Raw genomic sequence first — 103,703 nt, forward strand, 5'->3', positions numbered from 1 at the left:
TAATCGGGTCCAATGAAGATAACAAAGCGTGAGCACTCTAAATCCTGCTGATATGTAAGTCTTCTTTTTCTTTGCCTCCCAAAAAAGTCTTCATGTTTATCTTTTAAAGAAAATCGTAGAGCATTCGATGACTGATTTGTTCAGTACCCTTACTCAGTGTTAGCATGAGCCCTTTGTCACCTGGTGATGTTGTTATAAAAATGTGTACAGAGTCTGCATAATTATGGGAAAACATTTCGTTAATAATGTGAGTTAGTGGGAGCGTGTAGATTTTGAATACAATTACTCGTAATTACCATTCAACACAAAATTGTGCAGCAAAATGCGATTAATTCAGTTAGTTCAAATTCAGCAGTTTATCTAACAAAAGAAAAAAAAAAAAGAGGGTTGTTGATGAGATGGTGTGTTTTTAAGATTTTCATTTTTCAAATGCTCATTGAGGAAGAAAAAAACAAAACATCAGCAGGTTATAGTGCCTAGTATTTTATTTTCCTGAAGACAAATTTCGTACAATAAAACATTCCATCACAATCCAAATGAAAGTCCAACCCAAGAGAATTCACCTGCTATGTAAACCTGTGATCCTGGTTTTAAACATTTGCTGTCATGAACAATTCTCTCCCAAAGCCAGAAACCAGGAATCCATAATCTGATATTAACAAGGGGCCTTCCTTTTTCTTCATGGCTTTCCTGCGTGCGGCCTAGAAGGTGTACACTGGCTCCATCATTACTTAACCCTTCAGTGTTGAAGGTGTAGCTCCAGAATTTGCCTCTTAATCACATTATGGGCTTTGCTCCTTGTTTTTCCAGCTTTGGAAGAGAGCGGCTCAGGTGACACCTTGATCACAGGATTAACTAGAAAGCAACCTCCACTCAAGTCCCAAAATGTCCCCACACATCAGGTACGCAAACACTCCCAATGAATACAAAAACCAGCAAAATATTCTAGTAGCCACTGTCTCTAAATAACTAAGTTTAAACGTGATGAGAAAATAAACCAAGTTATACTGTAATGCTTTAGTAATTGTTAGTTGGCTATTGAAACGACATGAAAGCATGGTTACTTATATTACACCACTTCCCAACACCTCTGCCGACCTAACGCTGAGACGACTATGTAGCATATGAGAGTGCAAACACTAACTGAGCATGCACTTGTTTACCTGTAGAATATGCAGTTATTGAAGCTGTCATTACTACTCATCCTGCTGCCTTTGTCCCGTCTATCAACAGTATGTTTTAACCCTTTAAATACTGTTTCTGTTTGAGGTAAATTCAGCCAGACTTTTTTCTTTTAGCCTTGCCACAGAAGGAAACCGTCACATAATTAAAACTACAAAAGCCATAACAAAAAGAGCCGTTCCTCCACCGGACTATACATTTACACATTATAATCTTTTTTTTACACTATGGATCCGTCTATAATTGCTGCCACAATCCTCTATCTGTATTAGCATTTTCTGAGAAAGAAAATTTACAGTATCGCACATTCTCTGCAAACAGAGCCTAAAGTGACTCAGTCCCCGTCATCCCAGCGCCCAACAGGAGCTCTTGTATTGCTTTAACATTGTCAGCGAGTGACCATCTGCAAGGTCGCATAGTCCTCAATTACATTAAAATAATCTAGTGGTGTCACAACATCAACAGATATTGGATATGGTGCATGATCAGCGAACTGCTAGAACACAGCGATGAAGGCTTTTTATCCCTTTACCTGGCTGATAACACAAGTAGGATTTGTTTTTAATTGACTGGAATAATCATCACAACATTAGCACGAGTATCAGCATCACTTCTGAACTGCAGTCGTCAGAACAGTGTGAAAAGCGGCCCTGAAGCCTGAATGCAACATGGACATTATGCACCTGCTTGAGCTTTGTGCAGCTCCATCTAGCCTGCAGACCCTGAACTCCTTCAGCCTTTGGAGCCACTTTGGCGAGCGTGCCAGGGTTTCTATTCATAGTTCCTGTCTTCTTTTTTTTTTTTTTAAGGTTGCATGTGTGCCAGTCCTTGGCCGGTGGCAGTGGATGAGATGGGAAATAAATTTACAGTCTCAGCCCCTCAGATCCCTTTGACTCTTATCGAGTGTATCACCAAATATCAGCAGTGCCATAAAAGAACATGTGGTTGTGGATTTCTCCATAATGATGAGATGGGCACTAATAAAAAGACCATTACATGACCAATCTTCTTTTCCAATTTGTACATACTTAACACTATTATATACCATAGAAATATATAAATATTATAAAATGTCTCTTTTTATATACGATGAGCAAGCATAGACATGCTACTTGATTCCAAGCTCTGTTTCTGCTCTAGTCATAAAATCAGTGGATTGCAGGATAGAGAAGGTTTTAGCAACTTTGTGTAGGCGTGTGTGTAAAAAACCTGAACAGGAGGTCAGATTGTGGCTCTTTAAGCTGTGTATCTTATCTTGTAAATTTAGATCTTCTCAAATATGTGGCAAAGAGGTGAAAATAAAAACAAATGGGGTCTGAATCTGAGCTTGGAACTGTGCAACAGTCACATCTGAAGCTAAGTGAGGCCAGTTAGGTAAGGGATACTTCCCTTTTCACAATTTATTGTCTGTTCTGAACACACTCCCTCCACGGTCAGCTCGACTTGAAGGGTAAACCATACAGCTGCGGGACGGTCGAGTGATGAGTGTGTGCAGGGGAGTGGTGACCATCACGATGGTGGGGCGTTCTGGTTCTGGTATATGGATGCCTTGTCTTTCAACAGGTCCAGACATAGATGACAGCTCCAGCTCCCTGAGTGCCAAAATAACAGAAAATCTGTTAATGTCGTTTAAAGAAAAAAAAAAACACTAACATCTGGCTTTTGTCTTCAGTGGGAAAGGGTACAGTCAGCATTCATTCTAGAGTAGAATGACTCTAGTAATCACAGGTGTTTATCGGCTACAGCTCTGATGGGCAGTGATGGAAACGTGACGGACGGGTGGACACGCTAATTTCCGCCCCTTTTCAGGTGCAATGCTATGAAGTGTGCTGATATTCCTGACGTTAGCGCTTGAATACTTTTCAATCAAAGAGAGTTTAAAGTAAAATATATAAAACAGTTAGTACTACTGCATATACATGCAAATATTTGGTGTAGAAATGATGCAACTGATTTATGAGGGATCCTACCAATAAGGCTGAATATCTAACTTGAACTTGCATACTTATTTTCTACTGAACAAAGTGTGCATCAAAAACTGTTAGGTAGCAAAGTTGGCATCAAATTTCAATTTCAGATTCGTAATTTTCTTGATTTATTCTTTGATCAATAATAGCTCTTTGAAATAATACTACATTTGAGAACTATTTTCATCTTTTGTTAAATGAAGAGGCTACCAAGGATGTAGAATCAATACAAACAGTTGGTACCAACACATCAAGTGTTGTTAATCGACACAAGTGGACGAAGATATCCGACTCAAAGCTTATTTGGTGCCTTGTGCTGCAGGTTTTTTTTTCTTTCTCTGAGCCTTGCAAACAAATGGCAAGCCACAATGATCACACATTTTGCTACAGTTACATTTCTTTTCTCAGTTTTTTTTTTTAACATTTAAGTAGACCACATGTGGTGAACTTACCCTCTGGTGGTTCAGACATGGGTGGGTTGAGACAATACATGTGATAGCCTCTATCGCAGTCATCACAGAACAGAAGCTGATCCTGCCGGAAATGTGACAACAAGACCACTTAATGACTCAGACTTTAGCCCAAAATAGATAAATATACCATCTGAATGTGGGTAAACTCACATCATTCTCTGAAGTGCCGCACATGTTGCAGCACTTGCACTCTATGCACTGCCAGCGGTACGTCTTCACGGCGGCCATCATCACGGGAGTGAATTGCAGGCAGGAGGGGTGGCCTGTGGGTTAAATGATGTTTATTACTTCACATCTCAGGTGTTTTTTGTCCTATTGCTGCTTCATCTTTCTCTAACGCACCTGAGCGTCCGCAGTCAGAGCAGGACACCAGCTCTTCTGACTGGCCCGTCTTGTGATTGGTTTTAGAGTCTCCCAGGCAGAAGTCACAGTAATTATTTGGCAACGCAATACCATCTGGGCCTTTCTTTGGAGCTGAGAAACGAGATAAAAACACCCAGAGAATGTCAGTGTTCAGCTCTATGTTTAACTGTGAAATCTCTGCGACGGTGGATCATCTCTTACTTTTCGGCTCATCGGGCAGCGGCAGGGCAGGCTCAGGAATTTCTATTTCTTCCTTCTCCTCACCCTCCTCCTCAGCCAGGTGGGAGTGGGCGTAGTGATAGCTCAGGCCGGGACGGTTCTTGTAGCGCTTCCCACAGACTGCCACCAAAACCAGAAAACACAACATGTATGAAAACAAAGAATACATTAGTCAAGCTCAGGGTGTGCAGAGTAAAGGGGGGGACTCATGGAAAGATGGACTCAATCTTTTTGATGCTATTGTGCATTTTTACTTCTGACCATAAGATATTAATAGCACAGCTGAGTGTCATTTCTATTGTCCAGATTTTTTTATTTAGTGGCTTTTATGATGACACGAGGACTTTAGTTGGAGCTGTTGGACTCACGAAATTCTCTGAAAATGTCTCCCAGAGCCCTACAGTTTCCAGCTTCAGACAGGATTTTATATACTGTACAAGATCAGGCTCCAGGATATCCATAATGACTTTTCCTAGACTTCAAATCCCATACAGACAAAGCTGATAATCTTATTTTATATGTTCAGATAATTAGATCTGGGGCTTTAAATTTTCCAGCTCTGAAACCGGCTCCTCGGCTCTGCACGACGCTGCCGGCTTGAAGCTACTTTAGCTGCTACTAGCACAGCTCTCTCCGACTGAACTGTTAGCAGCCGAGTTGCATCGTGGGTAATGTGGCGCCAGGTTTTGACAAGGAAGAGGAATGTGTAAAGTAAATAAAGACATATATACATCTCTGCTTCTGCTGCATTTTGATCTTTTTTTGTCTAATTTGTGGTATACTCCTTTAAGACATGGAGGTACAATTTCACACACTTTTATAACAGCAGGAAAATCAGTTTTAAGACTAAACACATTTAAGTGATATCCTGCTTTTTGTTTAACATCTGGATCACCACACAGACATGATATATGAAGAATGATGAAGAAGTTTGGGAGTATGAAGAACATGCTATGAGACAATCACGTGCATCCTCACAACGATCTCTGTGGCAGCCATGTATTTAAGATAAGATGTTCCACACATCTGCAGTTAGTAAATGAGACGCTGGTTAACTGCAGAGGTGTGTGACCTTTACAACAACTGTTTTCACTTCTTCATTTAAGGCGAGCACTGCCACAGCAGAGTTTGACTCATGACTACACTCCACGGAAATTAACTAATAAATAATGCACTTGAGTGTACACGACCTCTGTTTCTGATCTGAATTTATAGTCTATTAATCAGTGGGGAGAGAAGCCAGTGGGATCGTGTAAGGAGGATTTACTGGCTTTAAGGAGGACAAAGATGCAGCTGTGTCGTTTGCCACCGGGGTGTGTGAGGTTTGTCATAAGATAACACCCAAAGACAAAGTACTTCTTCTTTCACTTCCATGCTTTCTCCCTTTTTCACTTCCTCAAAAGGCCTTTCTCTTCAAGGACTATTTGGGACAATTTTCTCCAGGGCATCACAGCAACATCGCTAAAGACAGAGTCAGATGGCCACATGCCAGGTGATTGTGTGCAGTGGCAGAAAGATATTAAAAATACTCCCTCAAAAGCTTAAACAGGCATCAAACTGACTCAAAACCAAAGCGGCTGATCACTCTAAAACAAGGAACGTGAACTGAGACTTCAGGGGGTTCAGAGGTGGTGGAGAGGAGTAAAGGGAAAAAAGGCAAGGAAATAAAACTAATTCAGTCCAATTGCGCACATTAAGTAGCGAGACAAAAGATGAAGCACAGAGTGAGAAAAACAGCAGCAGCCTCCGGCGTCTAGCTTATCTAAACCTGGAGGACGTTCAGGGCCAGAGTGAGGGGAAAAAATTACTTTCATGGGCCACAGCTTATATTTGTAAGCCAAAACAGTTCATATCTTTGGCAGATTACATTGAACTGGGGGTGTAAAATAACATCTTGACCTACTCTAAATCTAGTTAATCACATTTAAGTAAATTGTGCCGAACAAAACAGTCATCCTATGAACTGAACTACACAGAGAGCAAATCTACTTGACAGAAAAATAACAACAGGCAGTGAGGACAAAAGACAAAGCAGACTGGAGTAAAAAGGAATGAGAGAAATATACCTCGTTCAGAAGGTTTTGAAATATGCTTTTGTTTGATAGTGTCTGAAAGAGAGATGGAGAAAAGAGAGAACAGGCAGAGACTCAGAGAAACAGGCTCATAGACCGACAGAGGATCAGTCTGTCGGCGCCACCCTACTGAGAGCTGCAGCTGAAAGTGAAAATGCTTTACAAAAGAGGAACAAACACATCAAGCAGTACAGATACACAGTCTGACAACACCCAAGAAATGGAAGAAACACCCCCACTCTACCAATGGAAAGATTGAAATTGAAATGTATGATATCCTAATGACAAACCAAAAAAAATACAGACTAGCTTTACAAATATCAGTATTGGGATCGTAACAAAAAGCAGAGAGACGATGGTTTACATTAAGAGAAAGGGAAGAGGATGAAAAAGGAAGCGATAAAGACTTTCCTGATAAGTTTACAAACGCTACAGCGGTTAACATCTGTAGTGACGCTCTACTCAGACCAAAGGTCACATGCTCTACTCTCCCCCATCAGGACTCACTGTCACAGGCGTACGGCTTGTCTCTGTCCTCCAGTGCAGCTGTATCCAGCTTCTTCCGGGTGCTGCCCACTCCTCGACCCTGAGCACAGAGACATAAGTAGAGTCAACACACACACTCACTCAGCTGGGATTAGGCCTGCAACTAACAATTATTGTCATTGTCACCTGCCAATTATTTTCTCAAAATAAAGTCTTTACAATTGCTTCTTCTGTCCAATCAACGGTCCAAAACCCCAAGACTTTTCATGTACCGTCATAAATGACGAAGAATTATTTGATATTTGCAGTCCAAGTCATATAAGGCTGCAGTTTTAGCAACTCTGAGGCAAAGAAAGATGATTACCTGCATTGGAAGTACAACAAAGCATAACATTTTTAATTGCAAGCCTGCAGCTGGACCCTTCTCTTACCTTCCCCTTCCCTTTGCCTCTTCTTTTAGGCGTGTCTTCCTCATAGTCTTCATCGTCCAGGTCGTCCAGGTAGTCGTCTGGCTCGAGGATTCTCTATGTTGAGGCAATGACGCAATTAGAAAACATAGGCAAATAATTGGTAGCCGAATCATTTTCTTGACTCCTTATGCTCTAAACAAGAACCTTTCTGATCCGAGCAGCGGGGTTGATGGCTCCGGTGTAGTCGCTCTGGTTCGAATCGTCCTCGGACCCTCGGATCTCTGCAGGCATCCGTTTTTCCAACGAGTCGCCCTTCAGCAAGGCCTCCAGGCTGCTGCCATCCGCTGACAGCACAGCATCTTTCTTCGGTCCTACATCTGCCTCTATAAATACGACACAGAGTAGTTGAGACAAAAGCAAAAAAGCAAAACACTCATTAAAAAGTGATGACGTCTTGCAGTTTTTCTGGAAAGTTTAACATTCTATAGTTTTCTCTTTGAACGTTGACCTGTTATTCCAGATGATGTGCTGGTACCTGACTTGACAGGTGGGAAGATAAGCCGAGGGTCCTCTGGAGGATGACATCGCCGTTTCTTCCTCCACCTCCTGGACGGGTAGGTGTAGAGCTGCCCTGGAGCCATGCCTGAGGGATGTCAGAACAGATCCATCTACTTAAAACTGAACCTATTTTAATACAGAGCTTGACAGATTTTTGACAACCTAATGGGAAAGAAAATCTACATCTGTTTCCTCGAAACGGCATTTTTGCTTGCTAACATAAGAGGGTACTTTTAACTGCGATTGATTTAAATTACTTCAGTTCACTGAAAAGTTTGTGTGCTGTATTTGACTCTTTTTTGCATTAATTTAGGTGTTTTTATCTTCATATGGTTTTTTTTAAGCTCTTTCACAAAATGTACGAACTCGGAAGACAAGATGGTGATATGAAAGATGCTCAAAAGCCATCTTCAGCTACAGTGAGACTCAAAACTCACCATCTTTGCATTTCATATGTGAACATTTGTACATCCCTCATTTTTCATCCATTCAGTAACTGAAATAAAACTAATACATTTCAACTGCAGATCCTGTCTTCCAGAATCGATTCTTAGCCACTAAAAACATTTTAAAAACGATAATGGCAGGAGGATTACAGTGCACTCTGTGGCACACTTCATGTTTTTATGACTCACCAGGTCCCCTGTGTCTCTTCTCCATCCAAATGTAGCAGTTGCTCTGAGCTACACCTGTCTGAGAGTCGATGAACGGCATGCGAACGCTCCTCTCAGCACACAGCCGGGCATTGTAGTTGTGACACTGCTCCATGGCGTCCCTGTAGTACTGCTCTCCCAACCTGACACAACAAAACCAAAGCCAGATGCAGAGTATTTAGTCTTCAAACTTTCAACCCCCTCTATCAGTTTAGTTTAAAGCCTGCCGTCTTTCTCCGATGGGGCCGCCACCTTAGAAAAACAGCACACACAATCACAGACAATGTCTTTGTACTTCAGACTAAATCATTAGTGCGAGTGCAACAGCAGGTGCTCTTTTGTTGGTGCATCAACAACAGAGAGCTCGTTGTCGGCAGCACAGACACAAGCGTGCTGTGTTTTCAACATAAATACACTCAAATAGTGCAGCGTGCTTATTGCCTTTTAGGAAAGCAAAGGACTGCATCTCCTGAGACTAACAGTTCTTGGTTCGTTAAATCCCTGAGTGGCGAGGAAAAGAGGGAATAAAAACAAATAGTCTTTTCATCAGATGCAACAGCACAGTTGATACTTGATGAGAGCTGCAAGTACACCGTCTAGTTGTATAAAGGTTTGAAGCAGCTGTTAAACTTATAACAACAGATATTGTAATATAATAACTCAGAGATAATAACTGCATGATGCTATACATCCAAACAAACATGTTAAATACTATTTTTAATATTTCATGAATATTATTTCCTATGACAACATTCAGTTAATGACATGGCCAAAAGTGACACAGCAATGGGGAAGTCCAAAAAGCAAAGTTTATTAGAAACTTGTACATCCAGCAAGATGTCTGCTAAGTTTAATCGTTTCCATGTGTCACCATGGTTACTAGGGGCCTGTAATTACCGTAAAACACCTAACATCAACCACCTGAGCACCTACACAAGGTGAAAGACGGAAACGGGACGTTTCAGTACAAACGGGTACAGCTCATTAAAACTTTTAACTACACACTCCCAAAGAGTTACTACGTGACGTAGACATGCGGTAGCTACAGCTGCTATAACCCCGGGGTCTCAACACGAGAGGAGTGGTCTTCAAGGCCAGTCTTTCATTCATTCTCAACTATGTCTGGCCGGTCGCCACAGCACGCCAGCCTGCGCTAACAACCACAACCCCACTCTCTTTAGCCCGTTAGCGTGCGAGCCACCTAGCTGCTCTACTTCACTGACGTTAGCGCCGCGGTAGCCGTTTGGTTAGAAAGACACAACAAGTGACCATATTATCTGTAGAAATACATGTATCACCAAAATGACGCATGTTCTATTAGACAGACTCGTGATTCATGTTTCAGAAACGTCATCTGCGTGACTGCTAACTTAGACTTCCATTCCAGGATGTGAACACACACGACGGTCCGACAACGTTGGCTAACCTTACTAAGTCAGTGGAAATGTTGCTAAGCTAGCTACAGACACGGTCAGTGACCGTGTGATCACACAGCCGCTGTGAAGTGACCGCTGCGTGTGTCAAGTAGCCAGGTGTAAGGTGTGTAGAAAAGTCCAACACTTACAGTTTGACAACATTCTCAACAACAGCTGCCATCTTGCTTTATTACACGGGGAAAGTAGCTGCGGGTTCTGTGTGCCCTCCGTGAGGACTTGAAGGCAGGCAGGGCAGGAACCTGACACCGGGCGCCCTCTAGTGGTGGCGTTGTCCCATTGCTAGATATTTCATCATAGACCTCTGCAAGTGTTCGTATTAAAATTATATTTTCTGCAACTCATGTAGGTGTAGGATAAATTAGCCCTCATCATAATATTCTGTGGCCAACTTTTTATTTATTTTCTACGAGATTTGCAGGTGAGTATAAATCAATAACCTCTGTCAGTACCATGACATAGGGGCAAAGCTGGGCATTAATGGACAGGTAAAAAAACAAAAAACAAAAGGAGGTAATAACAGATAAAATAAAATAATATTTTCACCTTCTCTTAATTCATTATTATGTAGTAACAATTACTGACTAATAACTTAACATTTTATTTGCAATACAGCCCTTACATTATGTAAAAAAATAAATAAATAAAGACACTAACATAGCATACACCTGCACCTTTGACTGCATTATATTCTTAATAAAAGTCAACTTCATTTATTCTAAGTGCTGTATTGAAGGCAACTGGACGTGTTTCAGTTTCTTGAAGATGTTTCACCTCTCATCCAAGAGGCTTCTTCAGTTCTAACTGGAGGGGAGACGTTTGCAGGCTTTTAATCTGTGTGTGGGAGTGTCCTTACAGAGTTGTTAGGGGTACTTGTGGGTTGTTGACCCAACTGGCCTTCATGTGGGTTACTAGGGCTAGGTGAGCCCAGGTGTTGAACAGACTTTAAAAGCCTGCCCCCCTCTAGTTAAGTATGAACTGAAGAAGCCTCTTGGATGAGAGGTGAAATGTCTTCAAGAAACTGAAACAAGTCCAGTTGCCTACGATACAGCACTTAGAATTACCATGACCTGGATGACTGAGAACCTTCATCAACATAAACTTAATTTAGCACTTTTCATATACAAAATGTGGTTCATAACTCTTTACATAATAGCAACAAAAAATGAAAAGACAGAGCAGACAGTTTAATGTCTACACACCCCTGCTCCACACACACACACACACACACACACACACACACACACACAGGTGATTTCACTTCTGTCTGATGAGACCTCCTCCTAGTTGTAGTTTCACTGTAAAATTTAACATTCTGTGCTTAAAATTCAGCTCTTTGCAAAATGATTTTGTTGACTTTTCATGTCTCATATTTAAACTGCACAGGCCGCGTTTAACTGCTTCAAATATGTGGAGGAGATGTTCCTCCTACACCCTGCCCTCAATATAAACTTGTTATCCTGCTGGCTCATTATTTTCTGAGGTCTTTGACCATCACCGTCATCCTCTCCTCATTTTTCAACCTCCAGTACACACTGTCCCACAAAGGCAGAGAGCAGTAACTCCAGAGAAGCTGAAGTTGGAGTAGTCTTAACTACTGGATAAACAGATGGACAGGATATAATATCTTTATTATATCTGATATTATGCCAATTAATTCACCACAAAAATCATTGACATAAACCATCAGTTTTTCATTTACTATTTTAATAACTTACCTTGAAAAATCAATATAATTTATTATATATATATATAAATTCTGACAATATGAAGGCTAGTTGCATTGTGGCTTTGTAGGCCTGTACAGAGATTAAAGCCACTGTGGTGAAACTCAGGCTCAGGTTTCTCTGAGCAACTCTCACTCAGGGTTTTACTCTTTAGATGATGACATCCTTCCCAGCATCCACTGATTCATCATTACCTGCTGTACGTTGCTCCATCATCCTTGACCTCATTCGCTGCAGTTGCATCATTAATCTATTTTAATGGCAGCACTGCAGCAGGTATCTTTCCAACATCCTCTACACACAAGCACACACTGGAACAATGTATTGGATTGCGTAAGTGTGTATTTCACACCGTTAACCAAGTTAAATATAATTGTATTGTATATAGTGTTTTCCTTTCATTTGTCATCTTTGAGTTATGCTGTAGAGGAAAGAAAAACATCCTATTAGTTATTAAATCTACAAATAGCATGCAGAATAGTTCACTGTTGTAATGATCAGTAAGCCAAACATGATTTGAGTGAAGTTTCTTTTAGTGTTGAGCAACTATTGTTTTATATTAATAAAAGTATGTAGCAGTAAATGGTAGAGGTAAACAACTTTTGTTTGTTTACAAGAAAACTCCAAAGAGCACCTTAAAGGTTTTTGACCACGTTTAGTTGAGGTATATTGAGATACATAACTGAACCATTTGAGTCATGGAGAAAAATCAGCTTTTTATGGGTTTGTCAAATATCTCACTTGTTCTCTCTTGTGCACCTAATAGAAATAAAGCCGAAGCAAAGGATAGCTTTTTATTATCATGAAAAACACAGCAACAACATCATGTTTTTGATTAAACCATGTTTTATTATTCCTAATATTAGATGTAGATACACAAGTCAACAAACATTATTTTTCGATTTGTAATGAAAATGCTCCACAGCACACTGACATCGTGTGGAAGGGTCTGGTATTACAGACACGTACCTGAAAATGGACAGCAGTTATAATTTTTGCAATAAGTTGCATTAGTAACAGTAGTAGTAATAGTAACAACAGTAGCAATAATGTAATAATAGCAATTAATAATAGTAGTGGTATTAACAACTCTGAATTACAGAGGAAGGAACAGACATTCGTCAAAAGTAATGAGAAATGAAGGTAGGTGGACAGGCTTATCAAATGCTGCAAGACAGACCACTGGATGAAAAAATACAAGCTCCCACTAGACAGCAAATATCCTGCCTTCTTCTAAAAAAGGAAGCTCAAATTGTCACCAGTCTGTATTCACGCATATCTAATACTTAACAAGTAAAAGTTGTTTTTTTTCTTCATTAAGTACTACATTGTTTCAAGTACTCTCATAACCAAAAAACCCACCTCTTTGACATCAATAATACATACTTCCCATGTTCTGGTCAAAGCTCACCAGTAGCACAATGTTATTTTAAAAGGATGCAACATCGAATCACAGCCAGCTGAGGACCATTCCCACAAGACTGGATTGCCAGGGTCATTCTGCATTAAATATACAGTACGGTGTCAATGTGTGAGTGTGTGTGAAAGAGAGAGAGCTCGTGTACAGTATATGTCAAGTATGAGAAATATGTTTTTGCTTCACATGACCAATTTGGCCAAACTAATTTGAATCATTCACATTCAAATGAGCTGATAAGAAAATACACTGTGTGACCTTTAAACTTGAACTCCTTAACAACTGGATGCTGCGTCTGATGTGCAGAGCAGAGAAAAAAGGTAGCAATTGTCACTAAAAACAGCTCGTCCACCGGGGGGAAGAATGACTCCTCCATTCGAGATTGTGCACGATGTACGATTACTGCGTCGGCTCACTTATGTATGCAATGACCTTATTAGCTTTGCTCTTCATTTAAGGCTGCTTAAACTAGGAGCTTCATCAGAGTCCCACTGACAGAGACAAGGCAGCCAGTTTGATCAAGTTTGTACCAGGTGCTGTCGACTGAACCCAGGGCGTTCATATATTTCTCTTCTCTGACCTCGAGGGTCTTTGACTTGAGCAACAGACCACCGGCTCCACATTCATTTTGGACTGGAAAATAAGGCCAAACCGATTAAACTAGAACCAAATGCAGCTGTTTGTGTTGTCACAACAGTTTGGCGTGACATTCCTGTGGTCTAATCAGCCCTCTACGGCATGGCATCCAGGCAATTACCAGCTTTAAAAGAGTTACTTTCAAGACGTAATAAATCACAAATAATCACTTGCAACCTACTTGTAAGTAAATCCATGAAACTCTTAAATTCAGAATTGTTATCCAGTAACTTCCTGTTACATTTTGGCAGTTTGAAAAGGCAAATTAAGACTTGGATTTAACATCCGGAGTTATTTATATAAAGTTGCACTACTGCCTACAATCTCACAATAAACTGAAAATGCCATTATCTTGTTTTAGATGAAGGTAATTTCCAATTACATATAATTAATTGCTCTCCAACCCTGATTATGAAGTGATCTCATGTTTTCAGAGTACACAACACAGAAGAGAATAGATGGCAACAATGAGACACACACAAGTATAAACCTACATGAAGTCATGCCACATACGCGAGAGCGCAAAGCTCGTCTAAGAGACAATTTAGGATTTAGCTTTTCATGGTTACTGTTAATTCATATACCTGCATATATAATCCACTGACATACATTAGATCATTGCCACAGGGCACATTTTTAATACGCGTCTTTCATAATAAGAAAGCTTCCTTTACGACTGTTCGAATGGAGGGTGGGTTTGTATAAAGGGGTTCAGTGTATCTGTAGTGGGTTCAAGTAAGGCTCAGTACACCTCTCTCTGTAAAGCGCATTCTTCGCTGCCTCCCCAATCTCACTTCCACACCCCTCACTTCACCTGTAATGAGACCTTTCAGCTGTCTGTCTGTCTGTCTGTCCTGCTCGCGTTTCTGCGGTCTGCCACAGAAAATGTGCTTCAGCTATTTGTATCTACAAACTGCCCCCATGCCTTCACACCAGCAGATAGAGAGAGAGAACGGAAATAGATATTAGAAGACTAAAACAGAAATAATGAAACCGCCTTGAGGAACGTCATTGGTAATGTCAAGCTTACACAGAGTAAGAAACCCAAAAAGCAAAGGAAAAAGCTTGTTTTATGAAATCATTCCAGTAAGATTAATTTGCGTCTGGTTTTCGTCTACATTTTGCGGACTGAAAAGCAGCATTCATCTGGCCACGTTTGATCAGGAATAACATAAACGTGCAAAATCCACGGCACCACAACTCACACACACGCATACACACCCACGCACACACACTAGAAAACTAATCTTCTCTGCTTTGTACAGAAAAAAAAAGAAAGTCGAAAATGAAGCAGAAAAGATCACTCAAAGGAAATAATCAAATACAGGCAAAATTAGAGATAAAATAAAAAATAAAACCACTTATTAAATATATATATATAATTTTCCCAATGAAACTTGTGATCACTTACTGCACACTGCTAAAATTTAATGAGCTTTATTTTTTTTCTCAAAACACCTCATAAACTGTCATTCCTAAAAAAAATAAAAATAATAATACATACAAGGGCAAGCCCAACATTCTCCACTAGTTTAACCAAATGTGTTTCTCTCCACAACATGAATCAAGATTATCTACTGTCAAATTAATTAGTTTGTTTTCTCAAACCAGCAATAGCAAAAGATAAATAATAATAATAATAATAATAACAGCAATAATATCGGTCAGGTTAATAACATCAATACCAAGAACAGAAAAAGAGACTGATGTGATCCTTCCCAAAGAGAGAGCGCTCCAAAGCGAGGAAATAAAACCAGAGTGCACCACAGGGGAAAGCCACCATCCATCGTTTTATTAGTGACGCAGCGTCAAAACGGCTCAGCTAGTCAAGACTCACTGAAGAGAAAAGATTCATGCTGAGGGAGAGAGCCGCTTTTGTGGACTGGAACTGAACTCGGCCTGGATCCCTGCTAATGCCAACCACACCTGCTACTGACTAATAAGCTCTACTGGTTGGCTGAAATGACCTGAAGTTGGATGAGGGCTTTCATTGTTTGGTGCAGCTAAATGTGAAATATGGATTGGGTGAAAGTAAAAGACGGATAAAACTGGCGAGGGAGAGAATCAAAGAGAAAGAAAAGAAACAAAGTTCTCTGTAAGCCACATACAGCAGCTGTCGACAGATTCCTCGGGGCCTGCGCTGAGAGCAGTGTGTTTTTGTGACCTGTTTGTACTTTCCTTCCTGCCTTTCTGCTTCAGTTTGTTGAAATTTTGACAAATGTAGCTTCCATTGATGGTTTTACAAGTGTTCTATTTTTTCTTGCCAAAGAAGCTGAACCTCTTCTCGCGATCCTTCTCTCTCCCATCTTTGTTGCGCATGGTAACGCCTCCGGCATCACCTGAGCTGGGGGAGATGGGAGGCATCGTCATGGCACGGCTGAGTGCCCGCGGACCTCCGGGCGAGTCTCCTTCTCCTGTTGGAATGGAGCCGAGGATGGAGCGGATCCAGGAGCTCATTTCCGCCTTTAGAGAGTCAAAAAACTTGATTATACTCCACTATTCAGGCACAGCACACCAACATTGCTTTATACACAAACATCATTTGTATTTTATTTATCCTAGTTAGTTAGAGTTATTCTGCCTTGTACATCTCACCTCATCCTTTGCTTGGAACAGGTACTCTTTTCCGTCCCCTAGCCTGGAGACAGAGTTGAAGAGGTAAACCATTAGTCAGGGATCAACTATAAAGTCTAATAAATCTATCTCTCGATCTATTGGGGTGTTGTGTGGTTTTTCCATTGACATATAGAAAGACAGATGACCAGTCTCCACTCCCTCCCACTGCACAAACATGAAGCCAAATTATCACGAATAAGAGCACTGCCATATTGCGCTGGTGATGTCATTTGGAGCCAAAGTCAGCACAGTAAAGATGAGGGATGGAGGTCGCGCACATACACCCACCTGGTCAATGACAAGCAGTGCTCAGCTGTCAATCATGTTTTTTTTGTTTTTTTTAACACCATTTTTATAACTTCAAATATCTAATTATCAAATCTTATCAGAAAGGGGAACACTTGAACATGACACAACCCATCTTTGGCAATAAATTATTTGCCAACATGAAAGGAGCAGGATTTATGACCTTTACTGCAGCCAGCCACCAAAAGGGCGATCAGCTGTTTTGACTTCACTCTTGGGGTGCTGTCATGTCGTCTATCTTTAAAACAGTCAATGGGTTTTTCGTTGCCAAGTCTCCTCTCACCTGAGCTTGAATACGTGTTTCCTCTTCTTATAGTCGGAGGCTACCTCACACACGGCCTCTCCGAGGCTGATGGGTACCTCTCCGTGGTATGGAATGCCGTTGCTTGCGCTCTTGTTGTCTTTATAGAAACCAAGACTTCCTTTTCTTAGGACACAGTATACGTTCTGCCAGGACCTACAGGAGCAGGGAAATGGTATCAGGAACAGCATGTGTTTCAGTCAAAAAAACAAAAAGGACACACATTTTTTCAATATATATACTGTAGCAATGCCACACAGCACAACGAAACTTGAAAAAGATTCTAAAAAATATGATAAAATAAGGTAGAAAGTTATATCATATCCTGCCCTCAGAGGCAGGCAGACTGAGACAATCAATGATGATCTATGATGATGCACAACACTCTTGACAACACTCACCTGGTAGCTGCCTTTTTGCTGTGGGACTCCATTTCCTGCTTTCGACAGAGCATCCCCTCCATGGTTTCTGGTTCGGACTCTGCTCCGCCCCTGCTCGGTAACGTGGCAGACGGCTCGAGGCGAGACGATGCCAGCCCGCTGTCCCTACCTGGCCCGTTCACTGACTCCGACTCTGAGCCCTGTGGTTTAAACCAGAACATGAATGGCGATTAGAAGGAAGAAAAACACATGGCTGGATGGACGCAGTGAGCAGCAGAGCAGCCATTCACAGCCATACATACAAAGCCATGATTTTGCTGACGGCACTATATGATTACCTGAGATAACAGCATAGCGTGGGTTCAGAAGGTCCAACATAATCACACAGTACACTCATATTAAACAGGACGATTACCGTCATTCATATGGGCAAGGCTTATACTTAAAATAACCATCTAGATGGAAAACATGCATGCTAAACAAGGATTGTTAAAATGTCTACATTTTTAAGGGAAGAATAAGGGAGTCCGATGTTAGAATTGTTTGCAACAGAAATATAAATTTGGAATAGAAATATTATTATTATTATTATTATTATAATCTTCACGCTCAGTTACTTACTGAGCAAGCATGAGTGAATAAATCATAATCTACATTACAACACACAAACACAGAAAAAAAAACATACATGAACACACTAAAGTAGCTTTCAGCTCTCTAAATTATTGGCCAAGGATACACGCGTTTGTTTTTTCCCCTCAATAAGCCTTTTGTTCTACAATGAGCTGTTAATGACTCAAGTGACACACATCACGGGAAGTGTACACATATAAAGAAAAGACTAAAACAAACTACATATAAACTGGCTTTCAACAGCTACAATTATCACCACATTTACAACTCCGGGCGCCACATTTACAGTCACTCCTGTCCTGGTCAATACGAGCACAAATACAACAGCAGACTGATCCATGAAAGCAACCCTTTCATGAATCTGCATCATGCTTATAAAAAGCAGTGGGACTCATTTATGGTGCATGAATAAATAAAGCAATGGTTTGCATCTGTGACACAGAGCGGTGGCTTCTCGAGAGAAGAAGTGAGGCGCTGCAGTTGACCAGGAGCTGAGTGGAGGAGGCTGTGACGGGGGCGAGAGGGAAGCTACAAAGCTGACCATGGCTTGGTACTCACACGCTCCGTCTGCTTTGGCTTACACACACGCTTAGGCTCTGATTTCTTTCCCGATGACAACGATAGCGATAATGACTGCTGGTAAAAACGCAATAAGAAATTGTTAAGAGGTCTTTGGCAGAAACGTAAAAGTTAGAAAATAGGTTACACATCGATAACTTTTTTCAGTGTAAACTGCCATCATCTCCTCTGAAACACAAGTAGCCACCAGGTGCTTCTTATCTGCCATTTACTGGGATTGTGTAACGTATAAGATAGTTTACGTGCATGTCCAACTGAATCAAGGTTCCTGAGATGGTGGGGCAGTTTCTTCCTCTGCAGACTTCAGGTGATACTGATTCTTTTCACTGCTTCCACACTACAAAGCTTGTTTTTAAAGTATCATTAAAAAACCTATTTGCAAAACTTTTATTGCATATTGTTTCTAGGTATTTTGCTTGAATTAACATTTCATAAGTAATCCACATTTATACATACTCTTGTTAAAAAAATGAAGATACTTCTTTCATTAGCATAATAGCAATCAATGTCATTATATGAAGAGCGAATATGTACAGAACCAACACTGTGGATCAGAATAGAACAGACAGACAGGGACATACTGTACACCCACATACAGTTACACTGTGTATTTTTCACATATGTATGACAGGTTTGGATTTCTTTTCCAACTTGTATATTCTCATGAATATCATGGTTTGCTTGATTTGTCTTTCTTTATTAAACTTTTAAAACACAAATTGAGAGGAAGTATGAATGTAATTCCTAAAAATCCATGTCATAATATTGGATGAGGAAGACAACATTGAAAAGACATTAGAGGACATTCCATGCTAGAGCCTTACGATAAAAAAAATGACATTGAAAACCTGGTAAAAAATGACTCTGTTGCATCACAGAGCAGAAACACTGAAATACATTTAAAGCCCTTGCATCTAATAAAACATGTCTCACCTGCGATGTGTCATTATCGCTGTGTACTCCATTCACTGACACCGACTGATTGAGTGTGGTCTGGTCCAGACTGGTTCTGTGTTTGAGAGCGAGAAAAAGTATGTGAAATTATGTGAAACTATTATCTGGTGACACTATACACCAACGCTGTTTTACCCCCGTTGGTTTACCTGGCAGCAGAATCATGTACATGACTTTCTGTCTCAGATTGTGCCACTTCTGCCGGGGGTGGTGTAGGGGGTCGCCGTGCTCTCTCCTCTTCCTCTCGCCTCCTCTGCATCTCATGCTCCTCGAGCTAAAACAAATGGGAACTCAGTAATGCCATCGAAAACCAAATCATTCTCAAGTACATGTATAATTTTGTGCTTTAAGTCAACTCTCCACTTACTGTAGTGAGTTTCTCCAGCAGCACAAAGCGTTCTTCCCAGGATGCAGCAAGTTTCTCAAAGGCTTCATGGCGCTTAATTAGGCTCTCCACCTCATCCACATTTGCGCCCAGCTCTGCCGCTCGCACCAGAGGTTCTTGCCCCGCCAACCAAGACTCTGCCACGTAGGCATCACGTCCAAACTGCAGCACCTCCAGCACTGAGATGCAGAGAGAAACAGAGCAAAAGAGACAGGAATACATTGAGTAAGTAAGGTACAAATGGCATCAGACTTGCCTCGTGATGTTTACCTCAAGTGTTGACAGAGGAAAACATTTGCATCAAATAGGCCTTCAAACTGGAAATACTTATCTATCTTTTAACCTGTAGCAACATGTCCACACCAACGTCGACACACACACGGTACTATTTGATTGAATGTACCTTGTAAACGCTTTTAAACATGTTCAGCACCCATACCAATTTGTAAGTGGTCCATCTTGTCTTGCCACTTTTTGTTGATCTTATCTCTCTTTTCCTGGAGTTGAGCCAGTTTCTCTCTGATCTGTGGATCAAGGAAGGAACATTCAGTAATGAACACACATGAAAAGAATGACACTGATTTATAAGCCACAATCTGCTGGTACACTTAGAGCTGTTTCTTGCAATTATGCATTGATGTGACTGCAGATAACAGTGAAAGTGACATATTGCGCAATACCTCATCAGATGCATAGTGATTATTGTTGATGAGAGCGTTTCCCATCTCAATACAGGCAGTAAAGCTGTCTGCCCTCGTCTCAATCTCAGACTTGATGTCCTGATGATTGGCAATGACCAACCCTGCAGAAGAAACATCCCTAGAACAGAAAGGAGAGAGAGGTGAGATGAAATACTTGAAGACAAATTATAACAGCATTTATAACAGCATTCATTACAGTAACTGGAAAAATCAAGCATAAAATGAGATCTACCTAGGGCTGTCATGTGCGTCAATCTGCAGGTTTACACCGTCCATCCAGAGCATGAGGTCTCTAACCATGTTGAAGAAGCGGAACTTCTCCACGGTGTCCAGCAGGAGGAGCCTGCGGGCCTGACCAGCCTCGAGCAGGCCCTCCCAGGCAGAAGTAACAGCATGTTCGCTTCTGTGAATGTCATCAGCTTTCTCCCCAGCGTAGGCCTTCTGCAGTCGCGCTGCGTCATCCTGTACCTGATTCACCTAGGAGGTCAAAAGAGGAAGAAAGGACTTTCAGTTTTCATCTGGCTCTCTTGGAGTCTAACCGGAGAAATCTGTATTAACAGACAGCTGACCTGTCCACTGAGGGCCTGGATGTCATTTTCAAAAGTGTTGTGCTGTCTGTGTAGATGCTGAACAGTGTTCAGGTCGCGGCCAAGGTCAGAAGGCAGCCCTTCCCTCTTCTCCTTAACACGTCCGAGCACCTCCATGGCATCCTGATGGAAGCGGTGCAGCTCATAGGATGCTGCCAACATCTGTGTGCGTGTGTCAATCAGTTCCAGCAGATCGGCCCAAGCCTCGTTCAACCCATCCTTCCACTCAGCCACACTGGCGTTCTCGGGATGACCCGACTCAATCAGGTCATCTGCCAGCCCATTTACACCATCGACGCGCTCTTGGCCGATGGTGCTGGTGTCACGAGCAAATTCCCGGAACTTGTCCCTCAGCATCTGTAGAAAGAAAGAAATCAGGGCAGAAGTGGGAAACAATTAATTCAGCTAAATTTCCCTGAGCCTCAGTGTCTCCAAAGCATGTGACTGAGGAAAAAAATACTCACTGTGACATGTTCATAGTCCTGTCCTAGTTCATGGGAGCCAGCAACCACCTCCCTCTCAGCGATCCACTGTTCCAGGTCATCCACCTCCCGCTTCAGCTGGGTCAGCCGCAGCCTCTCCTGAAGTCGCCCACGACGCTCCTCAGCGAGGTCTTTTAACCCTGCATACAGCTTGTCAACTTGGGCTTGCCGTAGGGTGATTCTCTCGCTGTTTACATAAAAACAGATCAACTTGGTTTATAAGAAGCCATATTTCAAGGCTGACACTTCAACATTTAGAGCTTTTTGTGCGCACTCACCTTTCTGGGTGTTCACTGGTGACCATGAGGCGGCTGCTGTTTGACAACTGGTGAATGGTTTGAGCGTAGTCCTCAAGTGCCTGTTCCAGAGTCTGGTGCTTCTTGACCATCACAAGAGCACTTTGCTCATCCTGGGAGACAAACAGGAAATTATTAGGTTTTCTCAATACTGATGATTCTGAGAGAGTCGCACTAAGGGCTATTTTATGTTTGATTTCATCTCATCTTACCTTGGCTTTTTCCTCTGACATCATGTGCAGCTCTTGTTCTCCCATCCAGGCCTCAGCCTCTGCTGCATCAGCATAGAACTGCTGGGCGCGGTTGGCTTCTATCAGACGGCCATGACGCTTGTCTGTCTCAGCGATCAACTGATCCCAGAGGTCCCGCAGCTCAACAAGGCGCTCCTCGAGGACAGACTGTCTCTCGCCATCTACCTGGCTCTGGGTTTTGCCTCGTCTATGGATGTCGTCGATGCGAGGCTGGTGGCCCTGGATCTCCTTCTGCAATGTCTGATTCAGAAAGAGATTTGCCTTTGGTCCATACTCAGTGAAGGTAATACATCATTTAATGAGTGTAAGTCACTTTTATCTTCCTTAAATTACCCTGCATGTTATTTTCTTTTTTTATTTCAGTGTACCTGGTTCTTCTTGATTAGCAGCTGTACGGTGGGCAGGTCTTTTCCATGGTCTGTGGAGGCCGCCAGTGGCATCCTCTCCTTCACCCAGAGCTGAGAGAAAAACAGAACAATGAATAAAACATGAGCATCAGGCAAAACAGCATCTAACAGAAACATTTAGTGATCAGCAGTCAGTCAGGTAATCCGACTCACAATTTCATCCTCCAGATCTCTGTTGAACTGATGTGCTTCTTTGGAGGCCAGCAGTTGCTGTCTCCTCTGTTGGAGAGGCTCCTGAAGGTTGGAGAAGTTGTCAGTGACGCGCCTTTGCTGACCATCGACCTCAGCGAGTCCAGCGTCCTCCTGGGTTAGGGCCAGAGCCTGAGACTGGAGCGACTGCACCTCCTTCTCTCTGACCTCCATCTGGTGCTCAAGCATCTATACAGAGACAGTACAAAGAAATAAGACATGAAGATATTACATTTGGCAATTTATAGATAGATTTGGCCAGTTCCACCACATGCACTCAGCTAAGCAAGATCAGGATTTATAAAACATTCTCAAAATTAAGTGCAGATCAAAGTCTTTATGTAATTTTTCAGTATATTTAAATCAGAGTTCTTATCTTCTTAAATCAAGATTTTTTTTATCATTTATCAAAACTCTGTAATAAAACAGTATTTCTTGACAGCAAAGATTGTGCTTTGCTTGACAGTGAGGTCTACCTGATGCTTCTTGAGCAGGATATTGACGCTGGTTAAATCTTTGCCATAGTCGTCGCTGTGCAGCTGACCCTCAAGGTTTTTCAACCAGACATCGAGAGCGGAGCAGCTCTGTGTGAAGAGCTCTGCCCGGTTAGCATCGAACAAGCACTGGGCCTTGGTGCGGGTGGTGCCCTCCAGCTCTTCCCACTGACGCTGCAGGTCCTCCAGAGTCTGCTGAACAACAGGTTTCAGCTCCGGCTTCTCTGCCACGAGGGCCTGACCTTCCTATTGGAGATAGGAAATAAGGAAAAAGGTTTGAAATTATGTTAATTTAGCTGCCGTGGCAACGTCAGTGCTGACAGGTTGTCCCCAGTGTGAAGAAAAATTAATTAATGAAATTCTATCTAGGCTTATTGATCAGTCTAGCCCTTAAAAATCTCATCACCAGACAGGTGGGTGTATGTACAAGTACGGTTTAATAATGTTGGTTTGTAAAAAAACAAAAAAACCTGTAATCATCAATATAAAAATGGCCACACCTTATCAATTTTGTCCAGCCAGTCTTTGTTGGAGGCCAGCTCTGCCATGAAGGCCTGATGTTTCTGCCACTTGCTGTGAAGATTTCTGGCCTCATCATAAGACATGTCCTGTGCCGTCAGCATCTTCTCATTGATCCACAATGTGAGCTACAGAAAAGAGAAAAGCATTATGGAATAAGCATTATTTTTTTAATATATTATATTATTACATTACAGTGATTAAAGAATACATTACTCACAATACTATGTGATGTATTAAACATATTTATCTTTAAGCATCTTTACTTTTTATTGCATGCTTTAATTTTATTAAAAATTATGTTTTACCTCCTGGCCGTCTTGGAGGAAGTGCTGAAGTTCACGGTTATCTTTAAGCTTTGTCAGCAATTCATTAGCAGCCTCCTTATTCTTGACATGTCTGGGGAAAATGAAGGAGAAAGCTAAATGAGCAGCTCTTCAAACATCAAATTAAAAAGAAAAACTTGCATTAAAAGGGGCTTCCCCCCTAATCGTTTACTTTTAAAGCTCTAACCTTTCCTGGATGGAATCAACTTTTTCCTGGATCTTGTCAGAGTTTGCATTACAGTCATTAATGAGGCGGCGTCCAGCCTCCACCACACCATTTATCTTCTCCTCACTGGCCTCTGTGGTGGTGAGGAAATCCTCATGCTTCTTAATGGCCTCCTCTGCTCCCTGAAGACTGGTGGGCATCTCTATGTGAGACAGCACATACTCCTACACAGAGGGGAAAGGAATGTCACAAATTTTTGTTAAACATTTCTTCCAGGCAATTATCACATTCCAATGATTTCTCTTGATCTTTGTTTCTTTCTTTTATCCTTCTAAACTAGAAGGGGCTGCAAATATAATTTCTTGTTTTATTCAACAATTTACATTAATTGTTCCATCTGTCTTTACATTTCTACACTTCCTCCAAAGTCCTTACATGTGGATGGCATTTAATAGCCTTTAAATTTATTTAACCACCAAGTCATTGGTCATTGCCACCAAGAATTATGATAGTAGGTCTCAGGTCAAATTTAATGCCATAAAATCCTAGTATAGTGGCCTGCACCGTACATATCTAGGCCTATGGCCCACTTGCAGTGCAGCTTACCTCGCTCCTCCCAGTTGATCTGATTTGAGAGCGAGGTGTGTATAAACACATAACTGAGCACCAATGTTTATCAAAAACAGCCACACAACCATAATAAAATCTAATATAGGGTCAAAATATTTCAGATTACCAAAATTAGAAAATAGCTGAAATAAAAATCAAGATCATAAAAATGACGATTTTGCAATGTAATTAAGCACATTTTAGTAATGTAGAGAATAATGGGATAGGCAAAAGGGCAGATGGTCTGGTGAGAAATCCGAATTAGATTTAGATTTCTATCCAACTCATAGTTACCTAAACTTATGCACTGCTTAAAGACATAATCATCCACCTAAATTATACAGTGTTATATAGTATTTCAGGTACACACAGTTATTTGGCTTTGAATTTGGCACTGACTGCTGGACTGTACACTCTGCCAGTAATGCTGCCGTTGACACATAATTTTTGTCTCAATGAGGCCATGGTTCACTGGCACAGGCTGCAGTTCAGAGTGTATTCCTAACCTGGCTGTTGAGGAAAGCCTCTGCCTGCTTTGCATCTCTCAAGAATGTCTGGAAGTCGAAGGCTTGAGCAAGAAGACTGTGGCGATTCTCCCACATGCGACGCAACTCATGCCAACCCGTATCCAGTGCCTGGAGCCTCTGGGCCAAGAACATGTACTGGGCATCTGTCTGACCTTGGGTCACTTCATCACCAACAGCCCGCATCTTCTCATAGTCCTCCTTATAGTTATCCACCTCATTCTTAATACTCTCGTGCTGGGCGAGCAAACTCTCAGCCTCAGGCAGAGAGGTAGGAATGTCCTCTGAGGCTACGGCTGTCTGGGTTCGGGACAGCCAGGACTGGAAGTCATCCAGATCCCTGAGGAAGCCCTGCAGCTTGCTGGCTTCACCCAATGACTCCTCACGCCTCTTCATGGTGGCGTTCAACTCCTCCCACACTTCCTGAATCTCTCCAAGGCGTCCTTGGATCTCTCCAGCCTGATCTGGATGTTCTTTGGCCAGCTTTTGTGCCTCATCTCTCAGGTCATCCAGTTTGCCCTGCAAAGACATGAAAAATAATTTAAACGCAGAAGTGATGACAAGATACCTCAGCATGAAGCCCCAAATAAGCCCAATATTAATTCCCATTCCCATTATTTAATGCACAGTCTGTTCTGTTCCCATCCGTCACCATGTGAAATCTCCATACCTGAATTGCCTCCAGGTCCCTCTCCATGCCAGTGAGTTTGCGTTGAAGTGCCATCACTCCAGCTAGGTCGTTGCCCAGGCCCTGAGTGGATTCAATCACCTTGGTCTTTTCCTTCATCCAAGATTGGATCTCATTACACTCCAAGTGGTAGTTCTGGATGTTAAGGGCCGACTCCAGGCGTTGCTTCTTTTGACCAGCCAGTTGCTCGAACTCTTTCCATCTAGGGACCACACCAAATGCAATATTTTACAATAAATGCTAACCACAGTGCTCGTTTTACTAGTATACTGTATTTCTGTGTGAAGTAGTGTGTCTTATTAGTTCTTATAAGCTCTGACCTGTCGTTCAGTTTGTCTCGTGTCTGGTGGATCTGGTCTTTGCTACAGTTGTCGGAGCTCAGCAGCTGCTCAGCCACCTGGTTCACATCAGTGACCCGAGTGCCCAGGTTGTTCATCTCAGGTTCCAGTGTCTCAAATCTGTAGCCATAAATAATAGACAAGTGTCAATTCACTCATTCTGAAAAGTGTCATCTAATCCAGGTGAGATAGAGTCATAGTTAATAAAACTGTATGCGAGAGAAAGCGGCGACATTTTGTATACTCTTAAGAACAAGATTACAGCTATAAAATGATGTATTGGTGATTAATTTGGTCACAATTTTAATTTTCTTTGGAATGTCTTTAACTACAATAGGTTCTGAGTGATAAGAATTAAGCCATCATCATATTTCTTATAAATTAAATCTTTTTTAATCCTTCCCTTCCCTAACGCCCAGACTAACCTCTGCTGCACCACCTCTAAGTCCTCCAGCTTGGTAGGGATCTCCATGCCATCTAACCACTGTTCCTTTTCCTCAACCCAAAGCTTGCAGGCATCAGCTTCGCTAAACATGCGGTAGAGGGCCAGGGCACCCTCCAGAGCCTGGCGCCGATTTGCTGAAAGAGACTCCAGTTCTTCATAGCGCTGCTCAATAGCAGGTAAGCGACCATCCACCTGCAGTCAGCATAACAATAATTTAGTACCACAAACAGCATGTCATCATTGAAGAAGTATGAAAAACAAAGCATACGTACCTCAGGGAAGTTTACATAGGCCTGTGGCAGTGCTTGGGCCTGCTCATGCAGGGAGTCGATGAGGGGGTGATGGCTCTGGATCTCCTCCTCTATCTCCCTCTGCTTGCGAGCTAGAGTCTGGGTGGAGAACTCATCGTGGCCCACCTCCTGACTGGACACCTGTCTAAGCGTCTCCATGATCCATGCCTCCATGTCATTGGCATCTGTTTGAAACTGGTGCAGGGCCACCGATTCCTTAAGACTCTGCTCTCTGAGCTTTGTGGTCTGGGAGCAGAAAGGACAAGATCAATATTTGAAGAAAATATCTATATGCCGTGCAAACACAATTACAAAGAACTGTGATCACCACCCACCTCCTCCAGATGTGTCCACTGTGCACGGATGTCATGAATCCTCTCTGTGACCTCCGGGGCTCCATAGTGTCCCTCCTGAATCAAAGCTTCTCCAGCAGCAATGCTGTTACTCAAAGGTCCATAGCGAGCCGCCATTTCATCCCTGAAAGCCTCGTGTTTGCTGAGCAAGTGAAGGGCAGAAGTGAGGTCCCGGCCACAGTCTCCACTGGCCAGGATCTGCTCCTGCTCTCTGATCCAAGCTGCTTCTTCTCCAAGGTCCCACATGAACTGCCACAGGCGGCGCGAGTCCTCTAGGCGCTCTCTGCGATTCCCAGCAAGCTGACCGAGTTCATCGTAGGCTTGACCCAGCAGGTCAACCTTCTCACTAACTAGTCCTGGTTCACACGGTTTATAAGCTGGTAATTAGAAAAGAATACATTGCACTTAGATATTTTACACAAATAGCTCAGACTAAAGCTGCACAGTCTGTACAGAAAATGTGTGAGAACATGTTGACTGAAGACTTACGCTGTTCGTAGGAAGTGAAGCGCTGTGCCGCTCCCTGCACTCCCTTGATCCTCTCTGCCTGAGCTGAAATGTCGGCTTCTACCAGAGTGTGTTTCTGCAGCAGGTCTAACACATCATGTAAATGTTTGCCACTGTCCTGAGACTGCAGACGACCCTGAAACAGACACAATTCAGTAGAATATTTAGTTACTTCATCTTATAAATAAACCACCATGTTTAAACCCACAAGTTTGGGTATTGTATCCACCCACAGGATGAACGAAGACTGGCCATTCCTGAGAAATATTTATTTATATATTTATAAATTCTGAGACATAACCATTGTAAGAGCTATGCCTTACACTTGACAATTTAAATGACCAAAAACCAAAAATGATAGCAGAGAACAGAATTTCATCCAGCTATAGCTTCCGATCATTAACCTGAACACAGGGAGCCGAAGCCTTACTGAAATGCCAACAAAGAAACTTCCTCTCATCTCAGTCACTAGAGCAGAATGCTATCAAATGACAACAGGACATTGTGCTACAATAAAAAACGGTATACAGGCATTCTAAATTATATTGTAACAGGTCACTGAATCACAGAAACATTAACAGCTGGATTCCAGTTACCAATGAAAATTAGAAAAGAAACTGATTGATGTCCTTATCAACTCCACCTGTGACAAACAAACACAAACATATTATATCGCCTTCCCTATAGTCCTCAGCCTTTTATACTCTCTTTCCCAATTAAAAAAATATAAAGAAAATGTCAAATGCTCACTTTGAAACAGGTCAAAGCTCAAAGGCAGCAAATAGTGCTCTGTTTGTTTTAAGGTGGTGGGTGGCTGATGAGGCCAAGCCCTCAAGGCAGTGCTGTGCAGTCATAACATTTGATCTGAGGCAGCGGAGAGAGGCACGCATGCCAATTTTCAAACAGACAAGGAATAGATAGACGTTTAAAACAATTAATAATTAAAACCACAATTAAGTAGGAGCTGAATATTTAGGACACCTATGAAGTCAATTAACTGGTGAAACATGACAGTAAATTAAAGACCTATTATGACAACTGGTAACCTTATATGCCCTCTACTAGAGGTCTAGAAACATTATTTTGTGCACCATCAAAGTACAGTCAATAATGTTGCAGATTGTTTGTTTAACCATTTGAAGGTGCTAACCTGGATATTAGCCCACTTTACTGGTAGCTTAAATGTAAAATGTTGTGCTCATAGCTATTACGCAATTTCATTTTGCAATAGCAGCATTTTCAGACTTAAATAATTTAATATCACAGCATGTGGGAATTGAGTCAACGGATTTAAACATCTAAGGAGAAAAGCACACACTGAAGTCTACCTTAGCCAACCTTGATAAAACCAGTAATGACAGGCAACACAGCTAAGGCGCGGCCTGTAAAAAGCTAATTACTACTGTTAATGGTACAGTGCAGACACTAAAGCTGCTGAGAACATATGTGAACAACTACTAACGTAATTGAGAGGATTAGCAAATTCCTTTTTGTTGATTAAAAACAAAGCCACAGGGTATAGGAATGCAAAGCAGAAAGTTAACAATGAGTTAGCTCTCGTAGGATGGCGTAAGCATGCGTTGTGTTGAGTGGCCCAGTACCTTCATGTCTCCCATCCAGTCCATAATGTAGCGCATCTCCTGGAACAGTCTCTGTAGGTCACGATGGGAATTCAGACGCTCTCTGCGTGCAGCCAGGAGCTCTTTCAAGTATTCCCAGAGTCGAAGCACGTTATCCCTTCTTGCGATTACTCGCCGCACATCATGGTAACTCTCTGCTTCCAGCTCCTTGGCAACAGCCTCCACAGCAGCCACACGCTCCCAATATGCCCCAATGTCTGTCTCAATGGCCTCGTGTTTACGTGTGGCAGCTTCCACTGCTCCCAAGTCAGTTCCAAAGTTGTCCTAATAACATAGGAAAATTACCTTATCACACTAAAACGATTCAGTGTATTTAAGTCAGAAGTACGAATGCACTTGCAGCCACATTTATCTTTTTTTGGATAAATCCAATTTCTTTTATTACCTGAGACACCAGCCTCTGGTTCTCACTCAGCCACGTCTCCCTCATGGCAGCTTTGCGGTCGAAACGTGCAGCAAGCATCTCCAGCTTCTCCTGGCGGATCAACTCATTTCTCAGCGCCAGCTCACGTTCATGCTCTGCCTTTTCCAGGCGCTCCCAGGCCTGACACACAAATGAAAACACAGGAAAATAGTAAAGGTAATTTTGTGAAACTCAATGAAGTTGATGATAATCTCGTGTTCTAAGAATACCTTAAAACTAATATGAAAAAATCCCCTCAAAGCATGCAACAAGCTTCTTATTTAACATATTGATTAAATCATATTATGAAACATGGCTTTCACGTTTCTAGATTGAAAACCTTTCCAGAGTAACTCATACCTTATTGATGTCAGAGATGAGTTTGCCCTCTCTTGGCATGTAGACTTTCTGATTGTTTGCTCTCATCTTGCTCTGGATAGTGAAGAGAAGAACCTCCAGATTTCCTTTTTCTGTAAATCTGTGGAAACGGACACCACCTCTGTTTAACTTACTGTACAGGTACACACACGAGATCGTAGTGTTTAACAAGCATTGGTTCATTCACTTGGTTATTTCTGATACCTGATAGCTTTCTGTTACTCACTTTGGGGGTTTCTCCACAGTCCTGTAGGAGTTGAAAGCCTGGAGCTGGTTCTGCACACCACTCAGTGAGTTAGCTAGCTGCCGATCATTGAGGGTCACTATGGTCTGCTCAATCCACTGCAGCAGCTCTGAGGCCAGTGTCTCATATTTCTCTATCAACTGGTCAGCCTCAATAGCATAGTCGAGTACCTGCAACCAAGAGATTTCTGTGAATGAAACTAGTGGGAAAACACTCAATGTACAGGTGTTCCTCTGTGTATAGTCTCACACAGACAGACAGACAGACAGACAGACACACACGGCTAACCTTGCCAATTCGTTTGCCCTCCACTGCCAGGGCTTTCATCTTGGAGAAGTAATGGTAGTATGTCGCCACATAGGTAATGATGGACTTTTCATCAGGCTGGTCAACATTAACATCTGGAAAATAAGAGGACATGATCCATCTGTACCTGACCTCTTCCACGCTTTTTTTAAAATCCACTAATCATAAATTTCAGCATGCACAAACTTTGGCTTTCAAAACAGCCTGAATGAGGAATTTAATCAGTGAATGTTACCATCTTTAGACATGCTTTTTGTGGTGTCAGTGTAGCTGACATGTGATGTGGACTCGTCTAAGCTTCAATTAATTCCAATAATCCTCCATTCTCTAACACCCATCAATCTGTTTGGGACGAGAGGCACTGGCTTAGTGCCTTGTTGGACAGTGTCAGGCCCTCTGTGTGACTTTAACCACTCACCTTCTGGGTCCAGCAGCTTGGTAAGCCCCAGTTCCTTCTCAGCCACATTGAAAGCATTCTGGAGGTTGTAGTGAGCATTGGACCTCTTCAGGTTGTCGAACTCAATCACGTCGGGTCTGCAGAGGCCGAGGGACAATTATGGTTTTAATAGGAACAGACAGCAGAGGATAACAGGGTGCAAGCAAATGGCAGTATCATTCAGGCTGGCATTCAGCATCACCTTCTTGTGGTGTATAGAAAAATGATTAGCAGTCCACTAAAATATATATCTCTATTTACAGACCAGGCTACGTTAAATAATCCATTGGGTTTAGGTAAAGCCATCTGTATGCAAACAGGCTTTTAATTAATGAATTAGGCAAGCTGCTTCTGCCAATTATTGCTTATTCTTGCCTGAACCTTGTTTTCATTTTGAGCTTACTTAGGCATTAGAGCGGTGCAAAATTGTTTTGTTTTTTGGGGTTTTTGGGGGGGAAGGCTTACAGATATTAAAACTTTAACGAGCAATAAGCTCAATAAGGACGACATGGTTATTTTCTCATTGAGGTTCAATCAAGTCTGTATGCATATTCTAATTGCCTGCTGTGGTGTTTGAATAGGGTCCTTATCATGTAAAAGGCAGTGTCATGGTTCACATACATATCCCATGGTTCAGTAACTCCAATGAAAGCAGTGTTAGCATTTATGTGTCAGGTGTCACTTTGGCATTTCATGTTAAGAACAACACTCTGTTCTATTTATCTTATGAGTTTAGCTCCCACCTTTGGCTTTAAGATCAAAGGTTTATTCAAACACAAGGTATTGATAGTACTATTACCAGCAGGGTGTGCAAGTGAGTTGCCAAGCATGGCTCTTCACAGAAAATAAGTGGGTTATTATTTCTGTGATCTAGGTCATCTTTCTCCCTATTTTATTTTCATCCTTTTAGCCATACTGCAGACTGTTTGAAGGATGGGAGGAGTAGGAGGAGACCTAAATAGCAAAGGGGGATGAAAACACCCCGGAGAAGTGATGATGGTGTTGCGACAGGTAGGCAAAGAAAGATAAAAGACAGATACTGGACACCTTTTTGATTTGTAGAATCACTGACAAGAAAAGACCTGTTAATTAAAGCCAAGTATGTGCCTAACAAGAAATGTACTGTAGTAGGTAACATCAAGTACAGGAGGAAGTCAATGACCTGTGTTTGTGCACGATGGCATTGAACGCCAGTCCATCTCTCCAGCTGGTTGTGAAGTTGTGGATGTTGACATTGGGGTATCTGCAGAGGCCAGATCAGAAGTCATCAATCATTAACTCAACAAAGCAAGATTCTTCAGTTACTGCTTCAGTAAATCCAGGAATAGCATAACCAGATAAACATATCTTCAACATATTAATAGTGCTTGTTCTCCTTTCTCACCCAGCAGTTTTCATTTGGCACCAAAGCAGCAGAGCATCTTTAGCTGATTTTTTCTCCTTGTTATCCTCCGTCTCCACACTGATGTCCTGGATCTGTCAGCAGAACATTTCCTCAGTTTTAACTGTGCCCAGATAATTTTACACAATTCTTTGATGATTAGATCTTGCAATATCATTACTGTAATCTCGTATAGTTTGGTACTTTATACCACATTTCAGGAAGGGTTAAAAATTCGAGTGAGTCCATGAAGATTTCTGTGAGATTTTCAGGGATTAAGTTTGAAGGGTAAGAAATGTGGCATCTGCGCTAAGAGGGAAATTTGCAGAGCACCACAAAGCTCCTCTGGATGCTACCTGGAAGCGAAGGATGATGGTCCAGATGAGACCCAGGGTGAGACGGTGATTCCCATCCACAATGTCATGTGAGCCCATATTTTCTAGATGGACTTTTTGCTCTTTGAGAAACTGCAGGGCTTTGTCAACATTCTCCAGGCAGTGGATACGCATGCGGCCTTTGGTGGGCTTTGGCTGCAGGGAGCAGAAGAAAAATGGTCAACACCCATGTGATCACAACACACATGAGGAGGAAGTGATGGCAGGAAAACTTAAAAAGAGAAAAACAAGTAGAGGCAGAAGGAGAAGTACTTCATACTGGAAGAAAGAAAGAAAAATGAAGCACATGATTTCTCCTTCCTCCTGACATGTGGAGAAGGGTGGGGGTCATGCTGTGGGGGCCTGGGTCAGGGTTAGGGAAGGGAAGGGTGGTTTCCATGTGATACTGACCAGCTGTTCTCCTGAGAGCACTTCCAGAAGACGGATAAGCATGCGGCCATCACGCAGGTCAGTATACAAGTCACCGATGCGACAGGTCACTCGGCCTAAGTGAGAGTTTACCCATTTGGTGAAGGTCTTCTTCTGTACTGCTTCACGCTCATCTGCAACAAGGAGAGAGAGAGGCTGAAGTCACATTACACTGATTACAATCAACTTCACATACTGAGCTGTAACTGAGTTCAACAGCATTACTGTCAGGGAACTAAATATTTACAGGGAATCAGTTTTCCTCTATTAAACAAACACCATTGTCATCAACAACTCTGATCACTCCTCAGATCAGACAGGTGACAGTAAATCAGAAGGACATAAGCCCTGGTCCTGAGCAGTTCATTTCACAGATAAGCTACGCCATTAAATCTTGAGGATCACTGTATTGACAGCTTAGTGAGAGGTTTTCACTCTTCAGCGTGAAGTTTACCGACGGCTCTGCTCATGCGTGCATTGCTAATTAGCCTAATGATGTGACTTTAGAAGAGATAGTGACAATGCAAATTTGAACATAAAGGCAATGTCATTTAGTTAGCATTTTTGCTGTTTCCTTATTGGAGCAGGACTAAAAAAAGAATCACAATAAATTAAGCTGTAACAGCAGCTCAGACATATGGACCAGGGGAGTAAGAAGCTAATCCTGCTCCGCCACCTAACAAGGTGACCTCATTTCTAGGACACAAGGTCTCCCTGCCTTTTGAAAACACTATTCTAGCTTTGTACTTAATGCAAAGCACCTAACACACAAGCCCACACATAATAACACTGAGGCAGACAGAAAATAGATCAGAGGAGCAGCTCTGCTATAACAAGTTAAGCAAAACAAAGCCTACTTGCAGCAGCATGAAATTAAAATGTGGTGGGGAAGATAAATGTCTGTCTTAAAACAATGCAAAATAGCAGAGTTTTCATATATTATATTCATTATTTTACACACTTCAAATAGCCACAGTTTGAGTAAAGCTGTATTGTTAGTGTTCATTGCACATAGCGCAATATGATAAAAATCATTTTTGATGGTAATTGGTATCGTGCCCTTAAGTGCAATACTCTACACCTTCTCTCCTCATTACACTTCAAAGCAGCTTGGTGTAACAGCATGAACCCCTACTCCCCCAACTCCATCTTATGTGCTTCAGATGTTGCATCAGAACAAAATTAAAAGGAAGTCATACAAGTAATATGAAAGATTGACTAATTTGAATAGAAACTCATGTGTCACCCTTTACATGATTATATTATTTTGTTGGTACTACTAACATTAGCTCACCAACAACAGTTTAAAGGTTGCCAAATGTCTTGTTTTACTGAAGGAAACGCAAAGACAGCAGGCTTTGTTTGAAATACCACACAAATTCAATAATATCAGTATTTCTAAAACACACATTTTTTTAAAGAAAATTCACACAGAAGGTAAAGGCAACTACAAACTACTGTAATTTATGAATGCAACACTATTCATTACTTTCTTTATATTTAACAACACTGCATCACTGTACAGACAGAAGCAGAAGGCTCATGCTTATGACAGCACGGGATGTAAACATTAATGCCGCCCTTCTTGGTTTAAGCTGTAAGGTTAGCTGGCTTAATTAGCTAGCCTCTCATCAATAAGCAGATGCACGCTTCCTTTGGGAATGGTAATACAGTAGTTCCTACATGAAACTCCTTACAAAGTCTGTGTATTATCTTGAGCAACCAGGTCATGATTATATGGAAACAGACATTTTTTTTTAATGTTTTTTTTTTTTTTGCCAAGTTCTATCTAGTTCCACAATATTTAAGAGAAGGCAGACATCTCCACTGCTGATATCTCCAAAACTAAGCAACTCACACCAAAACAATCTAGATAGATAGATAGCACAGCACAGCAGGTAGGAGGAAACATACGTATTTTTTTAATGTGTGGTTTATGAGATTAAGTCACATCGTCAGGACATGTTTCAAGAATTTTCAGATCATGTTTCAAAAAGGATTTGTTTGCACCACCAGTAATTGAAATTGGTTTAAGAATAAAACAATATAGCTGTTAGTGTCTCAAAAAGTATTACTGAGCTGACGGTGTATTTAGTTAGTATTTTACTAATAAATTAATACTAAGCGACTCCAAAAAGAGCAAGCACTGTGAGGTGAACAGTTTGAGGTCACCAAAGACAGCAGTGTTATGCAATCAACAACTGTACCAACTGTCCGCTAAAACAAGAACAGATTTTGAAATTTAGCACAGGCCTTAGATGGCCTAAGATGGAGTAATGAACCACGCAATATTACACATGACCTGTTGCAAGCTAAAGGTGCTTATTCTATATCTATACTTTAATGCTAAGGTCCTCTTCGGAAATAAGTAATACAGATAGCTACTTGTGGTGATTTACCTTAACAATAAATTAAAAGCAATCTGATATAAAAAAGAAAATGTAAACAAATGTGAAAGACTGTCACAACTAATGTTTTTAAACAAGACTAAAATTCTCAACCCTCTACAGCTGTAACCTTTGTATTTTACCTAACTGAAACTCGGTATTATAAGGTATTAAAGATACACTGTGGAGTATTTAACCTCTAGTGGCCCTGTGCAGTCATCAACATGCTCACAGGGATACATAAGTATGCCAGGAGCACCAGGCTGGCACAATACAAATTTCTGTAGAAGCCACACCTGTCAAGCCTAATGTTTTTCCCAACTGAGATTTTGTGGCCACCTTACAGCCTTGAAATGAAACCACAGGGATTGTCACAAACTAGTTCAGTGATAAAATGCCAATGCACCATATTACTCACTTTAGTTGCTCGTTTCCAGAGAGCACAGTCACAGCCAAAGTGCACTGGCCAGCAACAGAAGAAGCAATGAAAATGTTCAAATGATAGCCAAATGAAGAAGGTTGATAATTGTGTTCAATGTGTGCAACTATGAAGTATCTACTTATTATATCTTACCCTATCCTACGCAGCTCTTACCCTGCTTGAGGGCTTGGCAACACATGCAATTTAGACAAATGGTTCAAGAGCAGCACAATGACATGGATATGTTACTCACTACTGTAAGTATGTAGTCAAACGCAAAGAGATTACAGGTAATAGGTGAAAAATTACACATATACATGAATCAGCATGTCTTATGGCAAAGGTCACAAATATGTGTTCCTACTATCCAGATTCAGAACAGATTTATACTTTAAGTTTTCATTATAGAAACATTTAAAGATGACTGGCTTTACAAAAATATGTTAATTTAAAGCTGGTGACAGGGCTGACTATAGTCATGATTTACAGGCATATCTGGAGGGCTGAAGCTGAGGCAGACACGGGCATTTTTCTGCTATCCCAGCTATCAACACCCTTGTCTCCATGATATGTGTCCCTTTTCCTTGTTTACCTAAACTCATGGATAACAGACAAACGAAAGAGTGTCAGAGCATCACACTCAAATAGCTACCATCAGTCAAAATAGCCCTGCCTTATTTTAGCCTTGGTTGGTCCTCTGCATACGGGGATATGGTGTGCTGGTTGTTTGAGATTTTCGGGCCTTGAAATTCTATGCCATTTTCATTTCAGCTTTCAAAACATTACTCACTAGAGCCATCTCTCTCCTGCACCACACTAACAGACTATTCCTAGTGTGCCAGGTGAGATGGAGTGGAGGAGCCTACATTCCTCCTCCTAACACTTGGTCATGTTGTGACAGCACCCAGCACTGAGGAGGAGGCAGTGGGGCAGTGGTCCTAAAGAAGAAATGCTTCTCCCTGGCTGGTGATTCGCTGCTAATAACAAGGCTACTGAACAAGAACACAGACAGACAAACACAGACATCAGACATCAGTCACCTGACGCGTTTGCTCATTATGGCGAGCAAACACAAACCTGTCATCAGTTGTGGCAATGCTAGATAAGGGCAAAACCGGTGCAGCTGTTTTCTCTAACAATGTGACATTTGTGGACATTGCTGTTATTGCATGGGAGGATATGTCAACTGTAATGTTTGTATATCCACATCTAAATGGTTTATCGGTTCTTACTAATAATGCTCAAGGTCTGCATCAAGAAACTTGTTTATTTTGAACGAGGGTACCCTGACGGCTGAAGGTGAGAAAAGATCAGGGAAACTGGGCCTCATCTACTGTTTGCTGTCAGATGTCTGAAGTCGCACGTCACGCAAATACCTGAAGAGCCTGCCAACATTGTTACACAATTACACAACGCAGGACAAGAGAGAACAGTGGGAAAATATAAGCTTTAGGAAGCAAGCCTAGTAATTATCATCATGCATAATCTGAGTTTTTCTGCCAAAAAAAAATCCCACTGAAATGAATTTTCACACCAGCCTTGTAACATGGACAATTCAAAAGAACAGTTCTCCCACGCCAAAATGCAATGTGCAAAGTCAGGGGCTGCAAGATTTGATAAAACTGCCTTCCATACTTATGCTGACATGCCTGCAATCCAGCTCAAAAGAGACATTGGCTGCTCTGAACATAATATGAATCCTAGCAGATATACAGTACACTATATCTTAATGTGTTTTCAATCTATTTTATTTGTGTTTGTTATTTTTTTTCTACAGTTAAAGAATGTTAAAATATTAAAATTGTACTTTACAGTATGCCTTAAAATCCATCTGGGACTGGAATAGAATGTAATTGTATATAAACTTCATAGAAGAGAGCATTCAAAGTTTGTAAGACTTCCCTGAGGCTCTACCCGCCCTTCTTCAACCTGTTCATGTGCGAGCTAGAAAAACAAGTGATTAGAATTTGTTATGCCCTGTTTTTCTCCATTGTTTTCTAATGGCAGATCAGAACTAGTGGTTACAGGCATCATCAAATGTTTCAAACGCATATTTGGGCATGTCCAGTCACTTTGAACATGTTTGTCTCTGGTAGTAAGCTTTAAGTACATGTCAGGGCGGGGGAGTAGAGTGGTTCAGCCAATGCCCTCTCTACTGTTGATGATACAGGGGTTTAGCTTGCTGCTGCTTTTCCTATTTAAACCCCAAACAAACTTTTGCACTGTTGATATCGATGATTATCTGCAGGTAATCCGAGCAAATATGCCGCCAGACATAATTCTGTCTTTGTTGCTCAAAGTGATGTGGATCGTTTTTGGAGAAAAATTGGAGACAAATACATAACTCGTACAATTAATCTGTGTGCCAAGGTTCATGGAAAACAACATTGTATCTTTGCATGAGTATGTGCAGTTTAAGATAAAGCGTCAACTGAAAAAAGAACTTTGATATCCAACTTTTTGTGTCCCAGGATACAACATGGTTTTCTAAATAAGGTTCAGCAAAATCAATGAGTTGATTAATGCAATGAAATACATCTGAATAAACCACTATGGGTGGCTATGGGTCTTTGCTGTTTGGATCTGTATTTCCTATTGTGTTGTGTTCAATATATTGCCTGTAAAATGTGCTGTGCCATGAATTTCCTTCAAAAGAGATAAGCTGATCTCAAGAAAATGTAAGTAAAGAAAACAAAAAAAACCCAAAGATTTCAAACGTATTAATAGATCTGTTAAGTGTAAGGACATATTAGTCTGGATTTTTGAAAAATGCATTTTAGTTGTTTTGGTGATGGGACTTATTTTCCTCTGCTAAGGAGGTTATGTTTTCACCCATGTCAGTTTTTTGTTGGTTGATTGGTCGGCATGATTCATAAAAACTACTAAACGGATTTCCACGAAACTTGGATGGAGGATAGGGTGTCTTTCAATATTTCATTAATTTCTCAATGAGTAATGCATGAATCTTGATGAAAAAACAGGTGTATTTAGGTGGCTGCTGTCTATGAGTGAGTACAATTGGATGCGAGTAAAGTGGACTGTTGAGCCTTTGGCGGAGGTATTCGCTCTACTCAGTGCCATTCTAGTTCAAATATGCAGATGAATTCAAACCCTGTGCTGTCAAAAATACCTTATCATAATGCAACTCTTTCATAAAAAAAGCAAGCATGATGTAATTAAATTGGAAGGCGTCCTGCTTGCACACAGTGTGATAAGTTTAATACAATTTTGTGTCTGTCTGCCAATAAGACACCAACACGCATTATCGGCCTACTTTTTTCTAGATGCCAGCCATTCATATATATAACATATATACACATATTCAGCTGTCAATGACTCCAAAGATAGTTGAAAATCACAGTTTTTTCCTCTGTCCTGCTCGTGTCCTCTCAATGAATCCTGCTTCCTCCGCTGTGTTGCATGACACTGCACTTTGGCTCCCAGTGGCGTCACTTCAGCACAGAGGACAAGGAGTGACTCCATCCTTAAATAGCTTACCATAGTAAGCACTTCACACAATAGCAACAAATGCATACTGCAGATTTTGTCCACTTTTCATTTCCCTGAGCACTTGCTCTCAAACACACTGGACTATTGTCTGTGATCGTTTCTTGACTCCCACAGAAAAAGCAATAGTTCTTGCCTCAGCACAGGCTGGTAATCATTAAGTGCTGCTAACAATTTCACCTTGTTTCATGTCATGCCTAGGTCATGCCTTCCTCCCAAGCCATTCCAGGTTCAGTTTCTTGCTGGGTTGAAATGTCCTTGATTGAGTAAACTTTGACATCCTGTGCTTCACCGCACCTTAGATTGCATAATGAGTGCCTCTGGTCACCCCGTCCTCAGAAAGAATGAGTAAACTTCTTCCATCAATCTGTCTGCTTTAATCTGCTTAAATGACCTTCTCTTGGACATTCCCACGCAGACAAGATTATGGTATTGTGCCAAAGGGTACAGAGAAAGATCATCAGTGGGAGTCAGCTCTGCTCTTACTTAGCTGGGAGGAACAAAACAAACAAAGGAAAAATATGACAATACATTTTTGTGTTGTACTACAAAATGTTATAGTTCTATTGTAAATTCAGACCATCAATGAAGTTAAACTGAGTGTAAAACTCAGGTTATACAAGAAAAAAACTATAAAAAGGTTATAGGTGAACAGCATACCACACGGTGATAGGTGTGTATGTATTATCTAAGTATGGACATTAATATCTTAATATCTGCCATGGTTGACATGTAATTAGGTAAATCTGAATCAAGGTGAAGTATGACCTGGTATCATAAAGAGGACATTTCACATTCTTTACCGCATGAATACAGATGAAAGTGTAAACTTTAGATCCATGATTATGTTTACCTTTAATTTACCCTCAGTACAATACAAAAAACACAAACACATACTGTCTTCCTAAAACACTGTCAATACGTATTTCGAAAAGTCCAAATACAGGAGAAAGATTTAAACTTAATTTTATCCAAGAAGCCTGTATAGGTAATGCTAAAATCAGACGTTAAGTTGTCCTAAAGTTGGCATGAATTCTTCCAAATCTGTAACTGAAACCAAAATCTAAGGCTCAAGAATCAATGTCTCAACCATTGGCTTCTAACTGTTTTGCTGTCTCAGATAACAGAGTAGACCAAAGGCGCTTATTAAAGGAATACCACCCTGCAGCACCCTGAATTTAGTCTGTTATTTGTCATCATGAACAATCTATCACAATAAACTCTCAGATAGTCAGAAGCAGCTTGCTTCTATTCTATTGTTTATTTTTTACTTTTTATTATTGTTTAGTGTGACACTGTCCTTTGGCTGCTGTGACTAAGAAATTTCCCCATTTGCGGGACAAATAAAGGAATTCTGATTCTGATTGTAAGCTTTGTGGTTAGTAGTTACTATTCTTTATTGACACCAGTGGGTGGGTGGAGCTAAGAGTCAACTATGGCTGCGCTGTGTTTAGTTTCAATTTGAATCCTTTTCGGAGATCGTCTTTGCGTCTGTAACTAAATGTCAGACAAATACAACCACAACAAAGGAGACATTACAGACATTTAACAAGAAAGTTCTCGCCAACAATCAAGTATTAAGTACAACAAAATGCAAGTGACAAACACACATCTCATATTACCAGGTATCATTCAACAGAATGTAATACTTCAGAGACACCATGAATAATACAAACAATGAGGACAAACCATCTAAAGAGTACTAGTTGTTGTAGGAGTAGGTCTTTGTAAATGATGTTTCAGCAAAAGAGGGGGAAGTGATTTATGAATAATAGTTCACTCGTAATTGGCATATTTCTGTATGAAACAAAAAATGCACCATCAGTGTTGTAACCCTAGCCACTGGCATCGATGCTACATGTCTACAGGGCTGTGATCTGTGTGCACAACTAAAGTGAGCAAACTGGTACATAAAGATGCACATGCTTTGACATTTCTCTTCCTGCAAAAGCAGAACTGCCCTTCCTCTGCTTATGACTTTGAAAGTGGGGTTGTGGTAAAACCGCCGTCTTGCCACATGTGGCATGAGTTATTTTTACTCTTTTAACAGTTTGAAGTTACAAGTATAGAACGGCAATGTGTTTTGCCCAACTCTAACAGGTTGGTTCATACAATGGCAAAAAGTGACATGGTGAATAAGAAGGCGATCTCTACAGTGAGGTCCTCTTTTCCTTTCTGAAAGCAGTGAAGGCACTGAGCATGCCCTTCAGGTCATGCACCTCTGCGCCATCTGCAGCTGTGGCTGATAATGGGGAAGATAGGGGAAGGGGGGGGGGGGACTGGCCAAGGCCAATCCCATGAGAAATGAGACAGAAACAGGCCCCTCTCAGCCATAACATCTGGATACAAAAAGGGTGTGAAATGTCAACAAGACAATAATTGTCCTCAAGCCTCCAAAACTGCACCTTGTTGTTACCCCTCCAAGCAGGAAACTGTCAATATTAGTAAAACTGTACAAACAAAAAGGCACTGTGTGTGTGTGTGTGTGTGTGTGTGTGTGTGTGTGTGTGTGTGTGTGTGTGTGTGTGTGTGTGTGCGCGCAAGGTAATGTGACTCTGAGTTACAGCTGGAGGCAACTGAAGTCAGAGCCTTCACTAAGAGTGTTAGAAATATTAAGTTACAACAGTCAATTCATGGTGTGCTACTAAACTTGAAACTTGACCGAAAAGGCAAATGCTGCTCTTCCAGTTTCAATTCAAATGCTTAAATAAAGCATCAGGACAAGAATGCTTCTGACCAAGATAGCTAAGAATTCACTGTGAGGAAATAAAAAATAGCCTTTGTCACTTCTTTGCTGAGATTTGACTTTACATTTCTGAACTTAATTACCTGACCAATAAACATCTAAAATTCTCTCACTTCTTCTGTGTATGTTAAGGGTGTTTTAAAGGCCCTAAAGATAAAAAAAAAAAAAAAAAACCTTCCATCTATTTGAATAAAGCCATACTGCTAACACCTGGTGAGTGTCAGTGCAAATTAAAGTCTACAGCAGTTGTTAGTACAGGTAGCCAAGGCAGTGACCCTTTGGACCAGGACCCTGTAGTCTAACCTAACACACTGTATTTATCTCTGAACCAGGATGACAAACCAAACTTACAATGTATTTATCTTGGCACCAAGATAAATAAGTGTCATGCAGTATGAACTTTTACACTGTGTTTCTCTTAACACAAGAGACGCAGTAAGATTGCATAATATAATGTTCATACAGTACTATGATTTGGGCTACAAGAAAATCCCAAAGCTAGATATAAGCTGTTTATTCTCCTAACTGGTCATGAATCATTTAACGGGTTAAAGTATGATGTGAACGCGGGCCAAAAAAGAAAAGCTATTAAAAAAACAGCAACTGTCCCTCCATCTGTCAATAGAGGCTGTTCTGTGGCACAAAGATGAAGGGTTTTTTTCCTCTTCCTTGAATTTAACCATGTGGCCTGGTGTTTCATTAAACCCATCTCCCTTGGCCATAGTTATTTAGTGACTCAGTTTATACATTAGCTGTTAGACATCATTTACTACTGAGTCAGATAATGCTAGATGTGTTCAGTGGTTTCATGACTGCCATGGGACCTGAAAATCTGTCGTTCCAACCACAAGTGCCATTGTTGTTCAGATCTTTACATGGAAATCAAATGTATGGCTGAGGTCAAATTTTAGTCAGAAAATAAAAGCTGGCAACCACTGACCTTGCGTAAACTTTAACAAAAATGTCAAAGTAATACAAATACAACATACTTTCGTATATATACAAAACTGTTTTGGGAATGCTTCCATTTTGTGTGAAGAGGTGGTAAAATGACATCAAAACTATGCATGTGCACGTCTTTTTCTTCATTATTCCAGCAGACATCATGGTCTAACACAGGTAGGGAGGGAGCGAGTGACACAAGGAATGAGCCTCAAGGGTAGTCAAACTGGAAATACAAGTGGGTGTTGCCAAGATGTGTTTGTGCATCCAAGTATGTGCGCGTGTGAGTATATTTACAGCAAACTCCACCCAGAACATATCCATGCAAGGAGATAAGCAAAAAAAGAACGTAAGGAGTAAAGTATGACAAATAAATGTGTTTGTAATCCTGATTCCCTTGATTCCATATATTTAGAAACTGAGTTCTGGTCAGAGTACTGGTCGAAATTCATTTCACAATATTATTGTTGTAGGGAAGTGTGAATAATTCCTGTCAGCACAATTTTGGTGACTGATCTCTGACCCCAAAAATTACACAATGAGTGAAAGGTTTTCCAACCTGACAAGTTGAAAACCATGTGTAGATATGTACCCTTAGCTTCTTTGTGCGTGAGGCTGCTTTGTTGAATCTCACAATGTTGTAAATCTTGTACTGTGAGACCGTATCTTTTCTGTGGCTCTTATCTCTAGTCTAGAGCATGGGTGCTGTCAGCATGGTGAGGGTGAAGACATTTTTTATTCAGGCATCACGTCACAAAGATACACGTAGGACTGGGGAATATATCAATATTACATAGTTATTGTGATATGCGTTGGTTTTAAAAGTTGCATTACAATAAAGTGATGTAATTTTCTGAACTTACTGACTGTTCTACTTGATCTAATATTTTCCTTTACCCACTTATTCATTATATCCACATTACTGATGATTATTTATCAAAACTCTCATTGTGTTAATGTGATAGTACCAACAGCCATCCCTACAATTTTGTCATACTGATACTGATACTGAGATATATAACGTGTATATCAACCTAGCCTAAAAATATTGTAAAATTTTTTTTAAGGCCACATCGCCCAACACTACATGTTTTTTCAGCCAATATCTCCCTCATTGGCAATGAAAATATTGCTTAATATGGGTGGTGAAATATAATTGGTCCACTACAAGAATGTAAAACATGTAAAACTAGCAGAATGCACCTCCAGTACACTCTATTACAGCTCTCCATTTCAGAGAGCTCTCAGGGAGGGACCAGAAGCTAGCAAAACACTGTGATCTTCATGCACACCACTGACTAACATAGCCAGTTTCATTCACTACAGCACATACATGCTCAGCTACTGCAAATACTTGTGGCTTGTGGCTGAGGGGTCTAAAGCTCACAGGAACAGGCCGCATGACAAAACAAGAGTTCTAATAGATACACGTGGTGATCACGCAAAACTAGAATTATAACATTTGAAAGTCACACCTCGAAGGGTTTTTTCCCAAATAATTTCTTACTGCCGTTTGACACAAGCATTTACAGACATTAATTAGAAGAAAGTGACAGATTTGGGAATACAAGGATTCCCATGAAATTAATCATTTCAGTTATAGGAGGGAATTGAACTTTAGTTACCATATCATTTCTCGAGTCCTATGTCACAACTACTGGTCACTGTGATTTCTCTTTGCAGGACCTCACAGACCTCACAGGCTTTAGCCAGAGACAGAGCCGTGCATTGTAATAAGATAAGAAAGGACAGGTGGCCCAGTGATCAGGTGCCAGACCGCCTTTCTGCTTTAGAGCTGAGATGAAGCCTACCGTGCATTTACTATGGCTCCCCTCGACTCTCTCCACATTAAGCTCTGAAATAGTACAGACTTGAGGAGTCTCTTCAACCTCTCATAGGTGATCATTTATGTGAAGATATGCTGAGCTATTAGGAGACTCATTTACAGGCAAAAGCACCTGCTGTATGACTACATCCAGAGATAGCCAAATAGTCCACTTCTACTTTATATTTTCTGTTTCAGCAAACTCTTGGATGGTCTTATCCATAACTTTTAACCTTAACAACTGTTTCCATAAGCCACACACCAAAGAACATGAGACTCTAATCTGTGACGTCAATAGGACAACTGTATATTCAAATATATTGGCTTAGCTTAGCCAATATATTCTTACCAAACAAACCATATAATACATGTATATTACAAATGGAATTCCCCTTCCAACCAAATCGACAGGTCAGTACGACTCTTACCTTGCAGCTGTTTAAACCGTCCTTCCAGGATGTTTGAGTATTGCACCTGATTAACAAATGCTGCTGGGGACAAGCAAGGCTCTCTGTCCCTGTGTTCCCACTCCATGGTCTATTTTCTGAATGTCGAAATATTCCTCTCAGACACAGAATGAATGGAAGTTCTCCTGCATAGCACAGTAGAGGAAAAATGTCCCACTAAAAGTGTATCAAATCCTTTAGAAGGTTTCCCGGAAGAAAAAAGTGTTGTATATCCAAAATGCCTCGGGTATCCTCCCTCAATGCTGTGCTACAAGCTTCAAAAATGTTGCCGCCTGTTCTCTTCTTCATCTACCATATGTCCCACCTTGTCCAATGAAAACACAGCAGTGAGTGCATGGGTAGTGGATTTTTTCAATGAATCATTTCAAACAAAACTGAAGAACAAAATGTTCTCTAGTTTCACCTCCTCCTGTGAAGAATTTCACCACACTTGTGGCCTCTGAGCAAAGTAAAAACTTTTTGTTGCACTCCCTCGTGGTTCTAAAAGGAAAAAGGAACACTGGCTACTCCTTCCCTCCAAACTCTGAACACGCATTTGCTGGAGCAGAGCACAGCACAGCAGAGCAGGCTAACCGGCTGCGGTCGGATAGCTGTGTAAACAAAGCCTGCTGTGCCGTCTGAAAATCATGTCATTTGCATAAGGTGTGTTTGAGGGAGGAGCACAAAGGAAGAATATGGTGGAGAGATGAAGGGTGGGAGGAGGTGTAGAGGTGGACTAAACCATTAGAGTTCCCTGCTCAGTGTAGCTTGAGGCGGATTATTCAACTCCACCTTAATTCCATGGAGCCCTGGGGTGTGGCCTGCCAAGAAGGTGTATCACCAAAGTCTCCATAAGATTGCCTCTTATCCTGTTCTCTCACTGCATGGTTCCTTCTTATTTCTATCACTCTCTAAGACAACATTTGATCTCCCTTTTTCTGCTCACCAGGTCTGCTATATGATAAGGCGTTAAGACAGGAAGGAAGTTGTTGAGTCAGTCTCGGCAACACGACAAGCTCTTTCCTGCCTGAACAAGATTTGAAATTGTGAACTTGTGTGTCTGTTTGTCATGCAGATGGGTATGGTGAATGTGGGGGTGGATGTGAATCATTACCTGTCTAAAATAATTATAGAACTTCACTGTATCAACACATTTTTTGTCTCACTAGATTAGGGAGAAATATAGAAATAATGCCTGACAAACCTTGTTAAGGAAACAGTATTTCATATTGGCTTTTTAAATGTTTAATCGGGTAGATTTTTCCCCCCGCTGTCAAATTAACTGATTGTTTGCAAACACTGGAGGAAAATGGACTTGCTGTGATTTGAAAGTTGCACAATAATTATTTCCCTCCATCACTGAATAAAGGACTGTCATATCATAGAAACAGTAATTACAGCCTTTTTGGGCACACTTGACATTCAAGTTAGTTTATGTGGATGACTTATAATGGCTCTGCTTCATAATGCAGCACTAATAATAAAGCAGTATTTATTCAAATCTGTGTAACATGCACCAAGATAACTATCAGCATAAACTAAGCATTCTGAGGAAATTACAAATCTTTTTTGAAAGTAAAGAATGAAATTACTTATTCTTTGGAAGGTTTACTCTCTCTTGCAGCTGCCAATTAGCAGTAAGGCAAAGTGAAAGATGTACTAAATGCCAGTGTGTGCCAAAGTTACACAAGACTGTTAACACAGGGAGGACTAAGGTCACAGCCTTTTTTAGTTTGGTCAGGGGGCAGTGGTAAAAAAGGTCTGGTCGTTTTTTTGATCTGTGTTTGTCCTGATGAGCAGGGAGCATCTGGATGGGTCTCATTAGAGGACCAAATGCCCCAGGCCTTCTGCGACTGGGTGTTTATGGAGGGGGACTGGACTAATGAGATCCAAAGAGAACACACTTCCGTCTGAGGAACAGAGGCTATGCTTTGGACACATGCAGAGTGGAATGAAGGGCAGAGAACTGGTAAACCTCAGTAATGGCCGTTTAAAATCCCATTGGGCATATATGGAACATCACAAACCCAATTAATATGATAGGCAGATGTGTTGGCAGCTTTGTGTGTCTGGCATATGCGTTATCAACTATCATGATAAGGCAATTTCCTCCCTACACAACCCATCATTCATTTTGATATACTGATAAATGAACATAGGCTAGGATTAACAGTTATCTTCTGAATCGTGTGAAATATGAAAACTAACAGTGAGAAAGTTTGCCAAAGGGAGGTGTGGGAAAACTGCTGCATTGAGCAACTTGAAATTAATGATAATTAATGGTGGTCTGGCATGGTGAAAGAACACAGACGAGAAAGAGCAAAAAGATAGAACCTGCTGGGGGAGTTAACACTGCCAGAGGGAGAAAGGAGAAGTCTATTGCTGAGCATGTACATTTTATCCATCCTACAGCACAACCCCTTCTGAGGTCCCGGGGGAGGGCTGAAGTCTGGACCATACTGCGAATGCTGGCAGTAAACATCTAATGTGAAGTAGAATCCCCCTGGAGCTAGTGAGGGTGATTTCTCACGAGAGTCCCACATTCACTTAAGTCTTAAAGCGAATCTCTCTAAATGTGGTCAAATGTGAGAGAGTGAATTGCTATGATATTCTATTACCCATGGTCTGTATATTAATTGTTGGTTTCCAGATTTTGTCACATCTATCATAATGATGTGTAGTGAAGGATAACAGTCTTAATAAAAGACATATGGATGCTTTTTGTGAAGTGCAAAAGCCATGGTCTTTCTTGGAAGTTTCCACAAGTAAATACATGTAACTGTTTGAGTGTGAAGCTCTGTTTGAGTTGCTTAAAAGTAAAAATGCAAATTTGCAGCTTGTCTTGCTACCTCACACAGTACAGGAGAGCAGATAAGTGGTTATTTAAGCAAATTAACACAGTAAAACAAGTGACACCCAGAGTTAAATGTTTCTAACAGACCGGAAAGGGTGTAAGAGGTGTGAACCAGGAAATGAGGTGATCATGTGTCAGGGAGAAAAGCAGAGAGAGTTTCACTGAGATATAGGAGCGTAAGTAAGTAGCAGCTTACATTATGCAAAAGGTCTTGACATTTTAGGGATAAGTTGTAAGAGGTGGGCAGGAGCAGCACCTGGGGGGAAATAGCCGCTGCAGCATGTCAAAGAATGTGCACATCAAGCCCACACTTGTCAGACGGAGATGGTATCACTAGTATTCTCAAAGGAGCGCACACACACACACACACACATCACCATAATTATATGACAGCCAGATACAGAATGTCTTTAAATACAGTACAAACCAGGATACAGGCGACACCCAAATGTGTTTCTGTTGGCACGAGGAAATGAGTCAGGCTGTATTTGTAAGTGAAATTAGGGTTTATCTTTCAGAAATACTTTGAATACAGCGGTGCTCAAAGATCAGCAGAGCATGTGGTTTTTGCTGCCTGCCTGCCTGCCTGCATGCGTCTGTGTGTGTGCATGCGTGCCTGCCTGCGTGCGTGCGTGCCTGACTGCCTGTTGCTCCCCTCTGCTGGGTCCTTCATGATACTGCAACTTTTTTTGACTATGACAATAGAGACTTTATCTGTAGCATGTTTGGGTTCAGCAATATACCATTTCTAAGGTACACCATGGTATGAAAACCAACAATTATCATAACCTGGTGCATTTGCCTATTTCAGGTACTGAATTTTAGCATATTAGTATTATTAAATGCATATGCATATATTTTAAGTTCAATCAAGTTTCATGTCCTTCAGGACAAAATATTTTGTTAAATTATAATATTGTTTTCATTACTGTAAGGGGCACTGTAACTGAAAATAATAACAGCATAATACCATATACCATGATACTGTTAAACTGGGATTATTCTCTGAGAAGGTTATCGTGCCTTGAAAATCCCATGCCATTGCAACCCTAACACAAATTGAATCCAGGAAGCCACAGGGCAGTTAAATGAACACACATGAGCACACGCACTTGATGTACTACAACAAATAGAGCAATCAGGATTTTCACCTGGGTCACTTTAATTGGGAGCATCCAACGGGACATGCTGGAGAGAGAATGCAGCCTCCTCATTCATTTTAGTAAGACCACTGCTTAGGCGCAACATGGGTTCCAATGCAAAGGGCTCCATCATTACTAAAGTTAAACCTGCATACACACTGTACAGCCATGCAATGGTTATTTTTTGAAAATAAATCACTATTAGGCACATTTTACATGGTTTAAACGATGCCATAGTCTCATCACCTCATTCCATCACTTCTTTTTGCTCTTTGGTGAATTGACTACACAGGTGCCTGGCTTTGTCCTCCTTTTTGGAAGTATTTCTGTCTTGCCCTATAAAGACAGAATTGTGCCTTTTGGGAGTGAAAAGAATAAAGTTTGTTCCTCAGTCTACAGTCTAATTAGATTTGTGCAACCTACTGTTAGTCTACAATTGTATCTATAAATGTCATCTGTTACCAGATTGGCCTAAATATAAGACAATGTTGTCAATGATGATTATATTTGAAAAAAGGGGGTGTGTTGGATTATTCTTAAAAATTAGAAAATTCACAACTGCAGAAAAGATTTCCAAACAACATTTTTAATCAGGACCTCCAGAAACTACACAATGTAATCATCTTGAATATGAGACTACGTGGATATTATGACACCAAATTGCATTTTAAATCAGTATGCTCTCACAGTAATATGGATTTGTTTGATGGAGCCCAAACTTATTACTGATTTTTTCTGATTGTGTCTTTGACTTGCATTTGATAGTGTACTTTAAGTCTTTTGATTGTATTCAAATTATCATAACAGCATCATACTGTTCAGCTCAGCAGGATTTATTGGACCCAGCAGTGCAATTTTTCCATCAATTATAGTTAATGGTTTGATAATGAGCTTATTCTGCCTATTTCATTTTGCAGCTCATTGTAACTTTGTGGTGTAGACTGCTGCACTCACTCACATACCATTGTATTTATTGCAAAAAGGTAAAATAGCCTCTATTTTCATGCTTTTCTTTTCCAATAAATTATTTCATACATGTGGGTTTATACAGTAAGATGTGCAGGTTGGACTGTGACCACAACCTGATGGACCTGATAACATGCCTTCTATGGTTACAAAGGGACTCCTAATCAGTGAATTACCCAACAAACTACAGAAGTAGTCCTGTTTAACATCAAGGGACTAAGTGCGAAAGTGAGTCTTGAAAAATTGCAGTATCATGAACACCTTCAAGATAATCCACTCCAACATAACAACACTACTAGGATTTGACTCAAAAATCAACATAGAGCTGTATCAGCACTCAAAGATGGTTCTTTGGGATATTGGATTGTACACGTGTACCTTCTATACTTGTAACTCGGCATAAGAGGGACTACAAAGGCAAAACTTGATTATCTCTGGTCTCAAATGATTTTCTTTTGCAGTGTTTCAAATGTGACTAAAGAATAATGTTTCAAACTGAACCAAATGTGTGGCAATCATTATCACACATCGACGGCACACACTGTTGCATGTTGACACCCTGCAAGCATGTACATTGGCAGGGCCTGAAATGTAGCATACCTGCAAGAGCTTTGATGCGTGAGCGTTCGAAGAGGCGTGCTGAACTGTTCTCATTATCCCAGTCAGTCTCTGCTGCCAGGTCCCAGCGGTTGTTGATATCATTATACTGCTGCTGGATCTCCAAGCTGTCAAAGTCTGTTGGCGAGATGGTGCTCATGGTGTCCGGGCTGGAGGAAAACACATTCAACCTACAATTCAGACACAGACACAAAAAATCATCCAGTTAGTCAATGCAGAAAAAGAATACATTGCGCGATACTAGAAGCCACCCAAGACTGACCCTTAAAATGTTTGCGAGCCAGTGTTTGGAAATTCAGTTTAGGAACTGAGCGTTATTCTATTTCATCAGCAGCCAGATGATGTACTGTAACATACATCACCCGCACTTTCCTCACAGCCTCACAGCAACACTTGAGTTTTATGTCCTCAAATGACAGCCATATGCAAATAGCAGCTTAGACAGTACAACTGCCAGTGTGTAATGAGATAAAATGTTTGAGATAAGTTCAGCAACTGTCACGAAGTCGTAAAGTTAGCCAACCAGCAATTGAACATAACCGCTCCTGTAAGCCAGGGCAACTCTTGTAACCTCATTTTAGCCTGAGTGTCGATGGAAGAAACAAGCTCAATCTACACTGATTAGATCTTAACGTGCACAGTTGCAGAATCTGTAGCCTTAAAAATCAGGAAAAGACAACACTTATGCCACATCACGATTTAACAATATCCAAAATCATAGCATAAAGACAGTCTCATTCTCATTTCACAATAACGATATAATATTGATATATTGCCCAACCCTAGCTGGTAGAATATATGATACAAATAATATGGGGACCTGCTCATCAAAAACATTTCCCTTCTAGTGGTCAGAAACCCACAGAACAAAAGACTTTTATTAAGACTGTTTATTCTCATTCCCCGTCCTTGTACTCACTGCTAGCCATGCAACATCCTCCCTATCCTGCATGTTTGTACGAACTCAGCATCCAGTTATAATAACAAAGGTACCCTCATATGGCAACAATCAATACTTCATAAACAAGGAGGTCAATCCCACCCCCTTTCTCCAACTGGCTGAGTCTCTGAATATCGCAGAGAGATTTAACTCGAGCCAGAAGCAAATCCATGTTGTCCTTTTTATTTATTTTAGTGGTGTGTGAAAATTATTCAAAAAGGAGCTGGGTACACTCTAGTATGGATGTATGTAACATCCATAAATTTGCTACTATAAAAAACATGCAGGACAGCATCCACAATAAATTCAGTTTATCCCATTGTAATATTCTGTCAAATGACTCTTATACTCTGATATAAATATACTAACTCTGACTAGATTTGCTATTACATCACAGCTCGAATTTGTTGACAATTTCACGGTTTAAAACACTAACTGCACATGACCAGACAGATCCTGTGCTTCATATTACACACTGACACTCAGTGGGGGACCCACATGGAGCTTAAACCCCCCACCAGAGGGACCCATTAACTAACTGTGGCAAATTGTTTAAGAGCATTAATAGACAATGGATTAATAGACGAGGATGAGTTGTCAGTTTGCTAATACCTGTTAGTTTATCTTTTGTTGTGTCTAGCAGCTGTGGAGGACAGATGAGAGAGAGGGATGGTGGTGGAAAAATGTTGGGGTGTTGGAGGATGTACTTCTAACTCTGTCATGATTCAACTCATTCATTTAATGCATTGAAACTGCAGTCCTCACATTACCCTTCATGTCTGGCCTGGAGAGTTTAGTTTAGTCTATTAGTGAGAGGATGGAGAGAAGAGATTCCAGGGAACAAACAAGGTGGTCCTGTAGTGGAGATTAAGCAGGCCAGCCAGGCAAAAACATCACACATTAATGAGTTAATGAATTCATTCCGTTTTTCTCCTCGAGGTGTGATTGAAGAACACTTGGGTGAGTCATGTCATGCTAAGTCAATGAAGCCTCTAAATCAAACCTAGGAATCAATAACAGACAACTGCCAGAACCAATACCTATCAATACTGTGCACTACCAGTGTACTGTGGACGGCCAGTTTGGGCCCATGTACTGTATATTCCCTGCATCAATTAGTGCAAAAAAAAACATTAAAAATAGACAGGCAATAGCATCATAGAGGGGGGACTGAGGTGCCGCAGGTTTAAAAAGCCTCACTTCAATGTAAAATGCTCGGCTCCCTTATCTCAAACATCCTTTTGATTAAAACACTGTGTTCTGCAAGGAGACAGCTCAGTAACAGTAATTATCTGCAGCTGTATAGCATGGGGGGAGATTTAATGTGTCACTGAGCCTTATTATTAGTGTTTATTTTTTTATTCTGGCCATTTAGTATTCATTGGATAGTTTACTGGCAAGAGAAAGAGGGAGATGAGATGCAACAAAAGTCCATAAACAGGGTCTAACCAGTTGTGCAATTGTATGGTATGCTGTTTAGATCCATTAAGCCACCAGGAAGCATTGGGTTGTGTCATTTTAGTATGATTTTATCAACCTGAGATGCTGAGCTTTTGTTAGTCATGCAAAGCGAACTCTGCTATACAGTACACCAGCTACTTGTATAGAAATAGAATATGTAAAAAAAATTTTTTAAAAAACACAAATTAAAAATAGTCTTTCACATAGAAATGCATTTTCTTCTTACACTATTTTGAATCTTTTCAATTATTTTTAAATCAGGCATTCTGAATCTTTAACCAATCTGTGACATCAAATGTCACTGATTGGTTCAGCTTCTTAATCAACAGACCATGGCACTATCCATTATCCCAACCCATTACCTAAGTATCTATCTATCTACCTACCTACCTATCTAAAATACACCTTACTATTGTTAAGTCAAACAAGTCATTCTAGCTATAAAAAAATAAAACAAAAGCTTGGCAAATCCTATTAGTAGCAGATTAAGAAGTGGCTGGGAATAGAAACTAAATGCAGGGATTACAGAAGAAGGCAGAACAACGCCTCCACACTGGCCCCCGACCTGTCACCTCCCCACTCACTGGCACCCCAGGAGTTGGCTGATGCCTTGAGTCCATTAAGTATGTGTGTAAGCAGTAAGTATGTTTATTCCTGTGTCCCTCATTCATAGGTGGGATATTCTCTCAAATACAATAATCACACAGTCAGATCATAAACATCAATTGTGACAACTGTCACCCTTTTCAGTAATGACCTCCTCACTATGTCATTATGTCAAATTATGGGGCGAATTAAAAAAGAAATCAAGAAAAATCCCTGTCAGGCCTACGTGTAGCTTATGGTGGTGTGTTGCTGCTCACAAAGAGCTAAGTGGTAAGATTTATATGCGGCTTAATTAACCAAAACGTCACAGCATGGTAGCAAGAGCCACAAAGAGGTCACACAATCCAGGACAGGCCTGGCAGCGATGAAGTCTGTCTGTTTGTGGGAGTGGACCAGGGTGGGGGCTGGACGGGGGCAGGACCAGTGAGGTCACAAGAGTCTGGCTGTGGCAAATGCAGGGCAATCCTCCCCCTTGTTGTGGGTAGGAAGAGGCTCGGCTCAGTGTCTGCACTAATCGCTCCTCAATGGATCAGACATACAATCCCCTGACCTACTATGATACAACCTACTGTACACATCCTCACACACACACATCCTCACACACACACATCCTCACACACACACATCCTCACACACACACATCCTCACACACACACACACACACACACACACAGGCATGAAAGCACACATGCAAGTTGAGCTGACCTATTACACCCCCACCATCAACCCCCTCACACACAGTGCACTTCAAAAAGCCACACACACACATACAAATGCACCCACTCAGCATGTAACCATATAGTGTATGAGTATTCGGCACACAAAATGGGTCGCTTCAACACCTACAATCATGCTAGCCTTAGTGCTGTACAATTGTCTCCACTTAGTCCAGAGACAAACTAAATCAGAGACAGAAAAGAACCCCTAAATTGTAAAAACTCTGCAAAGCTAAAAGGCATAATGATCTTTTTAAGTCCATGTTTCTATACACAAACCTTCTGGAGACATCAGATGTTAGCCCCAAAGCTACTGCAAAGCAACTACTGCTCATTCCAGACAGAGACCCAGACACAGACAGGCAGACAGTCAGACAGATGTGCCAGAAAAGGGGGCATAAAAGAGATCCCATGAAAGAAAATCCCCTCAAGGCCTAATCCACAAACACACAAAAGACGCACATTAATGTAATGAAAGATTTAGGACCTGTCATGGATCCTTCATATGTTGATATATGCCTTTTGATAAATCATCTACTAAATAATACAAAACCAAAACTGCCGCAGTTACAATCAGCCCATTTTTGCAATTGCTGGGCAACATGGCAGGACTGTTTGAACAAAGCATAAACATAAGTGGAATCGGATTCAATGATAGCAAGTCTTCAATACTGTTATGAAATATCCTCAAGCTGGGTAACAAGGCATGGCCTACATGGAGGCTAACCTTTTTTAAACATGACAGCACTATGCTTTCTCTATACTCAAAATAGGAAAGCGAGATACACTATGTACCCTAAGAACGCTTGTTCAGAAGAATAGCGCTCCTGAAAAAAGACGAGAGTGAAAGTGGGGCACTGAGGAATGCCTCAAGGCTAAACAACAGCTTCTGACCGGGCAGACATACATCAGGCTGGGCTATCGCTCACAGCAGACTGACACCGGCTAGGAAAGCAGGGCAGAGGCAGCAGCACGATAGACAGCGCCACCACCTCTTTCTGTCTCACTCTCCGTCATCCCTCCTCCCCTCCCAGAGATGCTTCCCTTTGCCCAGCTGGTCTGTTTGTCACTGCACGCGTTAATCAGGGAGAGAGAAAAAGAGAAATAGAGCTCACAATCAGTTGCCTGCAGGGTATTAGGCCTGTGCACATTAGCCAGCCACACTGCCACCATGCACCAGGGGAATAGGGTAGACACACACACACACACACACACACGCACACACACACACAACCACTCCCTGTAATGCCAAACAAAGGAGCCTTGCCACAGCTCTTACCAAAATCCACAGTATGACAATAGTATTCAAAATACACAATTAAGTCTAAAATATTTTACTAAAAACAAATATGTATGACTGTAATGCAGCCAAGAGCTTCACATAAATTTCAATTTCACGCCGAGGTGGCACCACTGTGTCGCCCAAATGAGCCTGCCCGTGATACTCCGATGAGCCTGGAGGGTGGGGGGGCAGATCCCAAAATGCAACGCACAAAGCCTGCCCCGACAAACTGGCCCCATACAATAGAGGAGTCAGCAGAGAGTTGAGGCCAGCCGTTCGAGCCTTTCCTGTTTGCAGAGATGAGGCAGCCAGGGGCACATATGCATCAGAGGCCCCTCCACAGGCTGCTGATCCTGGCCTGAATGCCCTGCTGAATAGGACAGCAGAGGTCCTTTGTTGACCTGTAGCATCACATTCATCAAACACTCAAGCGGCCAGCATGCCCTCCACACATGGACAGAGACAATTTACTTAGGTTTTGGACACAAGCTCTGAATGCAACACAGCAGTACATAACACATGTTTTACTATTTATTTATTTATTTTTATTAAAAAGGGCTGATTTCTTTTCTTAGTTTGTGGAGTGCCATTTTTGTCAGATAACACATTTTTAAGGAGGTATAAGTAAATCTAAATGCATTATGTTGCTGTTACTAGGAAACAAAATTGCTTTTCATTGGTCAAGAAATTATAATCATACTCAAATTACATCACTCAATCAATCAATCAATCAATCAATCAATCAATCAATATAATTCCACCTCCATGGCAAAATGCAGAGATATTCACTTTAGTTATCCATATTTATCCCAATAATTTTGGACAACATTTACATTACATCTCATTTCCAAATGAGTGCTGTATTACGTGATTCAAATTTTAGCTATGATTCTGTATGCCCTAAATCATCTTCAATAGTCTATCTTCTATCTTCTTAGTCATACTTTCAGTTCACTTTTTCAGTGATTCTTTGGTGAAACAGCAGCATTGACACATCTCAGGTTGTTGGGTCTACCTCTGTCAATCAGAGGCACGCATAAACAATTAGTAGGAATAACAAGCTTCGCCCAAAGCATTACTCTGTCTATAATAGAAGGACTTTTATCACTTTTTGATTTAGAATGACCACAGCATGGACAAAGCAAGGTAAAGGTTACAGTCGTTTGCTGCTGCTATGTTCCTTCTGTTTCTTAATGAGTCCTGAGCTTGGCCTCTGCTTTGAAGTACATTTGGCTTGATGTCACAGTGGCAGCATCAATCTCCAGGGCTGCCAGAAATTCAAATTAAAAACATCAGTAAATTAAATATTCATGTAAATCAGGCTAATCCAACGTGGATTGGTTCCTGCCATTTTAAAACACACAAACCAAGTACAAGTGTTTGTACTGAGAGCATGCTCACAGGTCTGCTCCTGTGTGTTTTTGTGTTGTTGATGCTGATGCATGGTTGATGGAAAGGCTCACAAGAAACAATGCCTACATCAACTCAAGAAGCTTTAACACTTCATGGACAATACAACATACAGGGCATCACACCAACATTATTCAATACAGACATAACTATGGGCCTATATATAGGACCCAAGCAACACTCCTACATTTCTCAAACCATCTGTTTGATCCCATCGATTCCTAATCCAAAACCTTAACACTTAATGTGTGGAGGAGGTGTTTTTAACCTTTGTATCCGAGGTGTTTCATATTCTTGGTTTTATTTTTTTCCTACATCTTTAAAAAAGGTACAATATTCAAGAGTTCTATTTTCCTTTACCTTCATAGTGTCTGTCTGGTGAATACAATTTATTAATATCATTGACTCCATGATTATTTCAACGATGATAAGATATATTCATTTGGTTGTCAATTAACATTAGAATTAGAACAGGAAATGTTGGATGCCACAGTTAAATTACCAGCCTGTTCTCTGTAGTGGTGGTGTAAAACAGCTGCTGCGTTAAGTAGTATGTGTGAGCCATCATTTAGCAAATTGAAACCTTTGGTAAAAACCTGTTTGCTACTCAAAAAGGCAGTGTTACAGTACAGTGATAAGATGCTGTAGTTTCTAACTGTACTTCCAAAATAATATATTCCAAAAGGGTTAGAGAGACAGGCTGAGCACAAAGAATTAATGGTTTCAATTGTGTTTAGTTATTCGTAAAGAATTCCTCTTTTATAATAACTGAACAGTCAAATTACTGCCCAGAAATCAGAAATGATGCAGAACTGCTTGGCATCTCTATATTGAATTGGCAGTGAGATATTGCACTCTGAGATTCCTGAGGGGGTGTGCAACATTTTGTGATCCTGTGAAGCACAAGTGCAACAACTGTTCAGAATTTCTGCCTCTGCATGAAAAGTCTGCCCCCGCAAGAGGCGCGGAGTGTAAAACAAAGTCCTTCAAATGACCTAATCTTTATAAAGCGTCGATTTTTAAGAGCATACTGTAAATAGACCTTTAAAAGCACATGAGGTACCATACTGTATGTAGAAAATATGAAAAACCAAGCATGTTTTCCAGAAGGATTTGTGGCAGCTCCTGGCTGCTGCCACGTGTGTCCTTGTAATGCCCTTACTCTTTCACCCTCTCTACTTTTCTGTCATTATTAAAAATAGAGGAGATGAGTAGGCTGCCCTCCTCCTGAACTATCAAGCATTTGGTTGTGTTTGGGATTCCAAATGTGTGTGTTACACAGTGTACTACAGTTATACTGTAACCCTCCAGTGGTTTCGTAGCATTTATAATGTAGTAGTAGTAGTAGTAGTAGTAGTTTGTAGATTAAATTGAGGTCCGACTCATACCAGACATGGCTAGTAGTTCCAGTATTTTCAAATGAATATTAGCAAACTCATTTTATGTTGGCAGAATATGAGGGTTTGAATTAACATTAATATGAATATAATTTATTTCAGTCAATATAGACAAATATTAGTGCAATTTGAGGTTTGTGCAGACCACTGCAACAGCCATGCTATAAAGTATATTCTATACAGGGGATTGGAAAATAATTATAAGTGAAAGCTGTACTCGAGTGAATTAAAGCATTCAGTATGGGCACAAAACTGCATGCCAACTATGTTTCTCTTTGGAATATAAATGCTATTACAGCACTAAAATACTTTATGATCAACTTTACTCATTGGCTACTGTTTAATTATAGATGTAAGAAACATCGCTTCATTTTAAAGATGCTGTAATATTCATGCTGATGACCTAATTCTGAAAATAAACTGGTAGTCTATGTTCTAATGAGTGAAAACCTCTAATGTATCTCCAGAATGTCAACTTTTCATGAGCAGAGTTAAAACAGCATTAGCCTTACCCTAAAAACCTGAATTGATCTAACTTGTGAAAAAAAGGATTTTCTGGTCCTACAAGAGGAAAAAGTTCTACATACATTTTAAAATCATTTTATGTGCATTTTTTCCCCAAAATGCTGTGTGTAGCTTTTGCTCAACAATCAAAGGCGCTCAGTGGAACTTCTGTGTTGTATTGAAAGTCAGTCGTTAATTTATGTAAGCAGACTAATTTTTAAACTAACGTTAGCTAGTGTTGCTCTCTGTTAGCAGAGCGGAGAGAGGTACTGAGATGAGGCACTCAAGAACGTGCAAAAAAGTCACATCCTTTGGACCATCACAGAAAATCTGACCCGAGTCCTTCACAAAGAAATCCACACTCCAGCAGCATTAAACAACTTAAACAAATTGTCCATAGGCTCGTATAGGAGAAAGATGGGGGAGGTCTCAATTTTCATGTCACATTACAATTTGATCACATATGGCCGATAAAAAAACACATTTTTATACATGTAAATTGCGCAAAATTATTACATAGAGCCGCACATAGTTAAGGATGACTACCAAGTGCAAAAAAACCCTTCAATTATCGATTTTTACGACGGCAAATTAAAAAAGAAACAGTTCGACCTCAAGTCATCGTCAATGTCACTTTCTGGCCACGTGCCAGCAGCATTGCTTTCAGGGGGGGGTTACATCTAGGACAACTACATGTGTGGATGTGGAAAAACACCCACAATAACTACTAATACTTTCCAATGAGATGCTGTAATACAGACCTAAAAAATTCAATCTCAGATGAAGAATTGCACACATGTAAGCAGCACTAGTTATACAAGGCGCACACTGAGTTAGTGATATGGTTCACTGCAGCACAATGACAGTGTGAATGGCAGGAACTGAAAAAAAAAGCTTGTTCGAGAGGGATTTTGAGAATCAGCACTATGGGGGGCCCACATTCACACAGACCCATTCCATTGTTGAATGCTGTTCATCTAGCCAGCCAGCCATCCAGCCAGCTAACAGCCATATCTCATCCATCTATCACCACGACCCGTCAGTCTCACATCAAAAGGGCTCTACAGTGTGGCCATGCACACTTAAATGAGGTATGATCTCACGAGGATTATTTGAGCCATGAATTCTCAGAAAACACATACAGACAAATAAAAGGATGAACATTTAATTTAGTTTGTTTTGGTAAATGTTCTTCCTGGGAACACTATGATGTATTATTTGGATTAACTAGACACTATGCATTTTCTAATAACATAAAATAAAGACAACTTTTATCACAACACACAACGTCCATCCTGCAAGTAAGTGCTCATCTTGTAAGCTGCAATGAATAAATATGAAAAAAGACACTTTCTAAACTTTTTAGAACATGACTCCCTTCCATGGATGGTGCCATTAGCTTTTAATGTGGATATATTTGATAAATCTGCAGATATTCTCTGCAAGTTTGTGGAGTACAGACTTTAAATGCATTTGAACTATTCCAGTCATATTGGGTTTCATGTGTGTTAGGCAGTTAGTCCTTAAAAATCTGAAGGAAGGCTACTCATGTTTGCAGGAGAAGCCTGGAAAGGCCACAATGAGACAAATAACCACAAGAACTGCACAATGGCTGATAAATTATTCCCAGTACACTTGATGTTTTGATGAACAATTATGCCGTGTTATTTTCCTTGTACTTCCCCCCATTTGGCATTTAGTCATTTCACAGCAGGCCTCTGCGGCTCGATTTCAGCCTCAGCTCCAAAGGGATGTTGTTAATTATTAAGCATACTGTATGTGGCTTGCCTCAACCTTACACATAATGCTTACTGCCTGCAGACAATGCTCCATGTGCATCATTTCAACAAGGTGAATGGGAAGAGCGAAGTCATCATGTCGCCCTCTGGTGGTACAATTCCACCCTTACTGAAACGAGGCCTGACATCTCTGTGGGGAATTGTGTGTAAATGTATTTAATAAGACAAAAATTAATAGAGAATTATTCATTGGTTGTCTTGAAAGTAACCAGATAGATTAGTTATGAATTCTTTCAATCTACTAGAAATTCAAGTTTACATATACATACACTGGCATCTACTTCAAAGAACACCAGTATGGATGGATGATAACTGGAAAAATAACTGGAAAAATTCTACATAAACTTTTAACTTAGTACTCCATATGAATACTGTGACAATATTATGAGTATGGCTTTTGGTGTTTTAATAGAAAATTCAGTCTAAACTACATGCAAATGATGTGTGGATATGATGACCATGAAGTCGGAGGAATTAATTTTTTAATCAAGCATAACTTTAGAGAAATTATGTCACTGTTTAGGCTGTAATACATCAGAAAAAGAAAACATCTGAGTAACAGAATATCACAACATAGCGACTTGCTATCATCCCAGGCGATATGTTTTTTCATATCAGTGTAAACAGTACATCTCCCTGCTCAATTACAATGAAATAAATGAGAAGAGTATTAGTCAAACCCTAAATTGGAAATAAAAAGGATTCAAGTGGAAAACTGAGGCAGAAGTCATTAAAAATGTTACAAATAAAATAAAGGATAGCAACAGAAATGGGTAAACATTAAATAATTATGACCTAATAATTTATACTATTGCTTATGTAGTTATCTACTTAAGTTAGCTGTGTATTTATATTAAGAAAACAACTTATTTTTTATCATTTCGTCAAATCTAGTCCTCCATATAAACAAGCTTACTTGCCAAAAGGAATGGAGGAGGTAGGTGTAGAAGGAGGAGGCATTTTAAGTGTGACAGAATGAACTCCTTGTTTTCTATCCCATCCTCTAGATGGCTATAAATTATTGCTTTCAGCTTGCAATCAATGTGTAAATAAGTCACTGAATATAAAGAGGGCTGAAAACCTGAGATGTGTTGTATTGAGAACCACTGACATAGGATAGTGATGGTCATCCTGTAATACAGAGGCCATTGCTTTGATTTCACAAAACAGTCATGGCTCTTACCAAAGTGTCCTTGAAAAACACCTAACCATTTCCTGTCCAGCTGTTAGGTGTTCTAGCCAAAAACAGCAGCTGAATCCCATCTGTGTAGATGTTTTTTGTCGGTACAAGACACTCAACCTTTTGCGTGATGTAAGAGGGGCTTCCCACTTGGCGACAGCCAGTGCTATACCTCTACCACTGTAGTTTTGTCCTAATAAACCTTCCTTTCAACACTCTATGATTTCTCCATTTTATTTCAGAAAATCAGCCATCCTAAATATATAGCCCTTAGTCAACAAAAGCTACTCTCAATCGTGTATAAAACCCCGAATTTTAAACTGCTCATTATGAATGATGATTTAAAGGTTCCCTCATTATAATGCACGCCCATGTGTTTTTCTGTCCTGTCACATAACAATTGTTCAATTGGCTGATTTCTCCGGGCCATAAAACATGGTCCCACACGTGGTAGCCGGCAAATGTCAGCTCTCAATAGCTGCAAAATTGGGGTATTGTCTTAAAATGCTTGAGGGGCATGTAGCAAACTCACACTTTCCAAAACAACTTGTCTTGTCACTGACTTTTCTTTTCAATGATTTTGTGCTTGTAAGCCCACACATTAAAATACTTTTACCTGATGCATCCTTGCTATGACTCACAGTCTAGGCCAGGCACGCAGTGTAAATCTCAGTCCTATCATAACATAACCACACAGCCCACAATGTCGAGAAAAGAAGGGGGAAAAAACACTGCAGCTTTAACAGATGCAAGCACTATACCACATCTTGGTGAGTGAGACAAATAATAACCTGTCTGGCAGACAAGGCAACGATGCTCGGTCGGTTTAGTTGAAAGCTGATGCTGAATCAAAGATCCACAGGCTGCTCGTTCTGAACACGCAGATAAAATGTGGCTGCGTTTGACATCGATTCAAACAAAGGCAAGAAGACAGACACAGACATACAGAGAGATGGTTCCCAATAACTGAAAGGCGTTGCAGTCGTGCACACTTCTCAACCAGGCAGCTAACACAACACAATTGAAGATGGGTCCATTTCAACTAGCATCTCTTTCAGAGTTTCAAAAATGGCATTAGCTACGGCTGAATAACGTTATCTGTTTGGACCAGCTAACTAATAGCAGGGGCAAGCTAGCAGCAGTCACCTGAACATCACGGACTCCCCTCTCTCGTTAGCTTTGTTATTAGTGGGCAGTCTGCTGGTGGTGGAGAATAAAAAGACAAGGAGGAAAAAAAACAATCTTACCCCTTATTTTGTCTTCTGTTACAGAGGCTGTCGATATTATTGCTACCGCGTCACTATGAGCGATGTTTCAGCAGACATGAACGAGATCTCCCTCTGCTACAGGCGCGTGCGACTAAGCTAATTCGAATGTTAACGGTTAAAAATCCCAGGTGACACCGATCACGTCTTTCCGTTAAATCCGCATCCTCGGAAAAAAAAAAAGACCTTTCCCTCCGCGCTGCTACCGGTGCAGCGCGTTATGAAACCAAACCAGGCTTTTTTTTTACGGTCAGCGGGGAAGAAGAAGAAAAAAACAGCGACGAAAAGAGCCCGTTTTCAGGCAGGTATGAGACGGATATCCGCAGCAGCTTCTTCCCCCCCGCGGCCGAGCATCCGAAGGGCCGTCAGTACCTCACTCGCTCCCGCTCCCTGTACTCCCCGTTCAACAGGGAGAAGAAAGGAAAAAGTGGACGTATGCGTGGGGGGGTGTGGGTGGTGAATGGTGGTGGGTGTGTATGTGTGGGTGGGTGCTGACCCTTCACAGTCACATGGGAAACACCGTGCACATTTTCAGTATTCTCCACAATAACTGCACAACAGCGAGAGAGGAGAAGAAGATGCTCTGTCTCTGTATCTGGTGCTGTCCCTGGTGCTAAAACTGGAAGCCTCCACATATACACGCCATTCAGTTGTGTGTTTCAAGAAAGCTGTTTGGAAAATGACATCCAGCCTTGCAATCAGTGAATGAGCTTAATGAAGAAATGCTACTAATGAAAGCAGAGGAAAATGACATTGAACGCATTACCTTCAGGCATCACATTCTTCTCTTTGTGACTGGTGAGGATTTACTAAAAAAAGCAATCAATATAGGATGACGTCTTCCTGGATTCACATCATCAGTGTCTTTGTCAACGTCTCGCCCATGACAGTGCTGATTATTGAAAATAAAAATGAAAATCTAGAAACAGAGAACTCATAAACACCAAAATCTTGATGTCCTGTTCTTTCAGGTTTTCATCCATCTGTTTCAGCATTTTATCTCTGAGACCTGCCTTTGTACTAAATTATTCCTGAGACACTATGCAGCACCTGGCTGGTGTGACATCAAGATCTAGGTTATTCATAAAGCCCAGGAAAGATCCTCATGCAAGAGACCTTCAGGAGCAGGATAAGTGTTGTGCCTTGGGTGTTCTTGCAAGAGATATAATGTAAGCAGAGATTTGATGGTTCAGTTAGAAAAGATCCAGCCTCGGTCATGTTGGTGGCCTCCGGACAGGCACAGAGGAAGGCACCCAAACTCCAACACCTAAATTATTTTTGTTTTGTGTTCCCCATCTGCACTGTGTCTGTCTCTCCATAGGGTGTGTATATGTGAGTATGGGTGTAGCTGAACCAACAAAGTGGTAGTGGTGAGGGCTTTATGGGATGATGGGTCTCGTAGGGAGGGCTGAGCAGTTTGGAAAATAGCATGCTACTCATTATAGGCAGTTAGTGGTAATGAAAAAGCTCTGCTGTGTTGTTAGTGAGGTTCTAGTATTTAGCATTTTTGCTGTGAATGTGTTATTGTAGTTGAAGCTTTCTGAGTGGGCCGGATATTTTCAACTGCAGCCAAAGCACCAGTGGTTGCAACTGATTTGCACTATCAACATATTTGAGTAAATTTGTCAGAGCTCAGATATGTCAGTGTGGGTCGATAGACAGTTGAACTAAGGTGAGCGAAGTTTTCATTGGTTTTAAAGAAGACTTTGTGCCTGATAGAGAACACTTATTCAAAATCGTGGTTTTGGACTGAAACACACTGATTTTTGTTTGGATTTAAGTAGTTATTTGAGCCATATCAACATGATTTATAAAAGAAAACATATTGTATAAGCCTGATAACATCATCTAAATAAAATGAGGCCGTGTCTCTGATGTAGAGTTGTTAATCGGATGTTAGACTGATGTTCTTGTGTTTCAGATACAAGGGCCAGACGTGGCCAGCAATCAGGCCGGTGTTATTTCTATCACATATGCATCCTACATGTGATGGAAATAAAGTAACATTGGTTCCCCCCACAATAAGGATGTGATACTTCTCCTAATGGTCAGACTTTGGGACAATCTCAGTATCCAGGGTGTTTGTAACACCATGATATTTCTCAAACTTCCCCGGGTTCTCCAAACATGCACAGATCATACTCATCATTGCATCCATGTCTAGAGCAGTTTTTGGTTTTTATTATATAGGACACTGTTGACATGTATATTCTGTCATACAGCTATATGATTTGTCATACAATGCAAAGCAATTAGCACACCAGAATGTATTAAAGGTCCAGTGTGTTGGATTAGGGGTATCTACTGGCAAAAATGTAATATAAAGTTTAATTCTTCATCAGCGTATAATCACTTGAAACTAAGAATTGCTGTGTTCTCGTTGTCTTAGAATGAGCCTTTTATATCGTCAGAGTGAGCAGGCCCTTTTCCAAGAAGTTCACCATGTCTCTACATAAGCAGAACTGTTTTTGCATATTTTTAGCGGCCACCTTAGCCGTCACACAAATGCCACCTTTCAACACTCTATCATTGTATTCACGGACATGACCCTTCCACATAAGATAAAACCATTTTAAAGGCATAATTTGTAGAATATGGCCAGAATTTGAAGGTAGCTTCCAGAGCAAAGCATATCACCTGAGTAGATGACAACTCCTGTTCTTAGCTAGCTATCCTTGGCTGTAGCTAGCTATCATTAGCTAATTGGGTCATGGTTCAGTCAGCCGTGGAGCCAGTTGCACTAGAGTTTGTCTGGACCGGGACCTCGGATCACAGGGGGAGTCACCACAGGCGACAGGGCCCATCTCAACTGGATTTGGCCGCCTGATGTGAGAGTGTACACGACTGAACACCCAACTGGGACTCGACACAGCCTCCAAGAACAATAGAGGTCATTTTGCCAACATGGGATACAGTATGGAGGTGATTTACAGCAGCTCTGACCAATACTATGAGTCCGGGGATGACAAGACATGGCAGGCAGGGGCGAAGAGGCGTGCAGCAGGAGAGAAGCGACAGAGAGTTGAGCATCAGCAGAGAATGATGATGAGTTTTATTTAGTTTATGTTGAGTTTGAATGAAGTGTCTTTTGTGGATAATTAATGAGGTAATTAAGCCCATCTTAGTTCAGTAAAAGAGAGAAACTTGAATTCAGAAGGTGAAAGGTTGTATTTTTCTGTTTAGTAAGGAAAATGTAAGTTATAGTATTTCATTTTTTGACATTTTGTTCATTTACTTTGTTCATTTATTATGCCAATAGTTGGCATATATCTGGCAGCTGAAAGTACAGGGGCTATCAGACTGTCGCCTCTTGCATGCTAACTTCAGTAGACATCTCTGCAACACAACACAGACGTGTTTGACATAAGATATGTCATAATATTGTTGTTTCTTCACACTGTTGATAATGTTTTCTAAACAATATCTCTGGCCAAATCTAACAAATTGTTCCTTTAAATCCAAACATTGAACACACTCAAAAGGTGGAAGATAACTATTACTATATGTAAGCATAAACACATTGTATTGCTATGCTGACAATACTCAGCTTTATATTATAGTTTGTTGCTGGTACCTATGTATACACTTTAATTATTTTTTTACATATATATTTGCATATGTTACTATTTTTTTTATTTAATTGTCTAATCATTTTATGTAAAAGTGTTTTATTGACAGCCTCATGAGCATGACGCCCCTTTCGGCTGTAATTATCATCTGAGCAAATTAAAAGATATACTCCTCAAAAGGCTGCACACTGACTTATATTTGTCTTGGTCAACCTTTCCTTTTAAAACTGGAACAACTCGAGTCAGGTGGATTTACATTTTACCTCCCAAAGGGTTGGACCCATCAGCCTCACTGTCCAGACGCTGCTCCAGGGCTTCAAAAATCACTCATTTGAGCTGTACATATGTGTGTCAGCATTGATAACACACACACACACACAGTCAGACACACACACATTCACACAGAACCTGTTTACGCCCCCGGCCCCTGTCCCCACCCATGCTCGCAGACCCACACCCCAGCAGAGAGCTCATCCACAATCCACTGTGACAAAGGGAAAGAGCTGAGTGCAGGATATAAGGCTGCCACTGGCTGCCAGAGTGTGTCCAGCACATTGCTTTCTGCAGATTGCAGCAGTTTGAGCTAAACCCCCCCTCTGTCTGCTCTCTATAGACGGGACCTGGGTGGGTGGGGTCACCGTCAGTGCGTGCAGTGACCAGGGTGGAGTTGTGGGGGCTTGTGTTTGGCAAAGTTGGTGTGACCGTGTGGCTTCACAGCTGGGTAGACATGATCTCTATTCTGTTTTTCCCAGCACAATGTGTGACTGATATTCCCAACCTTAAAGCTGAATCACATGACTCCAATCCCGGGTAATGGGACGGGGGTCTCTGTGCTGACCTTAAATAAAGTGTCTGAGGCAGGGACAGACACAAGCTGAAAGAAGTTTTAGGTTTCTTTGACCAGGAGCAGCAGAGTAAACAAATAACCTTGAGCTGATACATGCAGCATTTTGTCAACTGTGTTTTTTTGTGAAAAACATTTCCAATGACCAGAAATAAGCGTTAAAAGGTAAATAGGAGGTACATTCACATGCTTAACACAGTCACTAACATACAATTAAATTGCAGTTCCTTCTCTACAGCTTTTACAGTTACAACTTCACTAAAAAAACAAAACATGTACATATCAAAAAACTTATTTTAACACTTTTACTTAAGTGTTTGAGAAATTTTGTTCATGTTTGGATAATTTTTTTTGTGTGGTTTAAGTATTTGAAAATGCACGTCCAAATTTATGACACAATTTAAATTTTATTTATTAAGTATTATGATCTACTGACATACATACTCTTTAAACTGAGATTGTGCAGATTTTAGGGATAGAAAGTGTTTTAAGATACTCCAAGAGATTACATCACAATAAGCCAAAAATTCCCAAGCTGGCAAACCATTTCTATGGCAGAGATCATAGGTTTGAAGAGCATTTTTACATCACAAAAGATAAAACTGCTTAAATATAAGTTTTAAATTTCTAGAAACATCTGGCAGTTCAAATTGAACCTTATAGGGGGCCAGCCTTGGCCCACGGGCCCCACTTTGGTCAGCCCTGGTCTAAACTGCGTTTCAAAGAATATAATTCATCCTTACATGCTACTTTATTTCAGCAGATGTACTTCCTCCCTAAAAGGCTGCCTTGCTGGGTTTGTTTCTTTATTAGCAACACGTCTGATGCTCTGATAGCAATTCTTCTTCCAAATTTGGGCAGGCATGGAAATGTTTCTTTGTTACTGATAAGCTTCACCTCTCATTTGTCTCAAAGAAAAACTTAATTTATTGTGTTTGTTATTGTATGTGATGTGTTATCAGCTTCGGTACTGTTCAGCATTTGCAAAGGAATCCACAAAAAAAAATGGTAAAAGTCTCCATGAGCAGGTCATAATATGTAGAGAATAGAATCGAAGCTGTTGAATGGAGAGAAGCGAGACGACTCCCATCTCTTTTCTTTCAATCACAGAGATGTTGATGACTGAACTGATCTGAAGTGACAGGCTGGCTGACTTAAAGATTCAGTCTGTTCTAACTCCAGAGTCAACTCAATCTGTGTGCGTCTGCTCTATAAATATCATAAAACAGCAGGTCTGTGTTTGCCCAGCAACACATGGTAAATATGCAAGTCTTAACAAAAAAAAATCATGTTTGTCCCTTGACTTCCAAAGGCATCTGAAGCTGTATTTGACCAACAAAGAAGAAAGTTTGGTAAGCTGCTGTCAACAGCCACCAGTATCAACGGGTTAAAGTCCGGTCAGTGTGACCTACTAAAAGATATTTATATCCTCTAACACTTTTTTGAGTCATCTCCCAAGGACAACTATGCTATTTCTGTTGTGGTTCTCACTCATCCTCTTTCTCTCTCCCGTCCCTTTTCTTATCTTTCTTTCTCCCTAAACTAGTTGCTGGAGGTCACCCTGCTGTTCCAGTTTGAAATTATATAATTATTCGACAGAATGAAACCAGGACAGTGAGGAGCTGTGGTGCCACTGGTGCAACGTGACTCACTGAGCCCACAGGATGAGGTACATCTATAGAGGCAGACAGACAGCTTTGGCAGTTATTACACCCATGTCCTGGTGAGCAAGCTGTTTTGCATGCAGTTAACGTTTCCGAATCACATGATAACATTGTGGTTTCATTCACATGTTGCTTGAGAGTGTTTCCAGAGGGAAAAGAATCGTCAGAGAACACAACAGGTGCAGCAGCCAGAGCCAGAAATATTGTCGAGAAAGTCGTCAGACCTATTTTGATGTCAATGGACTGAAATAAAAAGATACTGATTTTAATTCTAGTGTCTTTAGTGATATTGAAGCTCATAAATTGAAGCTTCTGTGTTTTTCCCCCTTCTCTTTCAAAGTGCAGTGAGTGATAAAATTCAGACAGAACACAGTTTGGTGGTGATGTTGATTAAATTCATGAGAGCTGTGTACATAGTTTACTATACTATGACTGTATAGATACCTCTGTACATGCCTAGAAATAATTACACACGTTGTCAATAAACAATTTCATCCATCATCACTCTTCTTAGCTGTTACAAAAAGTAACTTCAAAAGTGTACATTCTGTCTGTAAATACACGAAAATCCCAAGGGCATTTCTTTTTCATTGATGAATAAAACATCTATACACGAAATCAGCGGGAGTATCCCTTAGATTTATCTTGGGCACTTCAGTAATAAAACCCTTTCCATTTTGCTACCAGAGATGCCTTCACCTCAGTGCAGACATGCTCATAGTGAAGACCCAGTTAGACTGATGGAAAGCACATTCAGTCCTGTACGTATGTTCCAGCGGCTCCCTCTACTGGCAGATCTTGAGGATTATTTTTTGACTTGCAAAATCAAACAAGTGCAAGAAAGCATATACTAAATTATTGTTCTCTGCTCTACTGTCACTGTCACTGTAGTATTTTAAGTTATGAGCTGTCCAACTGCAGGTTGGAGGCTGGCCTAGTGGGGAGACACCCTATTTTCTTAACAGCAGCTTCATTTAGTGATCAAACTGAGTTGTTTTTTAGTTATTCATTTGTACTAAAACAAGTGATGTCTTTTTAAGTTGCTTGAGTCAATCAAGGACAATCATGAGAAAGTAATTTAAGTATTAGATGGATGAATAGTGGATTAACATTTTCAACAGCTACATTCATAACCTTTCTACAGATTTCCTTCAAAATGTGGACTGAACTGACCTTTTTTCTAGCAGATAGTTTGACCTGTCCAACACAAACGTACCTAATAACATTTCTTTTCATGACTGACACTGATCATGTATAAAGTCACGTATCCTATTATGTCACCAGCAAAGCAGTGCCAGATCTCAGTTCAGTCATCCAGTCAACTCATCACTTTAAGTTGCAAGACTGATTTCATGATTATGTAATGTAAAATTATTTGAGTGTGATAACTGTTTGAGAGGTGATACATATTCTGAATAACTTAAACAATGATGAGTAAAGATATTACACTGTTACACATTTTTGAATTGGTCAAATGTATTCTGGAAGGCCGTTTTCAAGGGTTAAAACATTTTCCTGACAGACAACATTAAAACAATGTATCTTGAATTAAGAAGGTTTTGACTTTTTATTCGAGGCACTTTTTTTGCAGTCTGATCATATATTCTATAGTCTCATATAGTCTAGATCAATATTGTAGAAATCTTCTGCTGTGTCAAAGGGACGGCCTCCAACCGCTGTCTGCTGCTCCAGCCTCTTGAAATGAAGTGTTTGGTCTGCTCCTCTGTCAGCTTATTGCTCTGGTCTGAAACAAACAAACCAAAATTACAATTAAGGGTAAATGGACTGGACTGGTGCAGTTTGACATTTTTATAAGGATATTATATAGCTTGTCTGAACTCAACCTGAATTTGCCTGTAAATAGGTTGCTTTGCATCTTTTAAGGTGGCATCTACTACAAAACAATAATTGTGCTGCAATACAAGATGCCATATTAGGATTTTTGAACAACGCTAATAACCTAGGTAATGGTTATGGGAGAAGTTTTTAAAAAATGTAAAAACATAAACTTAGACACAGTTTGCATCAAAACCTTTGTACAGATGAGACCTTCCACTTACTATGGTATTTAAATGACTGCCACCCTCAGCTGCTTCTCTGCATGTTTGTTGGACTTGGCTAACTTCCCTGGATAAGCTGCATCTTCTCTTCTCTGTAGATACGTTGTGTCTTTGCTGCTGCTGCTGCTGCTGCTGAGGCCAGCTAGGAGACAGACCACAGTGTATTCCACTTTAAATAAGACTGCAAAATTAGACTGGACCACTTGAACCCGAGAAGTGATAGTATTAGAAGACATAAAAAAGTTAAAATTCACCTTCTACTTATCCTGAAATAAATAATGTGAATTTTATTTCCATTTACAACAGCAATATATTCTTATGTAAACATACAATATCTATAAAGAGGTTTCAAGATTTGTGGCTATACTTTGTCACTGCAGACACTGTACACAAAATCATGAAACATTACAGAGTTGCCATACTCTTATGCCTGGCTATGCTCTTCCATGGTCATGGACATGTTGCTTCCCTCATCTTGCTCTCGTCTCTGATCCTGGTTTGGTTTAGAAATAAGTTAAGAAGAAAAAAAAGCAGATTTTAATGATCAACTGTCATATTACAAATTACACAATATAATGAAAGATAATAATATACATTTAGATTTACTTTATCTCTTTCATCGTCCTCGTCATCTGTCCCTGGGCACAGTTGCTCTCCCTCATCGGTTTGGCCATCCTGGGGCTGTCCTGCTTCTTGTATTTCCTGCTGAGGTCCTCTGGGGTCTTCTTCTCTTTTTTAGGTCCTGTAGGACTTTTTTAGTTCCCTTTTTTATTGTCCTCCAAAGACAATCATGAAGAAAAAAAGAACAGTCACTGTGAACACAATCAAACACAATCACATGCATTTGTGTTTGATAAAAAAATTGCAGCTGAGTTTGTTGCTAAGTGAATAAATCGTGTCACAGTGACACTCTAACCTGAATGAACCTGTCCTATAAATAACTCTGTGATGAATCCACATGCAGAGGATTCAACTTACCTATCTGATACTTGCCATTTTGCCTTTGTTTGGAGAGTAATTGAGAGGCCATGATGCCAGTCCTGCTGCAAATACTATACTGTTTGCCATTCTGATTTGTTCATTGAACTGAGCTCCAGCACAGAACATCACGTATTTTTTTGTTTTTGTTCAACACATCACAGCACATCACTTGACAGCACGTCACATCACAGCACATCACGTTTTTCTTCTGTTCTTTTTGTTTTTTTCATCACATCACAGCACAGCACAACACATTACAGCACAGCACATCACTTCACAGCACATCACATATCTTCACAGCACGTCACATCACAGCACATCACAGCACATCACTTCACAGCACGACACATCACAGCACATAACGTTTTTTCTTCTGTTATTTTAATTTTTTTCATCGCATCACAGCACAACACGTCACAGCACAGCACGTCACAGCACATCACTTCACAGCACGTCACATCACAGCACGTCACGTCACATCACAGCACATAATGTTTTTTCTTCTGTTCTTTTTGTTGTTTTCATCACATCACAGCACAACACATTACAGCACAGCACATCACTTCACAGCACATCACTTCACAGCACGTCACATCACAGCACATCACAGCACATCAAATCACTTCACAGCACGTCACTTCACAGCACGTCACATCACAGCACATAACGTTTTTTCTTCTGTTCTTTTTATTTTTTTCATCACATCACAGCACAACACGTCACAGCACAGCACGTCACAGCACAGAACATCACTTCACAGCACGTCACATCACAGCACATAACGTTTTTTCTTCTGTTCTTTTTATTTTTTTCATCACATCACAGCACAACACGTCACAGCACATCACTTCACAGCACGTCACATCACAGCACATAACGTTTTTTCTTCTGTTCTTTTTATTTTTTTATCACATCACAGCACAACACATCACAGCACAACACGTCACAGCACATCACTTCACAGCACGTCACATCACAACATATCACATCACTTCACAGCACGTCACTTCACAGTATGTCACATCACAGCACGTCACATCACAGCACGTCACATCACAGCACGTTTTTTCTTCTGTTTTTATTTTTTTATCACATCACAGCACAACACGTCACAGCACATCACATCACAGCACGTTTTTTCTTCTGTTCTTTTTATTTTTTCATCACATCACAGCACAACACGTCACAGCACAACACGTCACAGCACGTCACATCACTTCACAGCACGTCACTTCACAGTACTTCACATCACAGCACGTCACATCACAGCACATCACTTCACAGCACATCACTTCACAGCACGTCACATCACAGCACATAACGTTTTTTCTTCTGTTCTTTTTATTTTTTTATCACATCACAACACATCACAGCACAACACGTCACAGCACAGCACATCACATCACTTCACAGCACGTCACATCACAGCACATCACATCACTTCACAGCACGTCACATCACAGCACATAACTTTTTTCTTCTGTTATTTTTATTTTTTTCATCACGTCACAGCACGTCACAGCACAGCACATCACTTCACAGCACGTCACAGCACAGCACGTCACAGCACAACACGTCACAGCACAGCACATCACATCACTTCACAGCACGTCACATCACAGCACATAACGTTTTTTCTTCTGTTCTTTTTGTTTTTTCATCACATCACAGCACAACACGTCACAGCACAACACGTCACAGCACAACACGTCACAACACGTCACATCACTTCACAGTACGTCACATCACAGCACGTCACATCACAGCACGTTTTTTCTTCTGTTTTTATTTTTTTCATCACGTCACAGCACAGCACATCACTTCACAGCACATCACTTCACAGCACGTCACATCACAGCACATAACGTTTTTTCTTCTGTTCTTTTTATTTTTTTATAACAGCACAGCACAACACATCACAGCACAACACGTCACAGCACAGCACAACACATCACAGCACGTCACATCACAGCACATCACATCACTTCACAGCACGTCACATCACAGCACATAACGTTTTTTCTTCTGTTCTTTTTATTTTTTTATCACAGCACAACACATCACAGCACAACACGTCACAGCACATCACATCACTTCACAGCACGTCACATCACAGCACATAACGTTTTTTCTTCTGTTCTTTTTGTTTTTTTATCACATCACAGCACAACACGTCACAGCACAACACGTCACAACACATCACATCACTTCACAGTACGTCACATCACGTCACATCACAGCACATAACGTTTTTTCTTCTGTTCTTTTTATTTTTTTATCACATCACAACACATCACAGCACAACACGTCACAGCACAGCACATCACATCACTTCACAGCACGTCACATCACAGCACATAACTTTTTTCTTCTGTTATTTGTATTTTTTTCATCACGTCACAGCACGTCACAGCACAGCACATCACTTCACAGCACAGCACAACACGTCACAGCACATCACATCACTTCACAGCACATCACATCACAGCACATAACTTTTTTTCTTCTGTTCTTTTTGTTTTTTTATCACATCACAGCACAACACGTCACAGCACAACACGTCACAACACGTCACATCACTTCACAGTACGTCACATCACGTCACATCACAGCACATAACGTTTTTTCTTCTGTTCTTTTTATTTTTTTATCACATCACAACACATCACAGCACAACACGTCACAGCACAGCACGTCACAGCACATCACTTCACAGCACGTCACATCACAGCACGTCACGTCACATCACAGCACATAATGTTTTTTCTTCTGTTCTTTTTGTTGTTTTCATCACATCACAGCACAACACATTACAGCACAGCACATCACTTCACAGCACATCACTTCACAGCACGTCACATCACAGCACATCACAGCACATCACATCACTTCACAGCACGTCACTTCACAGCACGTCACATCACAGCACATAAAGTTTTTTCTTCTGTTCTTTTTATTTTTTTCATCACATCACAGCACAACACGTCACAGCACAGCACGTCACAGCACAGAACATCACTTCACAGCACGTCACATCACAGCACATAACGTTTTTTCTTCTGTTCTTTTTATTTTTTTCATCACATCACAGCACAACACGTCACAGCACATCACTTCACAGCACGTCACATCACAGCACATAACGTTTTTTCTTCTGTTCTTTTTATTTTTTTATCACATCACAGCACAACACATCACAGCACAACACGTCACAGCACATCACTTCACAGCACGTCACATCACAACATATCACATCACTTCACAGCACGTCACTTCACAGTATGTCACATCACAGCACGTCACATCACAGCACGTTTTTTCTTCTGTTTTTATTTTTTTATCACATCACAGCACAACACGTCACAGCACATCACATCACAGCACGTTTTTTCTTCTGTTCTTTTTATTTTTTCATCACATCACAGCACAACACGTCACAGCACAACACGTCACAGCACGTCACATCACTTCACAGCACGTCACTTCACAGTACTTCACATCACAGCACGTCACATCACAGCACATCACTTCACAGCACATCACTTCACAGCACGTCACATCACAGCACATAACGTTTTTTCTTCTGTTCTTTTTATTTTTTTATCACATCACAACACATCACAGCACAACACGTCACAGCACAGCACATCACATCACTTCACAGCACGTCACATCACAGCACATCACATCACTTCACAGCACGTCACATCACAGCACATAACTTTTTTCTTCTGTTATTTTTATTTTTTTCATCACGTCACAGCACGTCACAGCACAGCACATCACTTCACAGCACGTCACAGCACAGCACGTCACAGCACAACACGTCACAGCACAGCACATCACATCACTTCACAGCACGTCACATCACAGCACATAACGTTTTTTCTTCTGTTCTTTTTGTTTTTTCATCACATCACAGCACAACACGTCACAGCACAACACGTCACAGCACAACACGTCACAACACGTCACATCACTTCACAGTACGTCACATCACAGCACGTCACATCACAGCACGTTTTTTCTTCTGTTTTTATTTTTTTCATCACGTCACAGCACAGCACATCACTTCACAGCACATCACTTCACAGCACGTCACATCACAGCACATAACGTTTTTTCTTCTGTTCTTTTTATTTTTTTATAACAGCACAGCACAACACATCACAGCACAACACGTCACAGCACAGCACAACACATCACAGCACGTCACATCACAGCACATCACATCACTTCACAGCACGTCACATCACAGCACATAACGTTTTTTCTTCTGTTCTTTTTATTTTTTTATCACAGCACAACACATCACAGCACAACACGTCACAGCACATCACATCACTTCACAGCACGTCACATCACAGCACATAACGTTTTTTCTTCTGTTCTTTTTGTTTTTTTATCACATCACAGCACAACACGTCACAGCACAACACGTCACAACACATCACATCACTTCACAGTACGTCACATCACGTCACATCACAGCACATAACGTTTTTTCTTCTGTTCTTTTTATTTTTTTATCACATCACAACACATCACAGCACAACACGTCACAGCACAGCACATCACATCACTTCACAGCACGTCACATCACAGCACATAACTTTTTTCTTCTGTTATTTGTATTTTTTTCATCACGTCACAGCACGTCACAGCACAGCACATCACTTCACAGCACAGCACAACACGTCACAGCACATCACATCACTTCACAGCACATCACATCACAGCACATAACTTTTTTTCTTCTGTTCTTTTTGTTTTTTTATCACATCACAGCACAACACGTCACAGCACAACACGTCACAACACGTCACATCACTTCACAGTACGTCACATCACGTCACATCACAGCACATAACGTTTTTTCTTCTGTTCTTTTTATTTTTTTATCACATCACAACACATCACAGCACAACACGTCACAGCACAGCACATCACATCACTTCACAGCACGTCACATCACAGCACATAACTTTTTTCTTCTGTTATTTTTATTTTTTTCATCACGTCACAGCACGTCACAGCACAGCACATCACTTCACAGCACAGCACAACACGTCACAGCACATCACATCACTTCACAGCACGTCACATCACAGCACATAACTTTTTTCTTCTGTTATTTTTATTTTTTTCATCACGTCACAGCACGTCACAGCACAGCACATCACTTCACAGCACGTCACAGCACAGCACATCACATCACTTCACAGCACGTCACATCACAGCACATAACGTTTTTACTTCTGTTCTTTTTGTTTTTTTATCACATCACAGCACAACACGTCACAGCACAACACGTCACAACACGTCACATCACTTCACAGTACGTCACATCACAGCACGTCACATCACAGCACGTTTTTTCTTCTGTTTTTATTTTTTTCATCACATCACAGCACAACACATCACAGCACGTCACAGCACAGCACATCACTTCACAGCACATCACTTCACAGCACGTCACATCACAGCACATAACGTTTTTTCTTCTGTTCTTTTTATTTTTTTATCACATCACAGCACAACACGTCACAGCACAACACGTCACAGCACAGCACATCACATCACTTCACATCACAGCACGTTTTTTCTTCTGTTCTTTTTATTTTTTCATCACATCACAGCACAACACGTCACAGCACAACACGTCACAGCACGTCACATCACTTCACGTCACATCACTTCACAGTACGTCACATCACGTCACATCACAGCACATAACGTTTTTTCTTCTGTTCTTTTTATTTTTTTATCACATCACAACACATCACAGCATAACACGTCACAGCAGATCACATCACTTCACAGCACGTCACATCACAGCACATCACATCACTTCACAGCACGTCACATCACAGCACATAACGTTTTTTCTTCTGTTCTTTTTATTTTTTTATCACATCACAACACATCACAGCATAACACGTCACAGCACAGCACATCACATCACTTCACAGCACGTCACATCACAGCACATCACATCACTTCACAGCACGTCACATCACAGCACATAACTTTTTTCTTCTGTTATTTTTATTTTTTTCATCACGTCACAGCACGTCACAGCACAGCACATCACTTCACAGCACGTCACAGCACAGCACGTCACAGCACAACACGTCACAGCACAGCACATCACATCACTTCACAGCACGTCACATCACAGCACATAACGTTTTTTCTTCTGTTCTTTTTGTTTTTTTATCACATCACAGCACAACACGTCACAGCACAACACGTCACAACACGTCACATCACTTCACAGTACGTCACATCACAGCACGTCACATCACAGCACGTTTTTTCTTCTGTTTTTATTTTTTTCATCACATCACAGCACAACACATCACAGCACGTCACAGCACAGCACATCACTTCACAGCACATCACTTCACAGCACGTCACATCACAGCACATAACGTTTTTTCTTCTGTTCTTTTTATTTTTTTATCACATCACAGCACAACACATCACAGCACAGCACAACACGTCACAGCACATCACATCACATCACTTCACAGCACGTCACATCACAGCACATCACATCACTTCACAGCATGTCACATCACAGCACATAACTTTTTTTCTTCTGTTATTTTTAATTTTTTTCATCACATCACAGCACAACACGTCACAGCACGTCACATCACAGCACATCACTTCACAGCACGTCACAGCACAACACGTCACAGCACAGCACATCACATCACTTCACATCACAGCACGTTTTTTCTTCTGTTCTTTTTATTTTTTCATCACATCACAGCACAACACGTCACAGCACAACACATCACAGCACAACACATCACTTCACAGCACGTCACAGCACAACACGTCACAGCACAGCACATCACATAACTTCACAGCACGTCACATCACAGCACATAACGTTTTTTCTTCTGTTCTTTTTGTTTTTTTTATCACATCACAGCACAACACGTCACAGCACAACACGTCACAGCACAACACGTCACAACACGTCACATCACTTCACAGTACGTCACATCACGTCACATCACAGCACATAACGTTTTTTCTTCTGTTTTTTTTATTTTTATCATCACTTCACAGCACGTCACAGCACAACACGTCACAGCACAACACGTCACAGCACAGCACATCACATCACTTCACAGCACGTCACATCACAGCACATAACGTTTTTTCTTCTGTTCTTTTTGTTTTTTTATCACATCACAGCACAACACGTCACAGCACAACACGTCACAACACGTCACATCACTTCACAGTACGTCACATCACGTCACATCACAGCACATAACGTTTTTTCTTCTGTTCTTTTTATTTTTTTATCACATCACAACACATCACAGCACAACACGTCACAGCACAGCACATCACATCACTTCACAGCACGTCACAGCACGTCACATCACAGCACATCACATCACTTCACAGCATGTCACATCACAGCACATAACTTTTTTTCCTCTGTTATTTTTATTTTTTTCATCACATCACAGCACAACACGTCACAGCACGTCACAGCACAGCACATGACTTCACAGCACGTCACAGCACAACACGTCACAGCACATCACAGCACATAACTTCACAGCACGTCACATCACAGCACATAACGTTTTTTCTTCTGTTCTTTTTGTTTTTTTATCACATCACAGCACAACACGTCACAGCACAACACGTCACAGCACAACACGTCACAACACGTCACATCACTTCACAGTACGTCACATCACGTCACATCACAGCACATAACGTTTTTTCTTCTGTTATTTTTATTTTTATCATCACGTCACAGCACGTCACAGCACAGCACATCACTTCACAGCACGTCACAGCACAGCACGTCACAGCACAACACGTCACAGCACAGCACATCACATCACTTCACAGCACGTCACATCACAGCACATAACGTTTTTTCTTCTGTTCTTTTTGTTTTTTTATCACATCACAGCACAACACGTCACAGCACAACACGTCACAACACGTCACATCACTTCACAGTACGTCACATCACGTCACATCACAGCACAACACGTCACAGCACAGCACATCACATCACTTCACAGCACGTCACATCACAGCACATAACTTCTTTCTTCTGTTATTTTTATTTTTTTCATCACGTCACAGCACGTCACAGCACAGCACAGCACATCACTTCACAGCACGTCACAGCACGTCACAGCACAACACGTCACAGCACAGCACATCACATCACTTCACAGCACGTCACATCACAGCACATAACGTTTTTTCTTCTGTTCTTTTTATTTTTTTATCACATCACAACACATCACAGCATAACACGTCACAGCAGATCACATCACTTCACAGCACGTCACATCACAGCACATCACATCACTTCACAGCACGTCACATCACAGCACATAACGTTTTTTCTTCTGTTCTTTTTATTTTTTTATCACATCACAACACATCACAGCATAACACGTCACAGCACAGCACATCACATCACTTCACAGCACGTCACATCACAGCACATCACATCACTTCACAGCACGTCACATCACAGCACATAACTTTTTTCTTCTGTTATTTTTATTTTTTTCATCACGTCACAGCACGTCACAGCACAGCACATCACTTCACAGCACGTCACAGCACAGCACGTCACAGCACAACACGTCACAGCACAGCACATCACATCACTTCACAGCACGTCACATCACAGCACATAACGTTTTTTCTTCTGTTCTTTTTGTTTTTTTATCACATCACAGCACAACACGTCACAGCACAACACGTCACAACACGTCACATCACTTCACAGTACGTCACATCACAGCACGTCACATCACAGCACGTTTTTTCTTCTGTTTTTATTTTTTTCATCACATCACAGCACAACACATCACAGCACATAACGTTTTTTCTTCTGTTCTTTTTATTTTTTTATCACATCACAGCACAACACATCACAGCACAGCACAACACGTCACAGCACATCACATCACATCACTTCACAGCACGTCACATCACATCACAGCACAACACGTCACAGCACGTCACATCACTTCACAGCACGTCACTTCACAGTACTTCACATCACAGCACGTCACATCACAGCACGTTTTTTCTTCTGTTTTTATTTTTTTCATCACATCACAGCACAACACGTCACAGCACAACACATCACTTCACAGCACGTCACATCACAGCACAACACGTCACAGCACAGCACAGCACGTCACTTCTCAGCACATCACATCACTTCACAGCACATCACAGCACATAACTTTTTTCTTCTGTTATTTTTATTTTTTTCATCACATCACAGCACAACACGTCACAGCACAGCACGTCACAGCACGTCACATCACTTCACAGCACGTCACATCACAGCACAACACGTCACAGCACAGCACGTCACATCACAGCACATCACATCACATGACTTCACAGCACGTCACTTCACAGCACGTCACATCACAGCACATAACGTTTTTTTCTGTTCTTTTTGTTTTTTTCATCACATCACAGCACAACACGTCACAGCACAACACGTCACATCACTTCACAGCACGTCACATCACATCACAGCACGTTTTTTCTTCTGTTCTTTTTATTTTTTCATCCCATCACAGCACAACACGTCACAGCACAACACGTCACAGCACGTCACATCACTTCACAGCACGTCACTTCACAGTACTTCACATCACAGCACGTCACATCACAGCACATTTTTTCTTCTGTTTTTATTTTTTTCATCACATCACAGCACAACACATCACAGCACAACACATCACTTCACAGCACGTCACAGCACGTCACAGCACAGCACATCACATCACTTCACAGCACGTCACATCACAGCACATAACTTCACAGCACGTCACATCACAGCACATAACGTTTTTTCTTCTGTTCTTTTTGTTTTTTTATCACATCACAGCACAACACGTCACAGCACAACACGTCACAGCACAACACGTCACAACATGTCACATCACTTCACAGTACGTCACATCACGTCACATCACAGCACATAACGTTTTTTCTTCTGTTATTTTCATTTTTATCATCACGTCACAGCACGTCACAGCACAGCACATCACTTCACAGCACGTCACAGCACAGCACGTCACAGCACAACACGTCACAGCACAGCACAGCACATCACATCACTTCACAGCACGTCACATCACAGCACATAACGTTTTTTCTTCTGTTCTTTTTGTTTTTTTATCACATCACAGCACAACACGTCACAGCACAACACGTCACAACACGTCACATCACTTCACAGTACGTCACATCACGTCACATCACAGCACATAACGTTTTTTCTTCTGTTCTTTTTATTTTTTTATCACATCACAACACATCACAGCACAACACGTCACAGCACAGCACATAACGTTTTTTCTTCTGTTCTTTTTGTTTTTTTATCACATCACAGCACAACACGTCACAGCACAACACGTCACAGCACAACACGTCACAACACGTCACATCACTTCACAGTACGTCACATCACGTCACATCACAGAACATAACGTTTTTTCTTCTGTTATTTTTATTTTTATCATCACTTCACAGCACGTCACAGCACAGCACGTCACAGCACAACACGTCACAGCACAGCACATCACATCACTTCACAGCACGTCACATCACAGCACATAACGTTTTTTCTTCTGTTCTTTTTGTTTTTTTATCACATCACAGCACAACACGTCACAGCACAACACGTCACAACACGTCACATCACTTCACAGTACGTCACATCACGTCACATCACAGCACAACACGTCACAGCACAGCACATCACATCACTTCACAGCACGTCACATCACAGCACATAACTTCTTTCTTCTGTTATTTTTAATTTTTTCATCACGTCACAGCACAGCACATCACTTCACAGCACGTCACAGCACGTCACAGCACAACACGTCACAGCACAGCACATCACATCACTTCACAGCACGTCACATCACAGCACATAACGTTTTTTCTTCTGTTCTTTTTGTTTTTTTATCACATCACAGCACAACACGTCACAGCACAACACGTCACAACACGTCACATCACTTCACAGTACGTCACATCACAGCACGTCACATCACAGCACGTTTTTTCTTCTGTTTTTATTTTTTTCATCACATCACAGCACAACACATCACAGCACAACACGTCACAGCACATCACATCACTTCACAGCACGTCACATCACAGCACATCACATCACTTCACAGCATGTCACATCACAGCACATAACTGTTTTTCTTCTGTTATTTTTAATTTTTTTCATCACATCACAGCACAACACGTCACAGCACGTCACAGCACAGCACATCACTTCACAGCACGTCATAGCACAACACGTCACAGCACAGCACATCACATCACTTCACATCACAGCACGTTTTTTCTTCTGTTCTTTTTATTTTTTCATCACATCACAGCACAACACGTCACAGCACAACACGTCACAGCACGTCACATCACTTCACAGCACGTCACTTCACAGTACTTCACATCACAGCACGTCACATCACAGCACGTTTTTTCTTCTGTTTTTATTTTTTTCATCACATCACAGCACAACACGTCACAGCACAACACATCACTTCACAGCACGTCACATCACAGCACAACACGTCACAGCACAGCACAGCACGTCACTTCTCAGCACATCACATCACTTCACAGCACATCACAGCACATAACTTTTTTCTTCTGTTATTTTTATTTTTTTCATCACATCACAGCACAACACGTCACAGCACAGCACATCACAGCACATCACATCACTTCACAGCATGTCACATCACAGCACATAACTGTTTTTCTTCTGTTATTTTTAATTTTTTTCATCACATCACAGCACAACACGTCACAGCACGTCACAGCACAGCACATCACTTCACAGCACGTCATAGCACAACACGTCACAGCACAGCACATCACATCACTTCACATCACAGCACGTTTTTTCTTCTGTTCTTTTTATTTTTTCATCACATCACAGCACAACACGTCACAGCACAACACGTCACAGCACGTCACATCACTTCACAGCACGTCACTTCACAGTACTTCACATCACAGCACGTCACATCACAGCACGTTTTTTCTTCTGTTTTTATTTTTTTCATCACATCACAGCACAACACGTCACAGCACAACACATCACTTCACAGCACGTCACATCACAGCACAACACGTCACAGCACAGCACAGCACGTCACTTCTCAGCACATCACATCACTTCACAGCACATCACAGCACATAACTTTTTTCTTCTGTTATTTTTATTTTTTTCATCACATCACAGCACAACACGTCACAGCACAGCACGTCACAGCACGTCACATCACTTCACAGCACGTCACATCACAGCACAACACGTCACAGCACAGCACGTCACATCACAGCACATCACATCACATGACTTCACAGCACGTCACTTCACAGCACGTCACATCACAGCACATAACGTTTTTTTCTGTTCTTTTTGTTTTTTTCATCACATCACAGCACAACACGTCACAGCACAACACGTCACATCACTTCACAGCACGTCACATCACATCACAGCACGTTTTTTCTTCTGTTCTTTTTATTTTTTCATCCCATCACAGCACAACACGTCACAGCACAACACGTCACAGCACGTCACATCACTTCACAGCACGTCACTTCACAGTACTTCACATCACAGCACGTCACATCACAGCACATTTTTTCTTCTGTTTTTATTTTTTTCATCACATCACAGCACAACACATCACAGCACAACACATCACTTCACAGCACGTCACAGCACGTCACAGCACAGCACATCACATCACTTCACAGCACGTCACATCACAGCACATAACTTCACAGCACGTCACATCACAGCACATAACGTTTTTTCTTCTGTTCTTTTTGTTTTTTTATCACATCACAGCACAACACGTCACAGCACAACACGTCACAGCACAACACGTCACAACACGTCACATCACTTCACAGTACGTCACATCACGTCACATCACAGCACATAACGTTTTTTCTTCTGTTATTTTCATTTTTATCATCACGTCACAGCACGTCACAGCACAGCACATCACTTCACAGCACGTCACAGCACAGCACGTCACAGCACAACACGTCACAGCACAGCACATCACATCACTTCACAGCACGTCACATCACAGCACATAACGTTTTTTCTTCTGTTCTTTTTGTTTTTTTATCACATCACAGCACAACACGTCACAGCACAACACGTCACAACACGTCACATCACTTCACAGTACGTCACATCACGTCACATCACAGCACATAACGTTTTTTCTTCTGTTCTTTTTATTTTTTTATCACATCACAACACGTCACAGCACAACACGTCACAGCACAACACGTCACAACACGTCACATCACTTCACAGTACGTCACATCACGTCACATCACAGCACATAACGTTTTTTCTTCTGTTATTTTTATTTTTATCATCACTTCACAGCACGTCACAGCACAACACGTCACAGCACAACACGTCACAGCACATCACATCACTTCACAGCACGTCACATCACAGCACATAACGTTTTTTCTTCTGTTCTTTTTGTTTTTTTATCACATCACAGCACAACACGTCACAGCACAACACGTCACAACACGTCACATCACTTCACAGTACGTCACATCACGTCACATCACAGCACATAACGTTTTTTCTTCTGTTCTTTTTATTTTTTTATCACATCACAACACATCACAGCACAACACGTCACAGCACAGCACATAACGTTTTTTCTTCTGTTCTTTTTGTTTTTTTATCACATCACAGCACAACACGTCACAGCACAACACGTCACAGCACAACACGTCACAACACGTCACATCACTTCACAGTACGTCACATCACGTCACATCACAGCACATAACGTTTTTTCTTCTGTTATTTTTATTTTTATCATCACGTCACAGCACGTCACAGCACAGCACATCACTTCACAGCACGTCACAGCACAGCACGTCACAGCACAACACGTCACAGCACAGCACATCACATCACTTCACAGCACGTCACATCACAGCACATAACGTTTTTTCTTCTGTTCTTTTTGTTTTTTTATCACATCACAGCACAACACGTCACAGCACAACACGTCACAACACGTCACATCACTTCACAGTACGTCACATCACGTCACATCACAGCACATAACGTTTTTTCTTCTGTTCTTTTTATTTTTTTATCACATCACAACACATCACAGCACAACACGTCACAGCACAGCACATCACATCACTTCACAGCACGTCACATCACAACACATCACATCACTTCACAGCACGTCACATCACAGCACATAACTTCTTTCTTCTGTTATTTTTATTTTTTTCATCACGTCACAGCACGTCACAGCACAGCACATCACTTCACAGCACGTCACAGCACAACACGTCACAGCACAGCACATCACATCACTTCACAGCACGTCACATCACAGCACATAACGTTTTTTCTTCTGTTCTTTTTGTTTTTTTATCACATCACAGCACAACACGTCACAGCACAACACGTCACAACACGTCACATCACTTCACAGTACGTCACATCACAGCACATCACATCACTTCACAGCATGTCACATCACAGCACATAACTTTTTTTCTTCTGTTATTTTTAATTTTTTTCATCACATCACAGCACAACACGTCACAGCACGTCACAGCACAGCACATCACTTCACAGCACGTCACAGCACAACACGTCACAGCACAGCACATCACATCACTTCACATCACAGCACGTTTTTTCTTCTGTTCTTTTTATTTTTTCATCACATCACAGCACAACACGTCACAGCACAACACGTCACAGCACGTCACATCACTTCACAGCACGTCACTTCACAGTACTTCACATCACAGCACGTCACATCACAGCACGTTTTTTCTTCTGTTTTTATTTTTTTCATCACATCACAGCACAACACGTCACAGCACGTCACAGCACAGCACATCACTTCACAGCACGTCACAGCACAACACGTCACAGCACAGCACATCACATCACTTCACATCACAGCACGTTTTTTCTTCTGTTCTTTTTATTTTTTCATCACATCACAGCACAACACGTCACAGCACAACACATCACAGCACAACACATCACTTCACAGCACGTCACAGCACGTCACCGCACAGCACATCACATCACTTCACAGCACGTCACATCACAGCACATAACTTCACAGCACGTCACATCACAGCACATAACGTTTTTTCTTCTGTTCTTTTTGTTTTTTTATCACATCACAGCACAACACGTCACAGCACAACACGTCACAGCACAACACGTCACAACACGTCACATCACTTCACAGTACGTCACATCACGTCACATCACAGCACATAACGTTTTTTCTTCTGTTATTTTTATTTTTATCATCACTTCACAGCACGTCACAGCACAACACGTCACAGCACAACACGTCACAGCACATCACATCACTTCACAGCACGTCACATCACAGCACATAACGTTTTTTCTTCTGTTCTTTTTGTTTTTTTATCACATCACAGCACAACACGTCACAGCACAACACGTCACAACACGTCACATCACTTCACAGTACGTCACATCACGTCACATCACAGCACATAACGTTTTTTCTTCTGTTCTTTTTATTTTTTTATCACAGCACAGCACATCACATCACTTCACAGCACGTCACAGCACGTCACATCACAGCACATCACATCACTTCACAGCATGTCACATCACAGCACATAACTTTTTTTCCTCTGTTATTTTTATTTTTTTCATCACATCACAGCACAACACGTCACAGCACGTCACAGCACAGCACATGACTTCACAGCACGTCACAGCACAACACGTCACAGCACATCACAGCACATAACTTCACAGCACGTCACATCACAGCACATAACGTTTTTTCTTCTGTTCTTTTTGTTTTTTTATCACATCACAGCACAACACGTCACAGCACAACACGTCACAACACGTCACATCACTTCACAGTACGTCACATCACGTCACATCACAGCACATAACGTTTTTTCTTCTGTTATTTTTATTTTTATCATCACGTCACAGCACGTCACAGCACAGCACATCACTTCACAGCACGTCACAGCACAGCACGTCACAGCACAACACGTCACAGCACAGCACATCACATCACTTCACAGCACGTCACATCACAGCACATAACGTTTTTTCTTCTGTTCTTTTTGTTTTTTTATCACATCACAGCACAACACGTCACAGCACAACACGTCACAACACGTCACATCACTTCACAGTACGTCACATCACGTCACATCACAGCACAACACGTCACAGCACAGCACATCACATCACTTCACAGCACGTCACATCACAGCACATAACTTCTTTCTTCTGTTATTTTTATTTTTTTCATCACGTCACAGCACGTCACAGCACAGCACATCACTTCACAGCACGTCACAGCACGTCACAGCACAACACGTCACAGCACAGCACATCACATCACTTCACAGCACGTCACATCACAGCACATAACTTCTTTCTTCTGTTATTTTTATTTTTTTCATCACGTCACAGCACGTCACAGCACAGCACATCACTTCACAGCACGTCACAGCACGTCACAGCACAACACGTCACAGCACAGCACATCACATCACTTCACAGCACGTCACATCACAGCACATAACTTCACAGCACGTCACATCACAGCACATAACGTTTTTTCTTCTGTTCTTTTTGTTTTTTTATCACATCACAGCACAACACGTCACAGCACAACACGTCACAGCACAACACGTCACAACACGTCACATCACTTCACAGTACGTCACATCACGTCACATCACAGCACATAACGTTTTTTCTTCTGTTATTTTTATTTTTATCATCACTTCACAGCACAACACGTCACAGCACAACACGTCACAGCACAACACGTCACAGCACAGCACATCACATCACTTCACAGCACGTCACATCACAGCACATAACGTTTTTTCTTCTGTTCTTTTTGTTTTTTTATCACATCACAGCACAACACGTCACAGCACAACACGTCACAGCACAACACGTCACAACACGTCACATCACTTCACAGTACGTCACATCACGTCACATCACAGCACATAACGTTTTTTCTTCTGTTCTTTTTATTTTTTTATCACATCACAACACATCACAGCACAACACGTCACAGCACAGCACATCACATCACTTCACAGCACGTCACAGCACGTCACATCACAGCACATCACATCACTTCACAGCATGTCACATCACAGCACATAACTTTTTTTCCTCTGTTATTTTTATTTTTTTCATCACATCACAGCACAACACGTCACAGCACGTCACAGCACAGCACATGACTTCACAGCACGTCACAGCACAACACGTCACAGCACAGCACATCACATCACTTCACAGCACATCACATCACAGCACATAACGTTTTTTCTTCTGTTCTTTTTATTTTTTTATCACATCACAGCACAACACGTCACAGCACAACACGTCACGTCACAGCACAACACGTCACAGCACAGCACATCACATCACATCACTTCACATCACAGCACGTTTTTTCTTCTGTTCTTTTTATTTTTTCATCACATCACAGCACAACACGTCACAGCACAACACGTCACAGCACAACACGTCACAACACGTCACATCACTTCACAGTACGTCACATCACAGCACGTCACATCACAGCACGTTTTTTCTTCTGTTTTTATTTTTTTCATCACAGCACAACACATCACAGCACAACACATCACTTCACAGCACGTCACAGCACGTCACAGCACAGCACATCACATCACTTCACAGCACGTCACATCACAGCACATAACTTCACAGCACGTCACATCACAGCACATAACGTTTTTTCTTCTGTTCTTTTTGTTTTTTTATCACATCACAGCACAACACGTCACAGCACAACACGTCACAACACGTCACATCACTTCACAGTACGTCACATCACGTCACATCACAGCACATAACGTTTTTTCTTCTGTTATTTTTATTTTTATCATCACGTCACAGCACGTCACAGCACAGCACATCACTTCACAGCACGTCACAGCACAGCACGTCACAGCACAACACGTCACATCACGTCACATCACAGCACATAACGTTTTTTCTTCTGTTATTTTTATTTTTATCATCACGTCACAGCACGTCACAGCACAGCACATCACTTCACAGCACGTCACAGCACAGCACGTCACAGCACAACACGTCACAGCACAGCACATCACATCACTTCACAGCACGTCACATCACAGCACATAACGTTTTTTCTTCTGTTCTTTTTGTTTTTTTATCACATCACAGCACAACACGTCACAGCACAACACGTCACAACACGTCACATCACTTCACAGTACGTCACATCACGTCACATCACAGCACAACACGTCACAGCACAGCACATCACATCACTTCACAGCACGTCACATCACAGCACATAACTTCTTTCTTCTGTTATTTTTATTTTTTTCATCACGTCACAGCACGTCACAGCACAGCACATCACTTCACAGCACGTCACAGCACGTCACAGCACAACACGTCACAGCACAGCACATCACATCACTTCACAGCACGTCACATCACAGCACATAACTTCTTTCTTCTGTTATTTTTATTTTTTTCATCACGTCACAGCACGTCACAGCACAGCACATCACTTCACAGCACGTCACAGCACGTCACAGCACAACACGTCACAGCACAGCACATCACATCACTTCACAGCACGTCACATCACAGCACATAACTTCACAGCACGTCACATCACAGCACATAACGTTTTTTCTTCTGTTCTTTTTGTTTTTTTATCACATCACAGCACAACACGTCACAGCACAACACGTCACAGCACAACACGTCACAACACGTCACATCACTTCACAGTACGTCACATCACGTCACATCACAGCACATAACGTTTTTTCTTCTGTTATTTTTATTTTTATCATCACTTCACAGCACAACACGTCACAGCACAACACGTCACAGCACAACACGTCACAGCACAGCACATCACATCACTTCACAGCACGTCACATCACAGCACATAACGTTTTTTCTTCTGTTCTTTTTGTTTTTTTATCACATCACAGCACAACACGTCACAGCACAACACGTCACAGCACAACACGTCACAACACGTCACATCACTTCACAGTACGTCACATCACGTCACATCACAGCACATAACGTTTTTTCTTCTGTTCTTTTTATTTTTTTATCACATCACAACACATCACAGCACAACACGTCACAGCACAGCACATCACATCACTTCACAGCACGTCACAGCACGTCACATCACAGCACATCACATCACTTCACAGCATGTCACATCACAGCACATAACTTTTTTTCCTCTGTTATTTTTATTTTTTTCATCACATCACAGCACAACACGTCACAGCACGTCACAGCACAGCACATGACTTCACAGCACGTCACAGCACAACACGTCACAGCACAGCACATCACATCACTTCACAGCACATCACATCACAGCACATAACGTTTTTTCTTCTGTTCTTTTTATTTTTTTATCACATCACAGCACAACACGTCACAGCACAACACGTCACGTCACAGCACAACACGTCACAGCACAGCACATCACATCACATCACTTCACATCACAGCACGTTTTTTCTTCTGTTCTTTTTATTTTTTCATCACATCACAGCACAACACGTCACAGCACAACACGTCACAGCACAACACGTCACAACACGTCACATCACTTCACAGTACGTCACATCACAGCACGTCACATCACAGCACGTTTTTTCTTCTGTTTTTATTTTTTTCATCACAGCACAACACATCACAGCACAACACATCACTTCACAGCACGTCACAGCACGTCACAGCACAGCACATCACATCACTTCACAGCACGTCACATCACAGCACATAACTTCACAGCACGTCACATCACAGCACATAACGTTTTTTCTTCTGTTCTTTTTGTTTTTTTATCACATCACAGCACAACACGTCACAGCACAACACGTCACAACACGTCACATCACTTCACAGTACGTCACATCACGTCACATCACAGCACATAACGTTTTTTCTTCTGTTATTTTTATTTTTATCATCACGTCACAGCACGTCACAGCACAGCACATCACTTCACAGCACGTCACAGCACAGCACGTCACAGCACAACACGTCACATCACGTCACATCACAGCACATAACGTTTTTTCTTCTGTTATTTTTATTTTTATCATCACGTCACAGCACGTCACAGCACAGCACATCACTTCACAGCACGTCACAGCACAGCACGTCACAGCACAACACGTCACAGCACAGCACATCACATCACTTCACAGCACGTCACATCACAGCACATAACGTTTTTTCTTCTGTTCTTTTTGTTTTTTTATCACATCACAGCACAACACGTCACAGCACAACACGTCACAACACGTCACATCACTTCACAGTACGTCACATCACGTCACATCACAGCACAACACGTCACAGCACAGCACATCACATCACTTCACAGCACGTCACATCACAGCACATAACTTCTTTCTTCTGTTATTTTTATTTTTTTCATCACGTCACAGCACGTCACAGCACAGCACATCACTTCACAGCACGTCACAGCACGTCACAGCACAACACGTCACAGCACAGCACATCACATCACTTCACAGCACGTCACATCACAGCACATAACTTCTTTCTTCTGTTATTTTTATTTTTTTCATCACGTCACAGCACGTCACAGCACAGCACATCACTTCACAGCACGTCACAGCACGTCACAGCACAACACGTCACAGCACAGCACATCACATCACTTCACAGCACGTCACATCACAGCACATAACTTCACAGCACGTCACATCACAGCACATAACGTTTTTTCTTCTGTTCTTTTTGTTTTTTTATCACATCACAGCACAACACGTCACAGCACAACACGTCACAGCACAACACGTCACAACACGTCACATCACTTCACAGTACGTCACATCACGTCACATCACAGCACATAACGTTTTTTCTTCTGTTATTTTTATTTTTATCATCACTTCACAGCACAACACGTCACAGCACAACACGTCACAGCACAACACGTCACAGCACAGCACATCACATCACTTCACAGCACGTCACATCACAGCACATAACGTTTTTTCTTCTGTTCTTTTTGTTTTTTTATCACATCACAGCACAACACGTCACAGCACAACACGTCACAGCACAACACGTCACAACACGTCACATCACTTCACAGTACGTCACATCACGTCACATCACAGCACATAACGTTTTTTCTTCTGTTCTTTTTATTTTTTTATCACATCACAACACATCACAGCACAACACGTCACAGCACAGCACATCACATCACTTCACAGCACGTCACAGCACGTCACATCACAGCACATCACATCACTTCACAGCATGTCACATCACAGCACATAACTTTTTTTCCTCTGTTATTTTTATTTTTTTCATCACATCACAGCACAACACGTCACAGCACGTCACAGCACAGCACATGACTTCACAGCACGTCACAGCACAACACGTCACAGCACAGCACATCACATCACTTCACAGCACATCACATCACAGCACATAACGTTTTTTCTTCTGTTCTTTTTATTTTTTTATCACATCACAGCACAACACGTCACAGCACAACACGTCACGTCACAGCACAACACGTCACAGCACAGCACATCACATCACATCACTTCACATCACAGCACGTTTTTTCTTCTGTTCTTTTTATTTTTTCATCACATCACAGCACAACACGTCACAGCACAACACGTCACAGCACAACACGTCACAACACGTCACATCACTTCACAGTACGTCACATCACAGCACGTCACATCACAGCACGTTTTTTCTTCTGTTTTTATTTTTTTCATCACAGCACAACACATCACAGCACAACACATCACTTCACAGCACGTCACAGCACGTCACAGCACAGCACATCACATCACTTCACAGCACGTCACATCACAGCACATAACTTCACAGCACGTCACATCACAGCACATAACGTTTTTTCTTCTGTTCTTTTTGTTTTTTTATCACATCACAGCACAACACGTCACAGCACAACACGTCACAACACGTCACATCACTTCACAGTACGTCACATCACGTCACATCACAGCACATAACGTTTTTTCTTCTGTTATTTTTATTTTTATCATCACGTCACAGCACGTCACAGCACAGCACATCACTTCACAGCACGTCACAGCACAGCACGTCACAGCACAACACGTCACAGCACAGCACATCACATCACTTCACAGCACGTCACATCACAGCACATAACGTTTTTTCTTCTGTTCTTTTTGTTTTTTTATCACATCACAGCACAACACGTCACAGCACAACACGTCACAACACGTCACATCACTTCACAGTACGTCACATCACGTCACATCACAGCACATAACGTTTTTTCTTCTGTTCTTTTTATTTTTTTATCACATCACAACACATCACAGCACAACACGTCACAGCACAGCACATCACATCACTTCACAGCACGTCACATAACAACACATCACATCACTTCACAGCACGTCACATCACAGCACATAACTTCTTTCTTCTGTTATTTTTATTTTTTTCATCACGTCACAGCACGTCACAGCACAGCACATCACTTCACAGCACGTCACAGCACAACACGTCACAGCACAGCACATCACTTCACAGCACGTCACAGCACGTCACAGCACAATACGTCACAGCACAGCACATCACATCACTTCACAGCACGTCACATCACAGCACATAACGTTTTTTCTTCTGTTCTTTTTATTTTTTTATCACATCACAACACATCACAGCATAACACGTCACAGGAGATCACATCACTTCACAGCACGTCACATCACAGCACATCACATCACTTCACAGCACGTCACAGCACAACACGTCACAGCACAGCACATCACATCACTTCACAGCACGTCACATCACAGCACATAACGTTTTTTCTTCTGTTCTTTTTGTTTTTTTATCACATCACAGCACAACACGTCACAGCACAACACGTCACAACACGTCACATCACTTCACAGTACGTCACATCACAGCACGTCACATCACAGCACGTTTTTTCTTCTGTTTTTATTTTTTTCATCACATCACAGCACAACACATCACAGCACAACACGTCACAGCACATCACATCACTTCACAGCACGTCACATCACAGCACATCACATCACTTCACAGCATGTCACATCACAGCACATAACTTTTTTTCTTCTGTTATTTTTAATTTTTTTCATCACATCACAGCACAACACGTCACAGCACGTCACAGCACAGCACATCACTTCACAGCACGTCACAGCACAACACGTCACAGCACAGCACATCACATCACTTCACATCACAGCACGTTTTTTCTTCTGTTCTTTTTATTTTTTCATCACATCACAGCACAACACGTCACAGCACAACACGTCACAGCACGTCACATCACTTCACAGCACGTCACTTCACAGTACTTCACATCACAGCACGTCACATCACAGCACGTTTTTTCTTCTGTTTTAATTTTTTTCATCACATCACAGCACAACACGTCACAGCACGTCACAGCACAGCACATCACTTCACAGCACGTCACAGCACAACACGTCACAGCACAGCACATCACATCACAGCACGTTTTTTCTTCTGTTCTTTTTATTTTTTCATCACATCACAGCACAACACGTCACAGCACAACACATCACAGCACAACACATCACTTCACAGCACGTCACAGCACGTCACAGCACAGCACATCACATCACTTCACAGCACGTCACATCACAGCACATAACTTCACAGCACGTCACATCACAGCACATAACGTTTTTTCTTCTGTTCTTTTTGTTTTTTTATCACATCACAGCACAACACGTCACAGCACAACACGTCACAGCACAACACGTCACAACACGTCACATCACTTCACAGTACGTCACATCACGTCACATCACAGCACATAACGTTTTTTCTTCTGTTATTTTTATTTTTATCATCACTTCACAGCACGTCACAGCACAACACGTCACAGCACAACACGTCACAGCACAGCACATCACATCACTTCACAGCACGTCACATCACAGCACATAACGTTTTTTCTTCTGTTCTTTTTGTTTTTTTATCACATCACAGCACAACACGTCACAGCACAACACGTCACAGCACAACACGTCACAACACGTCACATCACTTCACAGTACGTCACATCACGTCACATAACAGCACATAACGTTTTTTCTTCTGTTCTTTTTGTTTTTTTATCACATCACAGCACAACACGTCACAGCACAACACGTCACAACACGTCACATCACTTCACAGTACGTCACATCACGTCACATCACAGCACATAACGTTTTTTCTTCTGTTATTTTTATTTTTATCATCACGTCACAGCACGTCACAGCACAGCACATCACTTCACAGCACGTCACAGCACAGCACGTCACAGCACAACACGTCACAGCACAGCACATCACATCACTTCACAGCACGTCACATCACAGCACATAACGTTTTTTCTTCTGTTCTTTTTGTTTTTTATCACATCACAGCACAACACGTCACAGCACAACACGTCACAACACGTCACATCACTTCACAGTACGTCACATCACGTCACATCACAGCACATAACGTTTTTTCTTCTGTTCTTTTTATTTTTTTATCACATCACAGCACAACACGTCACAGCACAACACGTCACAACACGTCACATCACTTCACAGTACGTCACATCACGTCACATCACAGCACATAACGTTTTTTCTTCTGTTCTTTTTATTTTTTTATCACATCACAGCACAACACGTCACAGCACAACACGTCACGTCACAGCACAACACGTCACAGCACAGCACATCACATCACATCACTTCACATCACAGCACGTTTTTTCTTCTGTTCTTTTTATTTTTTCATCACATCACAGCACAACACGTCACAGCACAACACGTCACAACACGTCACATCACTTCACAGTACGTCACATCACAGCACGTCACATCACAGCACGTTTTTTCTTCTGTTTTTATTTTTTTCATCACATCACAGCACAACACATCACAGCACAACACATCACTTCACAGCACGTCACAGCACGTCACAGCACAGCACATCACATCACTTCACAGCACGTCACATCACAGCACATAACTTCACAGCACGTCACATCACAGCACATAACGTTTTTTCTTCTGTTCTTTTTGTTTTTTTATGACATCACAGCACAACACGTCACAGCACAACACGTCACAACACGTCACATCACTTCACAGTACGTCACATCACGTCACATCACAGCACATAACGTTTTTTCTTCTGTTATTTTTATTTTTATCATCACGTCACAGCACGTCACAGCACAGCACATCACTTCACAGCACGTCACAGCACAGCACGTCACAGCACAACACGTCACAGCACAGCACATCACATCACTTCACAGCACGTCACATCACAGCACATAACGTTTTTTCTTCTGTTCTTTTTGTTTTTTTATCACATCACAGCACAACACGTCACAGCACAACACGTCACAACACGTCACATCACTTCACAGTACGTCACATCACGTCACATCACAGCACATAACGTTTTTTCTTCTGTTCTTTTTATTTTTTTATCACATCACAACACATCACAGCACAACACGTCACAGCACAGCACATCACATCACTTCACAGCACGTCACATCACAACACATCACATCACTTCACAGCACGTCACATCACAGCACATAACTTCTTTCTTCTGTTATTTTTATTTTTTTCATCACGTCACAGCACGTCACAGCACAGCACATCACTTCACAGCACGTCACAGCACAACACGTCACAGCACAGCACATCACTTCACAGCACGTCACAGCACAACACGTCACAGCACAGCACATCACATCACTTCACAGCACGTCACATCACAGCACATAACGTTTTTTCTTCTGTTCTTTTTGTTTTTTTATCACATCACAGCACAACACGTCACAGCACAACACGTCACAACACGTCACATCACTTCACAGTACGTCACATCACAGCACGTCACATCACAGCACGTTTTTTCTTCTGTTTTTATTTTTTTCATCACATCACAGCACAACACATCACAGCACAACACGTCACAGCACATCACATCACTTCACAGCACGTCACATCACAGCACATCACATCACTTCACAGCATGTCACATCACAGCACATAACTTTTTTTCTTCTGTTATTTTTAATTTTTTTCATCACATCACAGCACAACACGTCACAGCACGTCACAGCACAGCACATCACTTCACAGCACGTCACAGCACAACACGTCACAGCACAGCACATCACATCACTTCACATCACAGCACGTTTTTTCTTCTGTTCTTTTTATTTTTTCATCACATCACAGCACAACACGTCACAGCACAACACGTCACAGCACGTCACATCACTTCACAGCACGTCACTTCACAGTACTTCACATCACAGCACGTCACATCACAGCACGTTTTTTCTTCTGTTTTTATTTTTTTCATCACATCACAGCACAACACGTCACAGCACGTCACAGCACAGCACATCACATCACTTCACAGCACGTCACATCGCAGCACATCACATCACTTCACAGCACGTCACATCACTTCACAGCACGTCACATCACAGCATGCACATCACAACACCTTTTTCCTTCTGTTCTTTTTATTTTTTTCATCACATCACAGCTCAACACGTCACAACACGTCACAGCACATCACTTCACGTCACAGCACATCACATCACGTTTTTCTTCTGTTCTTTTTGTTTTTTTCATCACATCACAGCACAACACACTACAGCACAGCACGTCACAGCACATCACTTCACAGCACATCACAGCACAACACGTCACAGCACATCACATCACTTCACAGCACGTCACATCACAGCACATAACGTTTTTTCTTCTGTTCTTTTTATTTTTTTATCACATCACAGCACAACACGTCACAGCACAACACGTCACAGCACAGCACATCACATCACTTCACAGCACGTCACATCACAGCACATCACATGACTTCACAGCACGTCACTTCACAGCACGTCACATCACAGCACATAACGTTTTTTTCTGTTCTTTTTCTTTTTTTCATCACATAACAGCACAACACGTCATAGCACAACACGTCACATGACTTCACAGCACGTCACTTCACAGCACGTCACATCACAGCACGTCACATCACAACACCTTTTTCCTTCTGTTCTTTTTATTTTTTTCATCACATCACAGCTCAACACGTCACAACACAACACGTGACAGCACATCACTTCACGTCACAGCACATCACATCACGTTTTTCTTCTGTTCTTTTAGTTTTTTTCATCACATCACAGCACAACACATTACAGCACAGCACGTCACAGCACATCACTTCACAGCACGTCACAGCACAACACGTCACAGCACATCACATCACTTCACAGCACGTCACATCACAGCACATAACGTTTTTTCTTCTGTTCTTTTTATTTTTTTATCACATCACAGCACAACACGTCACAGCACAACACGTCACAGCACAGCACATCACACCACTTCACAGCACGTCACATCACAGCACGTCACATCACAACACCTTTTTCCTTCTGTTCTTTTTATTTTTTTCATCACATCACAGCTCAACACGTCACAACACAACACGTCACAGCACATCACTTCACGTCACAGCACATCACATCACGTTTTTCTTCTGTTCTTTTTGTTTTTTTCATCACATCACAGCACAACACATTACAGCACAGCACATCACTTCACAGCACATCACTTCACACCACGTCACAGCATATCACAGCACATCACACCACTTCACAGCATGTCACATCACAGCACATAACGTTTTTTCTCCTGTTATTTTAATTTTTTTCATCACATCACAGCACAACACGTCACAGCACAGCACGTCACAGCACATCACATCACTTCACAGCACGTCACAGCACGTCACATAACAGCACATAACGTTTTTTCTTCTGTTCTTTTTATTTTTTCATCACATCACAGCATAACACGTCACAGCACAACACGTCACAGCACGTCACATCACTTCACAGCACGTCACTTCACAGTACGTCACATCACAGCACGTCACATCACAGCACGTTTTTTTTTCTGTTCTTTTTATTTTTTTCATCACATCACAGCACAACACGTCACAGCACATCACATCACTTCACAGCACATCACTTCACAGCACGTCACATCACAGCACATCACTTCACAGCACGTCACATCACAGCACATAACTTTTTTTCTTCTGTTATTTTTATTTTTTTCATCACATCACAGCACAACACGTCACAGCACAGCACGTCACAGCACATCACATCACTTCACAGCACGTCACATCACAGCACAACACGTCACAGCACAACACATCACTTCACAGCACGTCACATCACAGCACAACACGTCACAGCACAGCACAGCACGTCACTTCTCAGCACATCACTTCACAGCACATCACAGCACATAACTTTTTTCTTCTGTTATTTTTATTTTTTTCATCACATCACAGCACAACACGTCACAGCACAGCACGTCACAGCACGTCACATCACTTCACAGCACGTCACATCACAGCACAACACGTCACAGCACAGCACGTCACATCACAGCACATCACATCACATGACTTCACAGCACGTCACTTCACAGCACGTCACATCACAGCACATAACGTTTTTTTCTGTTCTTTTTGTTTTTTTCATCACATCACAGCACAACACGTCACAGCACAACACGTCACATCACTTCACAGCACGTCACATCACATCACAGCACGTTTTTTCTTCTGTTCTTTTTATTTTTTCATCCCATCACAGCACAACACGTCACAGCACGTCACATCACTTCACAGCACGTCACTTCACAGTACGTCATATCACAGCACGTCACATCACTTCACAGCACATCACAGCACATAACTTTTTTCTTCTGTTATTTTTATTTTTTTCATCCCATCACAGCACAACACGTCACAGCACGTCACATCACTTCACAGCACGTCACTTCACAGTACGTCACATCACAGCACGTCACATCACAGCACGTTTTTTTTTCTGTTCTTTTTATTTTTTTCATCACATCACAGCACAACACGTCACAGCACATCACATCACTTCACAGCACATCACTTCACAGCACGTCACATCACAGCACATCACTTCACAGCACGTCACATCACAGCACATAACTTTTTTTCTTCTGTTATTTTTATTTTTTTCATCACATCACAGCACAACACGTCACAGCACAGCACGTCACAGCACATCACATCACTTCACAGCACGTCACATCACAGCACAACACGTCACAGCACAACACATCACTTCACAGCACGTCACATCACAGCACAACACGTCACAGCACAGCACAGCACGTCACTTCTCAGCACATCACTTCACAGCACATCACAGCACATAACTTTTTTCTTCTGTTATTTTTATTTTTTTCATCACATCACAGCACAACACGTCACAGCACAGCACGTCACAGCACGTCACATCACTTCACAGCACGTCACATCACAGCACAACACGTCACAGCACAGCACGTCACATCACAGCACATCACATCACATGACTTCACAGCACGTCACTTCACAGCACGTCACATCACAGCACATAACGTTTTTTTCTGTTCTTTTTGTTTTTTTCATCACATCACAGCACAACACGTCACAGCACAACACGTCACATCACTTCACAGCACGTCACATCACATCACAGCACGTTTTTTCTTCTGTTCTTTTTATTTTTTCATCCCATCACAGCACAACACGTCACAGCACGTCACATCACTTCACAGCACGTCACTTCACAGTACGTCATATCACAGCACGTCACATCACTTCACAGCACATCACAGCACATAACTTTTTTCTTCTGTTATTTTTATTTTTTTCATCACATCACAGCACAACACGTCACAGCACAGCACAGCACGTCACAGCACAGCACGTCACAGCACAGCACATCACTTCACAGCACGTCACATCACAGCACATAACGTTTTTTCTTCTGTTCTTTTTATTTTTTTCATCACATCACAGCACAACACGTCACAGCACAGCACGTCACAGCACATCACTTCACAGCACGTCACAGCACAACACGCCACAGCACATCACTTCACAGCACGTCACATCACAGCACATAACGTTTTTTCTTCTGTTCTTTTAATTTTTTTATCACATCACAGCACAACACGTCACAGCACAACACGGCACAGCACATCACATCACTTCACAGCACGTCACATCACAGCACATCACATCACATGACTTCACAGCACGTCACTTCACAGCACGTCACATCACAGCACATAACGTTTTTTTCTGTTCTTTTTGTTTTTTTCATCACATCACAGCACAACACGTCACAGCACAACACGTCACATCACTTCACAGCACGTCACATCACATCACAGCACGTCACATCACAGCACGTTTTTTCTTCTGTTCTTTTTATTTTTTCATCCCATCACAGCACAACACGTCACAGCACGTCACATCACTTCACAG

At 41.4% G+C, this 103,703-nt stretch overlaps 2 protein-coding genes across 9 annotated transcripts; both read right to left on the bottom strand.

Moving 5' to 3' along the window:
* Window positions 1-467: 467 nt before the first annotated feature.
* On the bottom strand, window positions 468-10,037 carry dpf2 (double PHD fingers 2). Of its 4 annotated transcripts, none has more exons than XM_084374131.1 (12): window positions 9,948-10,037; window positions 8,366-8,526; window positions 7,708-7,815; window positions 7,377-7,555; window positions 7,194-7,286; window positions 6,784-6,862; window positions 6,271-6,312; window positions 4,187-4,324; window positions 3,965-4,096; window positions 3,773-3,885; window positions 3,602-3,683; window positions 468-2,774 (listed from the first exon to the last, which is right to left on the bottom strand). In XM_084374131.1, exons 1-12 carry the CDS (start codon window positions 9,977-9,979, stop codon window positions 2,692-2,694), a joined length of 1,242 nt encoding a protein of 413 aa, XP_084230257.1. In that variant the 5' UTR covers window positions 9,980-10,037; the 3' UTR covers window positions 468-2,691. The 4 variants fall into 4 exon arrangements, with proteins under 4 accessions (XP_084230257.1, XP_084230256.1, XP_084230259.1 ...); XM_084374130.1 differs by having other exon boundaries at window positions 7,681-7,815; XM_084374133.1 differs by lacking the exon at window positions 6,271-6,312.
* A 2,332-nt stretch (window positions 10,038-12,369) lies between these two features.
* Window positions 12,370-64,176, bottom strand: sptbn2 (spectrin, beta, non-erythrocytic 2). 5 transcript variants are annotated; one of them, XM_084373747.1, is made up of 40 exons: window positions 63,910-64,176; window positions 51,350-51,537; window positions 33,496-33,647; window positions 33,067-33,240; window positions 32,714-32,805; window positions 32,492-32,572; window positions 31,312-31,427; window positions 30,876-30,988; window positions 30,570-30,757; window positions 30,326-30,443; window positions 29,948-30,106; window positions 29,524-29,826; window positions 27,905-28,058; window positions 27,398-27,792; window positions 27,045-27,308; window positions 26,753-26,964; window positions 26,310-26,447; window positions 25,972-26,191; window positions 25,284-25,820; window positions 24,190-24,392; window positions 23,985-24,075; window positions 23,658-23,804; window positions 23,140-23,403; window positions 22,628-22,852; window positions 22,436-22,525; window positions 22,029-22,307; window positions 21,799-21,929; window positions 21,503-21,707; window positions 21,021-21,395; window positions 20,684-20,928; window positions 20,431-20,569; window positions 20,190-20,274; window positions 19,733-19,929; window positions 19,515-19,639; window positions 19,345-19,420; window positions 18,391-18,465; window positions 17,221-17,399; window positions 16,802-16,975; window positions 16,192-16,234; window positions 12,370-16,059 (listed from the first exon to the last, which is right to left on the bottom strand). In XM_084373747.1, the coding sequence occupies exons 2-40, from the start codon at window positions 51,504-51,506 to the stop codon at window positions 15,847-15,849; spliced, it is 7,134 nt and encodes a 2,377-aa protein (XP_084229873.1). In that variant the 5' UTR covers window positions 51,507-51,537; window positions 63,910-64,176; the 3' UTR covers window positions 12,370-15,846. The 5 variants fall into 5 exon arrangements, with proteins under 5 accessions (XP_084229873.1, XP_084229872.1, XP_084229875.1 ...); XM_084373746.1 differs by having other exon boundaries at window positions 18,391-18,468; XM_084373749.1 differs by lacking the exon at window positions 18,391-18,465.
* Between the last annotated feature and the right edge of the window lie 39,527 nt (window positions 64,177-103,703).

The sequence above is a fragment of the Pagrus pagrus genome (assembly GCF_965226575.1).
Source record: "Pagrus pagrus genome assembly, chromosome: 14".
NCBI classification, from domain to species: domain Eukaryota; kingdom Metazoa; phylum Chordata; class Actinopteri; order Spariformes; family Sparidae; genus Pagrus; species Pagrus pagrus.

What these genes read in the sequence shown, in the direction of transcription:
- sptbn2 (XM_084373746.1), bottom strand. Translation starts at nt 51,506, where the DNA reads ATGAGCACCATCTCGCCAACAGACTTTGACAGCTTGGAGATCCAGCAG. An exon ending in TGCTCTCAGGAGAACAGCTG is followed by an intron (nt 33,241 to 33,495) that starts GTCAGTATCACA and finishes TGCTCCCTGCAG; the next exon opens with CCAAAGCCCACCAAAGGCCG. An exon ending in TCATCTCTGACATCAATAAG is followed by an intron (nt 30,107 to 30,325) that starts GTATGAGTTACT and finishes TTTGTGTGTCAG; the next exon opens with GCCTGGGAGCGCCTGGAAAA.
- dpf2 (XM_084374130.1), bottom strand. Translation starts at nt 9,979, where the DNA reads ATGGCAGCTGTTGTTGAGAATGTTGTCAAACT. An exon ending in CCGCTGCTCGGATCAGAAAG is followed by an intron (nt 7,287 to 7,376) that starts GTTCTTGTTTAG and finishes GCCTCAACATAG; the next exon opens with AGAATCCTCGAGCCAGACGA. An exon ending in CTCTGACTGCGGACGCTCAG is followed by an intron (nt 3,886 to 3,964) that starts GTGCGTTAGAGA and finishes TTTAACCCACAG; the next exon opens with GCCACCCCTCCTGCCTGCAA.